Consider the following 122,826-nt stretch of genomic DNA (forward strand, 5'->3'; position numbering starts at 1 on the left):
CAATCTCTTATTAATGCATAAAAATGTGTTAAATGTGATGTGATAGCCGTATAAATGTTATATTTATGAGAATTTATAAATGTTTCATAAAATTAATAAACATCTAAACAATCGTGTTTTACTTGACCACAATGATTCTTTTACAACTATCTTAAAATGCACTTTGTCTGATTGTTTGAAGGGGCTCTTATTGGCGTCCTTCTAAATGTATCCAGAAGGGCTCCTAATAATTGCACTTATGCGATACTTTTTTGTAGTAACTTGGCGTGGTACAACTTTTCCGAGGAGTTTTGGATATCGTATACGACGTTTTCGACGTAGTGGGGATTCTCTGAAGCGCCCCCAAATTCAAAAAATGTTGGAAGGGTAATTTCATTGCAGAAATACTTGTTTTAATCATGAAAATAAATTTGTTTTTGCTAATGTTTTTTTATGCCAACAAGTCCCCGTAACACCCGAACATTGCCTTATACTAGCGGATTTGGCGCCGCAACGTGTTGTGTTGCAGGGTTTATCCGACCGTATAAGGTGCCCTTTACAGTGTGTCGGATCGATACGACTTGTCGGCGATGACTAAATAATCGGTAAATGTGTTATCGACCCCATAAACATGCAGCAGTATCGATTATGCCTTCGGACTTAACTTCCCAGCAAAAAAAGCGTCGCCAAAAAAGTAATGTAAATGTTCTTTTTTGATCCGGAAGTGGTGCAAAATTGCCGCAGAAGCGATGAATTTAACTTGGGCTTGTCATAGGACGGAAGTCCTCCATTTCAACAGCCGTTGCACTGAATTTGCATCACTTCTTTAGGTGTGATCCGAATTCAATGTTTTGGGTGTAAATTAAAAAATTCTGTGATATTTTGTCAAATAAATAATTTTTATAATTATTTATAATTTTTACTGGATTCTAACGCTTGTCGGAAACGTTTGACCTCAAATATTTTCAAAAATTCACAATTTTTTCAGATTGGATTTAGCATTTTTGTCGACAAAATTTAAATGGTTTGTAACATTTTATGAATTCGTAGTCTATTTTTAACCTATTTGAAACAAAAAATTTAAAATTATCCATTAAAAGTATGAAAAAACCAAGTTATAAAAAATTGAATTAAAAGAACTTCCTGGGTAGTTAAAATAAAGAACATCATTGGGAGTGCGTCTTCTGGAAGTGCTTTTAAGGTTGTGCCTTTGGAAGAACTTCCAAATTTTTTTGCTGGGTTATAATGTGCACAATATATGGGATATGTTCGACACGAGCACTGTCGTCCGGAATAACTGATAGTCTGTAAAGCGCATAACGAGATTTGGTAGAATTGAGGATTTAACAGCTGTTTGTAAATCAATACAAACCCGTATGTGTACACGCACACACACATTCATCTACAAGGAAAATTGGGACAGGGTTGCAATAAGCGCATTTTTAGTACTAAAATCACAGTTGTACAAGGCAGTATAGGGGATTTTGAAAGAGATTTTGTTGAAATCCTCTACAAGCCAGCATATATTTGCCTATTGCAAATCTACTGAGATCTAGGAGGATTTCGTGTCTACACTGAAAAAACAGTGAACCCACCAGGAAGAAAAGTTTCGGTTAATTTTAGAAAATTTTGAATATTTGTAGAAAATTTTAACTAAACAGTATTACAAACGTTGGCATCACGCCGATGTCATAAAAATAAGTAAATATTTTTCGACAAATTCAAGAAAATTTATTAGACAAAACTAAGTTTTTTCACTTGTTAAAGAAAATTTTGTAGTTTGAAGGAAAAACTTGGAGTTCAAAATTGCAAGAATGTCTTTAGTGACATACGAAGTTCATGATGGACGCATTTTTGGTAAAATTTACAAATTTAAAGAAATTCTGAACTATTTTGTGGAAGGTACGAATTTAGTTAAACATTATGCTTCATTTGAGTTCATTTTTTTCCTCGGTTTTAGTTAATTTAACTAACGTAAACAAAAAATTATTAGTGTAAAGGAAACTTTCTCCAAACATAATAATTCCATGAACTAAAATAAAGTTAAATTGGCTTTAGTGAAATAGAGAGTTCAATTTTTTTTGAGTGTAGTGCGAACGTAGTATAAGATTACCATAGTATTGTGACTGTTCGCATTAATGCCTAATACTAAGTTCGTTTTTGCGAAAAACGAATATCTTCATTTATCTCGGTAAATAGGGTCTCAAGCCCAGGGATGTTAACTTATTTATGCGAAATAATATACCTGCACCCAGAAAAAAGTGCCTTCGAAACTAAAGGAAACATTTTTCATCAATATAGTTTATCCATTTTATTTCCATTAAGGTAAATTTTTGTGAGAAATAATAAAATTTACTCGTTTCAGTAAAAAAACCCTAAACTGTAAGCACAACCTAAAACCTAAACTGTAATACAATTTTATTTATTTATATAGGCAATTTTTTCTTCAATAAAATACACGTTTTATTAAGATATTAAATATATTTATTAAGAATCAACAGCATCGAATGGCCTTGAAATACTAGTTTATTATTCCACTATTTCCAATTTCCATGTAATGTCATCAACTGTAAAACGCATTGTAAAGGACTAGGTTTTATTAGTGAGCGGTGGCACTACTGGCTTTTTGTTGCGGCTTGAGCTCGCCGGAATTGTGGGTTCTTTTCCGCTCTTATCCAACTTACAAATAAATTTAGTGCCAGGTGGTAAAACGAGTTTTATTTGACAAGCAACAATGGACGGTTACACTTTTGAATTTGAATTTTAAAACGGAAACGGACGGACATTTTCCAAACGGAAGTTGATACAATACTAGGCAAACATTGGATTTGGCCCCTTATTGGAATCAGATGGAAATGATTCCATGGGCAGCCCACCCGCTACATGAACAAAAAGTGTTCATCCAAATGAGATGTTTAAGGCCCAAGATGAATATGATTAAACACCTCCCTTAACGCACAACTCTCCTTTTTCAATCAACTACATACTCAACCTTTAGTTTACGAAGAATTCAAAACATAGTGTTTCAGATTTCTTATCAAATTCACATTGTTTATATTATTTTTGTAATATAATAAAAGACTTATAACATATATACATAAATATATAGTAAAAAAAATAGACAAATAATTAACAAAAACAAAACATAGTAAACTAAAAATAAGTTAAACGTAAATGAAAATATTAATAATAATTGGTCAATAAATTTTTAACTAGTAATTTTATTTTAATCATATATACATAAGTTTATCTGACCCCTTATTTTTAATATTTTTATTTTTAAACAAGTTATTTTTCTCTTTTTAGAATGATGATTTTGAATTTTATTTTTTTGTTTGTGTTTTTTTATATATATTTAATAAGTTGGTTCTTGGATTTCAAGAATTAATTAATCAAATAGTTTAATTTCTTTGACTAAGTTTGTGTTTTTTTGTGATTGTTGTTTTTTTTTTTTTTTTTGATATATATTTTTTTATATGTATTTGGTTTCTGAATTTCAAAAAAAAATTATGAATTTATCTTTGTTTAAATAATTTTCATGTACATTGTATTGTAGCGTTGGGATTTTTAGTGTGACTTTGATTTTAAAGATTACGTAATATTGTCACGTGGTTTGTCTACTTGAAGTCTCACGTGGTTTTATATATTTTTCGTCTTAATTTGTTTTAATTCTTTCTTTAAATTTTTGTAATCAACATTTAACGTTTTTGGGGTAAAACTCCTGCCAATAAGCTTTTACCACCATCTATTTGTCAAAACACAATAATTTGGTTGAAGGAAGGGTTCATGTACTCACTGTTCTCTTTTTTCTTTTTTTTCACCAATGGTCTCATAAGTTCCTCGGGATATATGGTAGATGGAGCCGCTATCCTTCACTCTGTACAGTGAATAGGTTTGTGGCCACGATATCCCGAGGTATAAATCTTAACAACTGGCGAATAAAGTATGAAACAGCAAACGACCACAAGATGGATATGTAATCCCAAAATTAAGTAACTCTTGGTAGTGGAGCATACAAAAAACAACAACTTCACCAAATCAATTGCAGATCTTCACTTTGTACCACACAATAGAATGTTCAGTTCCTCACAACGGTATAACTATGAATGATCACCCCACATTTCCATTCCTAACCATAAATACTGCCATCTATTTTGGGAATTTGTCCCTGTAGTTGTGTCTTTGAGATAGGTCACACAAACTACTTTATGATGGAATATATTCCATCCTACAACGACTTTGGAGTCTCGAAAGTGGTATACATTCTAGGTCCCAGAAACTCCCGATAGGTGGCGACATGTATCCCTAAATGGCTATCAAAAAAAAGTTGTAAGATTGTCGCTGATTTGGTGGATAGCATGGATATGGATACGTAGGGACTTAGTATGGTGGGATACATACATAGTCGGTTCTACATTTTCACTCCCTACTCAAATTTATAATAATCCGTGCTCGCCTGCGTACCATAAATTCCATCTGTTCACTTACAGATGATTTAGAAAACATATGGATAATTTGATGTTATGCGCTTTACAGACTATCAGTTATTCCGGACGGAATGTCGGTGTTTGTAAAGAATCGTACAGTGTGTCGGATCGATACGACTTGTCGGCGATGACTAAATAATCGGTAAATGTGTTATCGATCCCATAAACATGCAGCAGTATCGATTATGCCGTCGGACTTAACTTATAATGTGCACAATATATGGGATATGTTCGACACGAGCACTGTCGTCCGGAATAACTGATAGTCTGTAAAGCGCATTAAACAACCCTGTAAAAACATCTGATCTGTGAGTATACATGCCAAACTCCGACTGCTTTCTAAGCGTCCAACACGAACAGAAGCATAATTCAGCATCTCCAAAAAAAAATTATCCTAATATTCCGATTCTACTCTTGGAATGATTACAATTTCATTGACCAACCCATGGCAACGAACAATCGCAAAACCCCACATCACAGCATAGAGTCATAATTTAAATTTTTCACAATGTCCTCTGTTGGCCATACATGCATGTGAAACGATGCGGCCTCATGGAATGTACATTTATAATGTCTCAGCAGCGTCATCCGACTTTTTGATTCAAAAGTGGACAAAAATTCCTAGTATATGTTTGGTATGGGCCGTTTTGTCGTAAAGGTCCAAAAGTTAATAATTGTCGTTTACAGGTCATAACAATTCTGGCCAATTGATGTGTGGACAAAATTGTACCGAGGAGACATTTATCTCGAGAACACCATGTTCTGTCCAACTGAAGATGATAAGCTATGGAACCTGACCGTCTGATAATGACTCGGCGAGGAAAGTCTCATCCATTCATGTCCTCCATTGTGGACGACAAAAAAAAAGAATTTGCTGTGCAGCGTGATCATCATTGTGAATGGTTTCTTTCTTTTTAACGCGTATGTATGTATGCAAGATTGTAGTTTGTGTATGTAAGAATTCTCTGCAAGGGTTGAAATTGCGTACGAGGTTCGTTGAGAAATTTACTTCATTCATATACAAAACTTTCTTTTCTCAATTTCACATATACATATGAACGTTATCCAATGTAATTACAAGTAAATTTCCACGCGAGCTTTGATCACAGTATCCTCTTACTAAATCGAATACCAAGACTATCCATTTATAAATTCGAAATGATCAATAAGGTATGCCTACACACAAAGAAATTTGTCAGTAGGGACAGCAGAAAAGTCTGTTAAAACAGCAGAAAGTCTGCTAAAAAAGGGACAGCAGTCACTGATTGCTGGAATAGCAAACATTTCCTGCTATTTTTTTTTTTTAAGCTCGATTACAATCAAGCATGTTTTATTTTGGCTGAAACAAATAAAAGTCAACGTAGGAGCCAACCTAATATAATTAAAAACAATATTTTATGAATATCTATAGTATTTGACCAAAAATCTTAATATTTATCGAATTGAGGCATAACAGCAACCAAAATGTTTGCTGATCGTATTTATGAGCTTGTAAGTATATTACAGTGCAAAACTATACCAAAAACTACTTTTGGTTCTTAAATGTGCCTTGGGGAAAATTTATAACCTAAAAAAGTTTATAATTTGTTGTTTATTGGGCCAAAAATATAACAGCAGACATCCACTCCTTTTTTTTAGCAGACATTTTTCTATGAGTGTAGATAAATTCCGAGCAGTAAATAATAGCTTTCCATTCAAAAATCATTTCCTCTTTGTCGACATAAAAGATGTGAACAAATAATAATCAGTCAAGTTATTCCCTGTTTCAATATCAATAATACTAACTGGATCAGTGTTCTTTATCTAGCTGTTTGTTTATAAATATACACTCAAAGAGATTTGCTCCTAAAAAAATCTAAAATAAAAGCAATACTGATACACAAACAAATTAAAGCTAAGATTGTTTGTTTAAATAACAAGCTTACTTCTGTTCTTTTTATTTATGTAAAAAGAGAAATGTAATTTATTGATTTATTTAATGACTGTCTCTGTTTGAATTAATAAAAGCCATTTTTGAACAAACTGAATGTAATTATAGATTTTGTTTTATTATTTCACCAAAATGTATTGGATACATTTTTTTCTTTACATGACACTGAGCGAAAACAGATGTCAGTCCTACAGGGTATTACCAACAATAATTAGATTTATTACTTCTTTTTGTCTTGAAAGCTATTTATTGATTTCCTTTAACAGCAGCCGTCACAAAGCCGAATTTTTCTTGCGAATGCAAATGAGAAAGAAAATTTGGGAAAAATTAATCGGATGCTATATATTTGAATGGGTTGAATTATAATTAAAAATAGGAAAATTAGTTGATAGAATATTTATAATTGTACTGGGTAATTGTGAATGAGAGACAAAAATAGTTGGGTAGATGTAAAATTGATTTTGTTGGCTTTTATAGAGTCTTGTATTTGCTACTTTTAGATAAACGTGATTCTCTCATGGACAATTGAATGTAGTTTAATGGGATATGGTTTGAGTGATGAGAAAATCAGTATTGTTTTATTTGAGAAAAAAAAATCTTGATTGTATTTCATAATAAAATTAATTATTATCAAATATATAGTAGGTTTTTTTTTTTTTACTGAGCTATTGTTCTTTTTCTCGTTCTTGTTTGCTTTTATCACTAAATGTATATTTTCCAAATCAAAAGCTAGTATTTAAGATGCTGTCCATGTACTGATCCTATAAGTTGACCCTTCATATTTTCGACCTCATAAATATTCTTGCCGATTGGTCGTCTTATACGGCACTTCAGCCACGGCTTACATAACTTCGCGTTGATCCCTTTGCTAAAATTACTTTGGACGAAATTTTTGCGATACACCTCCTGTCCAGATTTAAAGTGAGTGTTCCTAGCTCTTTTATCATAGCTTCTAACATTTCTATTGTAGGCCTCGTGTAGTCTCTCTGTTATCCTACGGTTTATAATCTGCATTTTGTCCGTCTGCGGTATAATTTGAACACTCCCATCTGCCAATGCACCAATCTTTTTTAGGATCTGGTACGCTTGTGCATGAGTAATCATGTTGTAACCAAATAAGGCATAATAAGGAGTAAGACCAGTCGATGAGTGAACTGTCGAACGTAGTGAACATTCAATTTTCGACAAATTTTCATCCCATCGGTTCTGATCGCTTCCTAGGAAACTCCTTATACTGCTTATTATCGATTGGTTAACTCTCTCACTAGCGTTTGCTTGTGGAGAATGTATGGCAGTTTTCATATGGTGTATTCCATAAATATTCATGAGTTCTTGAAACGATTCACTCAAAAATTGTTTACCATTATCTGAGTGTAACGTTTCGGGCACTCCGAATTTATGGAATACTTCTTGTGTGAGAAATCGTATTACTGATTTCGAAGTGGCCTTAGGAATGGCCTTTAATAGAACAAATTTGGTTCTATGATCCAAAACAATAAATATATGGGTATTTCCACTACGTGTACGAGGGTACGGTCCGAGAAAATCAACATAGATTTTCTGAAAAGGTCGCTCGGTCTTTACTTCCTGTCCCATCGTAGGTCTAAGAGTTTGCTTTGGGTGCTTGTTCTCTTTGCAACTCTGACAATACTTTAAGAAGTTTCTAACGTCCGTGGACAAAGTAGGCCAATAAAAGAACTGTCGAATGTTTGATATAGTCTTGGCAACACCACCATGACAGGTATTGTCCTCGTGAGACTTTCGGATTATCGTGTCAGTCAAGTTTTTTGGGATCCAAATTCTCCAACAGTCTTCCTCGTTTTCTACATCACCACGATTGAATTCAATTCTTTTGTATACTAATCCATCGTCTACTTTTAAATCCGGCAATGTTTTCTTATTCTGCTGAATAGTATCTATTAATGTCAAGTAGTCCGGATTAGTAAATTCAGGAGAATTGAAATCAATTAAAACATTATTACCAAGATACAATTCATCCATATCGAAACGCGATAACATATCGGGCACCACATTTTTAGTTCCCTTTCTATGTTCTATGGAGAATTTGTATCCTTGGAGTTTCAAGCTCCATCGTGCTAGCCTACCATTCAAGTCCTGTTGCTTCATCAGCCATTTCAGACTTGAATGGTCTGTTATGACTGTGAATTCCATTAGTTCAATATATTGTCGGAACTTGTCAATGGCTAACACGACGGCTAAACACTCCTTCTCCGTAGTCGAATAATTCTTTTGAGCCGAATTGAGTTTCTTCGAAAAGAATTCAATTGGATGTTCGTCCCCATTCTCATCTCGTTGAAACAAAACTGCTCCAACTCCAACATTTGAAGCGTCGCATTGGACGAAAAATTGTTTTTGAAAGTCCGGGCTGATTAAGACCGGGCTGGAGACGAGTTTCTCCTTTAGCTTCTCAAACGCCAACGTAGCCTCTGGTGTAAAACAAAATTTACTACTCTTCTTGAGAGTATCAGTAATAGGCGCTGTTAAAGTGGAATAGTCGGAAATAAACCGCCTATACCATCCGACTGTTCCAAGAAACTTTCGAACATCTTTTGGGTTCTTTGGAGGAGTAATTTTGGTTATTGCCTCGACTTTTGAAGGATCAGTTTTGAGCTTTCCATCGCCGACAATATAACCAAGATACTTCAGTTCTTTATAGCAAAATTTAGATTTTTGCATATTGATTGTCAAGCCGGCTGAAGTTAATCTTCGACCCACAATTCTCAGTATATTAATATGGGATTCGAAATCTGATGATACTACTAAAAGGTCATCCAGATATACGAACACCTTTTCCTTCAGTTCTGATGGAATGACCCGATCCATCAAACGACACATGCGTTGGGCTGCGTTACACAGTCCGAAGGGCATTACTTTGAACTGGTAATGAGGTCTCCCTTGGACTGTGAAAGCCGTTTTGGATCTGCTAGATTCTTCCAATGGAATCTGCCAAAATGCGTCTTTTAAGTCAATGGCGGATATGTAGTACGTATCCCCCAATCGACTTAGAAGACCATCTATATTTGGTAGTGGATACGCATCTTTCTTGGTCACTTTGTTGAGCTCACGGGCATCAAGACAAAGTCTATTCTTGCCTGGCTTTATGACCAAAGTCACCCTATTATTCCATGCAGCGTCGGTGGCAGGTTCTATTACGTCCAATTCGAGCATTCGGTCAATTTCGGCGTAAGTAAGTTTTTGGACTGCAGGCGAAACAGGGTAGTAACGCATTTTTCTTGGCTCTGCGTCGCCAGTATCTATAAAATGTTGTTCAAGATTTGTTTTACCTAATCCAAACTTACTAAAACACCGGAATTCCAATTTTACGTTTTCCAGAACTATTTGTTGTTCGTGGGTCAAAACATGTACTTGTGGGTCCAATACATTTGCCGATAATTCATTTATGGAAACATTATTGAATGAAATGTTGATACCAAACTTTTTCCAGAAATCTATTCCAAGAATAAGTTCCTGTGATAATGTTGGTACAACATAAAAACACATCAATGCTGATCTACCATTGCATTCAACATTAGCTCTAATCTTTCCAACTATATTCAATCCATATCCATCAGCAGCATTAATTGTTGAACGAAAATTAAAAATTTCCAATTTCATTTTTGAAATATTTTCAAAACAATTTTTGCCCAAACAGGAAACGGAAGCTCCGCTATCCATTAAACCTTTTAAAACAATATCGTTAATTTTAACATCTAAATAAGGACGAATATCTTTCTCGGAAGATAAAGTAGAAATAAATAAAGACTTTCGTTCAGATTTTCTGTTTTGGAATCTATTTCTTGTTTTTATTATTTTTGCAGAAGCTCCTGGAAAATCTTTAAATATTTCTTCACGTTTCCTCATATAATTGGCTAAACGGACTTCATAGGGAATGATTTCTTTTAGTTTTCGTTCACAATTTTGCTTTTGGACTACATTTTGGGCTATATTGAAATTCATTGGTCTCTGGACAGTTGGGTTTAATTTTTGAATTCTGTCTTTGTCACAAATCGGGTTTGACGATGGTGTATAACTACAACCATGATTACTTACTGGGGCTGTCTCGGATCGGAACATGATGGCCCCGTCCTCATCATGCTCTTCCGTTGGTTTCCCTTGCATCTAGTGCAGTTCGGCGTGGTGACATTGTCGAGACCACACTTGTAACAAAAAATGCGTCTCTTTTCAGACTCGCATTCAATATATGTATGTCCGGGTTGACAACAATTCCAGCATACCAATTTTTTGCCATTGGAATCCATCTTCAGAGCTTCCAATTGGTATTCAGTTTGTGTCATTTGGTCAGATCCATCATAATTCCAATCAAGAGTATTTCCGAGTTCATTTATCCTCCGCAAATGTTGTGGTGGCCTGTATGAAGCACGTTTGGAGAGATTCCTCTCAGCTCGCCTACATTCTTCCAATAAGCGATCTATACTACAAATTTGCATTGGAAAAATGAGATGTGCCAAGCCATCTTTTAAATTGTCCTTTACTATTCGAACAAGTTCATATTCAGGGATTGATCTTCGCATTTGGTTATTTAAATTCAAAATCTCTTGGAGATAAGTATCAGCAGATTCGTTGTAAGATTGGCGTCTTTCCATAATCTTACGCTGAATCTCGAAATCACTTTCGAACCGCTGAAACTTTTTCTTGAGATTTTGTTTTAAATAATCCCAATCACAAGTTGGATTTTGGCGTCTAAAACTCCAAAACCATTCATATGCACTCCCGGATAAAAGATGATGAAATCCTTTTAGCAAAACATTCCAAGGACAATTGGCGTCTTCACGTATGGTTTCAACCCTGAAGATAAAATCTTCTACACTAACTGACCGCTCCTGTCCATCAAAACGGATTCCCCATTTTTCAAGATTCCAGTTTTCAGGAGGTCTTGAAAAATAGTTTAAGGACGTAGCTGTCGCAAAATTCTGAGGAGGAGGTGGAGGGGGTTGATAAAAATCATGTCCAGGGGGTGGTATGTCATATCTGGGTTCAAATTGTGGAACATTTATATTTGTCATATGGCTATATGGAATATTATTGCCTAAATCATTTCCTACATTCCTCCGAGGAATATGATTTGTAGTCTGACTACGTGGATGTGGTGGAATAGATGATCCTGATTCCTGTCTTGGCACGGGTGGTGGTGGTAAATTCAAATTTGGCGGTTGGTTTGCAATTGGTCTAGGTGGCAAGTTATGCAAATCTGGCCTCTCGATAGAAATGGCTCTCTCAGATCTCATTGTCTCTCTCACCAATTCTGGAATAATTCTTCGAAGATTCTCGTTCACCTCTTGCATGGCCTTAGCTTGTGCTGCACCGACAGCAGCTGTTACATAGTCCTGCAACCTTAAACCTGTACTATTCACACGTATATCGTTCTCTACATTGTTCCTATTTTGTCCGTCATTTCTATTGGTTTGGTTTCCAGTCTGATTAACCCCTTGAGAACGCAATTCATCTCGTATACCTATGGCAGTTATGCTACTAAACTCAGGTGACGGTATAGAAAGGTCTTCAGGAGAAGAACTTGTCCGTGGACCTAAATTTAAATTTTCCCCATTGTCACCAACAAGTGTTGTATGTGAAAAATTATGGGGATTTACAAGAATATCCACTTGACTCGAAACTCTAGCGTTTGAAGTCGAAGCTGCAGTAGTAGTCGTAGTAGGAGTATTTGTGGTCATGTTTGGATTTGTTGCCACTGGGCTTGATCTATTTGATCTTAGTCTCATTTTCCTTCTTACTCTCATTGATAGCAATATACCCAAAAACGTTTTAAATAAATTTAGAAATGAATTATTGAATCGGAAGAATGTTTAATGAATTGTTAATGACTTTTTAAATAATTTTGAAGTAGAAATGTTTGTAGTGTAGATATTAATAAATTTTTTGAAGTGTAGATAGTAATAAATATTTTTGTAATGTAGATAGTTCTCTTATATATTTCGCAGGAAAAATAGTTTTATATTATTTTGTTTTTTTGTGTTCTTTTTTTTTTTTTTGAAATTCAGTTTTTAATTTCTTTTTAACAGATATGAACGTTACTTTTTTTTTTCAAATTTCTCTACTTTTATCCTTTTTTTTAATTTTCCTTTTTTTTATATGTATTTATTCAAAGTTTTACTATTAGAAAAATTTCAATATTTCAATAAAATTGAATATTGAATATTTTAACAAATTTTTCAAAATTTAATTGAAAGAAAAAAGACTAACGTTCATAAATATTTTTTTTTAATTGGTTTTGTAAACGTATGTGATGTAATGTTGGATGTAATATTTTTTTTGTATATGTTATTGTTAAAAAAAATAGTTTAGGAATTCAGTTCAATATGTCTGTACAAAGTAAACGTTACTTTCTTTAATTTCAAAATTTGTTGAATTAAAGAGATTTTTCTTTTAATTTTAAATTATGATTCTAGGTTTTAACATGCAATTTTAAATCATACAGAATAATTTGAAAATTCGAAAAATAACGTTTATTTTATACTTGTGTTTCAATTTATAACTTTGTATAAATTGAATATCAAAATATTTTAAATTCGCAAAAATGTTTAACAATAGTACAAAAATAGTAGCTTTAACAATTTTGTAGAAAAATTTAATTTGTTAGAGTTTCAACTAAATTTGAAAATAGTAACGTTTTTGTTTCTTTGTTTTCTTAACTTTTTTTTTTTTAAATTCTTTTAATCTTTCTATAATTCTTTTAATTTTTGCTATAAATTTTTAACGTGTAATAATTTTATTTTTTTGTTTTTATTTTCAGATTTTACATATGGTTGAGCATCTCTGTAGTTGATGTCAAAAAAGGAGATCGTGTAAAGTGCCAAATCCTCATATAATTTTTATTATTTATATTCGCCTCATTTTAACTAATTATCTTAGTTTAAGAAGAAAATCAAATTGAATTATATGTATAATATTTACAATTATATATGATTTTAAAGGAAAATCTAATAAATTGATTTGCCTGTATTGTATAAAACATTCTCTTTCTTTTTTTCTGTTTTTATTCTTGTAACCTTTAGGCTATTTTAGATGTTAATTTTATACAACTTCCATTTGAAAAATACGGATAGACAGGAACACAGACTTATACTAAAACAAATCTAAACCTAAGTTGACTAAGTAACAATAAAGTTGTTGAAGCTAAGTTGGAGTAGCAAATCTCAAAAATCTCAAGGATCATATGAGATGACTTACCCAACGAACTTCAACCACTCAATCGTCACTTGGTCACCACTATTTGACCCTACCATCTATCACTGTAGCAACACAGGCATAGCACTTTGACTGCTTTCCGGGACTTACAGGATATCAAGAGAAATCAAGTAATGGTTAAAGTGGGATTTCTATGCCATAATTATTCAAAAATGAAAGACTAAAACATAAAAATAGACCCACGTTGTTGAGCGCCAATTTGTAAAGGACTAGGTTTTATTAGTGAGCGGTGGCACTACTGGCTTTTTGTTGCGGCTTGAGCTCGCCGGAATTGTGGGTTCTTTTCCGCTCTTATCCAACTTACAAATAAATTTAGTGCCAGGTGGTAAAACGAGTTTTATTTGACAAGCAACAATGGACGGTTACACTTTTGAATTTGAATTTTAAAACGGAAACGGACGGACATTTTCCAAACGGAAGTTGATACAATACTAGGCAAACATTGGATTTGGCCCCTTATTGGAATCAGATGGAAATGATTCCATGGGCAGCCCACCCGCTACATGAACAAAAAGTGTTCATCCAAATGAGATGTTTAAGGCCCAAGATGAATATGATTAAACACCTCCCTTAACGCACAACTCTCCTTTTTCAATCAACTACATACTCAACCTTTAGTTTACGAAGAATTCAAAACATAGTGTTTCAGATTTCTTATCAAATTCACATTGTTTATATTATTTTTGTAATATAATAAAAGACTTATAACATATATACATAAATATATAGTAAAAAAAATAGACAAATAATTAACAAAAACAAAACATAGTAAACTAAAAATAAGTTAAACGTAAATGAAAATATTAATAATAATTGGTCAATAAATTTTTAACTAGTAATTTTATTTTAATCATATATACATAAGTTTATCTGACCCCTTATTTTTAATATTTTTATTTTTAAACAAGTTATTTTTCTCTTTTTAGAATGATGATTTTGAATTTTATTTTTTTGTTTGTGTTTTTTTATATATATTTAATAAGTTGGTTCTTGGATTTCAAGAATTAATTAATCAAATAGTTTAATTTCTTTGACTAAGTTTGTGTTTTTTTGTGATTGTTGTTTTTTTTTTTTTTTGATATATATTTTTTTATATGTATTTTGTTTCTGAATTTCAAAAAAAAATTATGAATTTATCTTTGTTTAAATAATTTTCATGTACATTGTATTGTAGCGTTGGGATTTTTAGTGTGACTTTGATTTTAAAGATTACGTAATATTGTCACGTGGTTTGTCTACTTGAAGTCTCACGTGGTTTTATATATTTTTCGTCTTAATTTGTTTTAATTCTTTCTTTAAATTTTTGTAATCAACATTTAACGTTTTTGGGGTAAAACTCCTGCCAATAAGCTTTTACCACCATCTATTTGTCAAAACACAATAATTTGGTTGAAGGAAGGGTTCATGTACTCACTGTTCTCTTTTTTCTTTTTTTTCACCAATGGTCTCATAAGTTCCTAGGGATATATGGTAGATGGAGCCGCTATCCTTCACTCTGTACAGTGAATAGGTTTGTGGCCACGATATCCCGAGGTATAAATCTTAACAACTGGCGAATAAAGTATGAAACAGCAAACGACCACAAGATGGATATGTAATCCCAAAATCAAGTAACTCTTGGTAGTGGAGCATACAAAAAACAACAACTTCACCAAATCAATTGCAGATCTTCACTTTGTACCACACAATAGAATGTTCAGTTCCTCACAACGGTATAACTATGAATGATCACCCCACATTTCCATTCCTAACCATAAATACTGCCATCTATTTTGGGAATTTGTCCCTGTAGTTGTGTCTTTGAGATAGGTCACACAAACTACTTTATGATGGAATATATTCCATCCTACAACGACTTTGGAGTCTCGAAAGTGGTATACATTCTAGGTCCCAGAAACTCCCGATAGGTGGCGACATGTATCCCTAAATGGCTATCAAAAAAAAGTTGTAAGATTGTCGCTGATTTGGTGGATAGCATGGATATGGATACGTAGGGACTTAGTATGGTGGGATACATACATAGTCGGTTCTACATTTTCACTCCCTACTCAAATTTATAATAATCCGTGCTCGCCTGCGTACCATAAATTCCATCTGTTCACTTACAGATGATTTAGAAAACATATGGATAATTTGATGTTAAACAACCCTGTAAAAACATCTGATCTGTGAGTATACATGCCAAACTCCGACTGCTTTCTAAGCGTCCAACACGAACAGAAGCATAATTCAGCATCTCCAAAAAAAAATTATCCTAATATTCCGATTCTACTCTTGGAATGATTACAATTTCATTGACCAACCCATGGCAACGAACAATCGCAAAACCCCACATCACAGCATAGAGTCATAATTTAAATTTTTCACAATGTCCTCTGTTGGCCATACATGCATGTGAAACGATGCGGCCTCATGGAATGTACATTTATAATGTCTCAGCAGCGTCATCCGACTTTTTGATTCAAAAGTGGACAAAAATTCCTAGTATATGTTTGGTATGGGCCGTTTTGTCGTAAAGGTCCAAAAGTTAATAATTGTCGTTTACAGGTCATAACAATTCTGGCCAATTGATGTGTGGACAAAATTGTACCGAGGAGACATTTATCTCGAGAACACCATGTTCTGTCCAACTGAAGATGATAAGCTATGGAACCTGACCGTCTGAAAATGACTCGGCGAGGAAAGTCTCATCCATTCATGTCCTCCATTGTGGACGACAAAAAAAAAGAATTTGCTGTGCAGCGTGATCATCATTGTGAATGGTTTCTTTCTTTTTAACGCGTATGTATGTATGCAAGATTGTAGTTTGTGTATGTAAGAATTCTCTGCAAGGGTTGAAATTGCGTACGAGGTTCGTTGAGAAATTTACTTCATTCATATACAAAACTTTCTTTTCTCAATTTCACATATACATATGAACGTTATCCAATGTAATTACAAGTAAATTTCCACGCGAGCTTTGATCACAGTATCCTCTTACTAAATCGAATACCAAGACTATCCATTTATAAATTCGAAATGATCAATAAGGTATGCCTACACACAAAGAAATTTGTCAGTAGGGACAGCAGAAAAGTCTGTTAAAACAGCAGAAAGTCTGCTAAAAAAGGGACAGCAGTCACTGATTGCTGGAATAGCAAACATTTCCTGCTATTTTTTTTTTTTTAAGCTCGATTACAATCAAGCATGTTTTATTTTGGCTGAAACAAATAAAAGTCAACGTAGGAGCCAACCTAATATAATTAAAAACAATATTTTATGAATATCTATAGTATTTGACCAAAAATCTTAATATTTATCGAATTGAGGCATAACAGCAACCAAAATGTTTGCTGATCGTATTTATGAGCTTGTAAGTATATTACAGTGCAAAACTATACCAAAAACTACTTTTGGTTCTTAAATGTGCCTTGGGGAAAATTTATAACCTAAAAAAGTTTATAATTTGTTGTTTATTGGGCCAAAAATATAACAGCAGACATCCACTCCTTTTTTTTAGCAGACATTTTTCTATGAGTGTAGATAAATTCCGAGCAGTAAATAATAGCTTTCCATTCAAAAATCATTTCCTCTTTGTCGACATAAAAGATGTGAACAAATAATAATCAGTCAAGTTATTCCCTGTTTCAATATCAATAATACTAACTGGATCAGTGTTCTTTATCTAGCTGTTTGTTTATAAATATACACTCAAAGAGATTTGCTCCTAAAAAAATCTAAAATAAAAGCAATACTGATACACAAACAAATTAAAGCTAAGATTGTTTGTTTAAATAACAAGCTTACTTCTGTTCTTTTTATTTATGTAAAAAGAGAAATGTAATTTATTGATTTATTTAATGACTGTCTCTGTTTGAATTAATAAAAGCCATTTTTGAACAAACTGAATGTAATTATAGATTTTGTTTTATTATTTCACCAAAATGTATTGGATACATTTTTTTCTTTACATGACACTGAGCGAAAACAGATGTCAGTCCTACAGGGTATTACCAACAATAATTAGATTTATTGCTTCTTTTTGTCTTGAAAGCTATTTATTGATTTCCTTTAACAGCAGCCGTCACAGCATTTTTCTTCTTGTACCTTTCACTTTTAATAAGTTGCTGCCTAACGATTTTGTCCTCCTTTTACAATTTCAATACCTACAAATATAAAAAAATCATAAAACATTTTTGTTCCAAAAGGTTAGCGTCACTGAATATTACCTGATAATTGAAGATTCCAAAAGAAGACAAATGAAAGGGTTATTATTCTGCTGGCGTTTTCTTCCTTTATACACTATCAGGAACATTGATAGATTTATTTTTAAAAACGAAAATTTTTCTCACTAATTTAAAATAACAAATATTTTATATATTTTATTTGTTATTTATTATATTATTTTACCATATTATTTTTTAACAATCTCTCCGTATACCAAAACAACGCGATTCCAACTAGAAAAAACAACCGACGCGCAAACATATCGATTACACCCACGCGCAAACACATCGATTACGATGACAGGTATCGATTACAGGTAGACAATAGAAATTTAGGAAAATTATCTATATTCTAACAAGTGTGTTTCCATAAGTTTTGAAAGGATTGCATACTTCTTAGTAAGAATGAACTAAAATATTTTTCTATGCCAAGTGTTGTTCGTATGTATGAAAAACTTTCTATTATAAAGGATTATCATTTTATAAGAAATTTTACTAATTTTGAGGAAACTTGGTTTTAGTTCGGTTTTTGTTTATTTTTACGAATGCTTTGTTATCGGTGAATAAAATTTTCTTTTTCAGTAGTAAATTCTTATACCCAGCGAAGAAAATAGTATGAGTAAAATTCCATGCCTTATTCTAGTTAATGAACTATTCCTAACTGCTTACAGTTTAGGATTTTTTTACTGAAACGAGTAAATTTTATTATTTTTCACAAAAATTTACCTTGATGGAAATAAAATGGATAAACTATATTGATGAAATTTTTTTCCTTTAGTTTCGAAGGCACTTTTTTCTGGGTGTAAGATTATTATTTATCAATTGGTATTGTAGTGTATTATGTAGTGTATTATTATATATTTTATTTTGATAAAAATGAATAAATTATACATAATTCATAGAATTTTGGCTTTGACTTTCAATTTGAAGTGGGGATATCTTTCATACAAATTTAGGTTGAAAAGTATTTGCAACGATGTTAATTTTGAATTTGACTCGCATCGAAAGTTGTTTGACAAATTATTGAGTAACGATGCATTTCAATTTGAGGATAACACTTGAGATATTATTGCTAATGTGTTGAATTTCACTGTTGAGGGTAATGCCTGTTTTTTGTTGAGAACGCGATTTTCTCAACTTGAATATTACCCTAATCCTTTGAAAAAATGTATTTTTCAAACGTTTGTGTTTATTGGGGTGTTATATTTATGTTTAATGTTTTTGTAAAGTTTCATGTTGAAAATTATTGCGGTGTGCCTTCCGTGTATTCTGTTGTTGTTAGATAGTTGACCTTTAAAATGTTAATTATATTCGTTTAGTTTATCTTGAGGTCATGTAAATAAAAACAGATATTGTTGTTTTATTGAGTTGCAATTTTTATTTGAAAATATCCAATATTTCGAGACATCTCCGATGCTCGTCTTCAGGGAAATTACTTTAAACAAAATATTTGTTTTGTTAATTAATGTGTTAAATGTTTTTTCTTTTTGTTTAGAGTAATTTCCCTGAAGACGAGCATCGGATATGTCTCGAAATATTGGATATTTTCAACTAGAAATTACAACTCAATAAAACAACAACATCTGTTTTTATTTACATGACCTCAAGCCAAACTAAACAAATATAATGAAATAAAATTTTGATAAAAGTTTCTATAAAAATACAATTTTGACATTTTCTATAGAAGTAAAATTTGGACAAAATTTTCTATAACAATAAAATTTTAACAAAATTTTCTATAGAAATAAAATTTTGTCAACATTTTCTATAGAAATAAAATTTTGACAAAAATTGCTATAGAAATAAAATTTTGACAAAATTTTCTATAGAAATAACATTTTGACAAAATTTACTAAAGAAATAAAACATTGAAAATTTTTTCAAAAGAATTAAAATTTTGACAACATTTTCTATAGAATTAAAATTTTGACAACATATTTTATAGAAATAAAATTTTGCCAAAATTTTCTATAGAAATAAAGTTTGACAAAATTTTCTATAGGAATAACATTTTGAAAAAATTTTCTATAGAAATAAAATTTTGACAAAATTTTCTATAGAAATAAAATTTTCGTATATTATTTTTGACTCGAGTGACAACCATGATTATGAACCGATATGGACCAATTTTTGTGCGATTGGGGATCGGCTATATATAACTATAGACCGATATGGACCAAATGGTTATTAGAGGCCACATACTAACACCACGTTTCAAATTTCAACCGGATGGGATGAATTTTGCTCCTCCAAGAGGCTCCGGAGGACAAATCTGCGGATCGGTTTATATGGGGGCTATAAATAATTATGGAACGATATGGACCAATTCTTGTATGGTTGTTAGTGACCATATCAACCGGATCGGATAAATTTTGCTCCTGCAAGAGGCTCGGGAGGTCAAATCTGGGGATCGGTTTATATGGGTACTATATATAATTATGGACCGATATGGACCAATTTGTGCATGGTTGTTAGATACCATATACTAACACCACGTACCAAATGTCAAAAGGATCGGATGAATTTTGCTCCTCTAAGGCAAGCCAAATCTGGGGCTCCGCAAGCCAAATCTGGGGGTCCGTTTATATGGGGGCTAAAAGTGGACCGATATGGCCCATTTGCAATACCATCCGACCTACATCAATAACAACTAATTGTGCCAAGTTTGAAGTCAATAGCTTGTATCGTTCGGAAGTTAGCGTGATTTCAACAGAAGGACGGACATTCTTAGATCGACTCAGAATTTCACCACGACCCAAAATATTTATACTTTATGGGGTCTTAGAGCAATATTTCGAGGTGTTACAAACGGAATGACAAGTTAATATACCTCCCATCCTATGGTGGATGGTATGAAAGCAAATAAAAAAAGTTGCAAAAATGTATAGAACTAACATGGTAAATGCAACATTTGGTATGACGCAAGCTAATTTCCTATCTTCCTAAAGTTATTATCTTTGGCCTTAAGCAGCAGTTACTTCAATAATTTGTGTACAATATAGTAACTATGAAGAGTGGTTTAGTTTTGCGTATTGTTTTTCTTTATTTCATATTATTTAGTTTTGATTGTTGACCTGTGTTTAACTTTATTTTTGGTTTTAGCCCAGCTCGAAGTCATTAAGGTTGAATTACACACCATGCGTCAATCCGTGCGTTGATGGAAGGGTTGATTTTTTTCTGTTTGAGGCAGACTATTCGAGCTTTTGATTTCAAAGACAAATTTCAACTCTTAAATCATCGGACGCATTGTATGCATTGAATGCATGGTATTTAATTCTACCTTTAAGGCCGGTATGCACCTCTAGCGAAATTTTCGGTAGCAAAAATTTATTTAAGTCTACAACAAAAAAACAGGACTGTGTACACAAATTTTAAACCAGCTAATCGCTTTTAAAAATTGTTAATATATGTTCCAAATATTCCTCAAATAAATTGTTTATTATTTATAGACCTTTTAAAACTTTTACGCACACAATGATTGTAATAAATTAAATGTTTGCTGCCAAAATATACTTTTGACAACCCTGTTATTTTCACTAGAGGTGCGTACTATCTTACGAAATTGAACGCTACCGAAAATTTCGTTAGCATAAATAGCAATGCATTTCTTATGGGAATGAAATTTTTCGCTAGAGGTGCATACCGGCCTTTAATGAAAAAACTCCAGATGTTTTTATTTGAGTCTTACAGCCTTACGAACGGTACACCCAGAAAACAAATTCGTTGCCTCAACCGAATTATTTGCCAACCGAAAGCAGGTGGTTCCATCAACTATCAATGATATCTGTCAGCACAACTAACATTTGGCAATTGTAACTACATGGTAGTATGTTGGATCAACTTTGCATTGGTTGTCGCAATTTCATATTAATTGTTTTGTTTGTTGGTGCAACCGCCCTCGATTTTCTTTACTATTATCCTAACCAAATTCCAATATCAAATGAAAGGGCAGATTATATTGAGATTTTATTAATTTATTACAAGATTTACAATCATAATAAACTACGAAAATAAATACAAAAGGTGCTAACAACAAAGGCTTATAATCTACATATATGTGAGATCAATTTACATTACAATTTACAATTTTTTATAGGTAATGTTTGTATACCAATGACAGATGGTTATTAGGTTGCAATTATGTGGTCAAACTATAGAACCTAATTCAACATATACTTGCCAGAAATTTCTTCCTTAAGCCTCTAGATATAAATACCGATCGACTTAGACTCTTCCTGTATTCTTAATACAATAAAAAAAGCTCGCTTGCCGTAAAAAGTATTTGTGTTTGTTGGTGTATGAAGCCTGCAATTTTTATGGAAACTTTTGTAATATTCCTTTTTTATAAATCGGTGCGATACTTACCTGAAGCCAACTTCTTTTCTATGGGATAAACTTTATTCATTGTATTGCGGACTATTATCAAGTAAATGCTGTTCCCCGTTTTGCAAATTTTGTAGCGTCATACCATTTACCATGTCGATGTTGATATAAATATTTATTTGTTGCAACAACTACCTTACGCCCGTCCTATAATTGAACTAAGATTCTATTAGTATACTCAACTTTTGGTTGTACCAACCATTTGTTTATTCCCATGATGCAGGTCTCACTATGCTGGTGGTTAGCTCAACAATTTTATGCAGCATAAAACCAAATTTATCGGCATTGGTTATTGTAACCAATTGAATGGTTATGGGAATTTCGTTTTGATCCTGTGAACTTTTTTATGGTCGTGTTGAATGTATAATGGGGAAAATAGTCAAAACATTGTTCTTGTAACAAAAAATAAGTTACTGACATCATTTCCTCATTGTAATTATCGAATTGCAACCAACCATTTCTCTGGGTGTAGTCACTCACTTTCATCTAGATTTTGTTTGCTCTAACTTCCTTCTGGCATCGCCGTTCATTTGACAAACTTTTCCCGCTTCTGATATTTGGTTTAGCTCAATAATTTGTATACCCTCCACCATAAGATGGGGGGTATATTAACTTTGTCATTCCGTTTGTAACACATCGAAATATTGCTCTAAGACCCCATAAAGTATATACATATTTGGGTCGTGGTGAAATTCTGAGTCGATCTAAGCATATCCGTCCGTCCGTCCGTCTGTTGAAATCACGCTAACTTCGGAACGAAACAAGCTATCGACTTCAAACTTGGCACAAGTAGTTGTTATTGATGTAGGTCGGATGGTATTGCAAATGAGCCATTTGTTTTGCGGAGCCTATAAGAGTAGCATATTTCATCCGATCTGAAATTTGGTACATGGTGTAAGTATATGGTCTCTAACAACCATGCAAAAATTGGTCCATATCGGTCCATAATTATATAGCCCCCATATAAATCGATCCACAGATTTGACCTCCGGAGTCTCTTAGAGGAGAAAAATTATCCGAACCTGTTGAAATTTGGTACGTGGTGATAGTATATGATCTCTAACAACCATGCAAAAATTGGTCCAAATCGGTCCATAATTATATATAGCCCCCATATAAACCAATCCCCAGATTTGACCTCCCGAGCCTCTTGCAGGAGCAAAATTTATCCGATCCGGTTGAAATTTGGTACGTGGTCTCTAACAACCGTGCAAGAATTGGTCCATATCGGTCCATAATTATATATAGCCCCCATATAAACCGATCCCCTGATCCCCAGATTTGTCCTCCGGAGCCTCTTGGAGTAGCAAAATTCATCCGATCCGGTTGAAATTTGGAACGTGGTGTTAGTATGTGGTCTATAACAAACACGATATGGACATGAATTGGTCCATATCGGTCCATAATTATATATAGCCCCCATATAAGCCGTTCTCCAGATTAGATCTCCGATCCGGTCGAAATTTGCAACGTGGTGTTAGTATGTGGCCGCTAATAACCATTTATTTCTATAGAAAATTTTTTCAAAATGTTATTCCTATAGAAAATTTTGTCAAACTTTATTTCTATAGAAAATTTTGGCAAAGTTTTATTTCTATAGAAAATTTTGTCAAAATTTACAATCTATAGAGAATGTTGTCAAAATTTTAATTCTATAGAGAATGTTGTCAAAATTTTATTTCTATAGAAAATTTTGTCAAAATTTTATTTCTATAGAAATTTTTGTCAATTTTTATGTCTATAGAAAATTTTAACAAAATTATATTTCTATAGAAAATTTTGTTAAAACTTTATTTCTATAGAAAATTTTGTCAAAATTTTACTTCTATGGAAAATGTTGTCAAAATTTTATTTTTATAGAAACTTTTATCAAAATATTATTTCTATACAAAATTTTGTCAAACTTAATTAAATACGTATTTATTTTTTTTTTTTTGATTGATTGAATTTATTAGTATTCGTATTACTATCATACTTCACATTTACATTTGGTTTAAAAATAGGAAATTATTGATTATTATTAATAGTATTTAAATAAATGCATCATTGCTTTTAATATACTCTACACATAATTTTACAAAATTGTTCATATTGATTTCATTCTTTATACTGCTTGGCATCTCATTAAATATTCTAAATCCTTTGAAAAATAGCGATTTCTGCATATTAGCTGTTGTAACCCGTTGCAGTCGAAAATCATTGCAATTTCTCAGATTGTAAGGTTGTACTTCTCCCACGTAATTAATTTGATCAATTAGATAATCTGGTGCTTTTTTGTCTTTCATTTTTTTAATCATTTTTAAAGTATTCAGAGCCAGTCTTTGTTTTATTGATAACCATTTGAGATAATAAAGCATGATGTTTATTGGAGTAAATCTATTACATTTCAATATAACTCGCATTGCTTTATTCTGTAATTTTTGCAGTCTTTCTATTTGTGAATCATTGCAGCAAGTATATATTCAAAATGTTTAAGCATTGTGTTATATATGTTTATTGCTGTGATAACTGTCATATTTTTTCGTATTCTTTTGAAGAACCCAATTTTCTTTCCAATTTTTTTACATACATAGTCAGTGTGTTCGTTAAAGTTTAGCTGTTTGTCAATTACAAATCCAAGATATTTAATTTTGTCAACTTTTTCAATATTTTCTCCATTTATATCAAAGTAAATATCACTGTTCATTCTCAATTCCATTATTTTAGTTTTCTTTTCATTTAACTTTAATTTATTCATTTTCAGCCATACATTTATTTTATTTAGCTCTGATTTCATTGTTTCAAAACATTGTATATCATTATCACCTTATACGAATAAAAGTGTATCGTCAGCGTATAAACCATTTCACTATTTGTTAGTATATTTGGCATATCGTTTATGTACAATATGAAAAGCAACGCTCCGAGGATTGAACCTTGAGGTAGACCATATTTGTTGTCTATTTTTTCTGATCTAGCGCCATTAACTGTTGTAAATTGTTTCCGATTGTTTAAATACGATTTGAACCATTTAATTTCATTGTCTCTGATGCCATACATTTGTAGTTTATCTATAATTATTTCGCGATCAATTGTTTCGAACGCCCGTTTAAAGTCTAAGAATATTGCCAAAATTTTTTTGTTACTCGGTATTTTTTTCCATTTATTTACGACATAGTTCACGGTTGTTTCACATGAGAAATGTTTTCGAAAATCTGATTGGTATCTGGATAGTATATTTTTTTCGTCTATAAATTTCTCCAACTGCTGTTTTACGACATACTCAAGTATTTTTTCAAAGGTAAGTAATGTATTTATAGGCCTGTATTCTTCACAGTTTCTGGTATTCTTTATCTTTTCAATTGGAGTAACCATCGTGTTTTTCCAGTAATTCGGAAACATTCCATTTGTTAACGAGTTGTTTATTATTTTCAACAATTCTTTTCCCGTTTGAGACCAAGTGTCCAGTATCATTTTTGGCGTAATTTTTTCGAAGTCAGGTTTATTTTTTATATTCTTTACTATTGTTTTTAGTTCATTTATATTTATTGAGCGAAACTTAAATTAATCATTATGATATGTGATTTGGTTAATATATTGAACATTTTCGATAGAAATTCTTATCATATTTATACTATCTACGAAATACTTGTTAAAATGGCTAGCTATTTGCGAATTTTCCTCAATTTCTATATTGTTAAATATCACAGATTGAATTTCGTTTTGTTTTTCTTTAATGACTAGATTCTTGATTTTCTTCCACATTTCTTTTTGGCTGCTCGCATAGTTTATTTGATCATTTACGTATTTGAATTTTGCATTTTCAACTTCAACCTTGTACCGATTCCTTATTGCACAGTAGATACTCCAAGCTTCATCTGATCTATCTTGCTTTGCAGTCAATAATGCCCTTGCTTTATCATGTTTCAATACTCTTAATTCGTTAGTTAACCACGTATTATTGCGTGTTTGTCTTATTCGCTTAAAAGTTGATAATCTTTGTATCGTATTTTGAAAGTTTTGTGTTAATATTGTTGCACTATGATTTATATCAGCGCAGTCTAAGTTTTCCATAATGCCACGAAGCTTGTTGCTGAATGTCTCTTTGTTATACTTAAAATAGTTCACATAATTATTATTTCGCTGTTTTGAATTTATATACTCATTATAAATATTTATTTTGATTAGCTCGTGGTCTGCTATCTTTTCTGTGTCCATTATTTCCACTGAAATTTTCCGACTATTAGTTATTACATAGTCGATGATTGTCTTAGACGTTTGTGTTATTCGAGTAAATTCATTTACCAATTGCTTCATGCCACCTTCTTGTATCACAGATTTTATTTTTCTCTTGTATCGAGTATTCTGAGACCAATCTATATTAAAGTCACCAACTATAACTAAATCACAGTTCGAATCGCTTATTACATCTATGGCTTCCTTGAAAGCTTCACAAAACTCTACTTCAGAGGAATTGGGAGATCTATATATTGCACATAATATCACTCGTTTGTTTTTAAATTGAGCAAGCGATGCTAAAATCCAATATTTGAAATCTATAACTTTTTCATATATTTTACTCATATTCCATTCTTTCTTGAAATATATTATCACTCCTCCTGTTCTGGTTGAATTTGAATAACTTATAATATGATTGAAATCTTCAAGGGAAATTTCGTTGTCATTTATGTTGCTTCCTAGATGTGTTTCAGATAAAATAACAAAGGCTGGCTTTTTATCATTCACAAGTACTTCCATATGATCATAATTATTAATTAAACCTTGAACATTCGTATAAAGCGCGAATACACTTGTGGGTTGCTATTGTGCTATACCAATCTTTCGCTTTTTAATATTAAGTTTATTTAAGTAAACCGGACAATTTCTATCACTTGTAAAATGATTATCATCGAGTCCTAAGTTCAGTTTATTATTTGCTGCATTCACTGGCTTTGTGATTGTATCCTCTACATTTGTAACACTGTCTCATTTGTGTGCCATCAAAAACTCTACACCTTTCCCAACCAATATTAACTTTTTGATTCTTCATTAATTTCTGATATGTCTCAGCCTCCACTTTAATTCTTACATTACACACTGTTATTATTTCTCCGTGTCTCGTATATAGAAATTATCTTGATGTTTGTTTCATTTTGCTTCTTCAGTTTTATTAAAATCTCTTCTTCATTATATTTGAATGACATATCTGCTATCACAATAATTTTCACTCATTTTTCCCTCAATGGCTTTTTTTATTTTATTTCTTTCCTCGTCGTTTTCACTTCGTATTAACACTGTACCATAGCTTCTATTTTCCACACTTGTAATTTTTAGATTAACTGGGTAAACATTTTTATTTAATTCTTCTTTAGTTTTATTAACTTTTTGTTTTTCTTTTGGCTTTATTATTATTGGGGTTTGTTTTTTGGCATCTGGCAACACTGATTTAACAGTCTCTGAGTACAGCTGATTGTTTCTTTTGACATTTCCATCATTCACTGATTTCTTTATTTCTCTCCTTATTTTCTCACTCTCTTGACGTATCTCATTACAAATTTCTTTGTTTACATTTTTTATTTCGTTAAAGCTTTCACACATTTCGTTCATTTTTTTATATTATTATCCCAGGTGTTTTGGACATCTTCCATATGTTTGAAACGCAAATCATATCTTTCTTCAATTGCTTGTAGTAGTTGTTTTAATTCCTCTTCATTTCGTTGGAGCGAATATTCAAACTCTTCCTTGTATTCGATTAGTTGTTGCTTGCTCTTTTTTACTTCTTCTTGGATTCCTCTCATCAGATCATCTAGGTTATGTATGAATACTACACAATCATCACACATATATCTTATGTTATTTGATTTGTAGTGCTTTCTTACTTGTTATACATTATAAATATTTTTATAATGTATAACAAGTCGTTAAATAGTTCTAAAATAAATCAAATGAAATTATTGTCAAAAAGAAAGAAAAATATAATTTAGACATTCAGATGTAGATACTTGAATAAAGCAGTTATTTGAAGCTTGTTTTGTACGTCTTGTGTTTTGCTATATACCGCGTACAGCTATCGACTTCATTGGCGATCCTGCAAATAATACTACATCCTGTCAACTCACTAATTCATAAAGCATAAGAATAAAAACAATCAACCGGAAATGTGGTGCAAATGCTTCAGAAATTAATTGAAAATCGGAAGAAACAATTCCTACCCAACCACCGACTCCGGAACTATCATTGAAACAGAGAAAGATTTTATCACCAACTAACTAAAAAGAAAATAAAAATTTCAAGGGTCAAATTAAAACAAAGCAAAGGCAATAGACGATATATGATTTTCACAATCAACTTGGAGAAAAAATAATCCTTAAACTCGAGAGCAAACACGCACAAGAGATAAGTCTTTCAAGTACTTGTATTTCACCATTCACTGGAATTTAAAAACAAATTTAGTTTATAGAATTCAATAGATTAGAGTTTTAATTTATACTTTATATAATTCATTATTATGGTCTTAACCCGTTCCTCTAGGGAAACTAACACAGATTCAAACAACTTAGTTTCATCCGAAAATTCTTCCGAATCCAACACGATGGTATACACACATGCAGCGAGTTCTTTAAATGGCTTAATTAAATTGCCACAATTCTGGGTTTCTTGTCCCGACACTTGGTTCTTGCAAGTCGAAATGATTTTTGCTTTCTTTGAGAAAGACAGTCTTCAACAATGCACATTCCCTATCGCACCCGGGCGTTAGGCCTACTAGGAAAATTATTCAGGCAAGATATTACTGGCCCTCCATGAGGAAAGACATTAATACATGGGCCGCAAATTGCTTCAGCTGCCAAAAGTCTAAAGTTCACATCCACACCAAAACTCCACCCCGGAAAATAGTCATTCCGAGTGGAAGATTTGAGCACATCAATATGGATTTAATTGGTCCTTTTCCAGTATCCGCTGGCAATAGATACGTACTGACTATAATAGATCGGTTTACTAGGTGGCCTGAAGCATATCCCATAAGGGATGTATCTTCAGAGTCAATCATAAAAGCATTTGTCGAAAATTATATACCACGCTTTGGAGTACCACTACAAATAACTGTGGATCAAGGAACACATTTTACTTCCAAATTGTTTACTGACTTAACAAAGGTAATAGGCGCCCACAAGATTCATACTTCTAATTATCACCCTCAAACTAATGGTATGATCGAACGATTCCACCGTCAATTAAAGACGGTCTTAAAAGCAGGAGAAAATTGTCGTAACTGGTCTCTAGAATTGCCATTTATCTTGTTGGGAATTCGAGTTTGCGTCAAGGAAGAACTTAGGTGTAGCCCATCGGAACTAGTTTACGGGCAGACATTGCGTCTACCGGGCGATGTAGTGGTGAGTAATAATTCTGAGAATGACGACGTAGCCGATGTACTTCGAGCTTTAAGGGAGCATATGACGACAGTGAGGAGCGAAATTATCCATCACAGCAATAATATCTAATCATTTATTCCCCCCACATTACAGAATTGTGAATACGTGTTCCTCAAGGTTGTGCGTCCAAGTGGATTGCAGCAACCATATGAAGGTCCTTTCAAAGTAGTGGAAAGGAACCAGAATACATTTAAAATACAGTATGGCAATTTAATTAAAACTATTAACATAAATTTACTTAAGCCTGCCATTGTAGACAAAACGGAAGAATCTTCCTCTTACAATACAAAGCGCAACATCACATATGACATTATTTAATAATTATTGCAAAATTTTGTAACATTATCATTGGAGGGTGGCTAATGTAGTGCTTTCTTACTTGTTATACATTATAAATATTTTTATAATGTATAACAAGTCGTTAAATAGTTCTAAAATAAATCGAATGAAATTATTGTCAAAAAGAAAGAAAAATATAATTTAGACATTCAGATGTAGATACTTGAATAAAGCAGTTATTTGAAGCTTGTTTTGTACGTCTTGTGTTTTGCTGCGTACAGCTATCGACTTCAGATTCAATCAAACTATCAATACTACTTTTGTCGACGCCACAGCACTTGAGAGTTGCATGAAATTCTTTGTTACATACTCCCGAACATTTCACACTTTCGCCACGTATGGCCATGTTACATTTCTCGCATTGCGCCATAGTGGGCCAAGCGATTGGTTTTTTTTTAATCACTTAAACAAGTTTTTTCAGGCAACCTTCACTCGATTCACAAAATATTGTCCTTAATTTTCGAATTAGAAAAATGTTATTCCGAATTTAGTAAGGATTTTCTTATAAATTTCTGTTTTTTTTTTTGTAATCACATAAGATTTTGACTTTATCTTTCGACAGTGTTGTCAATTTAATCGGCCTTTTTTAGTTTAATATAACTACGTATGGACTACCTTGCAATTTAGAAGACGGTGTTAGGAAGTTTTAAGATAAGTAATTCGATTGTGGATGACAGTCTTCAGTAGAAGTTTCTACGCAATCCTTGGTGGAGGGTACATAAGCTTCGGCCTGGCCGAACTTACGGCCGTATATACTTGTTTTTTAAGAAATTAGCCCGCGTAGAGAGATAAGGATTTGTATTTCCATATTTGTACAATAATTACACCCAGACAAAAAGTGACCCCTTCTTTAAGTTAAAATGAACTCATTGTGAAGAAAGTTCGTATAGCGCCAAAGGCATTTTTATTTGTTTGAACGATGTAATTTTCATAGAAATTAGGTAGAATGCATTCCATATATTAGTTAATATTTTCCTATATTTATGTACCACTATACAACAGAATGAAAACATTTAACTGAATTGAATTCATATATGGAATGATTTTATTGAACTTTTTTCATCCATTTGGACAAATCTTACATATTTGTTGCAAACTTTTTACTTCAAAATTAGAACTGTTTATCTTCGTTTTTAAATACAATTTTATTTATTCGTATAGGCAATTTTTTCTTCAATAAAAGACATGTTTTATTAATATATTAAATATATTTATTAAGAATCAACAGCATCGAAATATAAGTTTATTATTCCACTATTTCAAATTTCCATATAACTGTAAAACGTAATTTTTTCTTCTTCTTGTAATTTTCACTTTTAATAAGTTGCTGTCTAACGATTTTGTCCTCCTTTTACAATTTCAATGCCTACACAGAAAAAAAGTGTCTCGTAAATTTAAGAAGATTTTTACAATAATTTATTACAAGAATTTTCCAGAATTTTAGTTCATTTTTCGTATCTTCAACGAAAATTAACTACTCGAAAGGAAATTTTACAAATTCTAAGTAGCAATCGTTTAGTTCATGGCCTATAAAATACGATGGAAATTTCCTTAAAAAATTTCTTAACTGGTAGTTAAAAATTCGTTTGTCATGCTATAAAACTACTTGTGAAATGTAAAGTATTTTCTAAAATATAAGTGCAATTTACTATAAGATTTTTTTGTATGAGAAAATATTTTTTTACGAAAAATGAACTTGAAAGTGGATAGCAATTTCTTACTCACAATTCCTATAGTTAATAATTGTTGGTAAAAAATTACCCAATGAAATATTTTTAGTTCAAATGTAATTAAATTTGTAGACAATTTGTAGATAACATTTCACGAAAATTTTGCAAATTTTAAGTTAAACGTTTCATCGTTCATAAACTGGTGTGCCTTTACGAATATTATTCTTAGAGTAAATTGTCAGCAGATGCGATGAACTAGTGCATGGTTCAGAGATCTTTATCGGCATAGTGGAATGTGATTAATGTAAAGATGATGTTACTTGAGTTTTGTTGTGTATACATGAGCGTGGGGTTGTTTTTTATTTTTGTTCATTTAGTGGTTTGTGTGTGTGTTTGTTATTCGCGGATGGTTTATTTGGCTTGATGAGGTGTTGTTTTCAATAAAGGCACATGTGTTTTTGTTGTTGTAGGAATGTTTTGGCTTTGCTTGGTTTTGTTTGGCATGCTTCAGTTGTATAGTTGGCGTGGGCTGTTGCATCTTTTAATCAGGTATGCAACAAGGGAATATAAAGGCATGGAATATTTTGGATTTTTGAGACATATGATGGCGTTTGTTTATTAAACCTTTTAAATGAAAGTTATTAATATTTTATTGGTAGTTTAGAAGAAAGTTATTAAGAATATTTAGGAAAATATGTTGAAATTGAAAGTGTTTTGAAATTTTTATTATTCTATGTAAAAAATTAATATTCAATTCCAGATGAATTTGGAAAATTTTTGTTATATCTCAGCGTATAGTTTATTCATAAATTGGTAAGTATTTTTTTAATATGACTTTCTTTTAAAAAGAATATTTTTTATGTATATTTTTAATTGTTAATTAATTTTTTTTTGGAAACCAGTTTAACGTTTTTCTTTGTTGTAAAAACAATATTTAATTTCAGAGCAATTTCGAACAAATTTAAATTTAATTAAAATTAATTTCGAACAAATTTAAAAAATAGCGAATGTGTAAGTTTTCTTTTAAAAATTGGCTTTATTTCAACTAGAATATTTACGTTTTTGTGACCTTTTTATCATCAAAATTACAGGTTTTTAATACCTTATTTTAGTATTTCTTTAATCAAATTTTTTGGAAACCAATGTAATATTTCTAATGTAAAAACAAATATTTAATTTCAGAATAACTCCTTAAAATTTGGACAAATTTTTAGTACTCCTTTGCCTGTAATTTAATAGTGAATTGGTAAGGATTCTTTTACTTTCTTTTAACCCTGGACAGTCATCCTTATTTTTTGTACATTAACGTCATCCTTCGTCATTTTGACTACGGCTGATTTCAAGACGCTATAATTTTCATCGTGAGCGAAACTTGAATTTATTTTCTTATTAAATTAGGTTTTAATTAGTATAAAACAAAACTTCATAAAACGGTCGAATTAGTATAACTTAAATTTACCATTACCCAATAAACTAAAATGCATTTTAAATCGAAAATGAAATTACGTGTCGTCATTTTGACGAATGATGACTGTCTTGGGTTATCAAGAATATTTGGTTTTTTATGCATATTATTATTTTTTTCATTAGATTTTTTGAAAACCTATTTAATAATTTTATTTAATGTAAAAAATAAATATTTAATTTCAGAGTAACCCAAATAAATTTGGACAACTTTTTATATTTCCCCTCAGCGTACAATTTAATAGAGAATTGGTAAGTTTTATATTAAAACTTTGGCTTTCTTCCAATTAGAATATTTATTTTATTATATCCTTCACATCGATAACAACACAGTTTTATGAGTTTATTTAGAATACTTCATTATTTCTGTAATTGTTTCAGGTACACATTTTATGAGATACGTTTTCCAAAGAAAAGTTGAATTCCTTACACCATTTGATAAAATGCCCCCAAATATGGTAAGTTACAAGCTAAAATGAAGAATTAAAAAATATATTTCATTACATGGTGTTAATTTTTATCAATTTTCAATACTGTTTCCATTTTTTCCAGCAAGATATGTGAAAAAATTATCTATGATGAATAAAAAGAGGATAAGGCAAAATATCCAAACAGCGGGTTCAAATGTTGTTCCACGTGGTCATAATTTTTATTCACAAAAAACATTGTGTTAAGAACTTTCATCATAAGTTTTTATAATAAAGTAATTTTGCTTAAAGAAAGTTTAATTTTAATGTATGAACATTTTCATAATAGTAAAACGGTTTGTTGTTCCTTTAATTATTTAATTTCTCTGTACTGTGAATGATTGATTTAAAAATAGTTTAGTCGTCGACATTTTAAAGATTTATTATTATCGGGTTTCCCACAAAATAAGCAAATAAACCAAAATAATACTGACTTTTTAACTTGGTGGGGTATATAAATCTTATGGTGTTGTAAAAATTAACTAAACTACAATGTTATAGATGAACTAAAATTTAAGAGAATTATAAAGTAGACAAGTTGAAAAAATCTTAAGGGCTAAATGTCAATATTACTACAGTTTAGTTCATTTTGCAATGGAAAAGGGTTCACTGTTTTTTTCAGTGTACAAATATAAAAATCATAAAGCAATATTTTCACAAAAGGTTAGCGTCCTGAATGTTACCTGATGAATGAAGAGGTTGTTATTCTGTTGGTGTTTTCTTTCTTTGTACACCATCACGAACATTGATAGACTTGTTTATGATTGTTATTTATATTTAATATTTTCAAAAAACGAAACTTTTTCTCACTCATTTAAAATAACAAATATTTTTATATATTTTATTTGTTATTTATTACATTATTTTACTATATTATTTTTTAACAATCTCTCCGTATACCATAACAACGCGATTCCATCTAAAAAGCAACCCACGCGCAAACACATCGATGACAGGTATCGATTACATGGTAGACAAAAAAGATATAGGAAAATTTCCTATATTCTAATAAGTATGTTTTCTTAAGTTTTGAAAGGATTGAATACTTCTTAGTACGAATGAACAAAAATATTTTTCTATGCCAAGTGTTATTCGTATGTATGATAAGCTTTCTATAATAATGGAAGTCAGAATCATCATTTTATAAGAAATTTTACTAAATTTGGGGAAACTCGGGGTTTGTTTATTTTTACGAATGCTATTTTAACAGCGAATAAAATTTTCTTGTTCGGTAGTAAATTCTTATACCCAGCGAAGAAAACAGTATTAGTATAATTCCATGCCTTTTTCTAGTTAATGAACTATTCCTAACTGTTTTCAATTTAGGAGTTTTTTACTGAAACAAGTAAATTTTATTATTTCACACACAAATTTAACTTAATGGAAATAAAATGGCTAAACTAAATTGATGAACATTTTTTCCTTTAGTTTCGAAGACACTTTTTTCTGGGTGTACAGTTCAGTTCTCCATTTACAGCCTATTTCTGATATCCGAATTCTGCTGTTCGTTCGCATACAGCTGATTTCGGTTTCTCTAAGCTCTACCTAAACGACAAGTGAGACGAAAATCAATGCGAACGAAAACGTAACGTTACCACTAAAATTGGGTTTCTCTAACTCCATTCGTTCGCATTTTGTCGAACAGAAAAGTCAAATCCACTCACATTGCACAAACCTTTCGTTTTGAGGAAAAAGGCATTCATAAATAGAGAAAAACTTAATAACTGATAAATTGATTAGCGCTTTTTGGTGCAAATATATTGTTACGAATTTGATAATTATAGATATAAGTTTATTTAAATTAGTTTCCGTTAATTTAAAATTTCAAATTGTAACGATAAAATTTCGCTATCACTTGGAATCATCTATTCATTTTCTAGTATTTTCCTGAATTTCTTTTATGTTCTTTTGTTTGCTTACCGAAATGTTAGTTCTTACTCTCTCATAGAATAGCAACCCCTTTGCTTTGTTATTCTGCATTCTCATTTCATCTCATTGTCTATTGTCATTATTGTTGTTGTTGTAGTAATGCGAGCATATATCTATGTGAGTGTGTATGTGTTTGGCAGCCACCAGGTAAACAACTTAATGGTCGTAGATCCTTCTAGCATTGTCTAAGAATGTTCTGGCGTTGCCAGAATATTGAAGTGCTACCAGAATGTTCTCGTATTGCCACACCGTCATATATAAAAGCGTTCGCATGCTGCTAACGAGTCAGTCTTAATTAAAGCGTCAAACGAATAACTTCAGTGTGAACGAATTGTAAAGTGTGAAGTCATAGTAAATAAATTGTAGATTGTCGTTATTTAAAAGAACTGTGTTTTAATTGTCGGGTAATTAAAAACGCCTAAATATAAAAACGTAACAATTGGTGTCGGAAGTGAAATAACGAAAAAAAATCTACAATGAAGTTTAATGAGCTTCGAGTGGAAGACTTAAAAAAGGAATTGAGCAAACTGGAGCTGCCGACAACAGGCAATAAGGCCCAGCTTCAAAAGCGTCTACTGGAAGAGTTTGAACGGCGTAATATGGACATTGCGACGCATGAGTTTGATTATAAGGAAGACATTGATGAATCAATACTCGTCAATACCAGCAGTGTAGAAACTCCGTCTGTGGCTTCGAGTGTTGTAGATTACACATCAATGCTCAGTGTTTTGAGTAAAATGATGGAGGAAAACTCTAGAAAAATCATGGATGAGAATTCTAGAAAAATGGAAGAAAATTCTAGAAAACTGGAAGCAAATTCTCTAAAAATGGAAGAAAATTCTAGAAAATTGCTGGAAGAAAACGCTCTAAAAATGCAAGAAAATTCTAGAAAAATGATGGAAGAAAATTCTCTTCTTTTGGTGGAGAAATTTGACGAAAATTCTAGAATTCTTAATGAAAAGTTACAACAACTTTCGGAAGGTATGGAGAAACGCGTAGACCACATTGAAAGTCAAATTGTGGAATTGGATAAGAAATTTGTGGTTCACGATGAAAAATTTCTACACCTTGAGAAAAAAATGTCAGAACTAGAAATGAAAGGTGGCCCAGTGCGCGTAATCGAGGGCCCAAAAATCAAAACTCCTGTTTTTGATGGCTCATCTTCATTTGATGTTTTCAAATTCCAATTTGAGACGGTGGCATCCAGAAACATGTGGAATGACAACGACAGAACAATTGAACTTCTGTTGGCATTGAAGGGTAATGCTGCCGATGTAATACAAAGTATCCCAACTTCTTCCAGAAATAACTATAAGGAAGTAATAGCTGCGCTACAACGCAAGTACGGTGGAGAACATAAGCAAGACATCTTCAGAATGGAATTAAGAGGAAGAGTCCAGAAATCAAATGAGACTCTACAAGATTTTGCAACAGAAGTTGAGCGGTTGGTGCTATTGGCATACCCAGGAGAGAGTCACCCACTTGTGGACCGCATCAAAATTGAGACCTTTGTGAATGGCATTCTAGACCCAGACATAAAATGTGCAACATATGCGTCACAAAAAGCTACATTTGTGGAAACTGTAACATTTGCCCTTACACAAGAGACAGCGAGGGTACTAGCACGTCCTCAAATTCACAAAGTACGTAAGGTGGAGACCGAGAATGACGAATCAAATTCCGTGATTGATTCAGTGAAAGAAGCCGTTAAGCAGGCAATGCAAGAAATGAAGCAAGAGGCAAATAAATCCCGGATCAAATGCTATTACTGTGATAAGCCGGGACATCTAGCTCGAGAATGCAAGGCACGACGCAAACGGTCAAGGTCCACATCACCATCTCCATTAAACAATAGCCATAAGAAGGTGACCCCACAGTCAAGTGAGTCACCTTTAAACTAAATCGAGCTAGTTCAGCGGGGCAAGAGCTGGCTCCCACAGACGATGGCCCCACCATCTCCATAGCAATAGTTCAACAGAAAAATAACAATTTAACTATTGCGGGTGTTATTAATGGCGACAAGCGTACTTTGACGTTGGATACTGGTGCATCAAAGTCTATCATTAGATCTGATTTAGTAAAAGGAAAAGTTACACCACTGATTGGAGTCAAGCTACGCACGGCTACAGGGGAACCCGCAACCGTATATGGAAAGGTCGCCGTAAAATTAACTATTGCTAACAAATCCGTTACTTATGATTTCATTGTGGCCGATATAGTAGACGAAGTTATAATTGGAGCGGATTTCATGATTGCTTTTGGCCTCAATCTGGATATGAAGCGTCGTGTAATGACATGGTGCGATGCCGAAATAACGGTAAACGTGGGATACGACGAGAATACACCTGTCAGACGTTTGACAACGAGCCAGTCAGAGTCTATACCACCGAACGCCGAAGCAATTATATGGGTTTCTATGAATGGAGATTGTGAAGTCGGCCAATTGTGGGTTGTTGAACCAGCAGAAAACAAAAGCAACAACATCTTGATAGCAAATGCCCTGGTAACAACGAACGAAGAGAGACTAATACCAGTTCGTGTCTTGAACTTGTCTGACAATCATGAGCAAATTGTAAAATTTTCTGATATTGGAAAATGTACACCAGCCGAGGCAATAGTCAATTTGGAAGGCAACTCATCAAAGACACATGGAGCAGTGAGAAAACACCTAGAAGGGTATTTCGAGGCTTGGACACGTCATCTATCGCCGTCAGAGAGAAATAAAGCCAAGCAATTGTTGTGGAAAAACGCCTCTGCTTTTGCTTCTGAAAAGGGAAATCAAGGAAGAACATCTGTAGTGAAACATGAAATTAAAACCGCAGAAGAAAGGCACATAAAACAGGCACCACGAAGTGTTCCCCTGGCAAAAAGAGACGAAGTTCAAAAGCTCATAAAGGAAATGGCGGAGAGTGGAGTGATCGAGCCATCATCAAGTCCTTGGTGTTCCCCAGTTGTGCTGGTCAAAAAGAAAGATGGAAGTACCCGATTCTGCGTGGACTACAGAAAACTGAATGATGTCACAAAAAGGACAGTTATCCGCTTCCACGCATTGATGACACGTTGGACACACTAGCCGGAACAACATGGTTTTCTACGCTTGATTTGCAGAGTGGATATTGGCAAGTAGAGATCGCCGAGAAAGACAAGGAAAAGACGGCTTTTGGCGTTAATGGCGGTCTCTGGCAATTCAATGTAATGCCGTTCGGGCTCTGCAACGCTCCGGCTACCTTCGAAAGATTGATGGAGCGGGTACTGAAGGGGTTGCACTGGAAGTCGTGCTTGATATACTTGGACGACATCATAGTGATGGGCAAAACTTTTGACGAGCACCTTAAGAACTTGAAAGACGTTATCCAGCAATTGTCAGCCACTGGTCTACGCCTTAAAGCAAAGAAATGCTCCCTTTTCCAGCGGGAAGTTAAATACCTGGGTCATCATGTGACTGCAGAGGGCATATCCACCGATGAAGACAAAATCCAAGCTGTCAGAGATTGGCCACGACCTCGAAATCTCCACGAATTAAGAAGTTTCCTTGGGTTATGTACATATTACCGACGATTCGTCCCAAACTTCGCCAGCATCGCCGCTAGTCTCCATAAATTGACGCGAAAAGGTCAGAAGTTCCAGTGGAGCGACGAACAGGAGGATTCATTCCAACATTTAAAAGAACTTTTATGTTCAGCTCCTGTTCTAGCGTATCCTATTCCGGGCGAAAAATTTGTTTTGGATACAGATGCTAGCGCGCATGGTATTGGAGGTGTGCTATCCCAACAGATAGACGGCAAGGAGAAGGTCATCGGATATTTCAGCCGAACGTTGTCCAAGCCCGAAAAGAACTACTGTGTAACGCGACGAGAGCTGCTAGCCGTCATAGAGGGTGTAAAACATTATCATAAATATTTGTATGTACAACACTTCTTGCTCAGGACTGATCACTCAGCTCTACGATGGTTGCTCCAATTCAAGAATCCGGAAGCTCAACTGGCACGTTGGATCGAGAGGCTCCAAAGCTATGATTTCAGTATCGAGCATAGAAAAGGTGGAAAACACGGTAACGCTGACGCTTTGTCACGTCGACCTTGCAGAATAGAATGCAAGCACTGCTCGAAAGCTGAACATAATGAGGAGATTGTTGATATTCGGCTGTTACACATCGAATCTGGAGTGGACTGGCCAACAGAACAGCGTAAAGATCCCATTTTGAACAAAATTATTTCGGCAAAGGAAGAGAACAAGAAGCCCAGTAAGAAAGACATAGCAGCCGAAAGTCCACTTATGAAATCATACTGGGCTCAATGGGATAGTTTAGTTCTAGTCAATGGATCCCTGCAACGTAAATGGGAAAGCGAAGATGGCAAGAGCAGCCGAAATTTGATCATCGTTCCAGATTCCAAAATAAGAGACGTTTTGGCGGAGTTCCATAATGGTCCCAGTGGAGGTCATCTGGGAATAACCAAAACCGCCGAGAAAGTGAAGCAACGATTCTACTGGGTTGGATGCCAGAAATCAATTGCTGAATGGGTAGCCAATTGCGAGAAGTGCATGAAGGCGAAAGGTCCAACAAGGAGAAGTCGAGGTCCTATGCAAGAATATAGACCAGGAGCCCCGTTTGAAAGAATAGCAATGGACGTGGCAGGCCCTTTCCCAGTAAGTGATTCTGGAAACCGTTATGTCCTTGTGGTCATGGATTACTTCAGCAAATGGCCGGAGGTGTATGCAATTCCAAACCAAGAGGCAAAAACGATTGTGGATGTGGTCAACAAAAACTGGATATGTCGCTACGGTGTGCCGTCCGAGATTCACTCAGACCAGGGAAGAAATTTTGAATCGGCCATATTCAAAGAGATGTGTGAATCCCTTGGTATCAAGAAAACGAGGACTACGCCATTACATCCACAATCCGATGGCATGGTAGAAAGGTTTAATCGCACTCTGGAGGAACATCTTCGAAAAGTAGTGGACAACGGCCAGAGGGACTGGGACGAGTATATACCAAAGTTTTTGCTGTCGTATAGATCTGCCATTCATGATTCCACCTCTCGAACACCGGCCAATGTTCTATTCGGAACTGAGTTGAAGTTGCCTGGAGATCTTATATTCGGCGCTAAACCTAATGAGCTTGCCATGGAAGAAAACAGAAACGACATCCCAAACACTTTCGGTGAAGTTCACGAATCAGTGCGCAACAAAATAAAAATGGTCAGCAACAGAATGAAGGCGAGATACGATCGTGCTGTAAATACTGAGGGCTTCCAAGAAGAAGAATTGGTTCTGCTATTTAACCCGCAACGAAAGAAAGGATTGTGTCCTAAACTGCAAACACAGTGGGAAGGCCCATACAAAGTCATCAAGAAGATCAATGATGTTGTATACCGGATTCAGAAGGACGACAGCCCTAGATCAAAGATGAAAGTTGTACATCTGGAACGATTGGCTCCTTACGGAACAGGTTCTGTGCCTGTTCGGGACGAACAGGCTTAAGCGGGAGGCAGTGTTACGAATTTGATAATTATAGATATAAGTTTATTTAAATTAGTTTCCGTTAATTTAAAATTTCAAATTGTAACGATAAAATTTCGCTATCACTTGGAATCATCTATTCATTTTCTAGTATTTTCCTGAATTTCTTTTATGTTCTTTTGTTTGCTTACCGAAATGTTAGTTCTTACTCTCTCATAGAATAGCAACCCCTTTGCTTTGTTATTCTGCATTCTCATTTCATCTCATTGTCTATTGTCATTATTGTTGTTGTTGTAGTAATGCGAGCATATATCTATGTGAGTGTGTATGTGTTTGGCAGCCACCAGGTAAACAACTTAATGGTCGTAGATCCTTCTAGCATTGTCTAAGAATGTTCTGGCGTTGCCAGAATATTGAAGTGCTACCAGAATGTTCTCGTATTGCCACACCGTCATATATAAAAGCGTTCGCATGCTGCTAACGAGTCAGTCTTAATTAAAGCGTCAAACGAATAACTTCAGTGTGAACGAATTGTAAAGTGTGAAGTCATAGTAAATAAATTGTAGATTGTCGTTATTTAAAAGAACTGTGTTTTAATTGTCGGGTAATTAAAAACGCCTAAATATAAAAACGTAACAATATGATAAAAGTGATTTATATCGATCTATTTCTCTTCATAGCCGCCATATAGCCCGATTAAAGGAAATTCTAAAACGAACAAACACATATATTTGGAATTAAACACTCATTAAAAGGAAAACCGAAACCTAATTATTGCAGATATATAGAAATACAAATACATATCTCTCTACAAGGGCTAATTTCTTAAAAAAAATATTGAGCTAAATCGAATATCTACAATGAGAAAAATTTGCAAAATAAACGGCGATGCCAGATTGAATTTTATGGAAAATAATTTTTAAAATGTATGGACCTTTTTCAAGTAATTGAAATAAATGAGATCTGGTAATATTAGCATTTGACAGTAACGTAAGCCATGCGAACGAACGAAAGGAAGTTAGAGAAACCCAAATCTAGACGAAAGTGAGTGACTGCCGTTCGTTCGCAATTGCTATCGTTCGGATATCAGAAATAGGCTGTAAGGCAGGTCTGAATATTGAAAGCCAATGTACATACACGTTTGTAGGCTGCTCCATCACGTAATATTTATCCCTCAATTGTCTTCTTGATAATTTTGCATTATTAGTATCTGGATTTTCATCTTCTAAGAAGAAAACTGTGCATCACATCGTCAGTTTAATTTATATCCTATTATCAGTTTAAAATGGATATTTTGTGAATTCCTTTCGCTGGAAATCTATTATAACACGCGGTCCAGTACGTTCCTAATTTCAAATTGCCCGTATATTAATAAATTTTAATGCATTTCTATGACACCAACAGGAAGGAAATCGAATTATCAATGCAAAAGTGTTTACAAATAATGTTAAAGATATTTAAAGTTTTGTTGTTTGTAGTTTTGTTCTTATTTGTTGATATGTTTAATAAGATTATTATTTTTCAATTGGTATTGTAGTGTATTATTGTAGTGTAGTGTATTATATATTTTATTTTAACGAAAATGAATAAATTATACATGCATTTCAATTTGAGGATAATACTTGAGAAATTATTCTTAATGTGTTGAATTTTACTTTTGAGGGTAATGTCTGTTTTTTCGATTATGCCTTCGGACTTAACTTATAAGCGCAAGCGTCCATTACAAGGATTGCAATGAATTATTGACGTTCTTGGTGGTGCCAGAGATTGAACTTTCAGCCATGCTATGGAATGTTGCCCTCAAGTTCCCTAGGTTCAAGGCGAAACATAACCAAGACGGAGATCCGTATGGACGGTTCATGGCCCACAGCATGGGCCCTAAGTTTGACTTCATGTTCTCGTTGAAGACATTTTTTAAACTACCTCCATTAGAACCAAGTAATGATACACGGCTCCGCGCCTATTTTAGCAAATTCCTCCCACTGGCACACGAAAATTTCCACTGTGAGACTAAAGTGGACGTCATCATAAGCGGACGATCATGGGAACGAATAAAGAGAAACGAATTCATCAAGGAAAATCGTTCCCCACCCATTGCGCAAGCAACCCACTTTGGCTGGGTGATCTTGGGTCAGATGCTCATGTCTCAGCCACGAAGCTAATGCTGACTCACGAAGAGCTCAAATGTTTTCGCACCAACATTTTTCTATTTTTTCTTCTTTATTTTTTCACCTTCATACTGAATTTACTTTTTAGTTTTACTTGCTTATATTCCTTTTTCTTCTTATGTTTTTATTTCCCTTTTTTGTACATGAATACCGTTTTCTTTTGCCTTTTTTTACCTTTCGTTAAAACCAAAATGAATTCAAAAGTTAGTTAAGTTAAGAAGCTGAAGAGAAGTAGGTCACTTGGACCTAATAAATTATTGAAGTTAAAAACACAACGTTTTTTACTTAAAAAGGCTCAGGCGGCGCGCCTCGTAAACACATATTCGCGAAGAATAAATAACAGACCCATTGATGAACCAGCCTGGATCAATAGGCGTTTGTCAAGACCCGGGTACTTCCGGGCCAACATTTTTACTTTGTTGGAATCAACACACCAAATTACGAAACATACTTGAAATTTAAGCGATTTGGTGAGTAAAAGCTTCCAAAACTATAAAAATGGCGACGATACTGAGATCAAGGCACAAGAATTATAGTGAAAGAAAACAATCAGCTGATGTGCAAAACTGAATTTTAATTATTTGTTTAAAACGCTGTTTGTTTTTAATCCAATTTTGACCTGGAAAATCAAAATAAATGATAAACTTGACTCGGAAGTGAATTATATACCTACATAAGGACAACAACATCCGGCTTATACAATTGGAACGACCGTTGTGCGACTTTAGTCGCATTTTGCAACCTTTCTGACATCACAATGGACACCTAACCTACACGGTGTTGTGGTTTATTCAGTCGTTTTATTGCATACCATTACATCCGTGCTAGTACCAAACAATGTATGATAATTATCACAAAAATCCATTTTTACTATCTTGCAAGTTTACGTTTTACTGGATTTTATGTTACAATAAGTTGGTAAAATATGTTTTTGTGTTGTTTTATATACCTCACAAATATAAGCGACTTTTTTTTATCATTATGCTACTTATTTTACGACTTTTTCAAAATTTCCAACGGTAACAATGGGAACGACGTTGACATTGTGTGTCCAAGCATCATTCAAAGTTCGCGAAGAACACAATTGTTATCTAAGTTTGGTGCTAAATAAAATAAAACATTGGCCTTGAAGGGCTTCTTTTAATAATGAATGGAATTGTGCAGTTTTCTTTTCTATGATGTAAATGTGATGACCATAACTGCTATATAAACAGATCTTTGCCAATTTGGTATAAATTGCGCATTTTTATAACAATAATAACACGATGGTCAGCTCAGGATTTCTTCATATAGAAAAAGAGTTCCGAAAAGGGTGGAAGATGGAATAAATACTTGAACAATATAGATTTTCTACCATTTGTTACAATTTGTCTCTACAGTCCAAAGGCATTGAACTACAAACCATTTGTTCCAACCGGTTTGAAATCGTTGGAGTCAGTCTAGCTTATCTAATGGTTGATCTTTAGTTCATTTTTTCCACTTTTTTTTGTAATTGTAGAAGATTAGTCACTTTACCTATTACCAATTTAAATTTTTTATATTTATTTTTCAATTGTTCGATTAATAAAGTATAAAAAAAAATTCTTCAAAAATTAATCATTACGCTCGTCGCTGGTAAATTTAAGGGCGAAAAAAAGCGACGATATTGGCGAAAAAATCAGGATACCGATTTTCCTCGACAGCAGAATATATCGACGAACGGAATACCAATTAGTGGCGACAGACGAAATGCGACGGCGAGGGCGACTTCAGGAATAAGGGTGATTATACCCACGATGGGTTCATAAGACATACTTTCGATAAGAAAAATAGAATAATAATAATTTGTGTCAATAATTCTTTCTATGTTTTGCACAACGCAATGCATATAGGCTCCTTTGCTGTAAATCGTTTGCATCAAGTTCTAAAATAGCCGAGTAGTCAGCTACTATGACTACAGCGATGATGTTGAAATGCCGTTTATGTGGTGCAGAATTTCCTTCAGTTATTGGACATTCCAGTCCATTGACCAATTGCACAAATCGGTCTCTGAAATATTAATGACATGTTCACACAAAGTACCATGGTTCGAAGTTAGGGTTGTCACCCGGGATTAACCCCGAATCCCGGGATTTTTGCGGTTCCCGAAAAACTATTCAAATTTGTTAAATGTGTGGATTTTTAGCATTATTTATTAATTGAGTGGAGTTTTCATTCAGTGCAAACGGCTGTTAGATTTCATTCCCGACAAATTTATTATATTTACAATACATGTGGTATACTATAAAAAGCACAATTTCTAGATTTTAGTATATATTTTTTGCTGGAAAAGTACGCGAACAGACCTATTATGTCAAATGTCAACGCCGCCAAAGCATCACATTAAAATACTTTAAGGTTGAGTCATAGAGACCTAATAATACAAAGATGAGCCATGGGTGTCAAACTATGTTTGACAGTTCCGAAGATTAAGAATAAACGAGAAAAATAAGAGCACGCTTACAATCTCTTTCGTTTTCCTTTTTGTAGTTTACCAATTTTACACAAAAGTAGAACGTTTATGATGCAACAGAGGATTTATAAATAAATTAATATATTAAAAGTTCATATTTGAAAAAAAATTGTGACCAAAACCGCAAAAATACGAAATTTAATTTTGAGCAGCTTTGCTCTTTACGAACAACACAAAAACAAATGCGCGAAAATTAATGTTTGGGACTGACTCTTTAAGAAAAAATCAAAACGAAATGTCAGAAAAATAATTTTTGGAATTGACAATTTTTTTTAAAGAGAATAGTGGATCATCTATTTATTATAAGGTCTATTGAGTTACATACCATGCGTTAATGCGTCCGATCATAGACAATAGATGTTATATAGATAGACCATGGGTGTCAAACTAAGTTTGACAGTTTCGAAGATTAAGAATAAACGAGAAAAATAAGAGCACGCTTACAATCTCTTTCGTTTTCCTTTTTGTAGTTTGCCAATTTTACACAAAATTAGAACGTTTATGATGCACCAGAGGATTTATAAATAAATTAATATATTAAAAGTTCATATTTGAACAAAAAATGCTGACCAAAACCGCGAAAATACGAAATTTTATTTTGAGCACCATTGCTCTTTACGAACAACTCAAAAGCAAATGCACGAAAATTAATGTTTGGGACTGACTCGTTAAGAAAAAATCAAAACGAAATGTCAGAAAAATAATTTTTGGAATTGACAATTTTTTTTAAAGAGAATAGTGGATCATCTATTTATTATAAGGTCTATTGAGTTACATACCATGCGTTAATGCGTCCGATCATAGACAATAGATGTTATATAGATAGACCATGGGTGTCAAACTAAGTTTGACAGTTTCGAAGATTAAGAATAAACGAGAAAAATAAGAGCACGCTTACAATCTCTTTCGTTTTCCTTTTTGTAGTTTGCCAATTTTACACAAAATTAGAACGTTTATGATGCACCAGAGGATTTATAAATAAATTAATATATTAAAAGTTCATATTTGAACAAAAAATGCTGACCAAAACCGCGAAAATACGAAATTTTATTTTGAGCACCATTGCTCTTTACGAACAACTCAAAAGCAAATGCACGAAAATTAATGTTTGGGACTGACTTTTTAAGGTAAGTACTATGTTCGCTTTTCGCGTTGAAATTTTCGTGGTTACTTTATTAAAACAGCTCAATACAAAGCAGATAAATTGACTCAATTGATGCGCAGTTTCTTGTTCCTCTAGATTTCGACAAGACGTTACAGGAATAAGTTTGTTATCAATTACAACTTTGATTATTTAAAGAAAAGCAATCGCGAAAATAAAGTGGTTTTCAACTCGAAAACCGAACATAGTACCCACCTTTAACGAAAAAATCAAACGAAATGTCAGAAAATTAATTTTTGGAACTGACACATTTTTTTAAAGAGACACATGGCCTATCTATATAACATCTATTGTCTATGCGTCCGATGATTGAAGAGTTGAATTTTCTCTTTAAAAGCAACGACTTTATTACAGTGCTTCAAAGTGAAGATATCAACCCATTCCTTTCGTAGTCATTTAAATAATGCACATATTGTTTTAATAATTTTTAGATTGGAAAATTACTTTTATATTCAGATGTATGGGAGCAACCGTCGTGCAATCGTTATCACGCTCTCCTTGCATACAAAGGGTTATGGATTCAGTCCAGGGATGATAAATGATGTGGACGAAAAAGTACTAAAAATGTATTAAAAATTTACTTTTCGAATATCAAATTTAAAGGCTATTGTAAAAGAAAAATGCAAATCTTTTACTTTTACCATATATATTAAAACACTTCACTTCACTTGCACGAATAAACAACGCCTAAAGTAGGACATTGCCGACTATATTATACCCTGCACTACTTTGTAAATCTACATTTTCGATATCTAAATTCTTCATATTTGTTGGGTGGCACATATAAAGGTTTATGTTGCCATATACATATTCAATGAAACCTCTCAAACTTGGATACTCTGAAACTCGGACACTTCCTAAATGTGGGCAGTTGTCTGCGGACGTTAGCTATATTAACACATTAACATTAATTAAATTTAGACGACCGTGGGTGTCCTTTCCGAGGTTTCACTATATACGCGTAAGTCTGGGCCGGCTCTAAGCATTATTTTTAAAGACATCATGTGTGAACTTCGTCTTCTTCTGGGTGTTGCAAACATATGCACAGCGTAGAATACCCTGTTCCACATTGTGGCGGAAAAAAATCGTTCCACATTTGCGAACGAATGTGGCAAAATTAACATTCCTCTCATGATCCGTAAAATTACTGGAAATAAAGCTTAATTAAATTGATTTTTTAATGTTGAGATCCTGTCATAAAAACTACAATATAGCACCAAATGTTCATATCAATGGAAATGATGTTCAGACTTGGCTATAAAAAGATTCCATGTCTTTGAGCTAAACATGGAATTGGAGAGAAGTTCGCCACTTGCGGTATTACAATGGACAAGGTAGTCTAAGTGAGCCTGAAAGAATGGGCTGCCCCTATAGCTAACCTAAAATGAATGTAGCACAATTGGCAAAGTTCATCTTAAATTTGAGTACTCAACCATTACAACCTTGCTATTTTAGGGAAATAATGCCTACTAAATATGGCCGAAGTGAATATTATATGCGTTTAGTATGAATCACTTTGATTTTTTTTTGCTAAAAGTACCTATTTTATTGGTCACCTTTGATGACATCGTTCACTTTTTTATGTATTTGCATCTCCTGATTTCGAAAATAGAGGTTAACATTTTTCTTATGGAGCAGTTTTTGAGATATCCTTATAGTTTTAGTTTTTCGTCCTTTTTTTCTAGAGTCGAGAATCATGTCTCGAGATAGAAATGTCCGGTTATATCGTTGGATCTGTGATAACTTAAGTGGAGCAAAACATATCGATGAAAATAGAGCACATTTTTAAAAAATTAATGTTTTACTGTGATTCTGTGCCGACGGAAAAATACCACCCGTTGAAAAAACGTCCGGTTTCATGCTCGTAAAGATGATACTCTAACGTAAGAATTAAGACCAACTAGAAAAAAACGACTGAAAAAGCTCCCATATATATCTTTCGCCCGATTTACACCCATATAACCACAAAGAACAAAGTTGTACTCCGATTTACATGAAGCTTTGTGCCGGGAGTACAACTTGTTGGCGCTCCAAACAAAAACTCCATGATTTTATTATTGTTGATCTGACAACGTGTAATTTTTAAACATGAAATAATTTTTATTGTTATAAATATCGATTTTTGAATGATAAATTATCTATTAACGAAACTTTTAATTGTCAAGGAGCGTCCCAGACTCCCACCATTTTCATTTTTAATTATGGTTGCATTTGATAGAAGGTAGCGTGGTGACGTGGAATTAATTCAGAATTTCTTTTTAATTATTAGTGGTTTTCAAACCAAAAAGTATGTAATTATTAAATTGAATAATTTAGTTTTAATATGTTGTTAAATGTATTTTTTCTTCGATAATAGGAATTTTAATATAATACATTTGCGAAATAAATCAAGTCTTTTATTCTGCTCTGTATTTATTCAAAATCTTTTGGAAATCGCTACTGGGCCATTTGCCTCAACAACACTAATGTTTCTATTATGCAAATTTGGTTGGCATCGGTTCAGATTTATATATATAGCTCGATTTAAATTCATATGACCACGGAGACCAAAGATTCACACCCAATATTTTGAAATTGTGCGTTGAGAGTACAATTAATATAGCAAAGTTGGTCAAAATCCCCCATTTATATTCTTCCATAAGGTCAAAATACACACATTTTCATTTTAAAATCTCCACTGCTAAGATCAAATTTTCCCATGTTTCTAATACATATCTATCTATCTATCTGCAAATTAAAACCGAACCTATGACAAATTTTAGGATGATAGCGCCATTGCTTAAGGCTGTAGCGTATAGCGTGTAAAGTGTTGAAAAACGTCACCTATTTTTAAACGCTTTTTAGCTTTATAGCAAAGATGCAAAACATATTTTAAGACGATTTCACTAATTTAAAAGTTTCTTTTCCGAAGTATTAAAGTCATGTTGAGAAAGAAAATTTCTTTCATATTGGGATACCAAATTTTAAGTCGAAACACTTAACTATAAGGACAAAACGACTTCATCGAAAAGTTTTTTTATCTTTTGAACAAGGAAAAAAAACTTTATATGAGAGAAATGCGCATTATTATTTTAAGTACATTAAATCTTTGGCCTCTGAAAATATTTTTTTCCAGTGTGTGTACTGTAATTTTCTGTAACAGGTCGAAAACATATTTTAGCACCTATATTTTCGTTTATTTTCATAATTTTTCTTATGATTATAAATAAGTAAATAAATAAATAGTTTTCTCTAAGAAGGAGTGGGAGCGGAGAGATTTTTTTTCTCGGAGCGGAGCGATTTTTTTTTTCGCCGGAGCGGAGCGAAGAAAATGGACCGCTCCGAATCCCTGCTTATAATAGATCCATTTGTACACGTTTGTTCGTCATCTCAATAACTTCCATTTAAGTACCAATAACGATATAATCGGACATTTCTAGCTCCATATATGGTTTGAACAAAGGACGAATTCAGGAGATGAAAATACACAAAAGGCCACCTCTCATCAAATGTATGTTTTAGTGTAACTACTAATTGTTTTTTACTTCTTTTCATTACAGATTGTCTTAACATTGTTATACTTTATCCGCGTGTATAAGGCCAAAAAAGAAAACCCAACGTAATTAATTCATGGACAACACTCCAACTCAACTTCCAATAGCTCTTTAATTGACTTCGATGGAAATCAATTTAATTCACACTGTTAATAAATGTTGAAGTTATAGTATTAAATGATTTTCGGGTTTTATTTCAAAATATCGTTAAAAATATGACAATTTTTTTTTTGCTGGGAAAACAAACATTTGTAGTTGTTATAGCAGTAAAAATGTTGGCTATTTCAACTAACGCAGTTTGCTACTTCGGCAGCGATGTTTGTCAAAAACTTTTAGCAAAGACGTTTGCTAATTCAGCAGCATTTGTTTGCTATTTTAACTGAAAAAAATGTTTGCTGTTTCAACTAACGAATGTTTGCTGAAACAACTACATCCTACTGCTGTCCCTTTTTCAGCAAACAACAACTGCTGTTTTAGCAAACATTTTTACTATTATGAGTAACAAAATTTTTTGGGCGCAGCATTACAGAGGGAGTAATCCACCAATCCACCGCTACAAAACATTATGGTGTTTGCTCGAAATTGAGATTGAATCCTTAACCGTTTGTATGAAAAGCTGGCATAAACCATTGCACGACGGTTGCTCCCATATATAAATGTATAATAGTAATTTTCCAATCTAAAAATTATTAAAACAAATTATTAAAAACAAAAGGACTATAAAAGGAATGGCAAATTGCTTAAATGACAAATACAATACTTACCAAATATAATCTCCGTAATAAAAGAAATTTTGAAAAATATATTCCAAAACAAAAAAACAAAAAACTAAACAATTTTTCCATTTTCCCGGCTTGTCTGGTGTTAAATTCGTTTAAAAGTGACGTCGTCGGCGTTTGACATATCGGTGTTGACGTTTCTCAAAACTGATGCGTCGATTTCAATAATAGGTCTGTTCGCGTACTTTTCTATCAATAATAATCCAATAAAAAATAGCAATAGAGTAAAAGTACATTATACTCTCTTTGCTGATAAGTACGCGAATGCAATCCAGTAACTATTTGTATATTCAAAATTTGAGTTTATAAAACATTAAACGTATTCAGTTTCTTTAACTTCCAGTATAATTGCGGAACATGTACATTTTACTCGTGTTTTGTTGTTATCGAACCCTCTAGCAAAATCTTGCAACTTCTCAATCTGATAACTGACAAATGTAGTCTCACGCTCTCTTTTGCCGGCTTTTTGGCGTAATCGATCGACCTCTGTTAAAAAATGGTGATAATTATCAAAAATTATTGGGTTCTTGAACGGAGCTAATAACACTAAATAAAAAAGGCGAAAAGCTAAGTATGTAGTTGGAAATTGACAGATTTTTTTTTTGGATTTTAAAGAAAACATAGCTGCACTGCTTCCTTTGTATTTGCCATTCAATAACATATGGAGGAGGTAAAAATATTTTTTGCTGTCACAGGGGTTATGGGAGGCGGCGGTTAAAAGCATGAAAACCCACTTAAAGAAAATTGCTGCGAACCAGAGCTTCACCTTCGAGGAATTTACCACCCTACTAGTTACAATAGAATCTATACTAAATTCACGGCCTCTCACTGTGATTACCGAAAATCCAAACGAGCTGAATCATGGATGCTTTTTCAACCGTTGAACTGAATGGACGTGTTTTCTAATAGTGGAGTATTTCATCGTAATAAGTACTTATTACGAGTTTCACGAGCAGCGAAATTCAAAGTCATCCACTGGGTTGCTAACTTCAGGGCCCAGTGGACGGGTAACGACTGAAGTTATAAATTTGGGCAGCGACCAAGAGTCAGGCCCAATTAATCGACCTGTAGACGGGTCGACTGGCGGTGACACTTTGGCAAGTCGAACCTTTTCTAAGGTGACGACATCAAAAGGAGGCAATCCCTCTCGAAAGAGATTCAAGGAACGAAGAAATGCTTTGTTTATCCTAAAGAAATTAGGACCAGTCGACCCAAGCACGTTGTCGGCTAAGCAAAGCGTTAAGGAATCGCTCAAGGAATTCTTGAAGCTGGAAAAAGGGAACGATCACCGGATGAGCTACCATCCTCTAAACGGGACCAAAGATCGTTTGCCTCAGTTGCAAAAGACAGCCTTGTGATGGCTATTATTAATAAAGGAGCATTGGACGGTATGATTCCAAGGCAAAAATGGGGGGAAATTGAGAACGCGATGTCTGGTGTCTACTCAGAGGTGCGAAAAAAGTTTCCCGGACCAAGTCCTCGACGGCAAGATGCTGGATGGTATCAAGGACGATATAAGTTAATAGCTTTTGCAGACCAGAGGTCTATGGATTGCTTTAAAGCTGCATTGATGCTAATTGGTGAAGTTTGGGAAGGAGCCACTTTGGAGTTAGTCGATAAAAAAGACATACCGGCTAAACCTAGAGCACATGCATGGATACCGGCAAACCCTCCTGATCCTGAGTCAATACTAGAGAGACTAAGAGAATGTAACCCAGATCTTGCAACCGCCGATTGGAAGGTTGGTCGTTTGGATGAGGTGGATGGACCAAGACGACATGCGGTGTTTATATTAAACATAGAGTCGCTGCCACATCTAGCCCAGACCCAAGGACGCGTAAGTTATGGCTTTCATGATATCCATATGAAGGTATACAAAAGCGATCAGCCAAAGGATACCGAAACGGACAAGCCTCCGGTAGAGTCAGCAGTGAAAAAATCTCCTAGCGAAGCCGAAGGAAACATAAAACCTACAGACTATGGCCAAATTAATAGCGGGAAGTTTCTACAGGCTCAAACATCACCAAAGCTGAACCGCGGATTGTTGCGAGAGTCACCGAGATCTGTGAAGAGGAAGCCCTTGATGACTCAATTGAAGCGGCTGATGTGACGGTGGTTGAAAATTTGGATGGTTCTACGGTTCCTCCAGATAAATCTTCACCATTGTAAGGCCGCTTGTGCTGCCTTAAAAGTTCTCCTGATGAAAGGAGACATAGATATAGTTCTTATTCAAGAACCATACATATATAAGAACAAGATCTGTGAATTAAGCACTCCGGGTTTCAAGCTTTTGCATAACACCGGTAACGATATAAATCGAGCATGTATAATTGCTACAAACGAACTAAACTTGTTTCTGCTTCCTTCATTGAGCAATGCAGACACTGTCGTAGCCAGTCTAGAGATATCCACATGCAAATATTGGGTATCTTCGGTCTACATGGGACATGATAGGGATATGCCACCCTGTGCCGTTAAGACCTTAGTTGAGGAGTCACTAAAAACAAAGACAAAACTCATTATGGGATGCGATGCAAATGCACATCATAGTATTTGGGGAAGTAGTGATACTAATGCAAGGGGAGAGTCGCTAATAGAGTTTATTTTGCGTACTAACCTGGTAGTTTGCAATAAGGGAGATGCACCAACCTTCGTCACCAGGAACAGACAAGAGGTTTTGGACGTAACGTTGACCTCTCCGGAACTGAATGATAAGATATCTGAGTGGCAAGTTTTGAGGGAACATAGCTTCTCAGATCATCGCTACATCAGTTTCAGATTGGCTGTTCGTACTTCAAAGACCATATTTCCGCCAAATGTTAGGAAAGCTGATTGGAATAGGTATAGGGAATCGTTCAATTTGATGATACCGGAAGTGCCGGAGACAAATATGGGCACTGTGCAAGATATCGAACACGCAGTGGAGCGGATTACTAAGGCCTTCAACATTTCACTGAAAGCTGCATGCCCTAGAGGAAAGCCAAGGGGAAAAAATCGGCCGCCATGGTGGACTACGGAGTTAAGTAATATGAGGAAATCCTGCAGGAAGCTCTTTAACAAAGCAAAGTCCACAAGAGCTCCGGAGGATTGGGACACTTACAAGATGAATCTGAGAGAATATAAACGAGAACTGAGAAGGTCTCAACAAAACTCTTGGGATGATTACTGTAGCAGTATTGAGAATACGTCAGAGGCTTCCAGACTACGGAAGGTACTAGCATCCACTAACACCGCTCCAGGTTTCATTAAAACATCGGAGGGAAATTGGACAACGTCCAGTGAGGAGACGTTGGAGGTACTTTTGGACACACACTTCCCTGGAAATCAGACGGTTGAACCATGTTCCGGCGGTGTAACAGAGGCTCAGCGATCATTTCCTATCGAGGAAATTGTGTCGGAATCTAGAATAAAATGGGCTTTAAATAGCTTTGGACCATTCAAATCCCCCGGACCTTATGGAATTACTCCGGCGGAGTTACAGGCAGTGGCTGGAAGAATTATCCCCTGGTTGACGGTGATATATAAACAATGTGTAAACTTAGCATATATTCCAGAAAAGTGGAGGGAAACAAAAGTCGTCTTCATACCTAAAGCAGGAAAAGCCTCTCACTCGAGTGCGAAGGATTTCCGACCAATCAGCTTATCCTCATTCCTACTTAAGACCCTGGAGAGGATGATAGACATGTATCTTAGAACTACCGTGGATTCAGGTTTGCTCTCGAAACGACAGCATGCATACTCGAAGGGCAGGTCTACTGAGACCGCATTGCATGAACTGGTCAGCTTTATTGAAAGCTCACTATCTGTCAAAGAATACATAATCGTGGCGTTTCTAGACATCGAAGGGGCGTTCAATAATATCCATCCGAGCTCGATATTAAATGGACTGACAACTCTGAATGTTGATCCAGGTATTCTTAGGCTGTTAGAAGAACTTCTAATGAAGAGACGTATTTCAGCCACACTAGGGCAAGCAAACATACAAAGGTATGTGAACAGAGGCACTCCCCAAGGAGGAGTTCTATCACCTCTTCTTTGGAATGTTGCTATAAACAACCTTCTGGTTTCTCTAGAAAAAGAAAGGATAAAAGTGGTGGCATACGCAGATGATGTGGCGCTAGCAGTCAGGGGAAAATTCCCATCCACAATCAGAGATATTATACAGAGAGCTCTCCGGATGACTGAGAAATGGGCGAAAGATAATGGTCTTGGTGTAAATCCAGCAAAGACAGAAATAGTCATGTACTGCAAAGATCGCAAAACTCCCACGGTTAGGCCCATTTCCTTAGGGGGTACTGAAATTCCCTTTGGTGAGTGTGCAAAATACCTTGGCGTTATTTTGGACAGGAAGTTGAATTTTAGGCTTAATATTGAAGAGAGGGCGAGAAAAGCCACGGTAGCTTTGTACTCGTGCAAAAAGGCAATAGGGAAAAAGTGGGGACTAAGACCAAAAATTGTGCATTGGCTATACACGGCAGTGGTTAGACCTATAATGCTATATGGTGTTGTAGTCTGGTGGCCGGCACTTCAGAAACCGACTTGTTTAGATAAAGTTCAGCGTATGGCGAGCTTATGTATCTCAGGCGCATTTAGTAAGGCAGGAACAGACTCCCTTAATGTCATGCTACATCTATTGCCTTTAGACATTTTGGCCAAACAGTCAGCTGCAACAACGGCTGTGCGGTTGCGCGAGCTATCGCTGTGGTCGGAAAAAGGTTACGGTCACAGTTCTGTCCTCAAAGTAATGCCAGATGTGCCTAACGTAGTGGATTACACCCTGGCAAAACCACTTTTCGACAAAAAGTTTGAAACTCTAATTCCCAACAGTGAGGCGTGGTGTACACAGACCCCGGGGAATAAAAGATATATAGATTTCTATACTGATGGCTCCAAATTGAATGGACAAGTGGGGTTCGGAGTATATTCTAAAGATCTGGAAATTCGAATAGCGAAAAGATTACCTAATCACTGTAGTGTTTTTCAGGCTGAAATATTGGCAATAAGAGAGGTGGTGAATTGGCTGAGAAGTAATGTTCCAACAAATATTGGCATTAATATATACTCAGACAGTCAACCTGCAATAAAATCCTTGGACTCTGTGTTCCTTAACTCAAAAACGGCCATAGACTGCCGCAAATCTCTCAACGAGATGGCTGAGCAGTACAATATTCACCTAATATGGGTGCCTGGTCATAGGAACATACCGGGGAACTGTGAAGCAGATGTGTTAGCAAGGCTAGGAACTACCTTACATATTCCAGGGGAACTAGAATCTGTTGGTATGCCTCTGGCCACCTGCAAGCTCTTACTGCGTGAGAAGGCTGTTATGATGGCCAATATTCGATGGGAAAATTGCAAGGGTTGTAACGACACCAAGCAAATATGGCCCCATTTAAACTTAAACCGCACACTAGATATGCTAGTGTTCTCAAGGCGTCAGATAGCACTCCTAATATCTGCTACAACGGGTCGCTGCCTGATAGGCGAATTTGCAAAAACTATAGGTGTGAAGTATAATGACTATTGTATAAGCTGTCATGACGTGGAGGAAAAGGAATCAATTAAACACCTCTTGTGTGAGTGTCCTGCTTTTTGTGTAAGGCGTAAGCGAATTTTAGGAGCATATAGCTTTAGATTACTGGCTGACCTGGAAAACGTTAACTTAAGCAGTTTGTTAATGTTTTTGGAGCAATCTGGTTGGTTCCACAAAAGTAAATAATAGAGAAGGTGTAGTGGTTAAGACTAGAAGTGCCCATATGTAATAGGTACTTTTAGTTAAATGTGGTATCACAATGGACTGAATAGTCTAAGTGAGCCTGAAATTTAATCGGGCTGCCACTTTAACCTAACCTAACCTGAATCCACTGACCCCAGGTCATTTCCTGGAGTCCCCATAATAGCACCGCTGGAAAGTACTAGTCTCTCCTCTCGTTATTGAACCGTTGGGAGCGAAGGTTTTGCAGCGAACCTTTGTCCTCCGATGGAAGAACGAATATATTTGGGAACTACAACGACGAATGAAATAAAAGACGACAAAGCAAAACGTGACATAAAAGACTTCGTTATTATCAAAGACGATTTATTGACTCCTACCGAATGGCGGCTCGGACTCGTAGTCAAATTATTCTACGGGACAGACAAGAAGGTGCGAGTGGCCGACATATTAACAAAAGCCGGCATTATAACAAGACCCATCGTTAAACTCTGCCCAATCAAAGTCCGAGCGGTTTGGGACAAGTCCCGGCGCCACAATAGTTTCTCAATCACTCATAAAAATTTCACTTAATCATTTGTACGCATTTCCTTCCTTCTTTCTCTCTTTAAATACAAGATGCCTACGTGCCACCTTTGTAAGCGAAAACATCAATTAAAATATTGCCGAAAGTTTCTTGAACTGACACCTACAATGCGACGGCTAACTGTGACCAACAAGAACATGTGTATAAACTGTTTAGCTCATACTCACACCGTCGATCTCTGCTATAGCTGCGGGCGCTGCCGCTATTGCGCGGCAATACACCATTCGTTGCTCCACATCAACACAAAGGGCGAATAAAAGCCTCGCGTCACCATAGCCAACAAAGAGGACTCCCATCCCACAGCGAAAAACTAGTACTGCCTCAAATATCCCCAACCGCCAGCCGCTATACCACCACTTTTCCAAGCAAGCGTCCATTACAAGGATTGAAATGAATTATTGAAGTTCTTGGTGGTGCCAGAGATTGAACATTCAGCCATGCTATGGAATGTTGCCCACAAGTTCCCTGTGGCGAAATATAACCAAGACGGAGATCCGTATGGACTGTTCATGGTCCACAGCATGGACCCTAAATTTGACTTCATGTTCTCGTTGAAGACATTTTTTAAACTACCTCCATTAGAACCAAGTAATGATACACGGCTCCGCGCCTATTTTAGCAAATTCCTCCCACTGAAAATTTCCACTGTGAGACAAAAGCATCATAAGCGGACGATCATGGGAACGAATAAAGAGAAACGCATTCATCAAGGATAATCGTTCCCTACCCATTGCGCAAGCAACCCACTTTGGCTGGATGATCCATGGGACCTGGGTCGGATGCTCGTGTCTCAGCCACAAAGCCAAGCTGCCACTAATGCTGCCTCGCCGCACCCGGAGTATGTTGAAGCAAGTTCAACAATAAAGATGAAATCACGGCATTATCGACTCACGAAGAGCTCAAATGGTTTCGCACCAACATTTTTCTGTTTTTTCTTATATTATTTTGTTTTACCATTCATATATGTATTTATCTTTTTTCACCTTCATACTGAATTTACTTTTTATTTCTACTTACTTATATTCCATTTTGTTCTTATGTTTCTATTTCCCTTTTTTGTACATGAATACCGTTTTCTTTTGCCTTTTCTACCTTTTGTTAAAACCAAAATGAATTCAAAAGTTAGTTAAGTTAAAAAGCTGAAGAGAAGTAGGTCACTTGGACCTAATAAATTATTGAAGTTAAAAACACAACGTTTTTACTTAAAAAGGCTCAGGCGGTGCGCCTCGTAAATACATATTCGCGAAGAATAAATAACAGACCCATTGATCAATCATCCTGGATCAATAGGCGTTTGTCAAGACCCGGGTACTTCCGGGCCAACATTTTTACTTTGTTGGAATCAACTCGCCAAATTACGGAACATACTTGAAATTTAAGCGATTTGGTGAGTAAAAGCTTCCATAACTATAAAAATGGCGACGATGCTGAGATCAATGCACAAGGATTATCGTGAAAGAAAACAATCAGCTGATGTGCAAAACTGAATTTTAATTATTTGTTTAAAATGCTGTTTGTTTTTAATCCAATTTTGACCTGGAAAATCAAAATAAATGATAAAATTGTCCTTACCTACATAAGGACAACAACATCCGGCTTATGCAATTGGAACGACCGTTGTGCGACTTTAGTCGCATTTTGCAACCTTTCTGACGACATCACAATGGACACCTAACCTACACGGTGTTGCGGTTTGTTCAGTCGTTTTATTGCATATCATTACATCCGTGTGATAATTATCACAAATTTTTACTGGAAGTCGTTCGTTTACTGCAAAAAGGCAGCAAAAGGGATCCAGAGGAAGATCAAATGTGACATTTGGGAAATAGAGAAGTTGAAAGCTTTTTCTAGGGATTGTTTTTGCTAGTAAAAGCTTGCAAGAGTTTGTCATAAGCAAATCATACGTGCAATATATTTCACAGAATCAATTAGAAGTGTAGTATAAAAAATAAATATGTTTATTATTTTATTTGTTTTAAAAGCTTTAAATTGGCTGATGGTAAATTGGATGGTGTTCGCGTACATTTCTTCTAATTTTAGCAAAGAGAAAAAATCCATATTTACTATCTTGCAAGTTTACGTTTTACTGGATTTTATGTTACAATAAGATGGTAAAATATGTTTTTGTGGTGTTTTATAGACCTGACAAATGTAAGCGACTTTTTTTTATCATTATGCGACGTTCACATTATGTGTCCAAGCCATTCAAAGTTCGCGAAGAACACAATTGTTATCTAAGTTTGGTGCTAAATAAAATAAAACATTGGCCTTGAAGGGCTTCTATTAATAATGAATGGAATTGTGCTGTTTTCTTTTCTATGATGTAAATGTGATGACCATAACTGCTATATAAACGGATCTTTGCCAATTTGGTATACATAGCGCATTTTTATAACAATAGATTTGTGGTCAGCTCAGGATTTCTTCATATAGAAAAAGAGTTCCGCAAAGGGTGGAAGCTGGAATAAATACTTGAACAATATAGATTTTCTACCATTTGTCACAATTTGTCTCTACAGTCCAAAGGCATTGAACTACAAACCATTTGCTCCAACCGGTCTTAAATCGTTGGAGTCAGTCTAGCTCATCTAATGGCTGATCTTTAGTTCCTTTTTTCCATTTTTTTGCTGTCCCTTTTGTACCCTTCCCCCTGAATGGCTTCGCCATGGTTCGAAGTTAGGGCTGTCACCCGGGATTAATCCCGAATCCCGGGATTTTTCCGGTTCCCGAAAAACTAATTAAAATTTGTTAAATGTGTGGCCTTTTAGCATTATTTATTAATTGAGTGGAGTTTTCATACAGTGCAAACGACTGTTAGATTTCATACCCGACAAATTTATTATAATACATGAGGTATACTATAAAAAGCACAATTTCATCAAAAATCGACGTAAACGAAAGCAATAATAAAATGTCCTTCGGATATTTTGGATGCCTTGATATTTTAAGAAGTTACTTAGAACCAATGCAATACAAGAGGATTAACACAAGTGTACGAAAATATACTTAATCTAATCCAAATCCTTAAATGTTTTGCCGAATAAGATAGCGATATGAAATTGCTTTGTCATAATTTTTTGTTTTTATTTTCTTGTTCAGTTGTACTAGGCGTTCGTTAAGTTAAGCAATTTGAAATTGCTTTTTAATTTACTCTTGTTCTTTTGTTAAAAAAAAAATAATTAAACTAAATTTAATGTACAACAATTTTTGGGCGCTGTTAATTGTCATTACTTAAAATATTTAAAAAATTCCGAAAATTTCGGTATCCAAAAAAAAAATCCGGGATTCTATATTTTAAAATCCCGAATCCGGGGATTTATAAAAATCCATCCCGAATGATAGCCCTATTCGAAGTGTACGAGAAGATCCATGTTTCATCACTGGCATGTAAAAAATATACAACCATGTCGAAACCAAGCTGCTTATTTTTTTTTTTTATATCGCCATTCCAAAAACACGCCTTCCACGAAGTAGCCATCAACCGTCGTGTAAATCAGATAGCCGTTAATTGCGCAATATAAACTTACGTTGAATGTTGTATATAAGCCATTTTTTAGTTTACACTCATAGGGTTTTATTAAATATCATGATAATAATCGTTTATTATTATTGTATAATATTTTCGTTTTTATGAATATTTTATGATAGTAACAGTCCAAAATATGTAATTTTTAATTTGCCATCTGGTGATACAGCTGCTTCGATTTCTTGTTCATTAATGACGTTTTTCTGTATCGGACGATTATATTATGGCGATTGTAGTTCTATGCTGCTTCATCTTGATATTCTATATCGTATTATTAACCACCACATCCTCTACATAGTTTTTGATTTTGGATTCGATCCCTACTGTTGATTATTCGACTTGATCTGGCCATTAACTATTGGAGCAAAGTATGGATGTGCCATGGCCTCACGGGCGGTTAGTCGTTCTACATGGTCATAACGTAAAAGCTTGTCAAGAAAATCGAGGGCTTCTGGTGACACAAGATGTTGGTTGTCGGAATGGACAAAACGTTCCCATCGTTTGCGAGAGTGCCTCTGTAATATGTCATGGAATCTGGGATCCAATTCAATATTGTACTTATCCAGATATGCGTAGAGCTCTTCAGTGCCCAGCACTTTAGCTATACGGACAAGTTGGTCGTAATTATCGTGACCATGGAAAAATGGTTCTTTGCGAAAAATCATTGAAGCTAACATGCAACCCAAAGACCACATGTCTAATGAATAATCGTACATTTGATAATCAACAAGTAGTTCGGGACCCTTGAAATAGCGTGAAGCTACTCGAACGTTGTATTCTTGGCCAGGGTGGTAGAATTCGGCAAGACCCCAATCAATTAAGCGTAACTTGCGATTTTCATGGTCTATCATCACATTATGGGGTTTTACATCACGGTGCATGATTCCCATACTGTGGCAATAATCTAATGCCTTCAACAATTCAAACAGGTAGTAGCGTATTTCATAATCTGTAAGTGTTTGGTACAACTGTTTAAAATCAGTATTATTAACATGCTCAAAAATTAGGGCAGGAGTGCGTGATACAGGATCTTTCACCACAGCTAACAAAGTAATGATATTTGTTCCACCTCGTAAATTCTCCAAAATTTTAATTTCGCGCTTAATCTTCTTCTTTTTTACAGGTTTTAAGATTTTCACCACACATTTTTCATTATTCGTAATATTTATAGCTTCAAAAACTTCCGAATATTTGCCTCGACCCAGCTTACGAACTAACTGATAGTCATCCTGGTTGGCCCAATCGACTACATAGTTTTCATAGTCCCAATATTCGTCGGGCTTGTGCGCATTAACATCCGTGTAAACACGAGCAGCACTCGGTAACGTCATTCTTAAATTGTAAGGGTATTTCACAATCCCTTTTTCCGACGAAGTTTTCGAATGATCCCAAAGTTCTGGCGAGCGTAGGAAAAAGAACCTGAAAGAAAGGTAATAAAATGTTATATGGCGTCATTTTTTTAAATTCAACATTTGTATCCTGCATCGCTATCTTCATTTAAAAAAAAAAAAAAAAAAACAAAAACTTCGATGATAATAATAGTAGTAAACATTATATAGCATATTTTTATAATAATAAGACATTTTGACAGAGTTTTAGTTATTTATGTATATGGGCAAGTGCAGTAGTAGCCGCTGAAGTGAAAAAATTGATTTCGTTTTTAGGATTTCGGTACCAGCTGGAAAGTTGAACCTTCCCACTTCATATTTATTGGATTGAAGCGCGATTAAGTATATAACCTACTTATATTAATTCGGATTTTATACTGTAACATGAATGAGATAGGACTACAAAATTTGAAATTTTTTGTGTGCAACACAAATATAAATATTCTCAGATTTATTAGAGAGAAATGTATTTTGTTTTTAAGACATCTCACAAAATACAATTTCATTAGATTATCAGGAATAATTTTCTTCGCCCCTCGAAAATTTATTCATATTTTTGATTGCAAACAAGGAATTTATAATATTAATTATGTCTGAACATAAATAAATCATTGCATTTATTCCCGGGTCAATATAGGGCCTGTAATTAACATGGGTATTTATGCAAATTAACTCCCGCAATTCCACGCCTTGTCCTTCCCTATCATTCATAAAAAATTTCATCCATATACACATTCATTGAAGTTTGGAAGAAGCTTGAAGGGAGCTGAGGAGGGAGATCCATATTTATTGATAAGTCTACTTTGTGGTGGAGAGAAATGGAGCAATGTCACTACAACCGCACATGAATGACATAAGCAGCAGAGATATTCCATTCATTCATAATTGATATACGTAAGTTTTACACGTAGTTTTTGTGTTGATGTTTGTTAAAGAATCATTTCGTATAAACAGTAAGTAGGTTAGGTTAAAGTGGCAGCCCGATTAAGATTCAGGCTCACTTAGACTATTCAGTCCATTGTGATACCACATTAACTAAAAGTACCTATTACATATGGGCACTTCTAGTTTTAACCGCTGAACCTTCTTGATTATTTTTCTTTGTTGAACCAACCAGATTGTTCCAAAAACATTAGCAGACTGCTTAAGTTAACGTTTTCCAGATCCGCCAGTAATCTGAAGCTATATGCTCTTAAAAGATGCTTGCGCTTTACACAAAATGCAGGACACTCACACAAGAGGTGTTTAATTGATTCTTTTTCCTCCGCATCATGACAGCTCATACAATAGTCATTATACTTCGCGCCAATAGTTTTTGCAAAATCGCCTATCAGGCAGCGACCCGTTATAGCAGATATCAGGAGTGATATCTGACGTCTCGAGAACATTAGCATATCTAGTGTGCGGTTTAAGTTGAAATGGGGCCATATTTGCTTGGTGTCGTTACAACCCTTGCAATTCTCCCATCGAACAATTGCCATCATAACAGCCTTCTCACGCAGCATGAGCTTGCAGGTAGCTAGGGGCATACCAACAAATTCTAGTTCCCCTGGAATATGTAAGGTAGTCCCTAGCCTTGCCAACTCATCCGCTTCGCAGTTCCCCGGTATGTTCCTATGGCCAGGCACCCATATTAGGTGAATATTGTACTGCTCAGCCATCTCATTGAGAGATTTGCGGCAGTCGATGGCCGTTTTCGAGTTGAGGAACACAGAGTCCAAGGATTTTATTGCAGGTTGACTGTCTGAGTATATATTAATGCCCACATTTTTTGGAACATTACTTCTCAGCCAATTCGCCACCTCTCTTATTGCTAATATTTCAGCCTGAAAAACACTACAGTGATTAGGTAATCTTTTCGCTATTCGAAGTTCCAGATCATTAGAATATACTCCGAACCCCACTTGTCCATCCAATTTGGAGCCATCAGTGTAGAAATCTATATATTCTTTATTCCCCGGGGTCTGTGTGCACCACGCCTCACTGTTGGGAATTAGAGTCTCAAACTTTTTGTCGAAAAGTGGACTCGCCAAAGTGTAATCCACTACGTTAGGCACATCTGGCATTATTTTGAGGACAGAACTGTGACCGTAACCTTTTTCCGACCACAGCGATAGTTCGCGCAACCGCACAGCCGTTGTTGCAGCTGACTGTTTGGCCAAAATGTCTAAAGGCAATAGATGCAGCATGACATTAAGGGAGTCTGTTCCTGTCTTGCTGAATGCGCCTGAAATAAACAAACACGCCATACGCTGAACTTTATCTAAACAAGTCGGTTTCTGAAGTGCCGGCCACCAGACTACAACACCATATAGCATTATAGGTCTAACCACTGCCGTGTATAGCCAATGCACAATTTTTGGTTTTAGTCCCCACTTTTTTCCTATTGCCTTTTTGCACGAGTACAAAGCTACAGTTGCCTTTCTCGCCCTTTCTTCAATATTAAGCTTAAAGTTCAGCTTCCTGTCCAAAATAACGCCAAGGTATTTTGCACAATCACCAAAGGGAATTTCAATACCCCCTAAGGAAATAGGCCTAACCGTGGGAGTTTTGCGATCTTTGCAGTACATGACTAATTGTCTTTGCAGGATTTACCCCAAGACCATTGTCTTTCGCCCATTTCTCAGTCATCCGGAGGGCCCTCTGAATAATATCTCTGATTGTGGATGGGAATTTTCCCCTGACTGCCAGAGCCACATCATCTGCGTATGCCACCACTTTTATCCTTTCTTTTTCTAGAGTAACCAGAAGGCTATTTATAGCAACATTCCAAAGAAGAGGTGATAGAACTCCTCCTTGGGGAGTGACTCTGTTCATATACTTTTGTATGTTTGCTTGTCCTAGTTTGGCTGAAATACGTCTCTTCATTAGCAGTTCGTCTAACAGCCTGAGTATACATGGATCAACATTCAGAGTTGTCAGTCCATTTAATATCGAGCTCGGATGGACATTATTGAACGCCCCTTCGATGTCTAGAAACGCCACGATTGTGTATTCTTTGACAGATAGTGAGCTTTCAATAAAGCTGACTAGTTTATGTAGTGCGGTCTCAGTAGACCTGCCTTTCGAGTATGCATGCTGTCGTTTCGAGAGCAAACTTGAATCTACGCTAGTTCTAATATAAATATCTATCATCCTCTCCAGAGTCTTAAGTAGGAATGAGGATAAGCCGATTGGTCGGAAATCCTTCGCCCTCGAGTGAGAGGCTTTTCCCGCTTTAGGTATGAAAACGACTTTTGTTTCCCTCCACTTTCCTGGGATATATGATAAGTTGATGCATCCTTTATATATCACCGACAACTAGGGGATAATTTTGTCAGTTACAGCTTGTAACTCTGCCGGAGTAATTCCATCAGGTCCGGGGGAGTTGAATGGTCCCAAGCTATTTAGCGCCCATCTTATTCTAGTTTCCGATACAATTTCCTCGATATTTTTGTGAGAGAAGGCTGTTGATAGTATTTGGAAAAAGTGAAAACAACAGCCTTCTCTCACAAAAATATGGACAGACTTAAAAAATCATGTAGCGAATGTGATTGTTAGAATTTTAAAACAGTAGGCTCTCAAATTGTTCTAGCAAAAACACATGCACTTTGCATAACGCAGAAAATGCCGTAGTGCAAACAACGAAGATGTATACAAAGGTACCGTTAGAAATTTACAGATAAACAGGTTTTGTGTTCTAAATGCCTTATAAATTAATTTCGTAGATGTGAATAACGATGTGCATGTGGTTTTGATCGGACATCATAACAACACAACAAAAACTATTTGGTGGTGTGTAGGGTGACCTATTGACTTTTTAAAATCTCTGTAACTTTTTTGTTTATGAATATAAGTTTTGCTGCAAGTAGAGGATGCTGATGAGGAATGTGGTAATTCCGAAACAGCTGTACATCCAACCATCTTGCAGTCTATAGGGCTTTGCCCAAATAAATTTGACAAGCATACTTTTCCTCTGTTGGTTAAGCTACACTTGTAGTTTAGTCAATGCATGGCTTTAAGCTGAGATCAAAAAAAAAAAAAAAACAACAATAACGATTGAAGAGAAGCCAACAATAACAAACAAAACGAATAAGTAATTACTTCAAAAGCAAAAGTTTCATATTTTGCTAAGATCTTTATAATGGTTATAAGAAATGGGCATCATAGGGGCATACGAAGCGAAATAAAGAAATTAAATTTGACGCCGGAGTCAAAAATGACCAATGCACGAAATATAGCCCCTGATCGACCAAGAACAACGATATGCGTTTCTTTACGATCGGACTTCAAATGACGACACAGCACAATAAATTGTATTTCGGGGGGTCGTATGGTGCACGACAAAAAAAACTTTGGTGTTCTGAATTTGTCTTCGAATATGCTACAAAACTGGGGGGTGACCGCATCAACTTTTTTTCCTTTAGGCCACCGTGGTGCAATGGTTAGCATGCCCGCCTTGCATACACAAGGTCGTGGGTTCGATTCCTGCTACGACCGAACACCAAAAAGTTTTTCAGCGGTGGATTATCCCACCTCAGTAATGCTGGTGACATTTCTGAGGGTTTCAAAGCTTCTCTAAGCGGTTTCACTGGAATGTGGAACGCCGTTCGGACTCGGCTATAAAAAGGAGGTCCCTTGTCATTGAGCTTAGCATGGAATCGGGCAGCACTCAGTGATAAGAGAGAAGTTCACCACTGTGGTATCACAATGGACTGAATAGTCTAAGTGAGCCTGATACATCGGGCGGCCACATAACCTAACCTAACCTAACCTAGGCCGTGACCCTATCTAATGTGCATTCGCATCGCATCCCATTATGAGTTTCGTCTTTGTTTTCAGTGACTCCTCAACGGCACATGTCTTAAAGGCATATGTCATGTCCCATGTAGACCGAAGATACCCAATATTTGCATTTGGCTATTTCTAAACTGGCAACGACAGTGTCTGTATTGCACATTGAAGGAAGCAGAAACAAGTTGAGCTCGTTTTTAGCAATTGTTGATTTACATCATTACCAGTATACTGCAATAGTTTGGACCCCGGAGTACTTAATTCACATATTTTGTTTCTATAAACATATGGTTCTTGAATAAGAACTATATCTATGTCCCCTTTCATCAGGAGAACTTTTAAGGCAGCACATGCAGCCTTACAATGATGAAGATTTATCTGGAGGATCCGTAGGACCATCGAGATTTTCAACAACCGTCACATCAGCCGCTTCAATCGAGTCATCAAGAATGCTCTCTTCAGAGATCTCGGTGACTCTCGTAATAACCATAGGTTCAACTTTGGTGAGTTCTGAGGCAATAGAAACCTCCTCTAGCATACGGTGTCTATCCATGTCTTCAACTTTGGTATCTCCCTCGACTTCGCAAGAGGATCCGCTTACTTCTGATTCAGACAGAGGCTTGTCCATTTCTGAATCCTTTAGCTGATCGTTTTTATATACCTTCATTTGGATATAATGAAAGCCATAACATACACGGCCCTGGGACTTTGCTAGATGTGGCAAAGACTGAGTGTTCAATATAAACACTGCATGCCGTCTTGTCCATCCACTTCATCCAAACGGCCAACCTTCCAATCAGCTGTTGGAAGATCTGGATTGCATCGTTTCAGTCTAATTAAAATAGATTCAGGGTCAGAAGGGTTTGCAGGTATCCACGCATGTGCTCTAGGTCTAGCCGGTATGTCTTTCTTCTCGACTAACTCTAGAGCAGCTCCTTCCCAAACTTCACCAATTAGTATCAGAGCAGCTTTAAAACATTCTATAGACCTCTGGTCCTCAAATGCGACTAGCTTAAATCGTCCTTGATACCAACCAGCCTCTTGGTGTCGAGGATCTGGGCCGGGAAACTTGTCCAGCACCTGTGAGTAGACGACAGACAGAGCATTCTCAATTTCCCCCATTTTTGCTTTGGAACCATACCGTCCAATGCTCCTTTATTAATTATAGCCATCACAAGGCTGTCTTTAGCAACTGAGGCAAACGATCTTTGATCCCTTTTGGAGGATGGCAGCTCATCCGGCGATCGTTCCCTTTTTCCAGTCTCAAGAATTCCTTGAGCCCATTTTAAGGAATCGCTTTGTTTAGCCGACAGCGTGCTTGGGTCGACTGATCCTAACTACTTTAGGATAAACAAAGCATTTCCGCGTTCCTTGAATCTCTTTCGTGAGGGATTACATCCTTTTGAAGTCGTTACCTTAGAAAAAGTTCGACTTGTCATAGTGTCGCCACCTGTCGACCCGTCTACAGGTCGACTAATTGGGCCTAACTCTTGGTCATTGCCCAGATTTATAACTCCAGTCGATACCCGTCCACTGGGCCCTGAAGTTAGCAACCCAGTGGATGACTTGGAATTTCGCTGCATGGTGGCTTAATACCCCACCACACTTGAAATTCTTAGTAGGTACCTATTACGATGAGTTTATCCGCTATTGAAAAACACGTCCGTTCCGTTCGACGGTTGAATAGAGAAGTAGAAAATACCAAAAGAATAGTGGGGGGAAAAGTAATGTTTGTAAAAGGAGAAAACGAATAGTGATTTATTTGTTGCGTAGAAGTTCCCAATAATAATTATTATTTTTTTAAGTCGTTTAGCGGAAATAATAGCTTTTTTTGTGATTTTTTCATGACTCCTGTAGCGGTTTTTAGCCTTTTTAATTTTTGACATAAAGGGTGATACGGTCAAAATTTGGTCAATATAAACTTGACGTATTTCTTTCAATTTTGCATTTAAAAAACCTGAACACCCCTCATTTTGAAGGTGTGTGTGTGTATAATGTTGCTCCTATTTTGATTTTGGAATTCACTCTTCAGTTGTCAAAATGCCGTCCAAGCAAGAAGAGCAGCGTATCAAAATTTTGCTCGCACATTGCGAATATCCGAGCTACTCGCACGCAAAGCTTGCAAAATCGCTAAAAGTTGCCAAATCAACCGTTACAAATGTAATTAAAGTGTTTGGGGAACGTTTGTCGACAGCCAGGAAGTCTGGATCGGGGGGAAATCGAAAACCGGAAGCCGCTGAGACGACAAAGAGAGTTGCCGGTAGTTTCTAGCGAAACCCTAACCTCTCTCTCCGAGATGCCGCAAATAAGCTGGGTGTATCGTCTACAACCGTGCATCGAGCCAAAAAACGAGCCGGACTATCGACTTACAAGAAGGTAGTGACTCCAAATCGCGATGATAAACAAAATACGACGGCCAAAGCGCGATCCCGGAGGCTGTACACGACGATGCTGACGAAGTTTGACTGCGTGGTAATGGACGACGAAACCTACGTCAAAGCCGACTACAAGCAGCTTCCGGGACAGCAGTTTTATACGGCAAAAGGAAGGGGAAAGGTAGCAGATATTTTCAAGCACATAAAACTGTCAAAGTTCGCAAAGAAATATCTGGTTTGGCAAGCCATCTGTACCTTTGGCTTGAAAAGCAGCATTTTCATAGCTTCCGGGACTGTCAACCAAGAAATTTACGTGAAAGAGTGTTTGAATAAACGTCTGCTGCCCTTCCTGAATAAACACGGTTGTTCCGTACTGTAAAAAGGCCATGGAGTGGTACGCCGCCAACAACGTGCAGGTGGTTCCCAAGGACAAGAACCCTCCCAACACGACAGAGCTCCGCCCAATTGAGAAATACTGGGCTATTGTCAAGCGGAACCTAAAGAAGACCAAAAAAACTGCTAAGGACGAGCAGCAGTTCAAGGCAAACTGGCTTTCTGCGGCGAAGAAGGTGGACAAGGTGGCTGTACAAAATCTGATGGCAGGTGTCAAGCGTGAGGCCCGGCAATTCGGATTTGGAAAAGCGAAAGCCTAACTGAATATTTTTCCTGAATTTTATACTAATTGAACTTGAAAAAGAAATTTAATTTGATTTTTTAAATAAACGATTTCACCGATTTACACGCGTTTTCCCTTGACCAAATTTTGACCGTATCACCCTTTATCTCTATTGAAATATGGACAAAAATTTGTTTTTTTGTTGTTAGTCAATTTAAACATTAACATTGGCAGAGCAGATAGATGACTCCACATTTTGCACGGTGAACGAAGAGGCCCCCACGAGAATTATGGGTGACTGCAGCAGTTCGCCAGATTTATCTTTAGCGTCGCCTGGTCGGGCTTCAACTGGGAAGGCTTCAGAGAATACACCGATCGCCGCTTCAGTGAGCTCCCGTCCCCCTCTCATGTTTATGTTGCCCAGAGGGCGTTCCGGGACATCATCAACGCAGCAGCCGCTCGCTTCATACCCGCTGGTCGAATTGCCCAAGTGAGGTCCAACTTCCCAGCCGAAGCGGCGGGACTCGCAGACGAGCGTGATGAACGCCGTCGTGCTAACCCTGCTGATCCTAGAATCAGAGAACTAAATCTAGAGTAGTAGGATAGTAGACGAGCACAAGAGGAACACTTGGTTAGAGCACCTGAAGCAATGTAACTTAGGCACAGGGACTGGTAAATTGTGGTCAACAGTGAGGATTTCAGTCACCTTTGGCGACGTGACTGTGACTGATCCGAAGAGATGCGCCAAATACTTCAACCGACTGTTTGTCGAGCATCCCGAGAGTGATAGAGCGAAAAGGAGAGCCACTCGTCGCATACGTGGTATCCGAGCCGACGATACACCACAATTTTCCGCAGCCGAAGTTACCAATGTCATCAACAGCGCGAAACCATCTAAGGCGCTGGGCCCCGACGGAATTTCAATGCTAATGCTGAAGCATCTGGGAATACTGGGAGTTGAGTACCTGACCAAACTCCTCAATTTGTCCTTGAAATCACTCATTATACCCGATGTCTGGAAGATGGGAAGAGTGATTCCACTACTGAAGCCAGGCAAAGATTCGAGTAAAGGTGAATCGTACAGACCGATATCCCTTCTCTCGCCAGTAGCCAAGACACTTGAGGCACCACTCCTCCCTAGCCTTGTAGAGAATTTTCCAGCTGCCCACCATCAACATGGATTCCGTAAGGTACACAGTACGACGACAGCCTTACATGCCATTTCGACACATATCAATAGGGGACTTAATCAGCCCAAGCCGTGTCATAGGATGGTCCTCGTGGCGCTTGACATATCGAAAGCGTTCGATACGGTCAACCATGCCACTTTATTCAAGGACATCGAGAACACGTCCCTACCGGCATGAACGATGCGTTGGGTTCTGAATTATATGTGTGGACGCCAGTCGTACGTGGAATTCAGGGACAAGAAGTCAAAACCCCGTAGAGTTAAACAGGGAGTTCCTCTGGGAGGGGTGATATCTCCGACACTGTTTAACCTCTACCTGTCCTCGTTTCCACCCCCTCCTGACGGCGTCGAGATTGTGTCTTATGCGGACGATTGCACAATCATAGCATCCGGGCCCATTGTTGATGACATTTGCGATCGATTAAATGTCTACCTCGCTGATCTTACCAGTTATTTCACTGCAAGAAATTTTAGGATATCTCCCACCAAATCCTCAGCCACAATATTCACTACATGGACGGCGGAAGTACGCAGGCAGTTGAATGTCAGAGTCGATGGCGAAACAATTCCGACAACAAATTACCCCAAGATTCTCGGGGTCACATTCGACAGCCTTTATAAGTCGTCCGCCCATGCCACTGCAATTTGTGATAAGCTCCGCGGTAGAAACAAGGTCCTCAAGTCGCTTGCCGGCAGCACTTGGGGTGCGGACAAAGAAACCTTGTTAACTACATATAAAGCAATTGGCCGGTCAGTGGTAAACTATGCGGCGCCAGTGTGGACACCTCAAACGAGCGATACGCAGTGGAATAACATACAGACCTGTCAGAACGCTGCCCTTAGAACAGCAACAGGATGTCTCCGCAGTACACCCCTGGATCACCTTTATGTTATATATATAGTTTTGCTGCAAGTAGAGGATGCTAATGAGGAATGTGGTAATTCCGAAACGTGCGTCCATCCAACCATCTTGAAGTCTATAGGGCTTTGCCCAAATAAATTTGACAAACATTATTTTCCTCTGTTGGTTAAGCTACACTTGTAGTTTAGTCAATGTATGGTTTTAAGCTGCAATAAAAAACAACAACAATGCTTAAAGAACAAAACCAACAATAACAAAACAAAACGAATGGAAAAAGAAGAGGAGGTACGTTCAAAATAAACCCAGCCAACTGAATTCAAATCGATGATTTGACAGTGGCATAGGAAAAGAGATATGTTTGTTTCGAATTTATTTCGGCATAAGTCGGCTATCAATGTAAAACCTTTTTTCGGAGGGTTCAAGTGTGGTTTTTGTTGGGTTTAATAAATAAACTGCCTGAATTTATTCTGATAATTGGTTGATAGTTTTGCTGCAAGTAGAGGATGCTGATGAGGAATGTGGTAATTCCGAAACGTGCGTCCATCCAACCATCTTGCAGTCTATAGGGCTTTGCACAAATAAATTTGACAAACATTCTTTTCGTCTGTTGGTTAAGCTACACTTGTAGTTTAGTCAATGTATGGTTTTAAGCTGCAATAAAAAACAACAACAATGCTTAAAGAACAAAACCAACAATAACAAAACAAAACGAATATTAAACAACTTAAAAAAAATTAACATGTTTGACTGGAACACTAATTTTTGGCATTTCTTACAAACTATTGTTGATAACACTAACAAAAAGACAAATAGTAGTAGTGCGAGTAGTAATCAATTCCTAATTATCAGTTAATTTTTTTTTTTTGCTTTTTTATATACATATTTCAAATTGTTTTTTAACGTAGTCTACATATTGTAGTTCCCAACGGTGTTTAACCTAAGATATATACTTAGTATTAAGGTGCAACTATATGTCAAGTTTATGCAGTCCTATTTAGTTTTTATTAAATAAAAAACAAAAATTAGAAATCAAATATAAAATAACTCAAATATATAAGTTCAAGGATTAACCCTTCTGTGCGTGATGAGGTCCCGCTGGACCTTTTTGATTTTTATTCATACATAACTTTATCTTTTATATGAATTTCAGCTTGATGGTTTATGACTTCTTGTACTGAAGTGTTTTAAGTTGAAAACTTTAAATTTTTATGTGATTGAATCATTAAATCGGTTTTTATAGGTATTTGAAAAAGTTTAGTGCGATTCTGCGTGATGGGGTCCAATGGGACCTATTACTAATTACATTAGTGGTTTAGCACAGTTTAAAAAGCAGTGTAAAGATATTGCGATTTTCGTATTTGGAACAATTAATAACACTAACATCCTTTCGGAAAATACCGTTATTTGGAAGAATTTGTCATTTTTGAAGTTTCCATTGGTTTCGTTGCTTGGTAGTACATAATTTTATGTCTTCCGTTGATATATCCAATATAGTGAGAGTAAAAGTGCAAAAAAAGTTATTTGAACTTCATGGAAATCGTGGTCGAAATAAGTTTTTATATTTCTATACATTTTCCAGACCTATCGGCTCCTGGAATTTGGCAAGATGTGCCTCAATTTGGACCAAGTTTGAAACAACCACTGTGCACATAATACTGCGAGCAAAACGAACGCCACTAAAAAAAATCGTATTGTTTTTCCTTCAAAAATCCAGTTTGTTAAGAACATTCAACTACAAAAACAATATATTGGGCCACTAGTATACTAATCAAAAATTTTAACATTATCTGTATCCTATTAAAAATTAAATAAAACTCTATATTTACAACCAAATGTTTATATATGCAATTTGTGCATTATAGAAGAGTACACCTACAGTAAATGATCGAAAAATATCGTAGGGATAACCTCTCTACCATCCTTTTTTTTATTGTAGGTCCCACGGGACCTCATCACGCTGGTATCGCTTCCAGTGTTATCACATACACAAGGGTTAAAAATTGTTAACATAAAAATATATATTATTTCAAATATTAAATTTTTAGTTGCAAATAATTAAACTTATTGGTTAATAACCTGCGTTAGTAGAAATTTGAGAGTAGTAATCAATTCCTAAATTTTTATATTTATATATCAAATTGTTTTTGTAACGTAGTCTACATATAGTAGTAAGATATATACTTAGTAATAAGGTGTAATAATGTCAAGTTTTTGCAGTCCTTGATTGTAGTCCTAATTATTTTTATAATTTTTTTTAAGTAAATTTAATGTAATTCTTTATTTTGAGTATCCCTGTAACCGTATTTGGTTAAAATTTGTCAACTCTAGCCATGTATAGTCGCTAAAACTTTTGCTCCGCCGGGAAAATTATTTTAAACTGGTAAAATAGAGCTTTTTAGTATTGATTCTGCTATATACTGCATCCTGAATTGTTTGCTACCTATTGTTTATCATTTTTGATTGGTGTCACTGCTGCTTTTTGGAGTTTTGCCTAAAATGCTATGCTGTGCATGAAATTGCTATTGCTAAAACGAAGTATAAAATGGGGTGCACTGGATGTTCAAGCTTCTTTCATCTGGATTGCGTAAATATTACTGAAAATGAGGCTCGATCCAACAAAATGCTCCGATATACTTGTGCTAAATGTGTTGGTGGTGGATCTAATGGTGTTGTTGATCATGGTGATTGTGGTGTTCCTGAGGGTGGTGTTGTTAATGTTGGCGGTATTATTTGTGCTGGCAATGCTGTTGGTGTTAGGCATGCCCAATGCAGCAAAAATGATGGAAAAGTAATGGAGCGTATAGATGAAGTGGCTCGTTAGTTGAAACTTGAAATGCAACAACAAGAATGCCTTATATGGACATTTTTCTGCCTAACACTAATACTAACCTATACACACTATTTTCATTATACTATCTGTCGCTTTTGCTGCATTTTTGTTTTCATTTTTAATGATTATGATAAAATATTTCTATATTTGTAATTATAATTGTTGATTTGTAATTGTAACTTTAAATGATTCGAAATTGTAAATAGTACCAACATTAATCACATACTGTAATTTAAAAGATTTTGTATATCTTGTAGTATGTGAATGAATAAAATAAATAAATAAAATAAAATAAGTATCAAACTGCTTCAATGAAATTAAGGATTTGCAAGTTGATATTGCTAAATGCAATCATTCTATCATTGAATTAAAACGGAGCGTAACAGGTTGTTGAAAAAGTTTATCTGACATTGAGAAGAAGTTGATGAAGAAAATTCAAGCATTGGAGAGTCAAAACGAAGGAAAGCAAAGACGTCTCAACCGGGCAAATGTTATTATTAATGGTCTACCCCGTGGTATCAAGAATCTCAGAGAAACGGTTGTTCGAGTATTCAGCGCATGTAAACTTGATATTACTATTACTGATTTACAGCACTGTTGCTACCTTCCTGGTGGCAAATCAATACTTGTAAAATTCAATAATGTACATACACGAGATACTCTGATGTATAAATATGTGAAAGCTGGTCCCATTCTGTTAAAAAATGTTATGGATAATTGCCAACGAACCTCACGTATCTACATTGATGATCATCTCACCCCGTCTGCCTCAAAACTCATGTATGTTTGCAGACAACTTTTTAAGGGTAAGCTACTGAAGAAGTATGTCTTAATAAACCGTGACACGCCTAAAGTGCTTGCTGTATTTCCGGATGGTAAAGAGGCTACGCTTGACTATGATCAATGTCTTAATTTGTGTAACGATCTGAATAATGCTGGTACAGCGATACCTCCCTCATAAAGTTATGATCTCTATTGACTTTGTTGTCGCCAATAAGTTTTTCTTTATTTATTTATTTATTTATTTTTTAACCTTTTTATTTTAATTTCTCTGGTTTTTATTATGAAAATTCATCCTCACTCTCAACATATTGTCATTTTTTATCATATTAGTCACTGAAATTTTACATACTAAGTTATATCATTAGCTCCCCAGCCTTTTTGTCATACTATGACTCTTAATCTAAATCTTGGTCCAGTTATAAGTGATGTACAATTTTTTAAAGATACATTTTTTGACTTATCAGATAAATTTAAATATGCGCATTTGAACTTTCAAAGTATACGTCTCTCCCGGGACAACAACAAGTTATGTGAGCTTAAAAGTATGTTAGTAGGTAGTAATATTGACGTGTTTGCAATCTCTGAAACATGGCAGAATGCTACTGTTTCGAACAAATCATTATCTATACCAGGTTATGAGATTATTAGAAACGACCGTCTAAATAGAGTTGGCGGAGGAGTAGCTATCTACTTACGCGATGGTTTGAAATACTATGTTGTTTTTCGATCTACTGAATATGGTGCTTGTGAGTCCTTGTGTGTTGAACTGCAGCTATGCTCGACTATCTTCCTCTTTTGTGTCGTATAGCTTCCACATGGCAACATTGAGACATTCCGCAGTGGCCATAGTAGCATATTTGAAAGGTATACCGATATTTTGGTAGTAGGTGACTTTGTTATTTATTTCGTGTCACGGATCCGTTGGCGATAAGAGATTTGTGCAGGGGCATGGGATTTTCAATAATTCACAATTCGTTGCCGACGCACTATGATGTCGCTCATAACTCGACATCCCTTATTGATTTTTGCCTGACTAATATCCCTCATTTATGGAGATTCTCTTCACAGGGCCAATGTCCTGGTATTTCACATCACTCTATGATTTTTGGATCTATTGACTTGCCAGTAGTTCATTGTGCCAGCAATATACAGTATAGGGACTATATAAACGTTGATTGGAATGGTATTTTTCAGTATTTGATTAGTTATGACTTCAGCCAACTATACCTGACATGTGATGTTGATTACCAACTTTCTATTAAATATAGTCCTTCGTGACTTATTTGAATTTGTTCCAATTGTTACGAAACGTACTATTCCCAACAATGATGGTTGGTTGAAATCTGACTCTATAGCACAAGCTCGGTCTTTAAGGGACATTGCTTATCTTGAATTGCGACGAAATCCCTCTATGGAGAATAAGGCCATGTATAGAAAGTATAGGAACCGTGCCAAAGCTGTGATAAGGAACGAGAGAAGGAAGTTCTTCGATGCTAAATTCAGTCATATGGATGGTACACAGATTTGGAAAACTCTTCACTCATTTGGCTGTCTCAATGATGATGTAGTTGCGCCTGATATCGATGTTAATAGTGTTAATGACTACTTCTGCGATTCTCAGCCTACCTACATTGGCCTTCCAATGACGACTGATCTTGATTCAGGTAGGGACATGTTTCAATTTTCTTGCATATTTGAGGTTGATTTACTGAAAGCGTTGGCTAAGGTCAGATCCGGAGCGGTTGGTGTGGATTGTATTCCAATAAGATTTCTTCGTCTTATTTTTCCCTACATTTCTCGACATTTACTTCACTTTATTAATTGTATTTTTACCCCCTCATCCTACCCACAGATGTGGAAAACGGCCCGTGTTGTTCCAGTACCTAAAAAGGGTGATTCGTTTGAATTATCAAACCTCAGACCTATTAGATCGAAGATAGTGGAACATATATTGTGCAACAAGTTTAGGTTTTCTCTGACTGCGGCTAAATTAATATCATCTTATTTGCATGATCGATCACAGTTTGTTGCGATTGGGTCCAGGGAGTCGTCGGTCCGACATGTTTTTGGGGGGGTTCCGCAAGGGTCTGTCCTAGGACCGTTATTATTTATTATGTATATGAAAGATGTAACTGATTCGATTGTATCATCTGAATGCAACTTTTTTGCTTATGCTGATGACATTCATGTATTTTTTAGGAGTAGCGATATGTCACGGCTAGAGGCTAGTGTTAACGTGACTCTGGGGGATCTTGCGGCCTGGCTGAGTAGAAATGGACTTAATATTAATGTTAGTAAGTCTAATGTCATTCTATTTAATGATCATGGACGAGGCAATATTAGGATATGTATTGGTACAACTTCTGTCAATTGTTTTAATGAGATGAGGTGCTTGGGTGTTGTCATTGACCACAGGTTGGAGTTTGGCACTCACATAGGTGGGATCCTCTCCAGGGTTATGTTTAAATTGCGTAGACTATATTGCGTAGATGCGTATTTGCCTCGATATATTCGCCAGAGAGTTGCAATGGCTCTTCTTATGCCCCATGTTAATTACTGCATTGAGATTATATCTGCAACATCTGGCCTCCAGCTTTCAAGGATAGAAAATGCAGTTAAATCAATAGTTCGATATGTTCATGGTCTCAGGAAATATGATCATGTATCCGTTTATGTTAGTAGCTTTCTTAGCCTTCCATTTGCGCGCTATGTTGATCTCCGGTTGCTTCAATGTTTTTATAGAGTTGTGACACCACATGGTTCTTCTCTTCTCCGCCCCATGTTCAATTTCTGTAGATCGTCGAGGAATCCACAACTTCTCATTCCACGTATTTCATCCATGCATTATGATAGGTCATTTGTTGTAAGAGTTTCTAGACTTTGGAATCATCTTCCGTTGTACCTTAGAAATTTTTCTTTTACTAATAATGTTTTTAATGTCAGATGTATTGAATTTCTATTACAGTAACCGATAATGTTTCTTTAATATATCACTTATAACTTGTCTATTGTAATTTTTGTTGTCTTTTTTTTAGTTTAACTATATTAAAATGGCTTGGGACCTTAGTCACTTATATTTACTTACTTTATTTTTATTTATACATATATTTTTTTATTTTGGTATTTTTATATAAAAGGGATGTGTATATATTTTTTTATCTATTTTACACCTCGGGTAGTAAGAAAAAGTGTGGGTTCATCAAAACATCATTTAGTATTTGTCGTTCCTATGCGTTTGGAGTATAATTAACCTTTCATCCAAAGCATTATTTATTTTATTTTGAAATATACTCATATAAAAAGACTGCTGTTAATAGGAAACTGGAAACTACTGTTTTGTTCGGTAAACAAAAAAGTGCTGTTTTGGCAGTTTTTCTGCTAAAGTAGCAAACAATCTGTTAGTTTGGAATTACAGACATACTGCCCAAAAGTTAGTAGTTTGCTTAAATAATAGAACTTTAAACATTAAAAAACATTTAGTAGATTTTGATTATGCAATAACATTTCTGAACAAGTCGCCCTTTTTAATATATGTCCCACGCGGACATAGTAATTTACATTCTAGTTAAAACATTTTTAATCGCGGGAAACGTTTCCTTCAAAAGAGCAATGGTTTTGTTGCTTGTCGTAATTGTAAAAAGCAAACGTTGCCCAGATCACCAAACAGTCGTACCTTGAAGATGGGGGCTTCTCAACAATACCTTCTTGGTTTTCTAAGTAATTGTGCTTATTGACGCAGGCACCGAAGTGGAATGAGCCTCATTAGTCAAGATGATTTTAATATTTATATAGTAAATTTAATTTCACGGGTTCAATCCCAGTTCCGACCAACACCAAAATTTTTTCGGCGGTGTAATGTTGGTGACATTTCTGCTTCAAAGATTTTCTAAGTTGTTTCACCGCTACGTGAAATGCCGATCGAACTCGATTATAACAAGCAGGCAGTGATAAGTGAGATGTTGATCACTGTGATATCATGATGGTCTGAATTGTATGAATGAGCCTAAAATAACAGCCTATCGCTATACCTAACCTAATCCCGAATACACTTTAAATGTGAGTATTAAAAGCAACATAAAATTATATGGCAATTTTTATTGCAACTTGAAGAAGAATGATCCAAAACAATCCTAATACTTGCTTACATAGTTCAATATAAATCCTATATTTGTCTAATAATTGTTTTTTACTTTAATTTCATTGCAGATTGCCTTAACGCTGTAATATTTTAGTCGCGTGTCGAAGTCCAAAGCAGAAAAAACAAACGAAAAAACCCCTGGACAGCACTCTAACTCAACTGTCAATACCTCTAAAATAGCTTTGATGGATCAATCAATTTAAATATATTTATTATGCATATACTTTTAGTTTGTATTATTAAATAAAACAATTGATCTCATTTTATATACAAATTATGGGTTTTTATGTGTTGAAAGATCTCGAAAGATACAATTGTATCAAATAATATACAATTATATCAAATTAGATCTGATTAGATGTGTCTCATTTTTGAGATCTGAACAGATCCAATTTCATAGTATTTAGATCTGACCAGATATAACCATTTTTCGGATCTGCTCAGATCTGACCATATATTGGCTCAGATCTAACCATACCAAATCAGATCCCCCAATTTTTACAAGCCCATGTAAAAATTGAGAGATCGAATCATGTCTAATAATATCAAAGTATATATAATTATATCTGCTCAGATATGGTTGTAGATATAAATGGATCTACAGATATATGTTATGTATAGTGTTATATATGATTAGATCCGATTCAAGATCTCATTATATATGTTGTTATATCTATTTATATCAGTCATATCTGGTAAGATCTAATTGTATATCTTCATATATGACATCATATCTAATTATATATACTATATATAGCCCCATATCTAATTATATATATCGCACTAAATCATGAACCAGTTCTGTAAAACGGATAAAAAAAATATATGTATATGTTTGTGTTTCAAAATAATGTGTTTGTTACGAGAATATTAACATGATATACTTGGTTACAAGCACGTATGTTTGGTCGCACATCAAAACAAATTATGAACATAACCAATCTTTATATGTTGTGACAGTTTCAAGATACCTTTTTAAATATAATTTTGAAGTGTCTTCATAAAATGCTTAACTTTCAGCCACAACTGTCTTTTTGTTTTCAAAAATGGCACCCCATAACTATCACCATTAGCAACGCCTGTTGTTATTAAATTGGAAAAAATATATCAAATATTTGATAATGCGAGTTTGATATTTTTATTTCATATAAAAATCAAATATTTTCTCATTTTTCGAAGAAGATAAAAGAATAAGAGAAGCTGTGATAAGGTAAGTTTATTGTTTTGTTGCTATTTTTATATATTGAATATTTTCTCTTTTTTAGGAGGATGAAGTTGGTAGTCCAGGAAAAGATCAAAAGGAGACAGTGAAGCAACGTAAAGATTTGTGACCAACCATATCCGAAGTTGCGATAGAAGGAAGTATTATCCAATATCAAAAAGAATACAAATTTGGAGATGATTTGCATTGTGAACCGGATACATTCCCGTGCAATTATTCATAGTACGGTATTTGGGTCTTCGCATAAACCATTCAATATAGCGTTGGTTTATTGGGAACGAGATGCAAATTTTGGCACTTATATGTATTATTTGCAAATATATTTTTAAATAAACTAATAATTCTTCTGTATATTTTATATTTTTCAGAGTTTTCATTCCGAGTAGCCAAATGAAGGAATTGCGAGACTCATTTAAAGATCTGTTTGCAGAGAGCAATGTACTAATGCCTTGGGAAATTTAAATGCCAGAGCCCTTGGTGGCTATGTATATATATTTTATTTTTGTTGTTTTTTTTTTTTTTTTAATTCTTAGACTTTTATATCTAGACATATATAATGTACATATTTTTGATCCAACTTATAATATTAAATACTCTTTTCATTATAAAACCATAAAATAAATCTTTTTTATTAATTACTGTAATTTCAATAATTTTGGAAATTTGTAGATAAAATTATATATAATTAGATATATTAACCTCTAATTATATCAAATTAGATTTGTTAGATGTGGGCCAAATTTGAGATTTGGTCTGGTATAATTCCTTTAGAATTAAATCTGATCAGATATTACAATTTTTCGGATCTATCCAGGTCTGCCTACATATACTACCATATCTAATCAGATATGGCAGGAGATCTAATAATATCTGGCAAGATCCACAAATTTTTACACGGGCGGTCTCTCAAACTTTTACTTTTATTAATATTAGTTTTCTATGTGACTTTGGCCAAAGTGAAGATGATATAGTTGTAGGCATTTTAGGGTAATTTAAGTATTAATGACTAGTATTGATATCTTTACAATTACTATTAATGTATTACTATTTTTAAGAACAATACGATTTATTGGCCACGGGTTGGATTTAGTGTGGTCAATAGAACGATTTTATTATTATCTAGCTAGCTTGGAATATGAGCTTGTTACAGACCCGGGTACTATATCTCAAGTACCCGGGTCTTGAGATATAGCCCTCGAAAGGGTAAAAAAACAAGCATACTTTTCCTCTGTGGGTTAAGCTACACTTGTAGTTTAGTCAATGCTTGGTTTTAAGCTGAAATCAAAACAACAATAATGATTGAAGAATAAACCAATAATAACAAACAAAACGAATTTTGCACAGCAATAAAGTGTAAGGTCCATATCTCGCGAACTATTAGAAATATTTCTATACGCAAGCGATATATTTGTAGGGGATTACAATTTCTATACACCAAATAATTATGGAAATCGGTTCATAACTGCGGATTTGGCAGCTAAAACAGAATTGTATACAGCCGAGATGACCAACTATAAGCCAGTCCGTGGGACTACTAGGAATCCACAAACTTATAAACTTAGAGGATAACACACCAGATTTCGTACAAAGAAAAAATTATGCTAATATCCTTATCCATTCAAAAGTTGCAGGTTTATTTCCAAAAAAGCGATTTGGAACCACTTTGAGTAGTAAAATGTATGGAGTAAACAATTATTTTTGTCACGGCATATATACTCCTTTTACTCGGAAGATTTTGTTTAGTAATTTCTGGTAGAAAAATTGTATAAGAGAAGTGCATTTTGATATTGCTCTCTTACTACTTTTACCATTTTTGAGGTCGGGGAACAGTTTCTAGTAAAAATTAACAAAAGTAGTAACTAGTAGTATGTAAAGAAACACAACTACTGATTGATGATTCGATAAGTGGAGTAGTTCGGTATTTTGGAGTTTCTTTGAGTTGTGTTAGGCTAGGCTAGGATAGTGGCAGGGCGATATTTCAGGCTCACTTAGACTATTCAGTCCATTGCAATACCACAGTGGTGAACTTCTCTCTTATCACTGAGTGCTGCACGATTCTATATTTAGCTCAAGGACAAGGAACATCCTTTTTATAGTCGAGTCCGAACGACGTTCTAAATTGCTATGAAACCACTTAGAGCATTAAAACACTCAGAAATGTCACCATCATTACTGAGGTGAGATAATCCACCGCTGTGAAAACAAAATAACTAAATATCGATAACATGAATATTTCCTTTTAACTGCTGCGATAACTCATCTAAATACCATAAAGAACTACACCTGAAAAGTATATTTACAATTCTCCAGAAACCTCTTGCAAGATTTGGACATTAGTATTTACGGGCGCTTCCAAAACAGATAGTATTATATCGTACGCTGCAGAGCGAAAATAAAGCTGCTTTGCTTGCCAATATTTCTGGTATGATGCATGCAGATTTAGAAGCAAAAAACGCCAACTCTGCCCCTCAAATTGTATGCATTCTTAGAAAAGATCTTAAAAGATGTATTATCTCAGATCTTCGAAACCGTTCCCATCTAAACAAAAGTAACCCATACTGCGTAGCTCCGATAATCGCACGCTGACTGATAAATACAACTCAAAAACTGAACATAGTACCGATATTTAGTATTGCTGCAATACTGACACTGTGGAACACATTTTAACCCTGGACAGTCATCCTTCGTCAAATTGACGACGCGTAGTTTAATTTTCAATCTAAAATGCATTTTAGTCGATTGGGAAATAATAGATTTAAGTTTTACTAATTCAACTATTTTATGAAATGTTGTTTTATACTAATTAAAACTAAATTGAATAAGAAAATAAATTCAATTTTGGTTCACATATTTGCTCACAATGCAAATTATAACATCTTGAAATAAGCCGTAGTCACAATGACGAAGGATGACGTTAGTGTACAAGAAATAAGGATGACTTTCCAGGGTTAAATTCCTGTTCACATATTAAGTTTAAACATAACAATTGGCTTAATAATAATGGATTGTACATCTTGAAATCTCCTGCAACAGAACATATTAAAAAACCAACAAATTTATCTCAGAAGTGATAATCATAAATTATTTTTTTGTTTTGTCTAGCTGATGGCCTCAGTTGCTAAAGCCTCTATTATTCCCATACCTCTAGTATTCTCATACTCGTCTTATATTTACTATAAATTTAGTATAATATTTGATTAATTGTCCACTATTTTTCCGAAGTGACCATTCACGCAAATTTTGCAAAATGCATTTGTAATTATTACATAAGGAATAACTTGAAAAGCTTAAAGGAAAGCAGTACTATATGGATCTAGTTTTAGAAAAAAAAAATATATAGCGTTCGATAGTCAATGGTCATACTGACCAATTTGATATTGTAACTTAATTATTACAAATCTCGGAAATTGCCGTATTCATTTTAACTACTTGGGTCAAGGTGGAATTAAAAACGATTTTAGTAGATTCCAAGTCGATGGAGTACAATACAGATCTATCGATATTCATTATAATGTTTGACACATTTAGCGGTTCAATCCTTCGTCCCAAAATTGTAACAACTATCCTATTCAAGGGACATATATAGAATCATAAGATTTAGACACAACGCACTGTGATATACAGTAATTTTTATCGTTATAAATTATTAATTGAATTTGCTTCCATTAGTTAAACAGACTTCGTTTAACTTTGCGCATTCTGTTAAAAAATATATATAGTAATTTTTTTGCAAAGGTCATGAGTAGCCACTAAATGAAAACTTAAGGAAATTATAAATAACATACCTTACGTGTTTAGTGTTGTTCTTCTTTCTGATGTGTATTGAGCTGTAAGTGCTATAGGGAACCTCTAAAAGCCGCCGGCTATAATAAATAAGAGGAAATGATACTACACTGCAAAATCGAGCCAGTGAAATGTTTTTTCTATTAGCGGGTTAAAATTTTTACGAGTTTTGGAAATCGGGCCATTCAAGAACAATCCGACCCAACAATCTCTTTACAGGTTTTCCGGCAACGTTTTCCACAGTGTACCGATTTGCAAAATGACAGTGATCATAAACTCATGGAACGATAGTCATCCGTAGCATAAGCCTCTATTAACGATGTTCTTGTAAACGCACATGCAAATGTTGTGAAAATTAAAGTCTCAATGTTTTATTAAACTTTAAATTGTACAAAAAAAAATTTGTACACGATTTTTTGACATGTAACTAGCTTTGAAAATGGCAACCACAACTCCTCGTTTCACTAAAGGATAAAAGAAACAAAAAAATTAAAACTATACCAACTTCTCACTCTCTAAGGGAGAAAAGAGATGACTATGTGATATATAAATACAAAATGGCAGGCGATTGTTTACTCCCGATAACTTGCAATACAAAATTTCGATTTTGGGAAACGTTAAATGCTACGACCTATGACATCGCTAACTTAAAACAGGGTGACACGGACAAAACTAGACGAATGGGCAGAACATCCCAATATCCTGCCTACATTTTTTGAATTTGACGGCACCTTTGAGAATCCCCACCACGTCGAAAAGTCGTATACAATATCGAAAAGTCGTATACAATATCGAAAACTCGTCGCACTATTGCGAAGTTGTACCACGCCAAATTATCGCTAAATTAATATAGGGTGACACAGACAAAATTAGACGGATGGGCAGAACATCCCAATACCCTGCCAATATATTTTTGAATTTGACGGCACTACTGAGAATCCCCACCGCGAACAACATCCAAAACTCGTCAGAAAAGCGCCTTATAAATATGACATTTATACCACTATCAAAAAACATTTAACATATTTTTTTCATTACTAATAGAATGATGTTGATTTACAAGTGGCAAGTAATGTGCTTTACAGACTATATAATAAACACAAACGTTTGAAAAATGCTAAATTTCAACAATTTTTCAAACATTTTTCAAAGGATTAGGGTAATATTCAAGTTGAGAAATTGTTGAGAAAATCGCGTTCTCAACAAAAAACAGACATTACCCTCAACAGTGAAATTCAACACATTAGCAATAATATCTCAAGTGTTATTCTCAAATTGAAATGCATCGCTACCCTGCCAGCATTTCAATGTTCCATTTCATCCTCAAGGCCGGTATGCACCTCTAGCGAAAAATTTCATTCCCATAAGAAATGCATTGCTATTTATGCTAACGAAATTTTCGGTAGCGTTCAATTTCGTAAGCTGGTACGCACCTCTAATGAAAATAACAGGGTTGTCAAAAGCATATTTTGGCAGCAAACATTTAATTTATTACAATCATTGTGTGCGTAAAAGTTTTAAACGGTCTGTAAATAATAAACAATTTATTTTTGGAATATTTGGAACATATATTAAAAATTTTTAAAAGCGATTAGCTGGTTTAAAATTTGTGTACACAGCCCTGTTTTTTTGTTGTAGACTTAAATAAATTTTTGCTACCGAAAATTTCGCTAGAGGTGCATACCGGCCTTCATCGCTACCACAGACTCGTAAGTGACACTGCAACAATCGCCAACTGTGATAGTATTTTGCCATCACTATTCGCATGAAAGTATGTTACAAGAGATATTTTATATTTTGTGAAACACCAAGCGCAATTTGCTTATTATAATTTATTTCAATGAAAACGAAAATAAAGTGCTGAAAACATAGTTATTACGCTTAAAATTGTGAAAAGTAAATTGGTGAACAATTTTTGTCTTTCCAAATGGAATAAAGTGATAGTTTTTCAAATATTTTTCCAGACACGCTACCTCCATTGGGAATAAAAGTACTGGCTGGTAGACGCTACAACATTTAACTTACAACTTGTAACATCAACATTCAACACATTTAAATGTGATGTGATGGTCGTATAAATGTTATATTTATGAGAATTTATAAATGTTTCATAAAATTAATAAACATCTAAACAATCGTGTTTTACTTGACCACAATGATTCTTTTACAACTATCTTAAAATGCACTTTGTCTGATTGTTTGAAAGGGCTCTTATTGGCGTCCTTCTAAATGTATCCAGAAGGGCTCCTAATAATTGCCCTCATGCGATACTTTTTTGTAGTAACTTGGCGTGGTACAACTTCTCAATAGTGACGGCGCTTTTCCGAGGAGTTTTGGATATCGTATACGACTGTTTTCGACGTAGTGGGGATTCTCTGAAGCGCCCCCAAATTCAAAAAATGTTGGCAGGGTACTCAATAATTTGTCAAACAATTTTCGATGCGAGTCACATTCAAAATTAACATCAGGGCTGTTTTCTTTTTGCACTGGATAGAACTTTTGTATGGCAATCGTTGCACTGGTGTTCTATCCAGTGCAACTATCAGTGCAAGTCGCACCAGAGTCACCATTATATGCGAATTTTGTAGTTGTCAAAATATGAATTGGCAACTAACTAAAATACTGGGGAGGAACACATCTCAAGTGAATGTCACATACTGAAAAGAAGAAGAAACAAAAGCATGTAAATAAACAAAACAGAAGTATTTGTTTAAATTTTGTTTCACTGCAACAAAAACAGGAATATGTATCGAATTATGTAGAAATATCTAGTGGCCCAACTTTAAATGTAGCGTCTCTAACAACTTCCAATAAAGGAACTCTCACGGAAGTGACGATTTCATTTGGACATTTCGTCAAAGGCCTTCTCTGTATTTCGTGAGACTCACAATAATTATGGAGTTCGAAAAAATTTAACCGCGACTTAAATTTTTACAAAAACACCTTAAATGGCATGACAATCAGTGAAATGTGTTTTATTTTCCTACAAATCAAAGTTTAAATTGCATGGCTCGGGTGGTGGAAGTTTAGTACGAAGGTCCAAAGAAAAGTCTTAATCCAAGAAATAAAAACAGTTCCTTCAATAATGGTGGGGGTAATATTATGGTCTGGGGGTCGTTTTTTGGACATGTTATGGCTCCGATCTATAGAGTATAGAGGGCACTATGCTTTTGGAAATCTTCAAAAACAGTTTGTCCCATGTAATATTACCATAACAATCACGGGAAATACCGTCTACATGGATTATTCAGTGCGATCATGATCTCCAGCTCTCGTATAGTGTGCTAAAACAACTTATTTCTAATGAAAAAGTGTGTGTACTTGTACTCTATGTTTCGAATTCAGGCCAATGTCGTTCCTATGTTTAATAAAAAAATAATGTATTATACCCTTCATTGTGGACCAAATTCATTGATACCATCTCAAGTTTGTTGCGAGCTATATAAAGGTTGATATTCCCATATGCATGAATTTGAATCTGCACCGATTTAGACAAAATTGTATACACTTCAACAAAATCTATGTACTTAATATTTGAATCTAACTTTATGGGACGAAACATAATTTTAGTCAAAAAAAAAAAAATAATAATAATAATAATAAGAAAATCTGAAGTCTGGCGGGGCAGACTATAATATACACAACTTTGTATTTAGATCCACATTTTGATAAAATCTCAATCCTTCAATTTTGTTGAGTGCTTTGTATAAAGGTTTATGTTGCTATTTACCTCACTCGATTTGGACAATGTATATTGTAATACTTCTATAAAGAGTGCGACGCAGGGTATACATTTTTAGGCAATTTCGCAAAATTGAATTTATAATCGGTCGAAAGATTTATATTAGAGGTTTTTTAAGAATCAGTGACCATCAGCACGAAATAACATTATATGAAAATTTACTATAGAAATACATTTTCAATAAATATGCTAAATTCTGAGAAAATTTTCTATAGAAATAAAATTTTGACAAATTTTTCTATAGAAAAACAAGTAAGGAAAGTCTATAGTCGGACAGGGCCGACTATATTATACCCTGCACCACTTTGTGATCTACATTTTCGACACCATCTGAATTCCTTCAAATTTTTTGAGTGGTATATATAAAGATTTATGTTCCCATATACATGCATTTAAATCTGAACCGACAATATATTTAAGACCAAAATTCTATTGACTTAAAATTTATGTCGGCTAATGCCCTGGGGTGGAACACAATGTTAGTAAAAAACAAGTAAGTAAAGTCTAAAGTCGGGCTGGGCCGACTATATTATACCCTTCACCACTATGTATACCAACATTTGTGTTACCACCTTAACTACTTCAAATTTGCTGGGAGCTATGCAAAGGTTTGCATTTCCAGATACAAATACTTATAATGAAGAGAATATTTGTACAAAAACACTAGAATTAAAATCGGCTATCACCATGGGATGAAACACAATGTTAGTAAAAAATATGGGAAATATGAAGCGAGAGAAATTTTAATGCAAGTGTACAAAAGGACATTTATGATTTATCAGGCGATACATATGTATACCAAATATAGGAAAATTTTAGTAATATTTGCAATTTTTGCTACTCACCAGTGGCGATTTTAAAAGGATATTGGTAGATCTCGCCAAGATATGTGGTCAAGTGTGGGTTGTAACATATTATTTGGTCAAGTCGAGCGACTTGGAGCCTTATTTAAAAATCAACTGTTCTGTGGAAATTCTGGCACTACAGGATATGACTAAGATATGAGGAAATCATCACAGAGTTTTGTCTAAAGTGTGGGAATTTTGGTCATATTTGTAATAACTGGAAACACGAATATATGGGGGTTTTATCTAAATCTGAACCAAATCAGATCAAACTTTACACACTTAAATATCTAAAATATTAAAGATTTTAACCAAATTTAACACACATAACGACACCTAAATCTGAATCGATTTCAATCAAATTTACCAAGCATTGCTAGAATGTTAATTCTACTCTCTGTGCAAAACTTCACGAAAATCGGTAGTAAACTTTAGCCTCTGTTGTCATATGAGTCTAAATCGGACGAAAGATATATATGGGTGCTATATCTAAATTTGAACCGATTTCAATCAAATTTTGCACTCGTGACTATATGGCCAAGCGTTATGTTTGAGCAAAATTTCAACCAAATCAGGGTAAAACTCAGGCTGAATCCATATAAGTGCATATCGTACGAAAGATATATATGGAAGCTATATCTAAATCTGAACCGATTTCAATAAAATTTGGCACATTTGACTATACTACCAATTGTACTCCTAGTGCAAAATTTCTACCAAATTTGGGTTAAAATCTGGCTTCTAGGGCCGTATAAGTGGACGAAAGATATATATGGGAGCTATATCTAAATCTGAACCGATTTCTTCCAAAATCAATAGGGTTCTATTCTGACCCAAAACACATACTTGTGCCAAATTCGAAGTCGATTGGGCTTAAATTGCGACCTAGACTTTGATTACAAAAATGTGTTCACGGACAGACGGACATGGCTATATCGACTCAGGAGCCCACCCTAAGCATTTTTGCCAAAGACACCATGTGTCTATCTCGTCTCCTTCTGGGTGTTGCAAACATATGCACTAACTTATAATACCCTGTTCAACAGTGTGGCGTAGGGTATAAAAATTTTATAAATTGTTGTTCATTAGGCCGTGAAGTACAAAAATATAAAAGCAGACATCTACTGCTGTTTTTAGCAGACTTTTATATACTCATATACTCGTATACTCATAGATACTGGAAGTCGAGTCTGAATTTGGAAAATAAAGTTGTTAACTCGTTTTAAAGGATTTTAATAGCATATGGAGAACAAAAGCTGAAAAAAATAAAAACTTAAAATTCCCTTCCTAGAAAGAAGTACACAAAACCGAAATTTAAAAAAAAATGTGTCTTAAAAATATCCTTACTAGTATTCTCCGCTTCTTTGGCTCGGATTTAAAAAAAAAAGGAAAAAAAGGAAAGGGAAAAAGTAAATTTTTAAAGTAAAGACAAAATCTTTGTAACAGGACCTGCCTTTTTTTGAGTGTATACTGCTTAATTTTCATAAATAAGGAAATTCGGTTCATCTCCCAAACCTATACCAATGATACCCTTGCTTATGTTTACTAATTCGCATGGGGTGGTTTAGGGTATGATATAGTCGGCCCCGCCCAATACCGATATGGACCAATTTTTGTATGGTTGTTAGAAACCACATACTAACACCACGTACCAAATTTCAACCGGATCGGATGAATTTTGCCCCTCCAAGAGTCTCCGAAGGTCAAATCTGGGTATCGGTTTATATGGGGGCTATACGTGAAGTAATGCGATATGGCCCTTTTCCAATAAGATACGACCTATATCAATAACAACTTCTTGTGCCAAGTTTCAAGTCGATAGCTTGTTTCGAACGGAAGTTGGCGTGATTTCAACAGACGGACCGACCATCATCGGGTCGTATTTTTTCCAAAATGAGGCCGGTCAGGCAGTTACTGTGAATGGTGTTCGCTATCGTAAGATGATAACGAACTTTGTATGGCCCGAATTTGCCCCACAGCTAACGAAACAATGGCTCTTTTGCGCAACAAATTTAATGTCCGTGTTATCTCACGTAATGGCAATGCCAATTGACCGCCAAGATCATGTGATTTGACACCGTTGGACTTTTTTCTTTGTGGTTATTTGAGAGAAAAGGTGTACGTCGATAAGCCAGCAACAATTCAATAGCTAAAGGACGAGATAATTCGGCACATTAACGGCATAGAACCTCAATTATGCCCCAGCGTCATCGAAAATTTGGACCATCGGATGGAGGTGTGCCACCGAGGTCGCGGCGTCTATTTGGCCTATAGTTTGTTCCATACATAATTGAGTAATACGAATATACCATAATAAAATAAAATTACAATAATGTCCTAAATAGTTTGTGTTTTATTCAAAATCAACATCGGCCCTTGAAAATTTAACCACCCTATTCTTTATGGGGTCCTAGAGCAATTTTTCGATCTGTTACAAACGGAATGACAAACTTAAAAAACCACCATCTTATGGTGGAGGGTATAAAAATAGCATTTGGAATAGTATATAATAATAAAATTGCCTTCTTCATCATTATTTAGAAAATATTCACCAAGACAGTATGATTTTGGTTTGGATTTTGCGGTAAAATTTAAAATTTTCATGAATTTTTTAGATATTTACGCTTCATTTGTGTATAATTTTTCTATTCTTTAGTTAACCCTCTAATGCCCAATCCCGCCTTTAGGCGGGCTTCAATAAATAAGGAAGCTTTTAGTAAAACACACCTTAACACAATAAAAATGGGTAAAATAAAAAGAAAACAGTTGGAACTGTTCAAGAGGCTTTGCAGCATATACGGAATTTTACCTATAAAATTTTCTTGTTTAGTTTTCTTGCTTTTGTGTCGTTAACATTAAATATTTATTCAGATGGCCAAAAAATTGGGGCATTATCCAAACATAATCCAAAAATGAATAAAGTTAAGTTAATTTGCTGAAGAAATAATAATTCCGATAACTAAAATAAACCTAATTTTTTTAATGGTTACATTTTCTTAATACATTTTAAAATAATAAAAACTTTTGTCTTACACTTTTCGACATTTTTTATTTTCACGGCGAAAGCTTAGGGAAACCTTGAAAATAAAAAATGTAAAAACAAGTGTAATGAAACTTAGTTTTTATTGATGGAACCATGAACGCCTAAATGTTTTTTAACATATTGAAAAATTTTGAAAGAAAATCTTCACTCCAGCGCCTCTAAAATGGGATTTCGTGATAAAGACTCCTTGCTCCAACAAGCAAACACCTCAAACACACGGCCTGGGATGTGAAAATATGGCTCCTTCACAACACTAAATATCTCAAAACGCAACCACAAAGCCCAGGTAGCAACCCCATTGAAAACTAGGATCTTATTTGGAACCGTGGATCGGACAAAACCAAATTTCATCTTGGACAGCCCTTAAAAAAAGTGTTACAAGAAGAATGGGGCAAAATCTCTCAAGAAACGTGTCGATGCCAAGACGACTGGAAGCCATTTGCGCTAACAAAGGGTACTATTCCAAATACTAAGTGGACCAAAATAATGTCTCATACAATGTGATTACTGATACGACGAATACTTTTGTGAGCTTTTTTTTGTAGTTTTTTTGATTTAATGATTAAAAATAATACAATAAAATTAATTTCACGATTTTTGTTTACGTTTTGCTGTTATGTATATCCATGGAAACATTTTAATAAAACTTTTTCATATAAATGTTAAGCGGTTTGCGATTTCAAGATATAAAAAAGAATATTTTTGTGAGTCACTGTATATGTTTTGTTTTTGTTTTTTGTATGACTTGTTTTATGGTCTAAAACAGCAAGAAATCCCTTTCTCAACTAAATATACAAATAAACTTGCGATATTTGTTTGTGGCTGGTGGTGGTGATGTTTTTCTCTGCCTACAATTATTGGTATTTCGTTCCAAAGAAAAACTTATAAACCAAGGTGGCTATTAAACCCAAGACAAAAGGCATCAGCCATGACTTCATTACGATTCCTCGTTCTTTTGCTGAGTATTCCATGTGGGTTCGGATTTTTCTGGAACATTTGTACGCTCTTCAGCAACTAGTTAACCGATTTTGTATTGTTGCATCATTTCACGGGCATATGAACTGTGACCAACTTCTTCGAAATTTTCTGTAGCATCTTTACCAGCTTGTTCGATCAAGACTTCTTCACCACCAGGATGCTCATTGAGAAAAGGGGTCACGTCATACACGTTGTTGTGGATTATGAACCAATTCTTTTCTTTTGTAATATTTTTGGCAACTTCGGCGTGGGTAAATTATTTTACATTTTGCGATGACATGGTGTTTAATTAAATAATTTGTGGTATTAAGTTGAATTATATTTCCTGTATATTCTCTCCCTCTTGTGATGGCTGGCCGAAGTCTGTAATTCTACGTTAACTAGGCTTTTGTGATTTTGATGCAATTGGCATATCCATTTCTATACCACACATGCTTGTGGTATTAGCCACTTGTAAATCCACCACTTGAGCAAATTCCCATATTTCCACGCGTTTGGTTGATAAACATGACGCACTGAATCTGTTTCCACGCACGTAGCTGTTGCCAGCAGTCATTTGTTTTTGAAAGGCAAGCAGCAAATCCTTTAAAATTAATAATCACTCTTTCGTTTTTGGTACACTTATTTCTATAAATTGATTATTAAATGTATACCCCCTATTTTTATTTGTAAACAATAACTTTGATTTTGACATTTGACGACCAAGTGTTGCCAATCAAAATCGAAAATTGAACTGGTTAGTCGTTTTGCGTTTTCTTTTTGCACTGGTTATCAGTGCAATAAGAAAACAGACCTATCGTTGCAAATACTTTTCAACCTAAATTTGTATGAATGATATCCCCACTTCAAATTGAAAGTCAAAGCCAAAATTCTATGAATTTTGTATAATTTATTCATTTTTATCAAAATAAAATATATAATAATACACTACACTACATAATACACTACAATACCAATTGATAAATAATAATCTTATTAAACATATCAATAAATAAGAACAAAAAAAAAAAAAAAAACAACAAAACTTTAAATATCTTAAACATAATTAGTAAACACTTTTGCATTGATAATTCGATTTCCTTCCTTTTGGTATCATAAAACAACATTAAAATTTATTAACATGCGGGCAATTTGAAATTAGGAACGTACCGGACCGCGTGTTAGAATTGATTTCCAGCAGAAGGAATTCACAAAATATCAACTTTAAACTGATAATAACATATGAATTAAACTGACGATGTGATGCACATTTTCATCCAGAAGTTGTTGATTTCAACAATTTATTGTTTTTAACAATTTAACAATTAAATAAAAACGAAAATAAAGTTCTGAAAACATAGATTATACGCTTAAAATTGTGAAAGGTATATTGGTGAACAATTTGGTGATTTTCCAAATGGAATAAAGTGATTGTTTTTCAGATATTTTACAGACACGCTGCCTCCATGGAATAAAAACACTGGTTGATAGACGCAGCAACATGTAACTCGCTACTTGTAACTCAACATCATCATTAATGCCAAAAATTATGTTAAATGTAATGTGATAGTGGTATAAATGTTATATTTTTAAGAATTTGTAAATGTTTAATCAAATTAATAAATATCTAAACAAACGTGTTTTACTCGACCACAATGATTCTTTTACAACTATCTTAAAATGCACTTTTTCTGATTGTTTGGAGGGTCCCTTATTGGCGTCGTTCTAAATTGATCTATAAAGGCACCTAATAATTGCACTCATGCGAAACATTTTTGTAGTAACTTGGCGTGGTACAACTTCTCAATAGTGACGGCGCTTTTCCGACGAGTTTTTGATGTCGTATATGATTGTTTTCGACGTAGTGGGGATTCTCAAAAGAGTCCCCAAATTCAAAAAATGTTGGCAGGGTTGTAGCGTCTATCAGCCAGTGCTTTTAATCCCAATGGAGGCAGCGTGTCTGGAAAAATATTTGAAAAACTATCACTTTATTCCATTTGGAAAGACAAAAATTGTTCACCAATATACCTTTTACAATTTTAATACGACGTTCTCACCAAGCATGTTTTGGGGTTTGAAATGTTTTCCCTTTATAAGCATATTAAAACGAGTCGTTTTCCCCATATAAAAAATCAAGTCCAAAACACAAGTTGCATACATTGCATATATGTGAATTTCTAGTTTCCATGGTAACTGTAAAACTAAAACATCTCAACTCGGTGTGAACGGTGAAATGTTTTGGAAAAACGAATGAGGAAAACGAGTCAGTGGGAACATAGCATAAACAAAATAACTAAGTTTTCAGCACTTCATTATCGTTTTTATATAAATAAATTATAAGAAGCTAGTTGTACTTTCACAAAATATAAAATGGCTCTTGTAACAATGTGTATGGCAAACTACTTTCATGCGAATAGTGATGGCAAAATACTATCACAGTTGGCGATTGTTGCAGTGTCACTTACGAGTCTGTGGTAGCGATGAGTTTGAAATGGAACTTTGAAATGCTGGCAGGGTTGAGTTAACATAATACTTACATATAATCAAAATTATGAATGAAAACAGACATATTTCTGTAATGTCTACTTACCTTTAAAGGTAAGTACTACCCAATAAACACAAACGTTTGAAAATGCTAAATTTCAACAATTTTTCAAACATTTTTTCAAAGGATTAGGGTAATATTCAAGTTGAGAAATTGTTGAGAAAATCGCGTTCTCAACAAAAAACAGACATTACCCTCAACAGTGAAATTCAACACATTAGCAATAATATCTCAAGTGTTATCCTCAAATTGAAATGCATCGCTACTCAATAATTTGTCAAACAATTTTCGATGCGAGTTCAAATCCAAAATTAACATCGCTGCAAATACTTTTCAACCTAAATTTGTATGAATGATATCCCCACTTCAAATTGAAAGTCAAAGCCAAAATTCTATGAATTTTGTATAATTTATTCATTTTCATCAAAATAAAATACATAATAATACACTACATTACATAATACACTACAATACCAATTGATAAATAATAATCTTATTAAATATATCAACAAATAAGAAAAAAAAAAAAAACAAACAAACAACAAAACTTTAAATACCTTAAACATTATTAGTAAACACTTTTGCATTGATAATTCGATTTCCTTCCTTTTGGTTCCTTCCTTTTATTAACATGCGGGCAATTTGAAATTACCCTGCCAACATTTTTTGAATTTGGGGGCGCTTCTGAGAATCCCCAGTACGTCGAAAACAATCATATACGATATCAAAAACTCGTCGGAAAAGCGCCGTCACTATTGAGAAGTTGTACCACGCCAAGTTACTACAAAAAGGTTTCGCATGAGTGCAATTATTAGGTGCCTTTATAGATCAATTTAGAACGACGCCAATAAGAGACTCTCCAAACAATCAGAAAAAGCACATTTTAAGATAGGGGTAAAAGAATCATTGTGGTCGAGTAAAACACGTTTGTTTAGATATTTATTAATTTGATTAATTATTTACAAATTCTTAAAAATATAACATTTATACCACTATCACATCACATTTAACATAATTTTTTGCATTAATGATGAGGTAGAGTTACAAGTAGCGAGTTACATGTTGCAGCGTCTATCAGCCAGTGTTTTTATTCGATGGAGGCAGCGTGTCTGTAAAATATTTGAAACACAATCACTTTATTCCATTTGGAAAATCAAAAATTGTTCACCAATATACCTTTCACAATTTTAAGCGTAAAATCTATGTTTTCAGAACTTTATTTTCGTTTTTATTTAAATAAAATATAACAAGCTGGTTGCGCTTGGCGTTTCACAAAAAATAAAATGGCTTTTGTAAAAGTAGTGATGGCAAAATACATGTATGAAGTACATTTTGTACTTTATGATATGCTGCCCCCCATCACAGTAGGATGGTTGTAGTGACATTTACGAGTCTGTGGTAGCGATGAAGATGAAATGGAACTTTGAAATGCTGGCAGGGTAGGAACGTACTGGACCGCGTGTTAGAATTGATTTTCAGCAGAAGGAATTCACAAAATATCCATTTTAAACTGATAATGACGATGTGATGCACATTTTCATCCAGAAGTTGTTGATTTCAACAATTTGTTGTTTTTAACAATTTAATTGGTTGCACTTGTAATGTTTCTGGAAACTTTTTCTTGTCGATAAGCCACTCATTTTTCATTGGTCAGCTTCTTATTGTTTGCAAGAATGTAGCATCCAAAGATTTTAGTTTTCTGCAAAGAGATTTAAATTTAGTGACTTCTTTAAAGTGTTGATTTAATTTTTCATATTGACGTACCAATTATTATAAACTATTTGAAGCAGTTCCAGTTAATTGTCCACCATTTTTTCATTGGTCAGCTTTTCAATGTTTTCAAGAACGTAGAATCCATAATTTTAGTTTTCTGCAAAGAGATATACATTTAGTGACTTCCTTAAAGTTTTATTTCATTTTTTATTTTCACTTACCTATTTTTACAAACTATTTGGTTATTTTTCTAAAATTTTCCATTTTTTTATTTCTTGCAAGTGACCAAGAACTTCGTTGCACAAATAAGTATTGAAAACCACATGGTTTTTTCGTTGCATTTTAGGGTAGTGTTTTGTCAAAGTTTTCTCATATTATCTTCAACACCTTTTCAAAGATTTCGTCAACATTTTGGCAAATTGGAAGTAATTCGCAAACAATTTGAAGATGTATGGAAGATGAGCTATTTCAAGTCAAGTGGATTTATGTTGAAAATTATATTTATCCTCAAACTGAAAAGTTGTTGCATTTGAAAAACGCTCATCCTGTGTTTATTGGGTATGTTCGACTTTCGCGTTGTAATTTTCGCGGTTAATTTATTAAAACAGTTCAATATAAAGGAGATATGCCCTGCCAGCATTTCAAAGTTACATTTCATCCTCGTCGCTACCACATACTCGTAAATGACACTACAACAATCGCCAACTGTGATGGGGAAGCATATCAAAAAGTACAAAATGTACATGAAAGTATTTTGCCATCACTATTGTTACAAGAGCCATTTTATATTTTGTGAAACGCCAAGCGCAACTAGCTTTTTATAATACATTTCAATAAAAAGGCAAATGAAGTGTTGCAAACATAGTTAAAATTGTGAAAGGTATACCCTGCCAGCATTTCAAAGTTCCATTTCATTCTCATCGCTACCACAGACTCGTATGTGACCCTGCAACAATCGCCAACTGTGATAGTATTTTGCCATCACTATTCGCATGAACGAATTTTGCCATCACTATTGTTACAAGAGCCATTTTATATTTTATGAAACACCAAGCACAACTAGCTTCTTATAATTTATTTAAATAAAAACGATAATGAAGTGCTGAAAACATAGTTATTTCGCTTAAAATTGTGAAAGGTATATTGGTGAACAATTTTTGACTTTCCAAATGGAATAAAGTGATAGTTTTTCAAATATTTTTCCAGACAGGCTGCCTCCATTGGGAATAAAAGCACTGGCTGATAGACGCTACAACATGTAACTTGCAACTTGAAACTCAACTTCAATCTTTTATTAATGCATAAAAATATGTTAAATGTGATGTGATAGTCGTATAAATGTTATATTTATGAGAATTTATAAATGTTTAATAGAATTAATAATCATCTAAACAATCGTGTTTTACTTGACCACAATGATTCTTTTACAACTATCTTAAAATTCACTTTCTCTAATTGTTTGAAGGGGCTCTTATTGGCGTCTTTCTAAATCTATCCAGATGGGCACCTAACAATTGCACTCATGCGATACTTTTTTGTAGTAACTTGGCGTGGTACAACTTCTCAATAGTGACGGCGCTTTTCCGAGGAGTTTTGGATATCGTATACGACTGTTTTCGACCTAGTGGGGATTCTCAGAAGCGCCCCCAAATTCAACAAGTGCTGGCAGGGATATTGGTGAACAATTTGCGAATTTCCAAATGGAGTATAGTGATAGTTTTTCAGATATTTGTCCAGACACGCTGCCTCCTTCTAGAACACACTGGCTGATATACGCTGCAACATGTAATTTGCTACTTGTAACTCAACAGCATTCTTTTATTAATGCAAAAAGTTATGTTAAATGTGTTGTGATAATATAATTGTTATATTTATAAGAAATTATAAATGTTTAATCAAATTAATAAACATCTAAACAATCGTGTTTTACTTGACCACAATGATTCATTTACAACTATCTTAAAATGCACTTTTTCGGATAGTTTGAAGGGGCTCTTATTGGCGTCGTTCTAAATTTATCTAATAATTAAACTCATGCGATACTTTTTTGTAGTAACTTGGCGTGGTACAACTTCTCAATAGTGACGGCACTTTTGCGAGGAGTTTTGGATATCGTATACGACTGTTTTAGACGTGGTGGGAATTTTCAGAAGCGCCGTCAAATTCAAAAAATGTTGGCAGGGGATTAACTCAATTGATGTGCAATTTATTGTTCCTCTAGATTTCGGCAAGACTACAGAAATATGTCCATCTTCATTTATAATTTTGATTATTTCTGAAAAAGTAATCGCGAAAATAAAGTGATTTTCAACTCGAAAACGGAACATAGTACACACCTTAAAAATGAATTATGGTGATTTGTAAGTTGCAATTCTGCTATATTCCAGCGTCTATCAGTCAGTGTTGGTCAAAATTTAATCTAAATAACGAATAAAAAGATAACGAATAAATTGCGCTTTATAGACTATCAGTTATTCCGGACGATAGTGGTCGTGTCGAACATATCCCATATATTGTGCACATTATAAGTTAATACCGAAGGCATAATCGGTACTGCTGCATGTTTATGGGATCGATAACACATTTACGGATTATTTAGTCATCGCCGACAAGTCGTACAGGCTCGGCTATAAAAAGGAGATTCCTTGTCTTTGAGCTTCTTGCATGCAATCGGGTCATAAGCGTTGGAAGGCCTCTGGGGAGGGGGCTTAGACCCCTCCAGAAAAATTTTAGCCCCCCCCCCCAGAATTTGAAAACCTATTTACGATTTTCCATTGTTTTTATATATCCAGCAAAAAAGCGTTACCAAAAAGTAGTGAAAATGTTATATTTGGATCCGGAAGTGGTGGAAAATTGCCGCAGAAGTTATGAATTTAACATGGGATTGTCCTAGGACGTATGTCCACCATTTCAACAGCTGTTGCACTGAATTTGAATCACTTTTTAGGGTGTGATCTGAATTCAGTGTTTTGAATGTGAATTAAAAATTTGTGTGATATGTTTCCAAATAATTTTATTTTTATTTTTTTAATGCATTCTTACACCGAAACGTTTGACCTCGAACATTTCCAAAAATTATCGATATTTCTAGAATAGATTTGGCTTTTTTGCGCCAAAATGTTATTAATTTTTACCCTTTTTTAACGAATTTAAAAAAATACAAATTAAAAATATGAAAAAAGTTGTAGAAATTGAATTTAAAAACTTCAACAATTAGCATCTTAATAAGGACATTTCTGGAAGTGATTTTACCATAAAGTTGTGTCTTTAGAACAACTTCCAATTTTTTTTTTTTGCTGGGAAAAATTATGGAACTATTAGTTGCTTTATTATAAATTAATTGTGTAGTTATGTTGAAGTCTGACTTTTTATTCATTTTTATAAAATAAAATATTAACCATCTAATAGATAGATTTCTACACTGATGGCTCCAAATTGGATGGACAAGTGGGGTTCGGAGTATATTCTAATGATCTGGAACTTCGAATAGCGAAAAGATTACCTAATCACTATAGTGTTTTTCAGGCTGAAATATTAGCAATAAGAGAGATGGCGAATTGGCTGAGAAGTAATGTTCCAAAAAATGTGGGCATTAATATATACTCAGACAGTCAACCTGCAATAAAATCCTTGGACTCTGTGTTCCTCAACTCGAAGACGGCCATCGACTGCCGCAAATCTCTCAATGAGATGGCTGAGCAGTACAATATTCACCTAATATGGGTGCCTGGCCATAGGAACATACCGGGGAACTGCGAAGCGGATGAGTTGGCAAGGCTAGGGACTACCTTACATATTCCAGGGGAACTAGAATTTGTTGGTATGCCCCTAGCTACCTGCAAGCTCATGCTGCGTGAGAAGGCTGTTATGATGGCAAATGTTCGATAGGAGAATTGCAAGGGTTGTAACGACACCAAGCAAATATGGCCCCATTTCAACTTAAACCGCACACTAGATATGCTAATGTTCTCGAGACGTCAGATATCACTCCTGATATCTGCTATAACGGGTCGCTGCCTGATAGGCGATTTTGCAAAAACTATTGGCGCGAAGTATAATGACTATTGTATGAGCTGTCATGATGCGGAGGAAAAAGAATCAATTAAACACCTCTTGTGTGAGTGTCCTGCATTTTGTGTAAAGCGCAAGCAACTTTTAGGAGCATATAGCTTCAGATTACTGGCGGATCTCGAAAACGTTAACTTAAGCAGTCTGCTACTGTTTTTGGAACAATCTGGTTGGTTCAACAAAGAAAAATAATCAAGAAGGTTCAGCGGTTAAAACTAGAAGTGCCCATATGTAATAGGTACTTTTAGTTAATGTGGTATCACAATGGACTGAATAGTCTAAGTGAGCCTGAATCTTAATCGGGCTGCCGCTTTAACCTAACCTAACCTAACCTAACCCTCTAATGCACCAATTTTTTTGCCACAAGAAAAATTTATACGGTAAAATTCAGTATATGCTGCAAAGCCTCTTGAACAGTTTTAACGAAATTTTCTTTTTATTTTACCCAGTTTTGTTGTCTTAAGGTGTGTTTTACTAAAGGCTTCCTCATAAAGGGTGATTTGTTAAGAGCTTGATAACTTTTTTTTTTAAAAAAACGCATAAAATTTGCAAAATCTCATCGGTTCTTTATTTGAAACGTTAGATTGGTCCATGACATTTACTTTTTGAAGATAATTTCATTTAAATGTTGACCGCGGCTGCGTCTTAGGTGGTCCATTCGGAAAGTCCAATTTTGGGCAACTTTTTCGAGCATTTCGGCCGGAATAGCCCGAATTTCTTCGGAAATGTTGTCTTCCAAAGCTGGAATAGTTGCTGGCTTATTTCTGTAGACTTTAGACTTGACGTAGCCCCACAAAAAATAGTCTAAAGGCGTCAAATCGCATGATCTTGGTGGCCAACTTACCGGTCCATTTCTTGAGATGAATTGTTCTCCGAAGTTTTCCCTCAAAATGGCCATAGAATCGCGAGCTGTGTGGCATGTAGCGCCATCTTGTTGAAACCACATGTCAACCAAGTTCAGTTCTTCCATTTTTGGCAACAAAAAGTTTGTTAGCATCGAACGATAGCGATCGCCATTCACCGTAACGTTGCGTCCAACAGCATCTTTGAAAAAATACGGTCCAATGATTCCACCAGCGTACAAACCACACCAAACAGTGCATTTTTCGGGATGCATGGGCAGTTCTTGAACGGCTTCTGGTTGCTCTTCACTCCAAATGCGGCAATTTTGCTTATTTACGTAGCCATTCAACCAGAAATGAGCCTCATCGCTGAACAAAATTTGTCGATAAACACATTTCGAACCGAACACTGATTTTGGTAATAAAATTCAATGATTTGCAAGCGTTGCTCGTTAGTAAGTCTATTCATGATGAAATGTCAAAGCATACTGAGCATCTTTCTCTTTGACACCATGTCTGAAATCCCACGTGATCTGTCAAATACTAATGCATGAAAATCCTAACCTCAAAAGAATCACCCTTTATAACGAAGCTCGCCTAAAGGCAGGATTGGGCATTAGAGGGTTAAGTGAATCTATAACTTCAGTCTATTAATTTTTAGCTAGGAGGGCAATAGCCCCCCCTAGGAAAATTGTCTAGGTACGCTAATGAATCGGGTGCTTCTTGCATGCAATAGTCTGAGGATAACCCAAGGCATATTAATAGAGGTAAAGTCAAGAGCAAACGAGTGTACCCCCATGATATTAATAATGTCAAACTAAAATGGCAGATGGCATTTTGTGTATGTGTAGTGTTGTTGTATTGTTGAAGGCATATATAAAGGAGAAAGTAGTTAAAAAGAAAACATCAACATTGTTGGATACTAACAATGATTCTCCATGTAACAAAGAACGTGCTGCACACGCATCACAGACGAAACATCAAAAAGTTGCCACCCAAGTTGGCAACTTGGTTAAACAGGAACCTCAAAACAACGATTTGGAAAATACAATGGCACTTATCGATGGACGAACCACAGTGGAACAGAATAAACTGTAACTCCGTCTGGACTTAACATTCTTCCAATTCAAATATACAAGAGCAACCTTCATTGGAAAGTGGTCTTGTCAAAAAGGAACCGCTGTACACCGCAATACCAAATGTGGCGGAACATTCTGGAAATTCAGAGCAAATTGTAACTCCACCAAGACCTAATAATGCACCACCACCATCTTCTGAAAATGATACAGTTTGTGATCATTACAATACATTGGTCAATAATATAGATAATTCCCGATCGAATACACAAGCCCAATCTTCTTTTGCAAGTGGTGTGGTCAAAGCGTAGTCATTCACGGTCACCACATGCTAGACGTCATAGAAATCGGTCACGTTATCCCCCAACAAGAAAACGCTCAGCGACACCAGAGCAAAGGAAACAAATCTAATGCGATGTATTGAAATGTCTGAAATGGGCGATAGAACTGAAATACCTCCGACATCTAAAAGGCATCAATCTGACGTGGCTGTGAGCCATGAGAGCCATACTACAAAAGAGTTACCTTTGTCTGTGCCAGCCATTGAAATTCATGATAAACCGGTTTATAGTAAGTGATGTATATAGGTGGGCAGCTCCATGTATGTTTTATTTTTAATATTTTAAATTTCCAAAGGGTTTACAACCGCATTTGCCAGAAATTAGGAATGACTGTTGGGCGAGGCAAAAAAAGATCGAGGTATATATTTTTTTGGCTTTGTGTGAATGAGAATTTAAAGTAACATCTAATTTTTATGCAGCAATACATGGTACATGGTGTGAATATATGGTATCTAACAACCAATCAAAAATTGGTCCATATCGGCCCATAATTATATATAGCCCCATATAAACCGATCCCCCGATTTGGCTTGCGGAGTCTCTAAGAGAAGCATCATCCGTTCCGGCTGAAACTTGGTACATGATGTTACATGCAAAAATTGGTCTATATCGGCCCATAATTATATATAGCCCCATATAAACCGATCCCCCGATTTGGCTTGCGGAGTCTCTAAGAGAAGCATCATCCGATCCGGCTAAAATTTGGTACATGATGTTAGTATACACCCTCTAACAACCATACAAAAATTGGTTTAAAGAAAAAATTGGCAAAAGTAAAACATAACTCTCAGTTTATTTTCAAAATTGTATACCAATAAAATACATTAACCTAATGTTAAAATATAGTGGCAGTAACCTGCAATCCTTTTATCTGTTATTTTCAATTCAGCAACGTTCAGAATTTTCTGCATTTCCAAATTGTCTATATTTTTTTTTGGGGGGGTTTAGCCAATAAAATAAATTCATTATATGCTTTTTGCCGTTGAGGACGTTGTGGGCGCCCATTACCTGAATAGTTTGTAAATGCTCTACAACCTTGTACAGGACATTCTTTCCCGGGCCGTATAATTTACACAATTCATTGTTTTGTACTATATCGCAGAGAATTACACTGTAACGCAATTTTCAACTTTTTGGCTCCAAACAAAAAATCACTTATCCCTGTGATAATAGTTCGAGCTGTAGTCGAAAAACGGAAAAAATCGGTGAAACCATCGTAATTTTTTTCACATTCTTGGTGTTTTGAGCATGAAGATGACATTTTTCCGCCATAATATATTCATCACTTTTGTTGGCCGAGTAAAGTGCTACATCTTTGCTGAAGATTTCAAAATACAATTCACAGCAGTTTTCGAGCTATGGCCATGCGAAAATTGCAAAAATGTGCCCAAAATCGAATTTGGCGAATAAACTTTTTAGGCTCATAAAAAACGCACGGAAACCAATCTAGCAAAATTCAGAAATCACTTTTGTCCTCTCATCGAGTACTTTCAGCTGGGATAAGTGATTTTTTGTCCGATTTCGCTAAATTTGTTATCAAGAAAAGCTTTAAAGCAGCTGCGTAGTAATTTGATTGTGGATTCTTTACGTAATTGCGTCAGTTTAAGACCACTTTCCAATAGTAAAGCACGCAAAGCCGAACCCAACGATCGTAATTATCAAATTTTCTTCCCTCTGCGTTTATATTTTTAGTCATATAATTGAGGACAGAGTTAAACCGTGCAGACTCTCTATCGAGGGCTTCTGCATAGAAGCGACACATTTGAAATCCAATGGTAATATTTTGTTGAAGACAAAACATGGAATTTGTTGATGATTTTCCTTTCAGATTTTGTTTTATCTGGAATAGGAGAATATTTGTCATTGTATTCCTAAGGAATATATAATAGCAATAATTACCTTCATCGGTTTCAATATGTTGATGTTAGGATATGATGTTTGCAAGAAATGAATGTGGGTTGAATGTGGGTCATTAACATATATTTGCCTTATGCCTCCATCATATTGTGATTCTTTCAGCTGTTACCGAATTGTAATTATGCGAACTTCGAATTCGGTTTTTGTGAACATATTATTTATAAATAAAAGAGTTTTGAAAGAAAATTCTTTTATTTTCTCTCCAGTTTCTAACAAGTAGTCAAAAGTCTCGTAAAACTAACACCATACAAATAACACAATGTAAATAAAAGCAATATGTATGTAAACAAAGAATGTAAACAAACCTACTAAACGTAAACAAAGCCTTTGACAAGATGAATGTCGACCGGATCCGCTTAGCATTGGACAAGAATTTAGCCGTTACGCCAAATTCAAAATCCTTGTGCAGGAGGTTGTCACTGACTCTACGGCCAATCTGCTAAAAATAGCAACAGATTATTTCACTTCACACTTTATGGAAGTAAAGTATAGATTTGGAAATAACATTGCTACCACAATGATTATATAAACATTATTTCTAATTTAGGTTATTCCTAAATAATACGTTAATGATTATAAATTTATATAACTCAAACATTAGAATGTAATTATATAATACAGTCCACTAACTTAAGAATATAGCCCGGCAGAATGTTGGGAGATCTGGGCACTTGAGGCGTGTTTAATAACCCGATAATTAAAACGCAGTTCTTTTCAAATAACAAGAATCTACAATTTATTTGTTTAACTGATAGGTTTCACTTATTTGCTCTACGATGTGTACTGTATAAACTTTAGCTTACGACTGACTTGACAGCTCTCTCCGCTAGGGTTTTATATACCGAGATATGACGATTTCGAACGTTCTCGGTAATTGGCCTACAACCTTCTAGATTAATCTACTACTATCTGGTACTCACATATTTATCGGCTTATGTTCATTGTCTTGGCTATCTAGAACTTTCTATCGGGCGTTATTGTAAGGTGATATGGCACACATGCTTTTAGGCTTATGATAATAATCTAGTGCATTCTACTTTCTGGTAGATGTCGTGCAGGCATAACATAAGTGATTATGGTCATATTACTACAATTATAAGTAAAACAAAAGGCGTTACTTTTACAATGAACGATTGGAAAACTAAGAACACAAAAGATGTTTAGGAAAGTACTAGAAAATAAAGAAATGACTCTAACAAGTTATGACGTAATTTTATCGTTACAATTTGAAATTTAAATTAACGGAAACTAATTTAAATAAACTTATATCTAGAAATATCACATTCGTTGCGGGTTGAATAGCAGAACCAGTTGTCCTTCTTTAAAGCCCTCAGTGTTCGCTGCACGATCATATCTCGCCTTCATCCTGTTGCTGAACATTTTTATTTTGTTTCGCACTGATTCGTTACTGGTTTCTTCCATGGTGAGCTCATTGGATTTAGCGCCGAATATCAAATATCCGGGCAACTTCAATTCCGTTCCGAATAGGACCTTGGTTGGTGTTCGTGACGTGGAATCATGTATGGCTGATGTATACGACAGCTTTGGTATTGCTCGTCACAGTCTCGTTGGCATATATATATATATATATATATATATATATATATATATATATATATATATATATATATATATATATATATATATATATATATATATATATATATATATATATATATATATATATATATATATATATATATATATATATATATATATATATATATATATATATATATATATATATATTGATCTTTGATCTAGGGCTGTCGTCCTTCTGAATCCGGTATACAACATCATTGATCTTCTTGATGACTTTGTATGGGCCTTCCCACTGCGTTTGCAGTTTACAACACAATCCTTTCTTTCGTTGCGGGTTAAATAGCAGAACCAATTCTTCTTCTTGGAAGCCCTCAGTATTTACAGCACGATCGTATCCCGCCTTCATTCTGTTGCTGACCATTTTTATTTTGTTGCGCACTGATTCGTGAACTTCACCGAAAGTGTTTGGGATGTCGTTTCTGTTTTCTTCCATGGCGAGCTCATTAGGTTTAGTGCCGAATATCAGATCTCCAGGCAACTTCAACTCAGTTCCGAATAGAATATTGGCCGGTGTTCGAGAGGTGGAATCATGAATGGCAGATCTATAGGACAGCAAAAACTTTGGTATATGCTCGTCGTCGGTTCACTTTTTTCGGTGTAGATTAAAAATATCCGGCTATGTGTCCCAATAAACACAAACGTTTCAAAATGCTAAATTGCAACAATTTTTCAAAGGATTAGAGTAAAATTCAAGTTAAGAAATTGTTGAGAAAATCGCGTTCTCAACAAAAAACAGACATTAGTATCAACAGTACACTACATGATACACTAGAGATTTTCATTCAACCTTCGAACGGAACGGACGTGTTTTTTAATAGCGGATAAAATCATCGTAATAAGTACCTACTACGAGTTTGAAGCGAAATTCAAAGGCATCCACTGGGTTGCTAACTTCAGGGCCCAGTGGACGGGTATCGACTGGAGTTATAAATTTGGGCAATGACCAAGAGTTAGGCCCAATTAGTCGACCTGTAGACGGGTCGACAGGTGGCGACACTTTGACAAGTCGAACCTTTTCCAAGGTAACGGCGTCAACTCACAGGTGCTGGAAAAGTTTCCCGGCCCAGATCCTCGACACCAAGAGGCTGGTTGGTATCAAGGACGATTTAAGCTAGTCGCATTTGAGGACCAGTGGTCTATAGAATGTTTTAAAGCTGCTCTGATACTAATTGGTGAAGTTTGGGAAGGAGCTGCTCTAGAGTTAGTCGAGAAGAAAGACATGCCGGCTAGACCTAGAGCGCATGCGTGGATACCTGCAAACCCTCCTGACCCTGAATCTATTTTAAATAGATTGAAACAATGCAATCCAGATCTTCCAACAGCTGATTGGAAGGTTGGCCGTTTGGATGAAGTGGATGGACCAAGACGGGATGCAGTGTTTATATTGAACACTCAGTCTTTGCCACATCTAGCAAAGTCTCAGGCCCGTGTATGTATTTTGACTTTCATTATATACAAATGAAGGCATATAAAAACGATCAGCTAAAGGATTCGGAAATCGACAAGCCTCTGTCTGAATCAGAAATAAGCGGATCCTCTTGCGAAGTCGAGGGAGATACCAAAGATGCAGACATGGATAGACACCGTATGCGAGAGGAGGTTTCTACTGCCTCAAAACTCACCAAACTTGAACTTATGTTTATTGCGAGAGTCACCGAGATCTCTGAAGAGAGACATTCTTGATGACTCGATTGATACTGATGTGACGGTTGTTGAAAATCTCGATGGTCCTACGGATCCTCCAAATAAATCTTCACCATTGTAAGGCTGCATGTGCCGCCTTAAAAGTTCTCCAGATGAAAGGGGACATAGATATAGTTCTTATTTAAAAACTATATGTTTATAGAAAAAAAAATATGTGAATTAAGTACTCCGGTATTCAAAGTATTGCAGTATACTGGTAATGATGTAAATCGAGCCTGTATAATTGTTAAAATCGAGCTCAACTTGTATCTGCTTCCTTCAATGTGCAATACAGACACTGTCGTTGCCAGTTTAGAAATAGCCAAATGCAAATATTGGGTATCTTCGGTCTACATGGGACATGATAGGGAGATGCCTCCATGTGCCGTTAACACCTTAGTTGAGGAGTCATTGTCAAAAACAAAACTCATTATGGGATGCGATGCAAATGCACATCATAGTATATGGGGAAGTGGTGATATTAATACAAGAGGAGAGTCACTCCTAGAGTTTATTTTGCGTACTAATTTGGAAGTTTTCAATAAGGGAGATGTCCCAACCTTTGTCGCCAAAAACAGGAAAGAATTGTTGGACGTCACCTTGGCCTTGCAAGAACTGAATGAAATGATATCTGATTGGCAGGATTTAAGTGAACATAGCTTCTCAGATTATCGCTACATCAGTTTCAAATTAGATGTTCATACCACCAAGATCATATTTCCGCCAAATGTTAGGAAAGCTGATTGGAATAGGTATAGGGAATCGTTCAATATGATGATACCGGAAATACCAGAGACAAATATGAGCACTGTGCAAGATATCGAACACGCAGTGGAGAGGATTACTAAGGCCTTCAACATCTCACTGAAAGCTGCATGCCCTAGAGGGAAGCCAAGGGGAAAAAATCGATGGTGGTCTACCGAGTTAAGTAATATGAGGAAATCCTACAGGAAGCTCTTCAACAAAGAAAAGTCCACCAGAGCTCCTGAGGATTGGGACGCTTAAAAGAAGAATCTGAAAGAATACAAGCAAGAACTGAGAAAAGCTCAGCATAACTCTTGGAATAATTACTGCATCAGCATTGAGAATACGTCCGAGGCTTCCAGACTACGGAAGATACTAGCATCCACTAACACCGCTCCAGGTTTCATTAAAACATCGGAGGGCAATTGGACAATGTCCAGTGAGGAGACGCTGGAGGTACTATTGGACACACATTTTTCTGAAAATCAGACGGTTGAACCATGTTCTGGCGGTGCCACAGGGGCCCAGCGGTCGTTTCCTATCGAGGAAATTGAATCGGAATTTAGAATAAAATGGGCGTTAAATAGCTTTGGACCATTCAAATGCCCCGGACCTGATGGAATTACTCCGGCGTAGTTACAAGCAGTGACTGACAGAATCATCCCCTGGTTGTCGGCGATATATATAGGATATATCAACTTAGCATATATCCCAGGAAAGTGGAGGGAAACAAAAGTCGTTTTCATACCTAAAGCGGGAAAAGCCTCTCACTCGAGTGCGAAGGATTTCCGACCAATCAGCTTATCCTTATTCCTACTTAAGTCTCTGGAGAGGATGATACATATTTATATTAGAACTAGCGTCGATTTAAGTTAGCTCTCGAAACGACAGCATGCATACTCGAAGGGCGGCAGGTCTACTGAGACAGCATTACATGAACTAGTCAGCTTTATTGAAAGCTCACTATTTGCCAAAGAATACACAATCGTGGCGTTTCTAGACATCAAAGGGGCGTTCAATAACGTCCATCCGAGCTCGATATTAAATGGACTGACAACTCTGAATGTTGATCCAGGTATACTTAGGCTGTTAGACGAACTTCTAAGGAAGAGACGCATTTCAGCCATACTAGGACAAGCAAACATACAAAGTTATGTGAACAGGGGCACTCTCCAAGGAGGAGTTCTATCACCTCTTCTTTGGAATGTTGCAATAAGTAACCTTCTGGTGACCCTAGAAAAAGAAAGGATAAAAGTGGTGGCATACGCAGATGATGTGGCTTGTTGCGTGGCCCTTTTATTGGTCTACATTTGCCTTTGGGCCTTTTAAAAAAAATTTTGACAGAGGCCTCCTACAGTTAGGCCTTGTCGCCTACTTGGCGCTCTCTAAATAGTGGTTGTACTCAGCTTCAATCATATTTCTTGTTTATTTTTGTTGTTTATTTTTGGGAGTTGTTGTGTATGTCTTATTATGCAAGTCTCGGGGGCATATGTTCGCCTGTGGATTTGTAAAATACAATAGCCAAGGCCGGGGGATATTGTATTTCGACAGTCCAGAGATGATCATATATCCCAGAATCCATGCAAAAATTTTGTACTGTGGTGTTGCGATTATACATAGCGGGGAGACTTCAACTGCCCAGCGCGTCCCCGCCATGCATACATACAGACATATATCTTATGTATGAGTCTAGAGAACGTGGTCATCTATGGAGATGTGAAATGGTATATCCAATGCCGGATGATATGCCGTTTCACATATCCTGGAGATGGTCATGTTCTCTGGAACTCAATGCTCTGACTGTAAGTTTAAATTTGTATGGTATTTTGTACAGGTACGGCAGGGAGACTAAACTTTGCCGAACGCGTCCCTGCCGCACATGTTGTTGGTAGCTTGCATTTTGATCTCAGTTGCTTACAATTGAGTGTCCATTGTCCCCAGTAGAATACTGTGAAAGAAAATTCCAGTGCCAGGGGAGATTTTCTTTCAGAGGTTCATCTGACACTCAATTCCTTGTGATTCCAGCGCACCTGAAAAGAAAGAAAGGAAAATATTAATAAAATTGTAAAAATGAGGCGGAGAATGTGTGGCTGACAGAACGACTCTGAGGTATGTTCACGTTGGTTTTTGACAGCTTACTTTATTACCGACCTCTGTTGCCATGCTTTACTACGAGTAGTACGATGTTAGTAGTTAGTGGAATTCGTATGGTAGATCGGTAAGGCAGTGTATGTAACGATTCATTCATAAAATCTTGTAACAGACAGTGGGATTTTTTTTTTAAAACAAAGTTTGGAGGGGAAAAACTAGAAGAGGCTAGATATAGAGTAAAAAGAGATAGGTTGAAATGGTTAAAGATAGAAATGTCTGATTGATAAAAATAGAAAATGTCGGTCAGAACAAAGGGGAAAAAAAAGTAAAGTGAAACACAACCATCTTACATTTAAATTCAGCTTTGTGCTTTTGTACTCTGTCCACATTTTTTGTTCTATTGAAAGATAGTAATTTCAAGCTTGTCCAGCATCTGAGTGTGTTTCTCACTAATACCAATAAGCCAGTGTTTGGAAAGCTTTGATCTCCGCCAATCAACCAACATCCAACAAATCTGTTGCATGCATCCGCTGTCTCTACAAGAAAAATTATATTGGAAGGCGGCTAATTAATTGTACGTTGACGAATGAAATTTGAAAAAAAAAAAATAGTTTTAAGATATTTGTATGCAAGTATTTGTATTATTTATATTTGTATCGTTAATATTTATGTAGTTTATTTTTAAATTTTGATTTATTTTATCCCATTTTTGATTCTTCATAACCCATTTTAGTTAGTTTTTTTTTGGCGTTGACTTCCCCAAGGTTAGTGTTTTAATATTGAACTTTTCCGTTTTATATTCAGTTATTACCCTTTTTCGTACTTACCTAAGCGAGATCATTTAGGATAGGAAAATAGGGTTTGTTTTGTTTGTGTTTGACTGTATATTGACCCATAACTTGTGGATTCTAACTTCAATGATATATAGGTTGCAATAATCATTCGTTTTGAAATACTCTTATCTATATTGTGCTCTTGATAAATTGAAAGATTTGATACTCGATTTTGTTTAAAAATTTGATTTTTATTGTTGCTTAAACCTTTTGGATTAAATTTAGTTTGTAATAGAAAAATAATAATAAATAATTTTATAAATAGTAATAATACAAGAACATACTTAGGACATTTAGAATTTTGTGTTAGGGTTATTAATAGTTTTATTTTAATAAATATGATCTTTGTGTGAATTTTAAACTAAAAATAATGATGTGTTAGAGTTCATTGTTGAGGGGAAGTAAAGTAAGGTAAGTGGTGTGATGTGGGGCGGGGAACAGGGGTCATGGTAAAAGGAAAAAGGACATAGTGACCAAGGTAGGGCGGGCGGCCGAAGGCCATAAGGCGACCTTCAACACGAAAATGGAATGTGACTGTGGTGTTTGTGTTTTGTTTGTTTGTGAGTTAGGACTTTTATTTATTGTATACGGGCCTGGACTGGGATATTGGGATGGGACTCCCCCAGAGATGGCGACAAGGCTAGCCGGTGTCCATATAAAAAAATATCCCATAGTCGCAAAAGGGTACACGTAACAGGCTCTAGCAGTCAGGGGAAAATTCCCATCCACAATCAGAGATGTTATTCAGAGGGCCCTCCAGATGTCTGAGAAATGGGCGAAAGATAATGGTCTTGGGGTAAATCCTGCAAATACAGAACTAGTCATGTACTGCAAAGATCGCAAAACTCCCAGGGATAGGCCCATTTCCTTAGGGGGTATTGAAATTCCCTTTAGTGAGTGTGCAAAATACCCTGGCGTTATTTTGGACAGGAAGCTGAACTTTAAGCTTAATATTGAAGAAAGGGCGAGGAAAGCAACGGTAGCTTTATACTCGTGCAAAAAGGCAATAGGGAAAAAGTGGGGACTAAAGGCCGGTATGCACCTCTAGCGAAAAATTTCATTCCCATAAGATATGCATTGCTATTTATGCTAACGAAATTTTCGGTAGCGTTCAATTTCGTAAGCTGGTACGCACCTCTAATGAAAATAACAGGGTTGTCAAAAGCATATTTTGGCAGCAAACATATAATTTATTACAATCATTGTGTGCGTACAAGTTTTAAAAGGTCTGTAAATAATAAACAATTTATTTGAGGAATATTTGGAACATATATTAACAATTTTTAAAAGCGATTAGCTGGTTTAAAATTTGTTGTACACAGCCCTGTTTTTTTGTTGTAGACTTAAATACATTTTTGCTACCGAAAATTTCGCTAGAGGTGCATACCGGCCTTAAAACCAAAAATTGTGCATTGGCTATAATCGGCAGTGGTTAGATCTATAATGCTATCTGGTGCTATAGTCTGTAGGCCGGCATTTCACCAGCCGACAAGTTTAGACAAAGTACAGCGTATGGCGTGCTTGTGTATTTCAGGTGCATTCAGCAAGACAGGAACAAATACCCTTAATGTTATACTGCATCTATTGCCTTTAGACATTTTGGCCAACCAGTCAGCTGCAACAACGGCTGTGCGGTTGCGCGAGCTATCGCTGTGGTCGGAAAAAAGTTACGGTCACAGTTCGGTCCTCAAAATAATGCCAGATGTGCCTAACGTAGTGGATTACACTTTAGCGAGACCACTTTTCGACAAAAAGTTTGAGACTCTAATTCCCAACAGTGAGGCGTGGTGTACACAGACCCCGGGGAATAAACTATATATATATATAGATTCCTACACTGAAGGCTCCAAATTGGATGGACAAGTAGGTTTCGGAGTATATTCTAAAGATCTGGAACTTCGAATAGCGAAAAGATTAGCTAATCACTGTAGTGTTTTTCAGGCTGAAATATTATCAATAAGAGAAGTGGTGAATTGGCTGAGAAGTGATGCTCCAAGCAATATTGGCATCAATATATTGTTACGTTTTTATATTTAGGCGTTTTTTTATTACCCGACAATTAAAACACAGTTCTTTTAAATAACGACAATCTACAATTTATTTACTATGACTTCACACTTTACAATTCGTTCACACTGAAGTTATTCGTTTGACGCTTTAATTAAGACTGACTCGTTAGCAGCATGCGAGCGCTTTTATATATGACGGTGTGGCAATACGAGAACATTCTGGTAGCACTACAATATTCTGGCAACGCCAGAACATTCTTAGACAATGCTAGAAGGATCTACGACCATTAAGTCATTCATCTGGTGGCTGCTAAACACATACACACTCACATAGATATACGCTCGCATTACTACAAGAACAAAAACAATGACAATATACAATGAGATGAAATGAGAATGCAAAATAACAAAGCAAAGGGGTTGTTATCAAAGAGAGTGAGAACTTACATGAAAATAAGCAAACAAAAGAACATAAAAGAAATTCAGGAAAGTGCTAGAAAATGAATAGATGATTCCAACAAGTTATAACGAAATTTTATCGTTACAATTTGAAATTTACATTAACGGAAACTAATTTAAATAAACTTAAATCTATAATTATCAAATTCGTAACACCGCCTCCCGCTTAAGCCTGTTCGTCCCGAACAGGCACAGAACCTGTTCCGTAAGGAGCCAATCGTTCCAGATGTACAACTTTCATCTTTGATCTAGGGCTGTCGTCCTTCTGAATCCGGTATACAACATCATTGATCTTCTTGATGACTTTGTATGGGCCTTCCCACTGTGTTTGCAGTTTGGGACACAGTCCTTTCTTTCGTTGCGGGTTAAATAGCAGAACCAATTCTTCTTCTTGGAAGCCCTCAGTATTGTTACGAATTTGATAATTATAGATATAAGTTTATTTAAATTAGTTTCCGTTAATTTAACATTTAAAATTGTAACGATAAAATTTCGCTATCACTTGTTGGAATCATCTATTCATTTTCTAGTATTTTCCTGAATTTCTTTTATGTTCTTTTGTTTGCTTACCGAAATGTTAGTTCTTACTCTCTCATAGAATGACAACCCCTTTGCTTTGTTAGTTTGCTTTCTCATTTCATCTCATTGTCTATTGTCATTGTTGTTGTAGTAATGCGAGCATATATCTATGTGAGTGTGTATGTGTTTGGTAGCCACCAGACGAATTACTTAATGGTCGTAGATCGTTCTAGCATTATCTAAGAATGTTCTGGCGTTGCCAGAATATTGTAGTGCTACCAGAATGTTCTCGTATTGCCACACCGTCATATATAAAAGCGCTCGCATGCTGCTAACGAGTCAGTCTTGATTAAAGCGTCAAACGAATAACTTCAGTGTGAACGAATTGTAAAGTGTGAAGTCATAGTAAATAAATTGTAGATTGTCGTTATTTAAAAGAACTGTGTTTTAATTGTCGGGTAATTAAAAACGCCTAAATATAAAAACGTAACAATTGGTGTCGGAAGTGAAATAACAAAAAAAAAAAAAAAAATCTACAATGAAGTTTAATGAGCTTCGTGTGGAAGACTTAAAAAAGGAATTGAGCAAACTGGAGCTGCCGACAACAGGCAATAAGGCCCAGCTTCAAAAGCGTCTACTGGAAGAGTTCGAGCGGCGCAATATTGATATCGAAACACATGAGTTCGATTATAAGGAAGATCTTGACGAATCAGTAGTAGCCAGCGCCTTGGAAACTCCATCTGTAGCTCCTAATGTTGTTGATTACACATCGATGGTCAATATTTTGAGCAAAATGATGGAAGCTAATTCTAGAAAATTGGAAGAAAAATTCGACGAAAATTCAAAAAAGATGGACGAAAATTCTTGAATTCTAAATGAGAATATTCAACAAATTGCTGAAGGCATGGAAAAACGTGTGGACCATATCGAAAGCCAAATTGGGGAGCTGGATAAAAAGATTATTTCTGTGGATGAGAAAATTATGGTTCATGATGAGAGGTTTCTACACATTGAAAGAAAAATGTCAGAGCTGGAAATTAAAGGTGGACCAGTGCGCGTTATCGAGGGCTCGAAAACCAAACCTCCTGTTTTCGATGGCTCAACTTCATTTGATGTATTCAAATTCCAATTTGAAATGGTTGCTTCTAGAAATTTATGGAACGACAATGACAAAGCCATTGAACTTCTATTGGCATTAAAGGGCAACGCCGCTGATGTGATACAAAGCATTCCCGCTGCCTCTAGAAATAATTATAATGAAGTAATAGCGGCACTTCAACGTAAGTACGGCGGAGAACATAAGCAAGACATCTTCAGAATGGAATTAAGAGGAAGAGTCCAGAAGTCAAATGAGACTCTACAAGACTTTGCAACAGAGGTTGAGCGGTTGGTGCTTTTGGCATATCCAGGAGAGAGTCACCCACTTGTGGACCGCATCAAAATTGAGACCTTTGTGAATGGCATTCGGGACCCAGACATAAAATGTGCAACATATGCGTCACAAAAAGCTACATATGTGGAAACTGTAACATTTGCCCTTGCACAAGAGACAGCGAGAGTACTAGCACGTCCTCAAGTTCACAAAGTACGTAAGGTGGAGACTGAGAATGACGAATCAAATTCCGTGATTGATTCAGTGAAAGAAGCCGTTAAGCAGGCAATGCAAGAAATGAAGCAGGAGACAACAAAATCCAGAATGAAGTGCTATAACTGTGATAAGCCTGGACATGTTGCTCGGGAATGTAAAGCACGTCGTAAGCGATCAAGATCGAAATCGCCATCCCCATCAAACAATAGCCATAAGAAGGTGACCCCACAGTCAAGTGAGTCACCTTTAAACTAAATCGAGCTAGTTCAGCGGGGCAAGAGCTGGCTCCCACAGACGATGGCCCCACCATCTCCATAGCAATAGTTCAACAGAAAAATAACAATTTAACTATTGCGGGTGTTATTAATGGCGACAAGCGTACCTTGACGTTGGATACTGGTGCATCAAAGTCTATCATTAGATCTGATTTAGTAAAAGGAAAAGTTACACCACTGATTGGAGTCAAGCTACGCACGGCTACAGGGGAACCCGCAACCGTATATGGAAAGGTCACCGTAAAATTAACTATTGCTAACAAATCCGTTACTTATGATTTCATTGTGGCCGATATAGTAGACGAAGTTATAATTGGAGCGGATTTCATGATTGCTTTTGGTCTCAATTTGGATATGAAGCGCCGTGTAATGACATGGTGCGATGCCGAAATAACGGTAAACGTGGGATACGACGGGAATACACCTGTCAGACGTTTGACAACGAGCCAGTCAGAGTCTATACCACCGAATGCCGAAGCAATTATATGGGTTTCTATGAATGGAGATTGTGAAGTCGGCCAATTGTGGGTTGTTGAACCAGCAGAAAACAAAAGCAACAACATCTTGATAGCAAATGCCCTGGTAACAACGAACGAAGAGAGACTAATACCAGTTCGTGTCTTGAACTTGTCTGACAATCATGAGCAAATTGTAAAATTTTCTGATATTGGAAAATGTACACCAGCCGAGGCAATAGTCAATTTGGAAGGCAACTCATCAAAGACACATGGAGCAGTGAGAAAACATCTGGAAGGGTATTTCGAGGCTTGGACACGTCATCTATCGCCGTCAGAGAGAAATAAAGCCAAGCAATTGTTGTGGAAAAACGCCTCTGCTTTTGCTTCTGAAAAGGGAAATCAAGGAAGAACATCTGTAGTGAAACATGAAATTAAAACCGCAGAAGAAAGGCCCATAAAACAGGCACCACGAAGTGTTCCCCTGGCAAAAAGAGACGAAGTTCAAAAGCTCATAAAGGAAATGGCGGAGAGTGGAGTGATCGAGCCATCATCAAGTCCTTGGTGTTCCCCAGTTGTGCTGGTCAAAAAGAAAGATGGAAGTACCCGATTCTGCGTGGACTACAGAAAACTGAATGATGTCACCAAAAAGGACAGTTATCCGCTTCCACGCATTGATGACACGTTGGACACACTAGCCGGAACAACATGGTTTTCTACGCTTGATTTGCAGAGTGGATATTGGCAAGTAGAGATCGTCGAGAAAGACAAGGAAAAAACGGCTTTTGGCGTTAATGGCGGTCTCTGGCAATTCAATGTAATGCCGTTCGGGCTCTGCAACGCTCCGGCTACCTTCGAAAGATTGATGGAGCGGGTACTGAAGGGGTTGCACTGGAAGTCGTGCTTGATATACTTGGACGACATCATAGTGATGGGCAAAACATTTGACGAGCACCTTAAGAACTTGAAAGACGTTATCCAGCAATTGTCAGCCGCTGGTCTACGCCTTAACGCAAAGAAATGCTCCCTTTTCCAGCGGGAAGTTAAATACCTGGGTCATCATGCGACTGCAGAGGGCATATCCACCGATGAAGACAAAATCCAAGCTGTCAGAGATTGGCCACGACCCCGAAATCTCCACGAATTAAGAAGTTTCCTTGGGTTATGTACATATTACCGACGATTCGTCCCAAACTTCGCCAGCATCGCCGCTAGTCTCCATAAATTGACGCAAAAGGGTCAGCAGTTCCAGTGGAGCGACGAACAGGAGGAATCATTCCAACATTTAAAAGAACTTTTATGTTCAGCTCCTGTTCTAGCGTATCCTATTCCGGGCGAAAAATTTGTTTTGGATACAGATGCTAGCGCGCATGGTATTGGAGGTGTGCTATCCCAACAGATAGACGGCAAGGAGAAGGTCATCGGATATTTCAGCCGAACGTTGTCCAAACCCGAAAAGAACTACTGTGTAACGCGACGAGAGCTGCTAGCCGTCATAGAGAGTGTAAAACATTATCATAAATATTTGTATGGACAACACTTCTTGCTCAGGACTGATCACTCAGCTCTACGATGGTTGCTCCAATTCAAGAATCCGGAAGCTCAACTGGCACGTTGGATCGAGAGGCTCCAAAGCTATGATTTCAGTATCGAGCATAGAAAAGGTGGAAAACACGGTAACGCTGACGCTTTGTCACGTCGACCTTGCAGTATAGAATGCAAGCACTGCTCGAAAGCTGAACATAAGGAGGATATTGTTGATATTCGGCTGTTACACATCGAATCTGGAGTGGACTGGCCAACAGAACAGCGTAAAGATCCCATTTTGAACAAAATTATTTCGGCAAAGGAAGAGAACAAGAAGCCCAGTAAGAAAGACATCACAGCCGAAAGTCCACTTATGAAATCATACTGGGCTCAATGGGATAGTTTAGTTCTAGTCAATGGATCCCTGCAACGTAAATGGGAAAGCGAAGATGGCAAAAGCAGCCGAAATTTGATCATCGTTCCAGATTCCAAAATAAGAGACGTTTTGGCGGAGTTCCATAATGGTCCCAGTGGAGGTCATCTGGGAATAACCAAAACCGCCGAGATAGTGAAGCAACGATTCTACTGGGTTGGATGCCAGAAATCAATTGCTGAATGGGTAGCCAATTGCGAGAAGTGCATGAAGGCGAAAGGTCCAACAAGGAAAAGTCGAGGTCCTATGCAAGAGTATAGACCTGGAGCCCCGTTTGAAAGAATAGCAATGGACGTGGCAGGCCCTTTCCCAGTAAGTGATTCTGGAAACCGTTATGTCCTTGTGGTCATGGATTACTTCAGCAAATGGCCGGAGGTGTATGCAATTCCAAACCAAGAGGCAAAAACGATTGTGGATGTGGTCAACAAAAACTGGATATGTCGCTACGGTGTGCCGTCCGAGATTCACTCAGACCAGGGAAGAAATTTTGAATCGGCCATATTCAAAGAGATGTGTGAATCCCTTGGTATCAAGAAAACGAGGACTACGCCATTACATCCACAATCCGATGGCATGGTAGAAGGTTTAATCGCACCCTGGAGGAACATCTTCGAAAAGTGGTGGACAACGGCCAGAGGGACTGGGACGAGCATATACCAAAGTTTTTGCTGTCCTATAGATCGGCCATTCATGATTCCACCTCTCGAACACCGGCCAATGTTCTATTCGGAACTGAGTTAAAGTTGCCTGGAGATCTGATATTCGGCGCTAAACCTTATGAGCTCGCCATGGAAGAAAACAGAAACGACATCCCAAACACTTTCGGAGAAGTTCACGAATCAGTGCGCAACAAAATAAAAATGGTCAGCAACAGAATGAAGGCGAGATACGATCGTGCTGTAAATACTGTTACGTTTTTATATTTAGGCGTTTTTAATTACCCGACAATTAAAACACAGTTCTTTTAAATAACGACAATCTACAATTTATTTACTATGACTTCACACTTTACAATTCGTTCACACTGAAGTTATTCGTTTGACGCTTTAATCAAGACTGACTCGTTAGCAGCATGCGAGCGCTTTTATATATGACGGTGTGGCAATACGAGAACATTCTGGTAGCACTACAATATTCTGGCAACGCCAGAACATTCTTAGATAATGCTAGAACGATCTACGACCATTAAGTAATTCGTCTGGTGGCTACCAAACACATACACACTCACATAGATATATGCTCGCATTACTACAACAACAATGACAATAGACAATGAGATGAAATGAGAAAGCAAAATAACAAAGCAAAGGGGTTGTCATTCTATGAGAGAGTAAGAACTAACATTTCGGTAAGCAAACAAAAGAACATAAAAGAAATTCAGGAAAATACTAGAAAATGAATAGATGATTCCAACAAGTGATAGCGAAATTTTATCGTTACAATTTTAAATTTTAAATTAACGGAAACTAATTTAAATAAACTTATATCTATAATTATCAAATTCGTAACACTGCCTCCCGCTTAAGCCTGTTCGTCCCGAACAGGCACAGAACCTGTTCCGTAAGGAGCCAATCGTTCCAGATGTACAACTTTCATCTTTGATCTAGGGCTGTCGTCCTTCTGAATCCGGTATACAACATCATTGATCTTCTTGATGACTTTGTATGGGCCTTCCCACTGTGTTTGCAGTTTAGGACACAATCCTTTCTTTCGTTGCGGGTTAAATAGCAGAACCAATTCTTCTTCTTGGAAGCCCTCAGTATTTACAGCACGATCGTATCTCGCCTTCATTCTGTTGCTGACCATTTTTATTTTGTTGCGCACTGATTCGTGAACTTCACCGAAAGTGTTTGGGATGTCGTTTCTGTTTTCTTCCATGGCGAGCTCATTAGGTTTAGCGCCGAATATCAGATCTCCAGGCAACTTCAACTCAGTTCCGAATAGAACATTGGCCGGTGTTCGAGAGGTGGAATCATGAATGGCAGATCTATAGGACAGCAAAAACTTTGGTATATGCTCGTCCCAGTCCCTCTGACCGTTGTCCACTACTTTTCGAAGATGTTCCTCCAGAGTGCGATTAAACCTTTCTACCATGCCATCGGATTGTGGATGTAATGGCGTAGTCCTCGTTTTCTTGATACCAAGGGATTCACACATCTCTTTGAATATGGCCGATTCAAAATTTCTTCCCTGGTCTGAGTGAATCTCGGACGGCACACCGTAGCGACATATCCAGTTTTTGTTGACCACATCCACAATCGTTTTTGCCTCTTGGTTTGGAATTGCATACACCTCCGGCCATTTGCTGAAGTAATCCATGACCACAAGGACATAACGGTTTCCAGAAAGGGCCTGCCACGTCCATTGCTATTCTTTCAAACGGGGCTCCAGGTCTATACTCTTGCATAGGACCTCGACTTTTCCTTGTTGGACCTTTCGCCTTCATGCACTTCTCGCAATTGGCTACCCATTCAGCAATTGATTTCTGGCATCCAACCCAGTAGAATCGTTGCTTCACTTTCTCGGCGGTTTTGGTTATTCCCAGATGACCTCCACTGGGACCATTATGGAACTCCGCCAAAACGTCTCTTATTTTGGAATCTGGAACGATGATCAAATTTCGGCTGCTTTTGCC

The 122,826-nt window shown here is 35.6% G+C and overlaps 1 protein-coding gene, 8 long non-coding RNA genes and 1 pseudogene across 12 annotated transcripts; 4 read left to right on the forward strand and 6 right to left on the reverse strand.

Annotated features, from left to right (window-relative positions):
• The first annotated feature begins 4,560 nt into the window (after positions 1-4,560).
• LOC142221364 (uncharacterized) lies at positions 4,561-13,405 on the forward strand. Of its 3 annotated transcripts, none has more exons than XR_012718006.1 (3): positions 4,781-5,101; positions 5,154-5,391; positions 13,187-13,405. It is a non-coding gene; the product is annotated as an uncharacterized LOC142221364 (long non-coding RNA). The 3 variants fall into 3 exon arrangements; XR_012718005.1 differs by having other exon boundaries at positions 4,782-5,101; positions 5,154-5,387; XR_012718004.1 differs by lacking the exon at positions 13,187-13,405 and having other exon boundaries at positions 4,561-5,101; positions 5,154-6,498.
• A 2,396-nt stretch (positions 13,406-15,801) lies between these two features.
• Positions 15,802-50,499, forward strand: LOC142221365 (uncharacterized). Of its 2 annotated transcripts, XR_012718008.1 has the most exons (3): positions 15,818-16,136; positions 16,189-16,422; positions 50,328-50,499. It is a non-coding gene; the product is annotated as an uncharacterized LOC142221365 (long non-coding RNA). The 2 variants fall into 2 exon arrangements; XR_012718007.1 differs by lacking the exon at positions 50,328-50,499 and having other exon boundaries at positions 15,802-16,136; positions 16,189-17,534.
• LOC142221366 (uncharacterized) lies at positions 17,530-18,106 on the reverse strand. The gene is made up of 2 exons (XR_012718009.1): positions 17,850-18,106; positions 17,530-17,786 (listed from the first exon to the last, which is right to left on the reverse strand). It is a non-coding gene; the product is annotated as an uncharacterized LOC142221366 (long non-coding RNA).
• LOC142221367 (uncharacterized) lies at positions 50,487-51,201 on the reverse strand. Its single transcript, XR_012718010.1, has 2 exons — positions 51,086-51,201; positions 50,487-51,000 (listed from the first exon to the last, which is right to left on the reverse strand). It is a non-coding gene; the product is annotated as an uncharacterized LOC142221367 (long non-coding RNA).
• Positions 51,202-60,971: 9,770 nt separating this feature from the next.
• On the reverse strand, positions 60,972-85,373 carry CkIIalpha (casein kinase II subunit alpha). Its single transcript, XM_075291083.1, has 2 exons — positions 84,887-85,373; positions 60,972-62,344 (listed from the first exon to the last, which is right to left on the reverse strand). The coding sequence occupies exon 2, from the start codon at positions 62,254-62,256 to the stop codon at positions 61,246-61,248; it is 1,011 nt and encodes a 336-aa protein (XP_075147198.1). The 5' UTR covers positions 62,257-62,344; positions 84,887-85,373; the 3' UTR covers positions 60,972-61,245.
• A 7,723-nt stretch (positions 85,374-93,096) lies between these two features.
• On the reverse strand, positions 93,097-94,203 carry LOC142221371 (cytochrome b5-like; annotated as a pseudogene).
• A 590-nt stretch (positions 94,204-94,793) lies between these two features.
• Positions 94,794-95,107, forward strand: LOC142239869 (uncharacterized). The gene is made up of 2 exons (XR_012723129.1): positions 94,794-94,856; positions 94,914-95,107. It is a non-coding gene; the product is annotated as an uncharacterized LOC142239869 (long non-coding RNA).
• Positions 95,108-96,922: 1,815 nt separating this feature from the next.
• On the reverse strand, positions 96,923-97,840 carry LOC142239873 (uncharacterized). Its single transcript, XR_012723130.1, has 3 exons — positions 97,781-97,840; positions 97,193-97,715; positions 96,923-97,125 (listed from the first exon to the last, which is right to left on the reverse strand). It is a non-coding gene; the product is annotated as an uncharacterized LOC142239873 (long non-coding RNA).
• Positions 97,841-98,414: 574 nt separating this feature from the next.
• LOC142239877 (uncharacterized) lies at positions 98,415-99,124 on the forward strand. The gene is made up of 2 exons (XR_012723131.1): positions 98,415-98,867; positions 98,936-99,124. It is a non-coding gene; the product is annotated as an uncharacterized LOC142239877 (long non-coding RNA).
• Positions 99,125-104,830: 5,706 nt separating this feature from the next.
• On the reverse strand, positions 104,831-106,255 carry LOC142239890 (uncharacterized). Its single transcript, XR_012723132.1, has 2 exons — positions 105,956-106,255; positions 104,831-105,896 (listed from the first exon to the last, which is right to left on the reverse strand). It is a non-coding gene; the product is annotated as an uncharacterized LOC142239890 (long non-coding RNA).
• Positions 106,256-122,826: the final 16,571 nt, after the last annotated feature.

The sequence above is a fragment of the Haematobia irritans genome, chromosome 1 (assembly GCF_050003625.1).
Source record: "Haematobia irritans isolate KBUSLIRL chromosome 1, ASM5000362v1, whole genome shotgun sequence".
Taxonomy (NCBI): domain Eukaryota; kingdom Metazoa; phylum Arthropoda; class Insecta; order Diptera; family Muscidae; genus Haematobia; species Haematobia irritans.

Coding starts and splice junctions, on each gene's coding strand:
- CkIIalpha (XM_075291083.1), bottom strand. CDS start 62,256: ATGACGTTACCGAGTGCTGCTCGTGTTTACACGGATGTTAATGCGCAC.